Source organism: Camelus ferus, chromosome 26 (assembly GCF_009834535.1).
Source record: "Camelus ferus isolate YT-003-E chromosome 26, BCGSAC_Cfer_1.0, whole genome shotgun sequence".
In the NCBI taxonomy this organism is placed as follows: domain Eukaryota; kingdom Metazoa; phylum Chordata; class Mammalia; order Artiodactyla; family Camelidae; genus Camelus; species Camelus ferus.
In genome coordinates this window covers 22,376,386-22,498,281 of record NC_045721.1, presented here as the reverse complement: position 1 = coordinate 22,498,281, position 121,896 = coordinate 22,376,386, and the positions used below count along the sequence as shown (strand labels likewise).

Sequence of the window (121,896 nt, the reverse complement as noted above, 5' to 3'; positions counted from 1 at the left end):
AGAATAAATGGGTCATTGTTATACTGTTTTGAGGCCCCAGCTGGGTGCTGTGCTTTCAGATTTCTTACCACCCACAGGGTTCTTGGTCGTTGTGACTGTTCCCAGCAGTGCACTGGCAAAATTAAGTTTTCTTGAAACTCATGGATCACAAGTAAAATCGTGACTTGGCTAAACAGGAAGAAGGCCCCTTCATATTTCCGTTCAGAGTTACAGTGCTTTCCTCTTTCTTGTGATATTGCTTCTCTTGAGTTGATACTTGGTTTTAATTCTTTTCCTGAGGAGAGAGAGAGAGAAAGGCATTCCTGACCACTCTTGGATACCTGAGCAGTTCACCCAGTTCCTAAACCATCTTCCTCTCAGCCTCCCCTTCCACTGCATCACACAGCCTCCAGCAACTTGTGTGTCATGTCTGCTGACGACCTTGTTACACAAATGGACGCACATGTTGTGTGTGTAACATGTGTTGCCTTTATTTTGGTCTCATAAATACATAGAAAGTAATGATCAGGGCACGGAGAGAACACAGAACTATGGAATCTCACTCTTTAAAAGCAAATATTAATTTTATAAGGACAATTCCAGAAAAACAAACCAAACTTCTCTATTTAGTGATTGGACTAGGACCCATGGAATCTGAGTTATATCAAATTTTGGATTATTTGAGCCACATCAAGTTTTAAATCAGTCAAGCTTTCTGAACTGGGGCAGAATTCTAGTAAATGTTCCAGGGAAAAATACACACACATCTCTCTCATCATTAGCTCCAGAAGAATTCTGTATTTTTGTTTCTGGTATCATTTCTAACACAGATCGTACTCCCATTCACGCAACTCCCTCAGCTGTTCCTGAATTTCTGCTCTTTTCAAATTTTCTGCAGAAGTAGATCTCCTCAAGGAAAAATCAGGGCACTAGCAAGTGCTGTTAAGCACAGGAGGTGACCAAGGACGGAGCCACACATTTGCAAGTTGCAGGGTGTGATTCTCCCCGTAGGTAACGGTCTGTTACCTTCTGTGTCCCTAGGGTTCTCCTAATTCCTCTTGCAGATCCAGCCCGGTTACTCAGAGCCTGAGGTGTGCTGTGAAGGACAGAGAAGGGTGTATTTAGGGGGAAATGTCAGCTACAGGAAAGGCTACTTGGCGTTGGTAAGTCTTCATTGCTCTGCGAGCTTCAATTCTTTTCCCTATTTATCTATGTTGCAGTTTTTCTCAGGTCTGTTTCTGTTAAAAGACGAACCAGTTTTCTTACTCTGTTTTCCTTTTCCTTCTTATCCAGTTCCATCTCCCATTTCTGTTCACTAAACGTAAAGCAACAACATTACTGTATGGTCTTTTGGCTCCAGTAAAGGCCATGTTGATTGCTCATTAGTTTGAAAAGACTGGGTTGCAAATAAGGGAGACCTCTTGAGAATGATTAGGGCAGTTTTCTGTGTCTGGCAATGCCGACATGTTGAGTTGAAGAAAACTGAGGACCAGAGGTAATTGTTTCTGACCAAGTAAGTACTAAGAGGAAGTCAAGACAGGAACTCTCAACTGAGAGTGTTGCATTTTTCATGGAAATGCCAGTAATCAACTAAATGAGAGTTAGGACCTAAGGCTATTTATGTGTGCAGGAATTCTGTCACTAAAGGAAAAAATATACTCAACATGTTGCTGAAAATGATTCACAGGTTTCTGTTTTTGATGGAAAAAGATGAATAAGTCCAAAAATCAGCACCCCTGTCTGGTAGAAGCTGTGACCCACTGTAGCAGTTCAGACACATTTACTGTCTCTAGTTTCCGTTCTGTGAAGAACTGAAAGAGCCCAGCTTAAACCACAAAGCCTCGCGTAAGGGTTTCATATCATGCACCCTGATATCACACACAGACACAGCGATACAACCTACAGGGCAAAAACTCACATTGAACACCCAGCCGCCACTTTCTGCCGAGTCCGTATGAATAGCCACCGAGTTCCCTTTTTAATCTTACCTCTGTGAGCAGTTCCTTCATCTTACAAAGTTTTGAGTGATGCGTCCTGGCCTCAGAAATACGGATAGCTTCTTGTATTTTAAGTATGATTCAGATTCCCTCAGTGTGGTAAAAAGATAAAGGTGATACCGCAGGAAAGACAGGAAAAGTTGTACATTTGAAAAGCAATAATCAGCTTATAACACAGGGAAGTGCATTCAGTATCTTGTAACAACCTATGATGGAAAAGAATCTGGAAAGAATATATGTATTCATATATATAACTGAGTGACTTTGCCATACACCTAAAACTAACACACCACTGTGAAATCAACTATACTTCAATTAAAATAATAATAACACATCCGAAACTAGTTACGTTATATGTTAATTATAAAAAAATAATAAGGAGAAGCTATTACGAAACAAATGCAGAACTAAAAGAAAACAGAAGTCAGCTTTACCAGATGACCAGAAACTGTTCCTTGTATTGAAAGGTTTCGAATGAATCACAGGTACCTAGGCCTTCTTTCACTAATTCACAACACTAAAAAATATAAATGTGAGGACATACATTTTCACTAGATTTATCCAATCACTGTCTCAAATCTCTCTCCCTGCGGCAGTGAGAACCTGGTCTTTCTGGGATATGATCTACTGTCTGACAATAAGAAAAAACGGTGAAGGATTCAAGGGCCATGAAGAAGACCTTCCAATATAACTCTCAAATGTAGAATCAAATCAAGGAGAACATTTCGTTGACTTTCTCCATTTATGTCTTTTCTAAAAACAAAAGTTGACTTTTGCATCATCATCTTAGCAAATTTGGCAGGAAAAAAAAATCCAATTCAGTTATTTCAAAGGAATTCTACCTGTTTTAAAAAAAAAGGAAGTTCTTGGAGACCCATCAATGACAAGAAATATTTTTCAAGCCCTCCCTCAAACACTGTCACATTTACCAGGTGACATTTTCTTCTACTTTACATAACTTACCTGACACAGTAGCATATCAGCAATATACTACAGGGAAGATAATTGGAATCAAGAAAGCTAATCCACCTTTCTGCTTCAACTGTCAGAGGGGGAGGAAAAAAATGAAGTCACAGCAAATACTTTTAAAAGCACAACAGTGGAATGTCAATTTCCTGACTCAGCAACCGAAACAAAAACGGCCGTAGAACTTGCCACATCTGGTATTCGGTGGCATAATGTGCTTTCATGGCTAACTTGAATGGCAGTTGTAGGAAGGACAGATGTGATAAACCCCTCGCCCCACCCTCCAAGTAAGGCTGTGACGCACTGCATGTACGTACACTGTTCAATAAATTCCGCCGAGTTAAAGCATAAATCTAGTACTTTGGTCTAATAGAGCAGAAGTTTCAGGAAAGTAATTTCCAGTGTAAGAAAGGACGGTGATTTCCAAATCTTGTAGAAACCAATGTCACTTGGCCACAAAGTTCATCAGGGAGCAAAACGGACCCAGGCAAGATCTTAACACCATGGTATTCACGCACTCCCCGCCCATCCCTTATGCCGTAAGCAAAGATTCCCGCACGTTAGACCAAAACAAGCACGCTGATTTCAGAAACTTCCCTGCGAGGAAGACAAAAAAAAAATCTGACCTGATGACTGTTTTATTCCTATTTATGTCATATCAAGAAGTAAATCTTTGAAGGTATAATTATTTTGCCAAGGACAATTCCCAGAAGATGTTTTTTCTTCCTCCATCCGTCTGTCTGACTCTCTGGAAAGGAATTCCCTGACTTAGGGACATCTACCTGCCTTACCAAGGGACATGCTGTTTCAAAAGTTGGAGGGCATTCTCTCATGGGAGAGAAAATATCTAACTATCCCCTGGGCTAGCAGCCCCTGGATAAAGAAGTTCCTTTCCTGGAAGGTGGCGGAAGGTGGCAGTGGGGCAAGACCGACAGCCAGCTGCCGGGCAGCAGAGACCCCTCACTTCCCCTCCATCCCACCACGGCCGCCTCCGACCTGTGCAGAACACCCGAGCGCGAGTTACTGCGGACTGCTCCACCGCCTGTCACATCTTACTACTTAATTGTCGTGTACCGATAGCAACAGAAACCACTTCTCGGTCACTAATAAATATGTTTATTGTGAAAATTTTAATGTAATTAATTCTGCCTCTAACTTCAAGCTTAAGAGAGCAAGATCCATGTGCCTACAGGTACCACCATGAGGAGTAATAAACCTACTTTTCCTCTGCCCTTTAAACTTGAAACCTCCCTAGGGGAAGGGTTCAGCTCAGTGGTAGAGTGCATGCTTAGCATGCATAAGGTCCCAGGTTCAATCCCCAGTCCCTCCATTAAAAACAAACAAGCAAACCTAATCACGTCCCCCACAAGCAAAAGAACAGTAATAATTTAAAAAATCACCCTTATGGACCTCCTTAGCTACTGTAGAATCCTGTACTCCTGCAGAATTCCTTTATGACCAGGTCCAACATTGTTCCATGTAAGTTTTATTGCTTCTTTTTTTCTTTTATATGAAAATATCTGTTGATTTCCTACTCAGTTTAAGCATTACACTTGAAACAGAGGAGTCAATACCTAACACAGAAATAATTTTCTGTCTTATCATCCAGTGTCAGATCTGAGCCCTAACCTTTTGGGCTCTGGAAATGCGATTTCTTCCCTAAGATACCAGCCGTGGATGCTCTTGGCCTGCTCTCCCTTCTGTAAGTAGTTCCTTCATTAACGCCTCTCCACTGCACTAACATGGGGTTAAATGCAGTATCTTCCTGGGATCCAGACTAATACGGCCTTCAAATTAAAAATATAACAAAATTTATATCTCTTAAAAGTTGTGTGTCAAAATTCTGAATGCCTTCTAAGATTTAGAGCCGTCTCCAGGTCCCCAACCTCTCTGCATTGTCAAGGCTTCCATCCTACCTAAAGATGTGAATTCCATCCTCCCTTACTTCCCCAGGATTTATTGCTTCTCTACCCTGCATTTCTCACTTTGCCCTTTCTACTAGATCTTCCTCGTTGGCTTTGAAAGTGCCCAGGTCCTTCCCATCTGAGGGGAGAGGAGCCGACCCCGGGCCCTTCCCTCTCCCCTCCAGGTATTGCTGCCCTCTCTCCACAGGCACCTTTATTAAACAACTGAAGTTTATTTTTCTTCATCTTCCTCTTCCCTCGCCTCCGGTCATCTTTCGCTCAGTCCATCTGGCTTCTGCTCCAAGTGCCTCTTAGTATCTGTCTCCATGGAAGTCAGGGGGGATTTCTGTGACCCTGAATTCAGTGGATAGAACTGCTTTCCCAACACTCTTTTTGAAACACAGTCTGCTTTCCTTTGGACAAGTGTAAGGAGAAAAACAAAGTAAGAGGCTTCATTGTCCCTGTTGAAACTAAACGTTTCCTCCCTCCTTTTTGTCAGAGCATTTACTTTAGAAAACTTGTAAGCGCTTCCTCCTTCCTTTGAAATGTATATAAATCTTTCTGAATGCTCGATAGAACTTTGGTCAGTTTAATGACCCAGAAATGTCTTCAGGAAGGACCTGGCAACCATCTCTTGGAAATGGAACGTCGAGCGACACAGCGCCCCGTCTCCAGGGCCGTGTAGGACGGTGGGAGCCCAGCGTTTGTGGGCGTCTTGCTCCAAGTTGAAAAAGCACCTCCTATCAAAAAGGTATAAGTTTGTTTTTCCTCTGGATAAAGCCAGTTTGCTAGCGCAAACGGTCACCCTCATGACAAAGGTAAGTTTGGGATGAACTCTCTGTGACCAATGGTGAGGTCTGCTTGTTCATCTTGAGAGCACACGCGAGACGTGTTGTCTCCGCCTGGCTGTTGTCGGAAAGGCTGGTCTCCTGCACAGTACAGTCTCGCAGCCTCCGCTCACCACCAGGGGGGCGGCCCTGGGCCTGGAGCACCTCCTTCCCAAGAGACCAGGAGTGCAGGCGCCCCTGGTGGGCTTATCTCCTTGTGTGGAAATACTTCCCTTGTTTCAGGTTCCGTAAGTGCTCTTTTGTCTTTACTTGAACCACGTGTGTGTGTGTGTGTGTGTGTGTGTGTGTGTGTGTGTGTGTGTGTGTGTGTGTGTGTGTTACCAAGAAACGTTTTATTTGGCTTGCACTAGTAGCTTTTTGTTAATTGAACAAAATCATGTTTTGTTTTTGCCACTTAAACATTACTACACAATCCTATTCTGAAAGATAAATGTCCATTAAAAACAAAGCAAAAATTAAAATTCACAACCTTAATTGCCTAAATCTGTCATTTAAAGGAGGTTTAAAGGAAAAGGGGGGCTAGTGTAGGAGGGGCTTTCTTACAAGCTTTTCCACGTGTTACATTTTCTCCTTAAAACAAAGGTGAAATAGCTTAAACAGAAATATTCATGAAAGGGAACTTTACAGAATTGTCAACAATATTGAGACAACTTCGAATAAAGACAGAAGAGCACTTTATGGAACCTGTGGCCAACCCCACGTGCCATGTGGCCAGCCCCCCTGGGACATCCGTCCTCCTCAGGGAGGGGCCGGGCTCCTGCAGTGCATCAGGAGAGGGGTGCCCATAGGTGAACTGCCCTGTGTCGGCACCACCAAAGATGCAGCAGGCAGAGTGCCAGGCCTTCTGTTCCTCGTGGCCAGCCTTGTGACCATCTCTGCTCACTTCCATATTGTGGCATCTCTCCCTGGGCTTGGTGAACCGTGCAGGGCATCCTGCTGTCCTGGGGTTGATGGCTGGTGCCCTCTGCTCAACAGCTGTGCGCCAGGGTGTGCTCTGTGTCTTTGCAGCCTCTTAGCAGATTGCCTGGGATGCCAATCACATTCTGTCCTAACGCTAATTCTGCAAAAGAAGGATTTTCTTTCTCTGCTATCTTTCTGGTGAAGATTTCTGGGTTGGGGGAAGATTTTGTTCTCATTTCCCTAGTGTTGGTTATCATAGACCCTCCTCTTCTGCCATTCTGTGCAAGGCCATCCTGCTTTCCGGCAATTACATATTCCTCACTGCAAAATGATTTTCCAACATGTGAGTTTCCAACTTGTGACTCAGATGACATTAAAGCCAAGGTCTTCTCTGTCCCCTTGCCACTTGCTTAAAATACTTCAGTGACTCTTAAGATAAAAGTTAAAAGCAGTAAGACAGCAAACAAAGGTCCGCAACCTTGGACATCACCTTGCTCCATGGTCTCTGTCCCCAGCCGTACTGATCTTCCGGTTCCTCAAGTGCACCATACACCCCAAGTCTGGAAAAGTCTCTGCTCCCCAGCACCCCCACCCCACTTTGCCTAATTAACCCCAACTCACCATTTGATGCTGACTTAGGTATCACGTCTTTGGAGGAAGCTTAGCTGCCATTGGCTAGGTCAGATCTCCCTGGCATTGTTTGGAGAGCACTGTATGTGGTGACTTCGGTAACCCCATCGCAGGTTCTGTTGGGGAATTATTTGATCGCTGTGCCTTCTCCATTTGACAGCAAGCTCCAAGAGAGCTCTTTTGTTTTTTTAACTTAGATGACAGTTGCTTATCTGCTACTGTGTAAGAAGTCAACACAAAACTTAGTGGTTTAAAACAGAAATGAAACTTTTTCTGTAAAGGGTCATAGGGTTAATAATTTAGAGATTTCTAAATTATTACAATCACTCCACTCTGCCCTTGTAGTACAAAGGCAGCTGTCGACAACACACAGGAGCGTGGCTGTGCTCCAATTCCATTATTGACAGGCACCAACATTTTGAACTTCATAGAATTTTCTTGTGTCAAAAAATATGATTGTTATTTTGAGTTTCTTCCACCATTTAATAATGTAAGATCCATTCCTAGCTCACAGACCATACAAAAACAGGCAGTGGGCTGGATTTGGCTCATGGGCCAACAACAACCTTTTTATTATCTTTCACTGTTTGGGGAGATGTTGAGCAGTAGTCAATTTCAAAGAGCTTTATTTGGGGCCTTAAGAATTACAATTTGAGAGACATAGATTCAGATAAAACCAAAAGGGGGTGCAAGGGAAGGAAAAGAGTCAGGGGCTTATAAAGACAAAAAGCCACAAGGTTTTTAAAGTTGCCGGCGGAGTCCTGTGATCGACTCTGACAGGTCTGGAAATATTTGTCCTAGAGGCATCAGGAGTTGCTGGAGGGTGGGGGTCGGATAAATAGACAGGCTGTCATAAGTGATTTTTGGAAGCGAGTCCGAGAACTATTTCGAGGTTCTGGCAGATGTTCTAGATGCCTTCATTAGGATAATGAGTGGTCAAAGGTCCGATGTTTATCCAGGTGAGACGTGTGTAAGTCACTTCCTCGGTGACCTCCCAGCTCCGTCTTACAGTGCTCTTAGTGACACTGGCTCCTTTGTAATTTACCTCCCACAGGGGTTAAGAATTAAGGCTGAGATTGATGGGGTGATTCTCCTGTTCCTCCTGATGTTGATGAAGGCTACTGGGTGGTGCCTGGTTTTGGACACGCTGGCCGGGAGGGTCCAAGACGGCTTGATTCAGACACCTGCCCCCTGGGTGGGATAGCCTAGGCAGTCAGTCTCAGCCACGATTGTGTCTGCAATTGCTGAACTGGCTTTCAGAGAGGTTTAAGAGGACCCGTGCACCTTTGGGTGGAGGGCAGGCCACTTCCCACGTGTAATATGAGTCAGGTGTGGAGAGGACGGAATGCTGCTCATCAGCAGTGACAGAGGAAGTACCACAGTGTGCTTTCCTGAGCATCCTCACAGGAGAGTGCTTATGCTAATGCACACGGTCAGGTCTTGTATAGCTGTTCAGTTTTCATCTGATCATTTGCTTTTTTTCCTTCATCCTTCAATTGCCTTTTCTTTTCAGTTCAGAATAAGCCTGCCGAGTACATGCTGAAGCACAGTCCCATATTAATTTATGGGCCGTGGTGTGGCTTCCTAGAAATGAAATGATCTGGTCCCATGAAATCATAATCACTGTCGCAGCCAGCAGGTGCCAGAGTTAAAGTATTTCCAGTGAAGTGAACAAGAACATTGAATAAAACCAGGGCTGGGGACTGGCTGCATTTCAGTCCGGGAGAGGAAAGTTCCGAACTGCTGATCAAAGCTTAGCCAGGGGAGGCAACTCTGTTTGGCTTTAACTCAGTGGGAAAGGCAGGAACTTCAAATCCATGGTCAGTTCAATTCAATTTGTGAGAGACTTACCCCATGATTTCTGTATTGCATACCAAGCGGAGAGGTTCAGAGCAGGCTTATGAAAAAAAATCTCTCAGGTGAAAGACATAATATAGAAATTGTCTCCTATGCAAGTTCTTTCAACGCTCCCTGACCCACAGAGCCCTTCTCCCAAAGCGGATCAGAATCTCAAAAGAAGGGAAAGGGACCCCTGGGAAGGCATGTGTGTTTGGAGTGGACGGCTCTGGTCCGCTTCCCCGCAGAAAATGTCTCTGATGCGGCGTGAGTGGTGGGAAAGCCCTTCCTATTAACTGCTGGCCAAGAGTTGACCGAACGAAAGCAGGTTTGGGGAAAACCCAACCCTGGGTGTGCTGGGATGAATGAATTTCCTGAATGTACAAATGGCTGTGAAGAACTTTCCTAAAATCTAAGAACAATAGACGTGAGTAAGGACATCTTGAAATGCCTGGCAAATCCAAAATAAGTTATCCTAAGGCATAAAGAGTAATATAATTAAGTTTCGTTCTCATTATCAGTGGTGCCAATCCAAACCAACCTCCCAAAGCTGGCAAAAATTTGACATGTACCCTAACAGGAGAGGGATGTTACACCCACAGAATGGTGAAGAGAAACAGAATGTCAGCCCAAATAATAGACGAGAAAAGTTTGCTGATGTAGTATTAGGTTTTGAATGCCTGATATGAAGACCTTGGCAGGAAATGTGTCTTCTTAATGATACTCAACTTACAATAATATTAGAATCAACTTGTTTTCCTTGAATTCAACTTAGAGTGTCAGGCAGAATATTTCCCCTGTTTTAATTTTTAGTTTAATCTTGATTTGGAGTGCCAGTTTTATTTTAAAATGATTTAAAAAGTGGTGTAAAATAGCTCTGTTAATGCCTACGTAGGATAACGTAGAAGACTGAGAATTAAACATACTAATGCCGACTACAGTGCCACCTCTAAGTTTAATTCAGTATTTAGAGACACCTTTAATTACAAATGTAGTCATAGTCATCTTAGCAGCGGGGCCGTCCAGAGACGTACACAGAAAGGTCTGGGAGACATCTGTGCATGTTGTGATACAAACAGGGAAAGGATGGGAAGATATTCACAAGTCTAGGGTAAGAAAGGAAGGAGGAAGGTGAGGGAAGATTCTGAATTGGGCCAATACATACTCAAGCACAGATTCTCTGCAGGTAGGTAACAACCCAACAGGGAGAACAAGGAGGAAATGGTGTCCATGTGGCAGGTGTGTGTATGTGTGTGTTTCTGTTTTTTCCTTTACAAGGGATAATGAAATTGTCGTCTAGATTTGCGAGATGACAGAAGGAAACCCCTCAGAGGCTTTTGCATCTGATACCTTCTGTCAGTCTTCCGAGAAAGAATAGCTATGTGAATATTTTCTTAGTGAAGACCTCCAATCCCTTTTCTTCTTTCCACCAGTTTTGTCAGAATCACAACACAAATTATTCAGTTTTAAACAGCAAAGCTGTTCACGAATAGGACTGCTAATGGAACACTTGAAAGCCCTTCTCGTTTTGACAAGCCAGGTTCACACATTATTTGTGGGCACAAGAGCAGGGTTTGTTTTTATCTGCATCTAGACAAGTTACCCCAGGAAAAGTTTTGTGCATGAGTTTTTTTTTTTTTTTTAAAGAAATACCATCTAAGAGTTTTGACAGTGTTCTCAGCTGATAATCCTTAACCAATTAAAGAGGACCCACAAGAGATCTTGCTCATAAAAGATTTACAGAAAAGTCACAGTGTAGTTGAATTCAAAATGAAGAGTGGAAAGGTAAGTGAGCATTTCTGAATAATAACATATTCAGGAAAAGACAAAACATATCACCTCAAAATACAATGAAACAGCATTTTAAAAGATATCTTGGGAGACATTGCTCTCCCCTAACAACTCTTTAGAATAAACAGATTTCTTCAGGGTTACTCTGAACGACTAAAAGCACTCAATAGGTAATTGGGTTGACAGTCACCCTGTTTTGAGACAACACTCCAGCAACAGCTTCATTTTGATAATCTGAAAAACAGAAACGTTAGCTTGATTTTTTTCTAGCCGAACTGATGCTGGTAGAGGAAGATTCCAGTTTATTTATTTCTAAGGGATATTGCATATCAAAGCCTGGGTTAATTCCATTTGCTGCCACTTGTAAGTATTGGTTTTTAGAACATGATGCTACTTTTGCAAGATTTGATAATTTATGTTTATTTTCTTCTCAAGTTGGGGGCAATGGCAGTAGGAAATGAGGTCTGTGGCAGGAAATGAGATCTGTAGAATCATAGAATGTTGGTTCTGCAGGAGAGAACAGGCAAGGGAGGGGAATTAAGAGCTATTAAATTCCCGTTGTATGCCAGGCACTGTGGTAGGTGCTTCATAATTTATAAACACCACAGTCTTATAAAGCATGTACTAATAGACCTAATTTGACAGATGTGAAAAAGGCTCAGAGAAGTCAAGGACTTTCTCCAGTGGCACATAGATAACGCGGTGGCAGAAAAAGCATTCCAATTTAGGGCTATCAAATTCCAGTGTTATGTTCTTCAGAATTCACGAGGCTGAATCCCCAGGGAAGAAATTTGGCATCGTCTAGTTCGGTGCTGCAAAATTCTAAATTCATATGCATCAGAGGAGAGTCTTGTGAAAACGCAGTTGCTGATTCAGTGGGTCTGGGGTGGGGCCTGAGAACCTGCATTTTAAAATTAGCTCCCAAATCCTGCTGCCGATGTAGGTTTGGGGACTACACTTTGAGTAGCCAGTCTCTGGTTTACCCTTTTGGATTCTGTTGTGGAAATCTGTGGTTCAGAGATGAAGACCCTAAGAACGCAGCGTGATAGGGAAGAACAAAGCTGACTCCATATTAGATCTGTTCCTTTGGCTCCAGCCCTGGGCTCTGTTTCCAGTGCTGAGTCCTGCTGGTTCTGCACCTTTTGTAAAAGAATGTTGCCTAGAACCTGAAATGTGCAGGAGAGTCTGAAGGCTCTGACCTTTAAGGGTAGAACACTTTCCCATTCATTTAAAGGTAAAACGTTGCAGATTAGAAAATAATATTTGTCTTGTTGGAAGTTTATAGGAACATCATGACCTGACCTACATCACAGCTGCAAGAACAAAGGATTCCGACACCAGGAGGTTTGCACCACCAGTCACGCCCCCTCCCCTTTTTAGTATAAAAGGAGCCTGAATTCTGACTTGGGTAAGATGGTTCTCCAGGACATCAGTCTGCCATCTCAGTTTGCTGGCTTCCCAAATTCGCCGCTGCAGGTCTGACCTTCAACACACCCTCAGGGCAGAAGTCAGGAGCTCAGGGGAGAAGTCAAGAATGTGGCACTCTGTGCTCCGGGAAAACTGGTAGAACAGGCTTCAGACACTTTCAGAAGAAATTTTTTATGAACCTGGATTCTTCCCATACTTAGAAAAGCACTAAAACCGTAAACTAAGATATCCATTCCCTGTGATGAGCAGCAGTGTTCTACCAAGGTGTGTGCTTGGTTGCACGCTTGTTGCCAAAATCACATATGCACTGACTTCCCGTCTTTGGAGCAGTTCTTCAGAGCTCTCTGAGAGGCTGTCTCCTGGGCTACTGTCCTCAGTGAGACAAGGAATAAACTCAGCTTACAGCATTTATGCTGTGTGTTTTTTTGTTTTTTGGTTTTTTTTTTTAGGTCGACAAAGTGTGATGCACAAACAAGTCATGGAAAGACGTCCCTACAATTCTTCTACAAGCGTCAGAAGCTCAAGTGTCCATGGCCAGGCAAGTACAGGAAAGGACTCCGTGGGCCTGGCAGGGTGCCAGCAAATGGGAGCCTCCCAAGAGGCAGCCCAGACGCAGCTCTCAGGGAGCACGAGGAAGGAATCAGGACTGGCGGTGACGCAGACTCCGCAAAGACCTCAGCCAGCCCTTGGAGACCTCTGAAGCCTGGGTGGCCTTGGCAGAGTAGGTCCATCTCCAAGCCAAACAATAGAGATATTCTAGTGAATTCAGAAAGGCTTAGTTCAGCCTGCACTCTTCTATCAGGGAGTTAGGATCTCACTACGCAATCCTATTTGCACCTTCTTTCAATGATTCTTTCCTCCTAGAACATCGACCCTCCTCCAGGGAGCGGGGAGTGGTGGGCGGGGGCCTCTCCGTGCAACTGTGGATAATCAGACAATTATGCATTTCTGCTCTTCATACCCACAGTGCTACCAGGGGCTTCCTTTCCCTCCGCGTTGTAAGTCTGCCACAGGAATTCTAATTGACTTGTGTAATTTGGCTTCAAGATGCTCCACTGAATAGGGGATTATCTTGTTGGCAATAGACTGTGAGAGAATCTTATTGAATGATATCAACTAGTGGTTCTCATCCAATACCAACATCTGGGTGAATGAGGCAACTGGGTGAGCCACATCCACTTAACATAAAGGTGGAGCCCTTGTAAGAGTTAGATGCCCTTTTAAGAGTGACAAGGGAGATTGCTCCCATTCTGCTGCCAGGTGAGGACGCAACAAGAGGACAGCCATCTGCAAACCAGGAAGAGACCCTCACCAGTTACTGGAGCCGTTGGCATCTTGATTTTGGACTTCCAGCCTCCAGAACTGTGAGAAACAAATGTTTGTTGTTTAAGCCAACCAGTCTAAGGTTATGTGTTGTAGCAGCCCAGACTAAGCACCTAGTAACTTAGCAAGAACATGGAATATTAAACAAAACCTATTTTGTTAAAGAAGATAGGCACCTGGGGTTATCATTTATATATGATCTAATTTCTTTAGAATTATATGAACATAATGGAGGTTATTGAGCATTGTATCTGATCTAGAATTTGAGAACCTTATAGACTGGTATTGCTGAAGGAAAAAGAAAATGAAACACCAGCTTCTTGAAGGACAGAATTAACTAGTGGTTTCCCCCTTCAAAGGATAAGCCTGGTTGACAGAGGCAGACACAAGTGACATGTTCTCGACACTAACTAGTTATTTGGCCTTCTAGGTTATGGATCGCCTCTCGTTTATTAGTCTCAGCTTGCTCAGCTACAAAATACAGGAGGTAGACTCAGGGATCTCCAATGTGGATTTCACTTATAAAACTCTGATCCTGTGAAGCATGTTTTATATTAATAGAGTGAGTTTTAACAAGCTTTGATATATAATGTGTATCTACATGCGTGTGTATAATTTTTTTAATTCTGGTAGAGAAAGACTTACGGTGGAAGCATCCATCAGTAATCTCATCTCCCGTCTCCACTCCTCCTAAGGAATCACCCTTAGTGGCTTCTCCTGGTGGAACCTCTGTAACATTAAGAGGGACGGACGCTTATGCTACTTCTCTGATTAATCAAGTTTAGATGATGGAGATTCTGCTTACACCTCCCACTGTATACAGTGATACAGCTGTGACGGAGGCCAGGCTCGCACAGCTCGCCACACAACAGGCTAGTACGCTGGGAGACGAGGTGTGGGGACAAGGAATAGTGACTTTATTTGGAAAGCCAGCAGACTGAGAAGATGGTGGACTAGTGCCCCAGAGAACCATCTTACCCGAATTAGAGTTCAGGCTTCTTTTATACTAAAAGGGGAGGGTGTGTGGCTGGTTGTTGCAAACTTCTTAGTGTCAGAATCCTTTGTTCTTGCAGCTGTCCTCCTACGTCAGGTCATGACGTTCCCGTAAACCTCCAACAAGACAAATGTTATTTATTCTCTGTTCTGTAACCTTTTATCTCAATATGAATGGAAAAGTGTTATACCTTTAAAGGTCAGAGCCTTGAGAATAGGCTACCCCTACACATTTCAGGCTATAGGCAACATTCTTAACCTGTAGCAAAAGCAACAGAATACAAAGGTTGAAGTAAAAGAAACCGATTCAACATGGAGTCAGATTTTTCTTCCCTATTCTGTAGTTTCTTAATTACCTATAAACATTTATGCCTTTGTTTGTTTCATTTTCTGATTTTCCACTTTATAAGGTGAAAATAGTAATCTCCCTATCCTTTATTGGATCTTTCTTCCCATTTCCATCTCCCATCTTCTATTATTTATATTGTCTTACTGTTACACATGTCTACAGGTAGAGTTACAGTCTAGTCTGTAACCAGATTAAGTTTTGTGTTGGATTCTAACACAAATGTTGAAATGAGGATTCCAACCCTACCACCACCTTCTCAAGGGTGTGTGTATGTGTGTGTGTGTGTGTGTTAGAGAGTAGGGGGGGATTTCTATATATTTTTTCTTGTCTTTAAGGTGTGTGTGTGTGTGTGTGTGTGTGTGTGTGTCAGAGAGTAGGGGGGGATTTCTATGTATTTTTTCTTGTCTTTAACTCTACACTTCACTAGTTTCCTGTATTCTTACTTACATTGACCATGTAATCTTTCCAGAGTTTGATAAGCAAATCAGCCCTTCCTCATGAGTTCTGGGCATAGCCTCCTTCACTCTGTTTTCTGTGACATCTCTCTTCTTCCATCTCCCAAATTTTTTGAAGTCTTCCACTGGGCCCCTTGCATTTCCTTTGATATAGTGGGCTTAGTTTTTAGTCTTCTTCCTTTTAAAAATCATTTTAGAGCAGCAGAGGGAGAGGAAACAGGAACGTGTGTTTATCATCTTGACTCATAAGCTCCCAAAACACTATTATTAAATAGTAGCAATTTCTTGAAACACTGAAACGGAAATCCAAATATCACTTAAAATTTAAATATATTCAAGATTTAAATATATACAAAATAAATACATACTACATATTCATTTTCAGGGGAGATACAAAGCTTAAATAGAAACAGATAATTTTTAAAAAGGCAGATATAGAAAGTGAAAATGCTGTTTCAGCATAAAATTTATTTCAGGGCTTATTTCACACAAAGGAGTCAGACTAGACGAGGCACGTTATACAGTGGTGGTTGAGGAGCCTTTTCAGCCTCTTTTCTTCTTTAAATGCAGATGCTGACAGAAAGGACGGGTTAGATGCAGTCCACTTTCTCCTCAGTTGGCTGACTTTTTATAGAATTATACACCATGAAGCTAAATTGAGTAAACGCTGGCAGTTTATTGCAAGCAGCACCTGGGGCCAAAAAAGAGAAGGTTGTTTGGTGACATCTAGAATGGACATATTTACATCCAGTATGGACACAGCTGCTCCACCTGGACACTGGCTGCTGGTACCTGATGTCCAGTCAAGACACACAGACCTGGACGTGCGTCCTCCTTAGCACCGATTAGCTGACAGTCCATCTCTTTGAACCTCAGAACATAGGCTGAGTTTTTGCTCCTATACGGGTGCTGTCATTGATACTATTATTTTACTGTTTTCATATCCTTTTCGTGGCCAAAACAAAAAATTTCAGGCAGATGCTAAAAACAGTCACTAGAACATTCCCTTCATGCATCCGTAATCCTCCCCTCCCCTCCCCAGGCTTCCTGTTCTTTTCAGTCCTCTGCTCTGGCAGAAAGTGAGGACACTCATTTATCAAGATGCTGTCAGACAGCAGTGATTTCTTCCCCTGCTCAAGCATCTGGACAGGCCCCTTCAAATGCCATTACTTTAAATATAAGGAACTGGTCAATTTTAAATTCATCTACAATTACATAATTATCATTTTACATCCTATTAAATCCAACTTTGAGCCTTCTAAGGTCTATTTCCTAAGAGGCAATCAATGAAACTGACTTATTTTACACATAAAGCCTTTCCCTGCCATAACTTATATTGACTTTCGTGTTTCAGTACTTAAAAAAAAAGAGTAAGGAATTCCTCAAACAAGTTTTTCAAATACCAAACTGTGGGAAGCAAAAGATCAAAGCACAGTAATAAGCAGTCTAACCTAGTAAGTGCTATTGATCAGTGGGCTGTGTAGCCTCCCGTCTGAAATCTCACTAATGAGGAGCCGCATGGTTGATCTTGAAACGCACTGAAACTGTGATGGGCTTGTACAGAACGTAAATGAAACAAAGGACATGCCTCAAATACAGTGCAAAAATAATTGTGCCAACGCCTTTGGTTTACTAATTAGTAATACAATTTGTACCTTGGAGCCCCAAGATCAAAATGACCGAGACATTTAACTAATGAACGGAAAAGAAGTGGGGAAGGTAATTTATTCCTGCCTACTTCTAATTAATAAAAGCATTTGACTAGGTCAGCCCATCTCAGCATGTACCTGAGCTGAAGGTAAACTTTACTTAGGACAGATGTCAGTGGTCAGAGCTAAGAGCCAAACACTGGATTGCACCTACTGCCAATCAACTAAAGGAGGGGTTCAGGTGTATTTTTAACACTTTGGGGGTCCTCACACATCAACACTTAACATTTATCCAGTGCCTACTCAACAGTCTGTTTCTTCTCCACAAGAATAAAATACACGACAATATTTTAAAGTGTTCTCATCAACATTTGCAGATTTGCACATACATGGATTCCAAGTAAAACCTACCATAACCTCCAGTCACGTTGGCACATATTACTGCCCCGAAGAAGTTTGGGAAATACTTCTGGATTCTTGCAATCACTTTCTGGCATGCTGTGGTTGGATCTTTCCCTCTCCTCATATATTCTACAGCTTGGTAGCTGATGTAGACAAAAGGTGAAACTTCAGTATCAGCATAAACTCACTCCAAATTTGGTTCCTTGAAGTTAAAATCTAAAACCATCAAAATTGTCGTGTTTGATAGAATACAGTGCACATAAAAGAACAAAAGTCAGAAACTCCTGTGGGAGTATCAACAGGAAAGCAGGTGAACCGTGATACCATGTCTGTCTTTTCAATGAATCCACCCACTCCTTTCAGCTTAGGACGATTATTTTTGACTTTGGCCGAGTACCTGTTACTTAGGGGTAACAGCCAGAAGTCAAAAAGTCTAGAGGTTATATTTAAATACGAAATGGAGCTACAATCAGTGGGGAAAGTAACAATCAATGAGCAAAACCTCTAGTTGTAATGGCTGGGTTTCAGTAATTAATTGTACACAGACTGCCTTCTCTATTTTGATCATCGGTTACCACAGTTCCTTTACTCAGTGGCCTGACAGCAGTTATTTAAATGGTTCAGGAGGATTTTCATCTGTGAAGCAGCGCGAGCAGGATTCTTCTGTTTCTGAGGACCGCGATTACTTAATTTGCATGATTAGTATTATCGAAAGGAGAGTGTGAAGAGTGGGTAAGCGGGGTTTCTAGAAAGCGCTAGCACACAGAAATTCGGGTTACATGGCACAGACGATTATTTTCTGTCTTGCCAGGTGGCATCTTGTCTAAAGAGCTCTGAAAGTCACAGATCTAAGAGGTCACCTTGGGAGGAAGCGCATCAGTATGTCACCGTCCCCAGTGGCGGCGGCGGCTCCCGCGGTGTCATCAGCGTAGGCCCCTGACCCAGGTATGGGTGAGTCTCCGACTCGGCTTTGTAAGGGTGCAGCACAGGGATTCAGGACAGGAAATCAAGTGCGAAAACGTTTTATGAGATGTTCCTACTTAGCCACTGTTCACTGTTTTAAGTCAATTCATCAAAATACACAGAAAAAAGACTGCCCTCAGTTTTTCACCTTAGGTTTTTGGCAAAGGGCACAAACTACGTGAGAACCAGATAGTGCCAGCCTCATGCAGCCGGAGGCTGCAGGCTCTCAGGGACCGGCCTCCCATCCCCACCCTTACCACCTCACTTCTGGATTGTCCCCACTTACAGTCTATTCCTGCTTTCTAGCTAATGTGCCAAAATTTTACCAAGGTTTCTCCTTGCATTTAACCTTCCCTGCTTTTCTACTCCTTTGACATAAAACCCAGAAATACCTAGAGACCCCCTGAAATCTGGCTCTGGTCTTCCCCTCCCGCACCCGACAGAGGTGCAGTTTTGCTTCCAGCCCTCAGAAGCCCTGAACGCAGGTGTGGACTACTTTGAATCTGCTAGAGCCTTGGCTGGCATGTCCCCTGTCCCTCTCTGAGGCTCAGGGTCAGCTCCCAGCATCTCTCTCCCGGCCTCCCCAACTGCTCTGGCTTCATCTGATCACCGCTGCCATCCCTGAACTCTGCAGCTCTGGCCGAGACCCCCTCTCCTTTGCACTTAGCAGCTATCATTTGTTTTCTTTCCCACTTGTTCATCTCAGCTGTGCTTTGCACTTTGCACCCCCTGTAGCACTCAGGACATATTGGTTGACACACAACACATACTTTCAAGATCTGTTCTTTTAGAAACACTAACCCAGGTATTTTGAATTTTATACCATTTGTAGATGTACCAGCAGCAGTGTGTCCCATCTTATCAAGGACAACCATGCCTAGAAGTTAAAAATATATGTATCATTGTAGGTATCAACTCTGAAGTGTAACTCAAATATAACCAAATAACTGAGCAGTTGGTAATATAAATATCCTCTTTCATCAGTATCACGTAGAAGACAATAGGAAACAGGAATACTAAAAACTATAGCAATGGTATAATTTATGCTTTGTTTTTGCTTGAAGTATAGCTGATTTACAATGTTGTGTTAGTTTCGGGTATACAGCAGGTGATTCAGTTACATACATACATATATTCTTTTCCTTTTTCCCATCACAGGTTATTACAAGGTATTTAATATAGTTCTCTCTGCTACGCATTAGGTCCTTGTTGTTTACCTATTTTATGTACAGTAGTATATGTTAATCCCCAATTTGTGCTTTTTAATGACCTGGTTTCATAGCATCATTTTGTAGACATCCCATATCCTCACTCTTCAAATTGCTCACTTTTCCATGCCTTTTCAAAGGTAATACCAAAGGAAATCACTGCTATGGCCTAATAGAAATTTTCAGTACTACAGCTTGGAAAGATCACTTGAATGTGGCAAACAACACAAAATTACTAAAGAACTAAATGTCAAACAAATTTTTAAAAATCCCCAAGTGAACAGTGATTAGACTTATGTATAAGGTAATCTACCAAGATGTACACTGCGCTAGGTGTCTGCTATGCTGTACTATGCATAGATGTTCTGAAAAGAATGTGTGTGTGTATGCATGTGTATACAGAGAGATTTTTTTTTCTTTAACTGGCAGTTAATCAAAATCACCTTCTGGCACATGAATAAGGATAAAGAAGTAAAGAACTACAGGAAGGCAGTTTAAAATGGCTGAACTTTAAACACAAAAACTGTATAGAAGGCAAGTTACCAATAGTATCATGACCGTAACCATATCCTGTTTCTTTGTGGATAGAACCATCTTGCTTAAAGACACTGCGTGGTTTGTAGGGTCCACAGTATTTTGAAGAATCTGGTATCACGTTCTGTAAACGAGATTTAAGATTTATTTTTCAGAAAGGGTGATTTTAGAAATCAGCAAGTAGTTACGCACAATCACTAAACATTAGCAAGAAACCGAAAGGACATCGGGTAACTGAAAGATAAGAATTAAAAGCCAAAGATTAGCTAAGTTTTTGTGAACAGACAGATATAATTTTACTAAATACCAAGTCTAGCCTCAGAATTACATAATATGGAGTAGACATCTATATTATCTGGGAAAAGATCCTCAGGTTTTCTCTTTATATGTCAAAAATTCTCAGCACAATGGCAAATATAAATAATTTTTTAGATTAGATTAGATTTTTTAGATTCCTCAAAGAAATTACTACCTGACCTTTAAATTTTAAAGTTTATTCCCTGACCAAAGAGAGTTATTCTGAGATTTAGAGCAAACTCTATTTTAAAACCACAAAATTTTCAAATCTAGGTTCATGTGAACATATTCTAAATTATACTCTCAGATTCTTTTATGAATCTTAAAGACTCAAGAAAGTAATCCAGATTCATGAATTCAGGTTGTGCATATGGGTTAGTATCAAAGCAAGAAGCCCACCATTCATGTCTCACTCCCTAGTGCACTGGGTGCCTCCTCCCGTGCCCTGGTTCCATGCAGTAATCTCTTTCAAGTGACTCCTTGGTTACTCAAAGGAAATTAGAATTTGGTGGAGAAACAAATGAGAGACTGAGCTACTCCACAGAAGGACTCTGGATGGCAAAGACAAACTGATTTATGCTGAAAGTCCCGTTGATTTAAAGACAAATTACCTTCCTAGTAACATACTAGACACCTAACAGTACAAATCTGCAAGTTAAGGGCAAGATACTGGATACATCTCACATAGATAAAATATATGAAATATTTCAGACTCATGGTTTCCAAATTCTGTGAGGGTATTTTTTTGTTTTGTTTTGTCTTTAACATATGGAACTTTTATTACAAGGATACATAGCAGAGCAGTTCTGAGTGAGGCAGCCCGTCTCCCCACGGCAGAACCTTCACAGTCTGAAAGTACTGCCAGGGACCAGAAGTTCCCCACTCTGGATGTGGACTGGATGCAGCCAGGGAGCTTTCAAGAACATCCACACCCGGAGGCAGTTTAAGTCATTGGTTCTAAAATGCAACCAGGATGCTCACCTAGCACTGCAGGCAACAGGGAGACGACTAGAGCAGAAGGGATGTCAGGTAACATTTCAAATCACTTACCTTTACAAATCATGCATACGTACCCTCCAGTAATTTGGCTGACAGTTCTGAGCAAGCCAATCTGAATGGAGAGCCCGAGAGTCCTTGGTAGATAAATCCTCGTCCACAAACCCCATGCTCTGGGCAAATTTGGTGGCTGGAGATGGGGAAGAAAAATGTAAATGAGTTAGGTGTCCTCTCTCAAACAAAACAGATGCACAGGAAGTGTGCTGGATCCGCTGTCTCCGAAGTGGAACACAACCATCCTGGGGGTGAACAGAGACTTTCTCAGGCGTGTTCAGATGTGAAGTTTTACCGGCATCGGTTTCTAGATCTTAGCTTCCATCTGTCCTTCCCTCCTAGCACCAATCTGCTGAGACCCCCGGCGGGTGTTTGATGACAGTTCTCCTTCCCCGCCACCCTCTCCCTCCAGCATCTCCCTTCTACTTCACAAAAGGAAAAGCACACCTCTGAACAACAGTGAATCTTACGGACTGACCTGGGGTGTGACGCCCAGGGTGTCAAAAAAATGTTGAGACACCAAACAAGGGGACAAATGGATTCCACAAAAGAGTAACATCCTTTGTTTGTCAGCCAGTTTTCCATTCTGTACTTCAACAAAACGGAAGGACGCCTACTAGAGTTGTCTGCTAACACATCGTTAAAATCATTAAATCACAACGACAGATGGGGTATAGCTCAGTGGTAGAGCATGTGCTTAATATGAATGAGGCCCTGGGTTCAAGCCCTAGTAACTTTATCAAAAAAAAAAAAATGACAAATCACTGTACGATTTTTGGTTTTTATCCTGGAAGGTATTCAAGTCAGTGCCATCATCAGAGTGAAACCCCTTACATTCTCTTCTTATGTCCTTGGGTCTCACACCCACAAAAACTTAACATAAGAAGAGAAATGCCAAATCCTGTTTCGCTCCAGCAATGATTCATCTACTGATGATAAACTAATTTATTGAAAATCCTATTTTAAAAATGAATAAAGTAAGATTTAGAAGTGAAGCAGCTTATCAGAAGTTAAATGGATACTAAGTAAAACAGCTTGAATGAATTTCAGCTGAGGTCTGCTTTTATCCACTATTCTATACTGAGTCCTTTTTCCACAGTGAAGACTACAGACAAAAGACGACGTAAAAATTGAAAACAGTTACAACATACCTGACTCTCCCACTAAAAGTGTGTGTGTTGTGTGTTCCAGCACTTTCCGTGCCACACCAATGGCGTTTTTAATTCGTCTAAGATCACCCACTGCTCCTACATTCATAGTAGTGCTACAGGGAAAAAATGCAGTAAGATTTACTATGGTATTTTTATAGGTCCGTAGATTTTAAAAAAATTATTTTAAGCTATAGTGTTTTGTAGGATAAACTCCACCATCTTAACACAGAAGTGACCGCACAGCCATGAAGTTCACCCAAATTCTCACAATCAGACATACTAAGGAACAAGCAAAATTGATTTACCATGTACTCCCAAAGCACTGAAACTCTCAGGTTCTCCTGGCTCGTTTGAAATATGGCTTTTGAAAGGGGTTTTAAGGCTTTAGGTCGGGCAAACCACAGCATCTGTGGTTGGCAGATAAACGACAGTTTACCAGGTCAGAGATATTTTTGTACCTTGGGGGCTCTCCCTCTTCTCAAGAGACACGTACCTCCATGTGATATTTCTATTATGATGATGATTTTTTTTAATTGAAGTATAGTTGATTCACAATGTTGTGTTAGTTTCTGGTGTACAGCACAGTGATTCAGTTATATATATATTTCAGATTCTTTTTCAATATAGGTTATTACAAGATACGAATATAGTCCCCTGTGCTATCCAGTAGGACCTTGTTGTTTATCTGATCTTTTCATTGAGGGGGAAACTCCTTGTGTTTGGAAAGCCAGGGACAATAAGCTGCAGGTTGTGGCCTGGGACAAAACATCCGGATTTGTCCATCTTGCTCTTAGTAAAGACTCAGCAACCATAAATGTAACTCAACGTGGAGCCCAGGTGCAGAGATAAACGAGGTTCTGAGGAGCATCTTACCCCTCCATGAGCATGGCATCCAGCGTGGTTTCTCCGGACTCGTCAGGGCTCCCGCCGAAGCCCACAGTGCCGTCACACTGCTCCACCTCACACGAGGCACAGCCGCCCTCCACCGCATCCAGGCTGGAGCCTCCGAGAGCTAAGGTCTTCCATGCTGGTAATCACATCCCGAGAGTGCTTGTTTATATACTGATTTTTTTTTTCCCCAATGTCAAATGCAACAAACGAAAAATGTCCTGAAAACTCATATTTAAAAAAAGAAAAAGTTTTCACGTTTACTCTAAGTTAAACTGAAATGTTAATTTATCAAGTGCTACGAAGAAGCCAGAATGATAGAGACAAAATTATCGAACACAACTGTTTACAGTGAAGAATTCAAAGACTTTGGTGTATTGATGTAAAGTGAGAGGTTTTTTTTCCCCCACTTATTAGTACCTAATTCTACTGTGTGTGGGAAAAGTAGTCTATTCTTCAGTTTCAAAGGTTAGAATTGAAGTTGTAACTGAAGTTACAGCTGAAATAAAAGACAAGTTGAAGATTCATTAAATCATAGCCTCATAAATTCCTTCTGCATCATCAGATTATTAAAATTATACATAAATAATGTTTTTATTATTAAGGTAACACCTATCACAGCCGACTCAGCAACAAACCGTAACAGCAATGAATTACAACGTTGGCTTCACACGGATTGATTCATTTAGTCTTTCGGGTATTGTACAATTACTATCCTCATTTTGAACAGAAGGAAACAGACCCAGAGAGGTTAAGTAATTTGCTCGAGGTTACACAGCTAGTAGGTGGCAGAGCCAGGATTCAACAGTAGCCAGTTTGGCTCCAGTGGCCATGCTTTTAGCACTAAACACTGTCCTGCGGAGCCCCACACGTCAAAAACGAGAGGGGAAAAAAGAAGGTCTTCAATGGTCAATTTCTTCACTGATAAAAACAGAATTCCTTGAAGGGTGGTGTTACTACTGGTAAGTAATTTAAAGTATTACTACTGTAAGAACAGGCTTGAAAGTATAATTGCCTGCAAACCAACATCACTTAGGCAGCTTTAAAAAAAAAAAACAAAACAAAACAGACAGAGGCTTTGGTTCCAGCACTGAAATCAAAATCTCAGGATATCTGAGGCCCAGGCGCGAGTATTTCTGAGAAGCTCCAAGGATGATTTTAATGTATAACCAAGACTGGAACCCTGTATTCCAGGCGGCAAACACAGCGCGTATGCATGTGGCAGAAAAAAGTAAATGTAAAAAGAGTACGCTTTGTTAAGTATCACTCACTGGCAAAGCTTACAGGGAGAGGGGTCCCGGGGAGACGCGACAGGTTAGGAAGCGGAGGTGGACACACAACCCGGGAAAAGACTGGATGTCAGGCGAAAGACAGCCTAGACGCCACTGGAAGGGTCTCAGCAGAAAGGCCACAACTGCTCCAGGTCGTCAGCAGCTTGGAAAACACAGCGACTGGAGGCTGAGCAGACGGAGTTACCCAGCCGCTGAGGACCTAGGGAGTAGCGGCGGGGACGAAGATCCACTGCAGGGGACGCCGCTGCGACGCAGGAGGCGCAGGAAGGGCTGGAGGGAGCCCGCCGAGGCCCGGCCCCGGCCCCAGCCCCCCGGGTGAGGTCGGCACTCGTCCTTCCCACCCGCAGGCTCTCCCGGCGCAGCCCGGGTCCCCGCACCTGCTTCGGTTGCGTTCCTAAAAGGCCAAGTGTTGAGGACCAGGGGCAGCGGGCTGGAGCTGCGCACGGGGGCTGGGCCGGGCAGCAGCAGCAGCTGCAGCTGCAGCACAAGCACGGCAGGGAGGCTCGGCTTCGGCGCCATGGCTGTGCGCCGAGAGGAGGAGCGCGGAAAGGTCGCGGCTGCCGCCTAGGGTCAGCGTCGCCGCGGCCGCCCCGCACCCGGAACTTAGGGTCTGCGGCGCCACGCCCACCCCTTGGGGCGTGGTCCCACTCCCCTCAACTCTCGCGAGACGTGGTTTCCTGGGGCCCACGGGAGGTTTCATCCCCGGCGTCCGTGCTGAGGCGCTTCTTAGGCCCTACGCCGGGTTTCTTGTTTAACATTGGGCTGAAAATTAGTGTGAAATTACGCAGCCGTGGGTTGCACGACCCTAGGAACTTTTAAGTTTGACTTTCACTTAGGAGTTTTCACATATTAAAAGTTGAAGTTGGTAAGTTTGGCGAACCCACCCCGTGCTCTGTGGGGGCCCGGCCTGGAGGCCGGGGGTGCTTGCCGAGTGAGGTGAAGCGGCCCGCTTGCCACCGGGTGTGTTTAGGTTTCTCCCAGCCGCGCCTTCGGTTGTCCCTCCACAGCAGCTCTTGGTAGGACGTCCTCTCGTTATAAATCCCTGAGGTGAGGGTAGAGGAGAAACGCGGGAAGCGGGGACCAGCCCTCTGCGCAGCTCACTGAAGGGCACCTTCCCGCACCTCCAGGGCGGGAAGCTGCCTCCGTGCCTTTCTGAGTGTGTTTTATCTCGTGCCTGGCACCATTAGGTGCTTAATAAATGTTGAAAAAAGGCGGAATGGAGACGTTACCTTGTTGAAAGGTGAACTGAGGCATGTTAAAGATTTTGGAAGCTTTTTAAGTAGACATATAAAGTAAAGCATAATTATTGTTGGAAAGTTAGTTTATAACCTTTTACTTGTGTCTTTTTAATTTACATGTTCCTAACAATTAGGTTTAAATTTACTCTTGGAAATTTTATGAGACATTAAACAGCTAATCATGCTTTTAAGTTATCGTTCTCGCTGACAAATTCTGTAATAGAGAAAACGAGCCTGACTTTTAGTAAACTGAGGTAGAAGAGTAATTAATGCTGGTAACTCTGAAGACATGCCCGTTTTAATTAAATCAAGCAACTTGAATTAGCTTTTATTTAGCAAAGATTATCCTAGATCATGTGAACTTGAAAAACATTTGCGTTAGTTTCTCTATTTCTGTCAGGCTACTTGATTTACATAATGTTTGTCTTTCAGGCAATTAAATAGAACTCCTTACAAATTAAATTTGGCAATACTAACTGGAGGTTGAAAAAAATCCACGCATCTGTGTAACATCCAAACATAGACATAAACATACAAGCAGATGCAGAGATCTTAGAGCTTTCGTTTTATAATTTTAGACATGAGACAGGTATGATAACGCCAAACTCACTAGTTTATAAAAGAACATTGGATCCAAATTGTGTTTCTGGCAGATGGAATAAGTTAAGGTGACCTGTTCAGATAGCTTTTTACTAATATTTGTGAAACTTTTTTAAGATTTTTCATAGGCCTGGTTTTCAAAATAGACATTGCTTTTTTTTCTCTCCTTCTATTAAGAATTAACTTGGTTTCTAGAGAAGACCAGTTACATCTCAAAAGGCACAGAGAATGCAAGTTCCACCGAGAAGCACTTTTGTTCCCTATGTCCAGGTCATTTACAAAATCTCCAGGTGTTTTGAGCTAAATTGGAGAGGTTTAGGGATTGGCTTAAAAAAAAAAAAAAAGGATGAATGTGCTTTAAATTGTTTCTAGAGTCATATTTCTGTTTTGTGGAAACGAGTTGAAACACAAGTACAGATGTTTTTAATTCCTCAAGTAATTGGGTTGCAATCTGAAAGATTCCAAGAGGCCGACCCACCTGTCCAACTACTTACCCCCAATGTGCTTCTCTATCAGGGAGAATATCTTCAACTAAAATGGAAATCACAGATTCCTACATTTTAGATTTAGAGCTGTGGGTCTTTGGAATGTTTAAGTAAATCCTTCCACAAAGGCTTCAGAATATTTTTCTTTCCCTCTGGGGACATAGTTTCAGTTTAGAGGAGAAGACCTAGAAAAAGTTGCTAACAGTCTCTAAACACCATCTTCCAATTTGGTCAGCTTCTCACCACAGAGCTGCTTTAATAATAATTTTTAAAAATCCTGTCGAATATCTTGTCTGGTTTTACCTGGGGCAAACAGTAAATGTTCCTGGCAATACTGAACAATTCTTTGGATGCAAGAGGCATCCCCCAAAAGTACAAAACTTACTACCCTCCCAAGCTCCAGAGCCACCCCCAAAGATAATCAAATGAAGGCTCAGACATTCCCCCGAGAGCTGGCAACAATCTGTGGACTCAGGCTTCAAAGGGGTGCAAGCCATGTCTCTGCCAGGCCATATTTGAGGCTCCCCAACCTGGTGGCTGCAAAGCCAAGTTCTCAGGACACAAACAAGACAAACAAGCAGCACAGTTGTCCCTGGCAGAGAAAGGCCCAACAAACACGCCTGATAGCTAAGTCACAAGTCACAATTCAAAGATCTAATTCTCACAAATGTCTTTTTCCTGCCAGTCTAGATTTGGAAAGGAAGGGACACTGTGGAATTTGACCTTTCTGTCTACCAGGACCACAGTAGAGGTGGGGGAAAACTGACTTTGGTAGAAACCCTCTCTTTGCCAGCTCACTTTGCCAGTTTCCCCAGGATCCCATCTGCAGGCTCTGGAACAAGTGGGGGTGTCCCAGGGGGTTTCCCCCTGGTCCCCAGAAACTGTAGAGGAGGAAACATAACGTTTCCTCCACTGTTTCTGATGATGCCTGGCTGAGACCCCCTTTCCTCTAGGGCACCCCTACATGGATTAGCTTGTCTAGGTTAAAAGTGGCCACTATAATTGGAGATTATCTTTGGTGAGTTGAATCTGCTTGATCAGCCTGATGTCTAAATTTAATTCACCTGATGCTCCGTACTGGTGCAGGTCCAGCTTGAGTCAGACTCAGAATCTGACCCCAGACCCAGTCCAGTTTCTAAGTCAGACCCAGCCTGACTCCAACCAGTTTCGGGACCCAGTCCGGACAAAAGAAATGCTCAAATGAAGTCTGAAAGCTCAGGATCCGATCTGAGGGGGACTTGCCCACGACCTTCAGAGCCAGTGAGACAGCCCAAGCTCGGGGGCTCAGAAGGTACCATGTTTCCTTGCTTTTTGCTCCTGGGCACGGGGGCTGGTGGCGGGGGGGTGCGGTCAGGAGTGTCCGTCGGTTCTGAACTCTCCTGGCACCAGAACTGTTAAAAGATAACCTGATGCATATTAAATTTTTTAAAATTTATTTGAGCAAAAATCAATTCAAATCAGGCAGCAACTAATCTAGCAGGTAGAAAGCAGCTCCGAGGGGCTGCACAAAATGAAAACTTATAGGTGGAACGGAGTAGGAACGAGGTGGTTACGCCGGCAAAAAAGCAGGTAGGTTGTTTCAAGGTTGCTTTCCCTTAGGGGACCTCTGGGGTCTATCAAGCAGATAACCCAGCTAGTACTGATCAGGCGATTCCTGATTGACTGGTTTAAGATTCCATTTCTGGGAGAGCCGAAACTGTAATTAAGTAAACCCTTAGTGTGGTGAAGTGGAGCTTTGCTCATTTTGATAGCTCGGTTGCTTGGGCAGATGGCCAAGCATGAACCTTTGGGGCCCTGGGATATTTGCCTACATTTTCAAGGGAAGCCACATCATCAGATAGTTTTCAAGAGCATCTGTAAATCTATCTGGACTTGTAAAGTATTAACTTGGTAGGAACTATGAGGTTTACGAAAACTTCTTTGACTAACACTTGGAGAATAGTTTGAGTTTTAGTCCTAGAAGTCACCTCCTATTACTCTCAGGTTTTCTTTTGGGTTTGCATATCACTGGATCCTTATGTTTTATTTTGAGGTAAATCTAAATGAAGGGACACCTGTCAGTCAATTAGGTAGAAGACCTTGAACAAAGGGTCCACAGTTTTCCCAGCATCCTCTCCAATTCTTTATTCTTTTAAATCATTAAGTATATATAACAGTAGAAATATGTAGCATCACTGAGCAATCCAAATAATTCATTATACATTATTTTTATTTAAGTTTAGAATGCATTACAGAACTTTCTTTGGTAAAATGCTAATGTTTCTAAGTGGAACTTACTTATAACTAGCAATACTTCAGGAGGATTCTCAAGGTCTGGATTTTAAAATGTAGGGCAATTCGTGTAATCTTCTCTGGCCGAATTTTCCTCCTCTGGTGAGATGGAGAAAATAATAGTGTTCTTCCTTGTGAAGTTAGGGTAGTGAGTTAGGAGATGTGAGAGAATGGTAGAGTACTACAAAAAAATGAATAAAATTCTATTGTTCAGTTGGCATTTACCAAGCAATTGATGTCAGGGAGGAGGCAGTCCAGAAACATACAAAGCAGTGCAAAGAAATCAATTTGACATTCAGAATTTTCCACGGGAATAATAAAGAGTTGGCTGGATACCTATAATGCATTTTAAAGACAGCACTTAGAATTTTCTTGACTGTCTTAAATGGGAATTAAAAAGAATGTTTCCATCTACTAAAATTTGGTTTAAGCATTTATAAAAAGGATCCGTGGCAGGGGTTGTGAGATTTCTGGCATGTCTTAAAAACAGCATCCTCAAGCCTTACCGAGGAGCCAGCCTCAGATGGAACCTTAAATGATGTTACAAATAGAGCCTTCCTGTGTGGGGTTGTGTGTGTGGGGGGTGCAAGCTCCCCTCCATTTCCTCTAAACTTCATGGCTTTCAATGTATCAGTCTCAGAAGGATGAAGAGTTGAGTCTCCTGATAGCATTTGAAGCTGTGGTTCCACAGAGGATTTAAGGCTGTAGTTGCAGGGAGTCTAGGTATTTCAAATCTGAGGCTTAAAAAACTAAGCCATCCCCTCCGGCTTTTGCACTGATGCTGTGAAATCCATTGGAGAAACATTTCCATGTTTTGCTGCTCGTTCAAAGCTGTGAGCGTGACTTGGCATTGAAATAATAATTTCTTGTTCAAAAACGCCCCGCTGAACTACTACCTGGCTTGTCTAAATACCGGTTATTTCTTTGATTGGCGTATGCTCTTGTCAGTTTCGCAAGGAATGATTGTTGCTAACGGTAGAGGTTTGTGGTATGGCGTTTCTCATTTACGTCCATTTTTACATTGATCCTGGGACACTGGATGATACTACCTGATTGTGCATTCTGGACATAGACTCATTATGCAGAAATAAGTGTCATCTTATTATTCTCGAAATAAGAAAGTATTCTTCCTTTCTGAAATGTATTTTGGGGGTTCAAGCCTGTAAACCGGTTTGTCAAATCATAGGAGATGCAGTTACAAACTTTTTTTTTTTTTGGCTTGTTAACCTTTAAAAGTCATCTTGGTGACTTCCAGGACCAAGATTCCGTAGTAGACTATTGTCCTGTTAAGTGATTTCTTCTCAAAATAAATTATGAACAACATAGCTTCAGTTCATTTTAATCCTGGGCCACTGCCATAATACAGTCATCGTAACAAGAATATAGGAGACCATTCTACCTGGTGGAATCTGCTTCTATGACAGTTGTTTATAATGTTATGATGTCTTCATGAGTGTGATCCATTACAATAATAAAGGCTGGGGACAACAGAACAAACTTCATGGTGTCTTCCTACCACTTTAAACATCACTTTGACATCGTTGGCTAATGTCACAGATGGTTTTAATGAAGAATTTAACAATAAAAGCACAATTCTAAAAAAAATGACTCACAGCAAGTACTCTTACCACTTAAAATAATACTTTTTTGTTGATCATGATTTAAGTGGGAAAATATTCTCATATGAACAAATGTACCAATTCATCACTGTAACAATCATGTCAGTTTGTACCTTGGTGAATGGGTGTGTGTGTGTGTGTGTGTGTGTTTAATGGAGAGTCAACAGGTTGGGTGAGAGGAGGGTTTTGAGTAACTGGAAGTTCTCGTGAAGGTAGAGTTCCCATTTGGGTGGATGCCAGGGTGGGACAGAGAGTGGGAAGGTAAGGAAATGGTAATCAACAGCCACAGATCTTTTCACAAATGCTGACTGTTACATTCTAGGCTTCGAAGTCAGGTTCAGTCCTCCAGTTGAGGAAGAAACTTACAATCTGCAGTGGACTTAGCCTTAGAAACCCCAACAACGCTTCCCTTTTTCTTTTCTTCTTTCCTTACCTCCTACTCCCCCACTTCTGTTTCCTGCCTTCCTTCCTTCCTTCCTCCTTCCCTCTTCTTCCCTCTCCTCTCCTTCCCTTTCTTCTTTTCCAAAGTATTTACTGGTTGCTTATATGTCTTGGGAATGTTTTTATGTGGTGTAGATACAGTGATGAACCAAACAGAGAGGTTCCTACTCTGATGGAATTTATCTAAACTACCACCCAAATATGTAGAATGTTAAAGAGCAGGGAAGCCCTGGAGAGAAATAAAGCAGTGTGGTGGGGTTGCCTGGGTGGGACGTGCCTGGCGAAGGTGATGAGAAAGGGTGAGATTCTAGATGAGTTTCTAAGGAAAATCCTGTAGACTTGCTTGTGGTGTGGATACGTGGTGTAAGGGAGAGAAGGAGGTAGGTTTGGTACCCAGGTGTGGCCAGCTGCGTTGGCTGGCGTGACCAGACACAACTCAGGGTGGGAAGTGGGATAAGAGCTCCCTTTCTGGCTTTGGGCACAGAGTGACCTGGGGCTGATTTAATTAGTGTGCTGCCTGGACACATGTCTGTGCCTTAGGAGACAGGATCTAATCACTCGCCATGGTCTCATATTCACCGGAGTGGTTGCTGGGGTTGAGGGCATGGCTTCATCGAAGTCCTTCATCAGAAGTCACTCCTTCTAAGTGCACCTTCCTCCAAGGAGGAGAGTCAGAGGAGGAAGTTAGGGGGAGATCCTTTCTCCTGAGTGCTTCTGTTCCTTCTCACGTTTAGACTATTCATTGAACCCTTGACTTCTCCACACCTCTGCTCTGAGTGACTTATCTGAGTGATGAGTTAGGGAAGACTAGACTGGACAGACTCACCTATCTCTCTGGAGCCTGAGCTGCTCACGAGGTTGGACTCCCTACCTTGCTCTGTGCCTGGTTGTGTCTGCCCGGGAAGGTCGGCTTCTTCTGGGTTTCCTGCGAGGAAAACTACTGGACTCACAGTGAGGGGATATCCTCTGACTCCACCTTGATTTATCATGACAGTGATCTTCAGGCCTCTGGCTGCTACTCCTGGGTTTCATATTCCGGTTTCCTCAGCACCCTGGTGAGGGGGGGAGTACCACTGGAGAACCACACAGCATCATGGTCATACCGCCTTCTTCTGTTTCATAGCAGTTTCCAGAACATATTCACATGTCTGATCTCATCTATGGCCCCCATTTTGTAGATGAAGAGATTGAAGTTTATGGAAGTTAGCTGACATGACCAAACTCATCATTATTAAAAGTACCAGTGAGAGAGACAGAGAAGATGGTGGAGTAGAAGGACGCTCGCAGGTCACCCTCTCCCACAAATACACCAAGACCCACATCTACAGACCCACTCAGCCAACCAGAGCACCTGCAGAACTCCGACATAACATCGCCCTCTTCAAAAGATAAAGACGCCAAAAATCTGGTAGGAGAAAAGGAAAAAAGAAATAACAAAAGGCAAAGCAGCGTGGGACGGGTCCCGCGGGGAGGGAGCGGCAAAGGAGGACTGGCGCTCGCTCGCTGGGTCTCCCCTCTCCAACTGAGAGGCCTGCGGGATGGAGGGGGAGCCTCCGAGGCTCAGATCTGTACAGAGCAGCCCTTGACTGACAGAACTAAGTTAAACGGGCACAGAGCGTCCCCCCAACACCCAGCCTGAGATGCGGCCGGCAGCGGCGGGCAGGGCCAGGCTGCACAAGCCGGGCGGAGGACGGGGGCGGCTGCACGGAGGCAGCCCCGGGGGAACGCAAGGGGCTGCGCGCCGTGGCTGTGGGTGCACAGGGCAGAACAACCTGGGCCCTCCATAAAACAGCACGGTTGATGTGCTCTCGGGGGAAGGGTGCACACCCCCATCTCTGAAAACCCGCGGAAAGTTTTCGGGGGAAGAGAGGCGGGGCTCAGGCACAGCCACCATATCCTCCGGCGCTGAGCACCCAGGCGGGGGCGGGGGCGAAACCTGCATCCGCACCGAAGGGCTTAGCAGCCTCAAAGGCCAGACTGAGACTGGCCTGCAGCCCGGGTCAGATAGGATCCTTCCATCCTGGTCCCTCAGAGAACTTGCGCCACAAAGACAAACAAGGAGCTGGGTTCTGTCTCGGAGCAGGGACAAGGCTGTCCCTCGGTCTTCCCCGAGCCCACCTGCGGAGCGCTGGCCAGGGCGGAGCGCCGGCCAGGGCGGAGCGCCGACCAGAGCAGCGGAGCTACCGGCGGCGCAGGTAGAGGGAGAGCGCCCCCCCCCCGCCTTTCGGGCAGGAACACAGCCCCTGACCGAGGTGCTGGGAGGGGGCACGACCCGCCCTCCTACCTGGCCAGTCTGCAACGTCTGACTGCGGCATCCGGAGGGGCAGCGACCCGCCCGCCCACGGCAGAAGAGAGCTACACCTGACCCAGTGTTAGGAGGAAGCGCGATCTGTTTGCCGACAGGTGCTGGGAGCAGCACAGAAGAGGGCGCCAACGGAGGGCCTCTGAAAACAGCAAGCTGAGCTTCCAAAACAGGACGAAGACAGAAAGACTTTACATTAAAAGCACACAGACTCCAGGAGAACACCGACACCCCCCCCCCGTTTTTTTTTTAAATCTGTTTTTACCTGTTCTATTTTCTATTACTCTCTTAATTTTTACTTCTTAATTCATTTCTATTTCTCTTGGGTTTTGATGTCCTGTTATTGATTAGACACAGGTTTCAAATACATCTATTCATCTCCCCCCCTTTTTTTGTAAAGGTTTTAGAAGGACGTCTCAACCCGATTAATACTCTGCTTCAACTCGCTCTTGTATTATTCATTATACACTGTTTTCAAACCCTCTTTCTCCCTTCTTTTAAAATTCTTTCTCTCTCTCTCTTATTTTTTTTTCTTTTTTCCCTAAGTTCTATTCCTAAATAGGCATTAGATAGATAAAATACTTAAGGACCAAAATAAACAACTGATACTCCATAAACCACAGTGCCAAAGAGGTATAAGCAAGATGAAGAAGCAGAAAAACCTTTCCCAATTAAAAGAACAAGAGAAATCCCCTGAAAGAAAGATCAACGAAATAGACATCGATAGCCTACAAGATCAAGATTTCAAAAAAGGAGTGATCAAATTGCTGAAGGAATTAAAAGAGATAGTGTTTAGAGATATAAAATATGTCAAAAATGAAATTGAAGCTATAAAGAAGAGCCAAGTAGAATGGGTAAACTCATTGACAGAGATGAGGAATGATCTAATAGCTGTGCAAAGCCGACTAGATAATGCAGAGGAACAATCAGTGATCTAGAAGACAGGGCAATAGAAAGCACCCATTCAGAAGAACTACAAGATAAGCAAATAAAAAATAATAAAAATAACATAAGGGACCTATGGGATAATATAAAGCGTCCCAATCTTCGCATAATAGGGGTCCCAGAAGAAGAAGAAAGATCAAAGGGGATTGAAAAGGTTTTTGAAGAAGTCATGACTGAAAACTCCCCAAACTTAAAGAAGGAATCAGATATCCAAGTACAGGAAGCTCAGAGGGTCCCAAACAGGAAGAATCCAAATAGACCCACACCAAGACACATCATAATCAAGATGGCCAGAGTCAAGGATAAAGAAATGATTCTAAAGGCAGCAAGAGAAAAGCAAAGAGTAAGTTACAAGGGAACCCCCATAAGGCTCTCAGCCGATTTCTCTACACAAACACTACAGGCCAGAAGGGAGTGGCAAGATATATTCAAAGCCCTGAATGAAAAAAAGATGCAGCCTAGGATCCTTTATCCAGCAAGGCTATCCTTTAGGATAGAAGGAGAAATAAAGAGTTTCACAGACAAAAAAAAAGCTGCAGGAGTTTAGCAACACTAAACCCATGCTAAAAGAAATATTGAAAGGGCTATTCTAAATAGAAAAGCAGCAGGATGCTACAGAAATGAGAAACACACAACTGGAAAGGTGATAACTCATGAATTACAAATAAAGTAAACATGAAATTATAAAAGAAGACATACAAATCACTGAGAGTGGGAGAGGGAGGCAGGGAAATATAGAATATTTTTTTCTTTCTTTTTTAAATTTTTTTAACAGTAGGATGGGTTTGAGATCATGTTACTATCAGTTTAATAAAAACAGTTGTAGTAATGGGTTAATAGATTTACAAAAAAGGGTAACCACAAGCCAAAAATTTACAAAGGAGTCACAAAAATTAAATAAAATCCATGATAATACAAAGGAAAATTACCAAACCACAAAAGGAAGAAGAAAGGAACAAAGAGGATATACCAATTCAACTGCAAAGATAAGTTCAAAATGGCAATAAACACACATCTATCATTAATTACTGTAAATGTTAATGGACTAAATGCTCCAGTCAAAAGACATAGAGTGGCAGACTGGATAATAAAGCAAGAACCTTCAATATGCTGCATACAAGAGACCCACTTTAGGGAGAAGGACACATATAGATTGAGAGTGAAAGGATGGAAAAGGATATTCCATGCAAATGGAAAAGCCAAAAAAGCAGGTGTTGCAGTACTGATCTCAGACAAAATAGACTTTAAAACAAAGGCCATAAAGAAAGATAAAGAAGGACATTTTATAATGATTAAAGGAGTGATACAAGATGAGGATATTACACTCGTTAATATATATGCACCCAATATAGGAGCACCTAAGTACATACAAGAATTACTAACAGAGATAAAGGGGGATATTGATGGGAATACAATCATAGTTGGAGATTTTAACACTGCATTAACATCACTAGACAGATCTTCCAGACAGAAAATAAACAAGGCAACAGAGAAATTAAATACTACAATAGAAAAACTAGATTTGGTGGATATTTTCAGAGCATTACACCCCCCAAAAATAGGATATACATTCTTTTCAAGTGCACATGGAACATTTTCCAGGATCGATCATGTACTTGGGCACAAAAGAAACCTCAACAATTTTAAGAAGATAGAAATTATCTCAAGCATCTTTACTGACCACAATGCCATGAAACTGGAAATCAACAACAGAGAAACAAAGGAGAAAAAAAGGAAAGCATGGAGATTAAACAATATGTTATTGAAAAAACAATGGATCAATGAGGAAATCAAAGCAGAAATTAAAAAATACCTTGAGACAAATGATAATGAAAGCACAACCACTCAAAACCTATGGGACACAGCAAAGGCAGTGATAAGAGGGAAGTTTATAGCAATACAGGCCTTCCTCAAAAAAGAAGAACAATCTTAAATAAACAATTTAACCCACCACCTGAATGAATTAGAAAAAGAAGAACAAAAAACCCCAAAAAGCAGCAGAAGGAAGGAAATAATAAAGATCAGAGAGGAATTAAATACAGTAGAGATTAACAAGACCACAGAAAAAATCAACCAAACCAAAAGCTGGTTTTTTGAAAAACTAAATAAAATCGACAAACCTCTGGCCAAACTCACAAAGAAGAAAAAAGAGAGAGCACAAATTAGCAAAATAAGAAAGGAAAATGGAGAAATTACAACAAACAAAATAGAAATACAGAATATCATACGAGAATATTATGAAAAACTATATGGAACCAAACTGGATAACCTAGAGGAGATGGACAAGTTTCTGGAAACATACTGTCCACCAAGGCTAAATCAAGAAGAATCTGAACACTTGAACAATCTGATCACTAGAAAGGAAATAGAAATAGCAATTAAAAACCTCCCTACAAATAAAAGTCCAGGACCGGACGGCTTCACCGGGGAATTCTACCAAGCATACAAAGAAGAACTCATACCAGTCCTTCTCAAACTCTTCCAAACAATTGAAAAGGAGGGAATACTCCCAAACTCATTCTATGAAGCCACCATCACCCTGATACTAAAACCAGGCAAAGACACTACAAAAAAAGAGAATTATAGGCCAATATCACTGATGAACATAGGCGCCAAAATCCTCACCAAAATTTTAGCAAATAGAATCCAACAACACATAAAAAAGATTATACATCATGACCAAGTGGGGTTCATCCCAGGGACACAAGGCTGGTTCAACATACGCAAATCAATCAATGTAATACATCACATCAACAAGAGAAAGGACAAAAACCACATGATCATCTCAATCGATGCAGAAAAAGCATTTGATAAAATTCAACACCCATTTATGATAAAAACTCTCGCCAAAGTGGGTATAGAGGGAACATATTTCAACATAATAAAAGCTATATATGACAAACCTACAGCCAGCATAGTACTCAACGGTGAAAAACTCAAAAGCTTCCCACTAAAATCTGGGACAAGACAAGGATGCCCACTATCACCACTCCTATTCAACATAGTCCTAGAAGTCCTAGCCACAGCAGTCAGGCAAGAGAAAGAAATAAAAGGGATCCAAATTGGAAAAGAAGAGGTAAAAGTGTCATTATATGCTGATGACATGTTACTATATATAGAAAACCCTAAAAGGTCCACACAAAAACTACTAGAGCTGATTGAAGAATTCAGCAAGGTAGCAGGTTACAAAATTAACGTTCAAAAATCAGTTGCATTTCTTTACACTAACGATAAATCAACAGAAGAAGAAAGTAAAGAAACAATCCCCTTTAAAATAGCACCCAAAGTAATAAAGTATCTGGGAATAAATCTAACCAAGGAGGTGAAAGAATTATACACAGAAAACTATAAACCATTGATGAAGGAAATTAAAGAAGACTTTAAAAAATGGAAAGATATTCCATGCTCTTGGATTGGAAGAATCAATATTGTTAAAATGGTCACACTGCCCAAGGCAATCTACAGATTTAATGCAATCCCTATCCAATTACCCAGGACATATTTCACAGAACTAGAACAAATCATAATAAAATTTATATGGAACCATCAAAGACCTAGAATTGCCAAAGCATTACTGAAGAGAAAGAAAGAGGCTGGAGGAATAACTCTCCCAGACTTCAGACAATACTATAGAGCTACAGTCATCAAGACAGCATGGTATTGGTACCAAAACAGACATATAGACCAATGGAACAGAATAGAGAGCCCAGAAATGAACTCACAAACTTTTGGTCAACTAATCTTCGACAAAGGAGGCAAGAATATACAATGGAATAAAGACAGTCTCTTCAGCAAATGGTGTTGGGAAAAATGGACTGCAGCATGTAAAACAATGAAGCTAGAACACTCCCTTACACCATATACAAAAATCAACTCAAAATGGATTAAAGACTTAAACATAAGACAAGATACAATAAACCTCCTAGAGGAAAACATAGGCAAAACATTATCTGACATACATTTCAAAAATTTTCTCCTAGAAGAAATAAAAGCAAGAATAAACAAATGGGACCTAATGAAACTTACAAGCTTCTGCACAGCAAAGGAAACCAGAAGTAAAACAAGAAGAAACCTACGGAATGGAAGAAAATTTTTGCAAGTGAAACTGACAAAGGCTTGATCTCCAGAATATACAAGCAGCTCATACGACTCAATAAGAAAAAAATAAACAACCCAATCCAAAAATGGGCAGAAGACCTAAACAAGCAATTCTCCAAGGAAGACATACAAATGATCAAAAAGCACATGAAAAAATGCTCAATATCACTAATTGTCAGAGAAATGCAAATGAAAACTATAATGAGGTATCACCTCACACCAGTCAGAATGGCTGTCATTCAAAAATCTACAAATGACAAATGCTGGAGAGGCTGTGGAGAAAGGGGAACCCTCCTACACTGCTGGTGGGAATGCAGTCTGGTGCAGCCACTATGGAAAACAGTGTGGAGATTCCTCAAAAGACTAGGAATAGACTTACCATATGACCCAGGAATCCCACTCCTGGGCTTGTATCCAGAAGGAAATCTACTTCAGGATGACACCTGCACCCCAATGTTCATAGCAGCACTATTTACAATAGCCAAAACATGGAAACAGCCTAAATGTCCATCAACAGGTGACTGGATAAAGAAGAGGGTGTATTTTTTACAATGGAATACTACTCAGCCATAAAAACCGACAACATAATGCCATTTGCAGCAACATGGATGCTCCTGGAGAATGTCATTCTAAGTGAAGTAAGCCAGAAAGAGAAAGAAAAATACCATATGAGATCGCTCATATGTGGAATCTAAAAAACAAAAACAAAAACAAACAAACAAAAACAAAGCGTAAATACAGGACAGAAATAGACTCAGAGACAGAGAATACAGACTTGTGGTTACCAGGGGGGTGGAGGGTGGGAAGGGATAGACTGGGATTTCAAAATTGTAGAATAGATAAACAAGATTACACTGTATAGCACAGGGAAATATACATAAAATGTTATGATAACTCACAGAGAAAAAAATGTGACAATGAGTGTGTATATGTCGATGAATGACTGAAAAATTGTGCTGAACACTGGAATTTGACACAACATTGTAAAATGATTATAAATCAATAAAAAATGTTAAAAAAAAAAAATTAGCAGTGAGATAATATATCCAGGTCTCCTTACTACTAAACATAATTTTTTTCCCTTAGAGCCACAGTGACTTTGGATGTATACTGAGGGTAAGTTTTCTTTGAGTCCTTGGGGTAGTGTACACATTCATCAAAGTTTGAGCCACAGCACAGGGAACCTCTGTCAAATCATGAAAATAGTAAACTTGCCACTATATATTTTATTACTTAAAGTCTAGCACATTCATTCATCCATCTCTCATTTGAAATATGTCAAATTTTTCTCTTGTGTCTGAAATGTATTCAAATATATTTTCTTTGAGAGTTGTCCTTCATGTGTCTTTTTTTAAGTGCTGAATTTTGGTATTCACTTTGTTATGTTTGTTGATCTGATATTTGTGACTCAACTAGAAAGTGCATAATAACATTCCCCGCCCCCAATAAAATAATAAATCCCCAAATTGTTGAAGAATTTCTATAGCAGCTGCTTTCTACCAAGTACCATTGAATTCCGTTGTCTTGGCAGAATGCAATATCTATTAATTATCACAAAATTCTAAAAGCCTCCAGCTTCACAATGGAAACTATGTTGTGTTTATTTTTATGCGAAGGAAAAATTTAAAATGGTGAGGACCCAGGAGAGTCATTACGGGCAGATAGTAGCATAATATGAATGGCACTGGAACACTTCCCTGTGGCAGTAAACTCTTATCTCCAGCCAAGACCCATCAACACAAATGGAAGGAATGAGAATTAGCCATTGAGTCTGTGCGTTTGCTATTAGGAGCGACTGTGCAATCTAGTTTCCAAGATCTGTGCTATGCACACACATTTTTCTACATTACATAATGTTATCATTTAAATATTGTCATTCAAATGTGAAGACCAGCTGTGCATATCAGGACACAGCTGTCGGGCTGAGGTGCAGATCAGCCATCTGGTGCTTGGTTCTGGGTGGTTAAATTCCAGCCGGGGATTTAACTTCATATCCAGTTGTGAGAAAGTAAATTGAAGGCTGCATATTATTCCTCAGAAATCACTCCTTGGGGAAAGTCCTCAGAAATAAATTTCAACCAGAGGTGTCATTGATCGGTTCTATACTTTCAATTATAGCATTGGCCAAAATAAAACCAAACAGAAAATTGTTGGGCCATTTCATTTTCTTTGAAATAAAACAAACTAGCTAAAGAGAATGAGGCTTTTCAGTCTCCTTCACATTATCTGTGTACAGGGGCCATCTGCAGTCTAGCTGCCTGGCGTCACTCGTCTGTCTGAACAATGAGAAGGAAAATCAGGTGCTCTGTGAAGGCTAGGACGGTGGAGGTGGTAATTAGCCTGTTTCCAGACTCATTCTGTCTGTGTGTATGTGAAATATTACAAAGCAACACAATTCTTCACAATAGTCATTGCTGTACTCAAGTACACCCCTTCTTCAATAAAAAATGTTTTAAAGAGAGGGATCTTAAAATGCTGCCTTGACTTTTTATATGTGTGGTTAATCACAGAGTCCTCAGGAAGAAAACGACCTCGAAAAATTAGGCTACTTCAGTGTCTTCAGGCATTTCCATGTATAACTATCTGAAAGTATGAACTTAATTTTTAACATCTTCAGAGGAACAGACTTTTATTCTAACTTATTGCAGTGTCTTAGTGTATGTTCTATAGATTACTTTTTCTTAAGCAAATAACACTGGGATATATTCATTACTGAGAAGAATGGAGTTATGGTATATATTAATGGATGTTAGCTGTCAGATAATTTGATTAACGTTGAAATAAAATAGCTTCCTTTTTCTTTAAAATAAATTTGCTTTATTCTCTTCTGTGGCTCCTGACTGGAAAAATTAACCTTTTATCTCTAGATGGAACTTCCTTCTGGGAGCTGCATTTTCTAATTTTAACACACAAAAAGTGAATGTATGTGTAGAGAAATTATTCAGTAAAGATGGTTTTCATGATTATCTTTTCAAAGTGTGTTTAGAGAAAATCTTGGGGGAGTATGTGGGAAACCAAAAAACACAGATAAGCACAGTCATGAAAACTTCCAATGTAGATGTCCTGGTCAGAGTTCTCCAGAGAAACATAACCAGTAGGATATAGATAAATAGGTAGATAGGAGAGATTTATTATACAAATTGGCTCATTGGCTCATGAGGCTGAGAAGTCCCACAATCTGCCCACAGGCTGGAGAACCAGAAAAGTCAGTGGTGTAATGCAGTCCTAGCCTGAAGGCCTAATAACCAGGAGCTCTGAGGTCAGAGGGCAGAAGAGGATGGACTTCCTAGCTCCAGAAGACAGAGTTCCATTGGACCCTCAAGGGATTGGATGTTAAGGTGAGGGTCGATCTCTTGGTCTCTTCTCTTCAGGTGCTAATCTTTTCGAGACACACCCTCCCCAACACATCCAGAAATGTTTGACCAGCATCTGGGCATCCCGGGGTCCAGTCAAGTTGACACCTAAAATTAACCGCCACAGAGTATGTTCAGGTTTGGTGGTTTATTTTCCTTTTGATTCTAAATGCAGACATCCTTAAGAAATACTTTTAATTTTAATAATAGGGGTTTAAGTTCAGAGCTTGTTTCCAAGTATCTGAGAGGTTGCAAATAAACCAATGAGTATATGGTTATAATTCATTTATAATCCTTTTGCATATGTTTGTTGGGGTAAGAGAATTTACAGAGGAAAGATTTTTTAGACTTGGTATTGGGATTATATATTTATTAGTAATTTCTTAGGAAAATATACTTTAAAAACCACACTAATACTTTGAATACAAAATAAAGAAATCCATCCCTTAAATTTTACAGGTGCCCACACCCTATACCCCAATCCCAGGACTGAATGGGGCTGATAGTAGCAATTGAAGTACCTCCCTGGAGCATGAAAGGCGGGCCTTGAGGTCATAGAAATCATGAGACGAGAAACAGCAGGAGAAAACGAAGTTTACAAAAATTCTAAATTTATAAGGATTTGAAACTCACACTGCACCTCTTATTTTATTTTCAGACTTGAACTGTGCACGGTTGTTTAATTTTAGACTAATTCCCTTTTTGTTATTTTCAATTTTGCATTCTTTAAAAAAAGTAATTTTAGTACATGCTTTTATACCATGAAGTGTAGACAAATGAAAAACTGAAAGTTGCTACCACTTGGTGTTAGAGGTTTCACGATGTGACTTAGAAAATTAATTTTACTGATGTCACCAGGTTGCCCCAAAACCCTTCAGGGACGGCAAGTATCTCTTCTTTACAACAAGATGTGATAGACTGGGTGGGAAGAGTGTAAGGGAAATGAATTTTCTGTGACCTCGGCTGTTCACTTTTGTGAGAATTATTTCTTTTGAAAAATGGGAGATGCGTGGGGAATCTCCTGAATTAGTGAATGTTTAAAAATACTTGAAATGATCATGGATATTGATGTAATCCCTGTGTTATATTGTGAAATATCAGGAAAGTGGGGAATGGTGAAATTACCCAAGTGAATCTGGTGTTTCTGTGAAGGGACAGGTTGTGGAGTCAGACCTTCTACAACAGGGAAGGAATTTGTGGTGTTTTTAGTTTGTCCTGCCTGAGGTGCGAGTTTGGTTTCCAGTTAGGGAATGTACCAGGAGCTGTGATACCCAGTGGTGCCTAAATATGTCAGTAGGTTCCGATATTCACACAAAAATGACCGTGATGATGAACAGCTACCATTTGTTGTGTACTTCCTGTGAGCCCAGCACTGTTCTAAACATTTCCTGTGTTAATTTATTCAATCCTCTCAGTACTATCATTATCCACACTGTATGGATGAGGAAATGAGACCCAGAGAGGTCAAATTAATAACTTGCTCAAATTCTTATCGCTAATAAGGGACACAGCCAGGATACAAACTCATAATGCCTGATTACAGAAACCACATCCTTCTATGGTAAATGATACTGCTTCCAAAGTATCATATTGCGTTATAACATATTATGTAACAATATCTGATAAACAAGCAGGATTCAAAATGCACAAACACGTAATGTACACATGTGTGTACTCTTTTCCCCTTAAACAACCAACCAAAGAAGTGATTATGCTTAGAATATATTAAATATGCTAGATTAATAATTCCCCAGTTACTTTCCCTTAAGTCAAAGCCTTTTATATTTTGCAAAGAATCTGCGGAGGGTCCTTTGGAAGATGATCGAGCAAAGGCTCGAGCAAAAGGCAGCAGAACCACTTAGCTACTAACATGGGTACTGGAGGTCAGAGAAGTGGCTTTGATTTGAGGAAGGTTACCTAAATGGTACTCAAGTACTTTAAAAACAATTCCTGAACAACAAAGGGCAGTTTCCACGACCTTATATACCCTGGAGATGGGACAAGAGGAAATGGATTTTGCTCACAGAAAGGCAGAACTGGTTTAGACATAAGTAAATCTTTCCAGAATTATATGAAATCAACTTAAGCCACACAGACTCACTCAGTCCTGCTCGTCACAGCACCTTTTAAGTGTTAACAGGGTCACTAAAATTCCTTTCATTCATTCATCTTTGAAGTGCTGATCTATGTAATTACTAACCTTCTAACCATCATAGTACTATTATCTAAACTCACCACATTTTCTAGGCCATTCTTAGTTGTGAGACCTACACTACAGGTAAAGTAGGGCTCTGAGGAGCTTAAAGAGTCATTTCTTCATCATTCTTGCTTATTTTTTAAAAACACAAAGGTGTGGATTTGCAACACTGTGACCTATGTTCTGTCAAGTTATAATCTCATATCTATATAATTTGTTTGATCTTAACAAACTTTTAAAAAAAGTTCCCATCAGTTCAACAATTTATTCTAGAACACTATAAAGTTTTATCCCATCTTCCAAGGTTCTTCATCTGTTTTTACAGGTTTGGTGACATTTCGAGGTCAATGACTATTGAGGATAAATGGAAGGAAACTGGTTAAGATGAAGCCTAAAGGATTAGGTTATTTAAACGTGAGACGTTTCTTGACAATGAGGGTTATTAGATATTAGATTTTAGAATAGAAATAATCCTCTTTGGGCTGATGGTTATAAACATTCTCATTTATCAGACGGGAAGTAAATGTAGTAATTTCGGAAGACTTAGGGATGGAATAGATGACCTTAAAAACTCATTCCATGAATACGGGTAAGACATATACGGTATTGGGCATGAAGTAATTAAATGGTATCCATTCCCAGAGTGGAAGAGATTGTCTGATGTGACAAACAGGAAGTGTCGTGCCCTTGAGTCTGCCCAGTGGAAGAGCTGTAGGTGACCCTTCCTATCAGAGTGATTGTAAAAGCCCAACCCTCCCATCATTCTACCCAGAATAACGCAGTCCCTTTGAGAAATTACAGACATGCAGGACTCAGGCTGGACCTGCAGAGCTGAAGAACGCTATCAGCGAAGCCAGAACTTAATTAGAAGAGCAAACCTTTCATGCATGTTCGTTGATGCAGATTCACGCCTAACAAATACATTTTGAGTAAGTGCAAGCAAAGGCCACGGTTATTAACGAGGCGACTCAGATGCTTATTCCCGGTGTCTTGGTGCGCCAGGAGCACGGCAGGGTGGCTCAGACTGCATACCCTGGAGTCTGTCTACTCGCATGTGAACCCACTATACAAACTTCATGGTTTGTTATGCAGAACTACATATTGCTAAGTGTAGGAAGTTTTCGTTTCTGGGTGTGAATTTCATCTTCTTCGATGGAGTCTTTTGTTATGGTCATAAAAGGCAGAGCAGATGGGCAGGGTACACAGTCCGAGCACTGGAGCTGAAGGCTTCCAGATAGTCCATGGATCCATTCTGATGAACTAGTGCTGATGCATCAAGCAAAATAACCGGAATATCACTCCTGGGCCTAAATGTTGTTGCATGGGATATTTGGATTTCATTGTTCATGTTTGTCCATGATGAGATATTGTCAGAAAAATCTGTTTGTGGCGCCAGAACTTCCAGCTCTTGCTTTGTAAGTAGTTTTTCTTCTAATGAGAACTTTGTTTCTCATGACCACTATTATTGTTTTCAATTTATTTATACTGTATCTGTATATTTCTATAGATGATATTTACATATATCATGTATATACGTAGAAGTGCACAAATATATATGTATAAGTGAAATTTTACATATGGAAATACACCCATGCACCACCACCTAGGTCAAGGTAGAGAACATTTCCAACAGCTGTCCTTGGTCCATTTTCATCTCCTTCCAAACATAAGCCCTACGGTAACCTCTATCCCTGTAGAATAGTTTGCCTGTTCTTGAACTTTATAAAAATGAAACCATACAGTTTGTATCCTTTTGCATCTGGCTTTTTTTTTTTTTCCTCAACACTGTGTCTGTGAGATTCAGCTACATCATTGCATGGAGCCATAGTTATTTCTTTTTCATTGGTAATGCACTGTTCTACTATTTATTTACTTGTTGTAGTATAAAATGATTGCATTGTGCCCAGCTTGGGGCTAGCTGCTACATACATGCCTGTATATGTTCTCTGGTAGACTTGAGCACTTATTTCTATCATGTGACTCCTTGCTGTTAAGCAAAGTATGCCAAATAAGGTACCTTTCTCCTTATCACAGATATCTGCACATCTCCCTAAAGGGAGATTAACTAGCATTAGAAAATCATCTGCTTAAAGTCTCTTTGTTTGGGAATTCTGCTTCCTTACTCATTGGATATGGTACTTTATCGCCCCAATGAAGTCTCCATCTTACCAAGAGAGCAAAACCAAGTTGTAGAGATACCCCATGAGTTGGTCTCCAATAAGACTTAAGAATGAGGATTTACCAGGATTATGCCATTGGCAGAGACTGTAAAAAAAATAACTTACCATAAGGCCACCCTCTCAGCCCAAATTGTCTGCCTCAGAAAATGTAATACAAACAGTTCAGAATATCTCCAAAATTACCTGCAGCAATTTCCAACCCTTCCCTACCAAAAAAAAAAAACCTAAGAAGTATGCAAAACTGCTTTGTCACTGCAGCTCTGATCGCTGAGAGAGAGATACCAGTTCTGCCATGGGTCTCAGGACCTTTTCCTGCAGGCAGAGGGGGGAAAGACAGTGTGAATCACGTCTACACATGCTTAGGTGTTGCCTTTGATGAAGCATAATGAGTTGGAAACTTATTTTGTTTGGTCTCGGGCTCAAAATTAATCTAGCCCAAAGTTTAGAAGACCCTGAAACCCGACTCAGTGAGCGATGTCTCCCTCCCGTTGCTCAGACACGACACCTGGGGTTTATCCTTGGTTTTCTTTCCTCAAACTCATCTCCAGTCCGTCATCAGCAAGTCCTACTGGCTCTTAATAAAATCTTCCAAATGCAAGCACTTAACCACTTCCCTTGCCCCTCTGTTCCACACCATTCTCTCTTATCTGGAGCAGCCCACCCATGGGCATTTCTGAGTCCACACAGGCGTTCCTGCTTTTGACCTGTTTCTATAGTCTACTGTCCCTGTTGCAAATAGAATTGGTTTTCTGCAAATATAAACTAGATAATGACATTCCACTGTTAAAAGAAGAAAAAAAGAAAACATAATAAAACTTCCCTTTACACTTAGACCAAAATCTTTTTTGGTCAAGAAAGCTCTAGATTCTCAATCTTGATTGCACAGTGAGAATCACTTGGAAATTGTGAAAATACTAACTTACCTGGACACATGGCATTTTACAGTTCCCTGGAAAGTTCCAGTGTTCACCTGAGGTTGAAAACTCCTTCTCCAGGTTCCCTCCTCCTGCCACGCCCCACCCCCACATTGCCTTCTTGATATTTTCTGAACATCCAAAGATCATTTCTGTCTCCAAACATGGTTCACTCTTCCCTCAGCTCTTTGAAGGATCTAGTCTTCCACACATTTAAATCTCTGTTCACAATGTTAACTTCACTAAAACATTTTCCTTGGCCAACCTAGTTAACCACTCCCTGTTTCTTTACCTGATACATTTGTAGCATTTATGTGGAATTATTTTCTTTCTTTCCTGTTTGTTGTTGGTCTTCCTCACAAGACTGGCAGCTTCATGAAGATGGACGCTGTGTCTGTCCCATTCACTAAAATGCTGGGTACTATTTCTCTGATTTGTGTATTTTGGGTGAATAAAAGGATAAATCAAGATTCTGGAATCAAGAATTGCTACACTAGGTCCTTGTGGCTTATGGAATTCTTTATTCGGAAGGCTTTTGTTGTTCTATTTGCAGCCTTGGACTTTCCTACTGGAAATAGTCATGGAGACTGTTGCTTTTATTTGCTTAACTGTGTTGCTATGTTCTTCTGTTTTACTTCCTGCCTGAGATACAGACCATCTGGTTGGACTTGCAAGTGAGTTGGCTGACTCCATGGTAAGGATTCTGTGCTACATGTCTCTCTGTTGAAGGGGTGGGATCCACCACTTCTCTTAGGAGGAAGGTACTGGGGGTAATCCCTGTGCTATATGCTGAAAGCCAGTCACATTCTTTCTCTTCATTCATGTGTCTCCTTTTCATCTTCTGATGTGAAAGCATTGCTCCTCTCCCTTCCGGATCCAGTGGGAGGCATTTGCTTACAGTGGACTTAACCTTCTGCCCATCTACATCCCCCTGATTTGGGTCTGAAGTTCCGGTCACTCACTAAGTGGTCCATGATGGCTACATCCCAGCTCCACGGCAAATGCTGCAAATCTTCCTCCTGCATTAGAACTTGAATGAGAGCGCTTAGGGTTGCACAGCCTGTGAGAAGAGCTGAAGTCTGAACTTGTCATTCGATGGCAAGAACTGAGCACTCCATATTTTATGCTACTCTTCTAAGGCTTGGAGAGAATCTGCTAAGAGAGTGAGAGGGCTGACCGAACCTAGGAGAAACTCTAAAACCAAGACGTAGAAAGAATGAAAAGCAGAGTGAGAAATTTTGCTTTGGGTTAGTGAACAGACACCCATCTGGCTATTTTAAGCAGAAAGGGATTTACTAGAGGGAAATAAGTGCTAGTAAGAACGTAGACGATATGATGACAAAACAGTGGGAACAATCATTTTTCTTTTTAAATTGAAAAACGGTGAGAAAAAAAATCAAAGATGTCCTAAGCATATGTGGGCAGAATCCTTTTTCAATGAGAATGATTCTGAAACACAAAATGTGAATTCTGTGACACATGAACAACAATGAACAAAAAAATGATTACCCGCCTCCCCAGATTCTCTGTTTTTCCTCCGTTAGATGCTTTTTCCCCCTTAAATTACAAAAGTAATATACACACAATAGCAAATCAAGCCACAGAAACGTGTAGAGAGAAAAAGTTGACTAATACACCCATGCAATTTCTCTAATTCTGTTAACCAGTGTTAATGGCTTTTCATCAATCAACACACTTTGAATTCAGATAATATTTGTTTATTTGAGGGAAAAGTTACAAAAGAGAAACTAGAAGTGAAATAGCACGCATTCAAAAGAAGGTCATTTCAGAGGATTACTGACAGAAATGCAATGACAGCTGAAATCCTTTATGGACTTATGAACAAAAGGATTTGGAACAACCAAGTTACCTTTTTGATATTTTGTTAGCTAATTCAAAAAATAAATTCTTTTTGGTATTATTCTGGAAAAAAAAGGAATGCTTATTAAGGAAGACTGTGAACTACTTAAGGACTAGTATTATCATGACACCTAGTAAAGAACCTCACACGTGGTGAACATTTTCTAAGTGTTCAGTTAAAACAGGAGAAAGACCATCTAAACTCATTCAAATTCCATTTCGGAAAAGTCCTGTGTGTTTAAGAGCTTAGTGTATTTTCTCTTTGCTTTATTTTGTGATGATTGAATATTTTTTAGAATGTATGTTGCAAACCTTCAATATTCCATTTGTATAATAGTTCAAACAGATTTTTTTATTAGCTTGTGGCTGGTTTTTTGTTAGCTAGGTTTCTCCTTCTGGTTCTCTTTTCCTCCCTCCTTCTCTTCATCAGGAAATCAAGGCCCCGTAATAGGGGACTGGGTTTATAGTTACTGAGGTGCAGTACCCATCCTGTTTGATGCATATGACTTAAATGATGACCAAATCCACAGCTCAACCAATTGGTTTTTAATGAAATTCTTGCAGATTTATATTTTAGTTTGTGTCAGAAATAGGATTCTTTTGCATCATTAACCATGGAAAGGTTAAGGAAGAGAAAATGGAAAGTGAGAGGTTAAAAATATATAAGGTTAATTGAAATTTCAGGTTCTTCTGCAATTAAGGCAATTCCAGCTCAATTTGGTGACAACGAAACATGCTTTGGATTTGTCTTAGCTGTGGTTTTGAGGTGCAGATTTTTTTTTTCATTCTGGTTAGTTCTAATCTTGCTAACGATACCAATGATTCAGAAAAAATTTCATTTCCATTTGGATGTAGGCAGTTTCTTTAGTATAAATTTGAAAGCAAATGCAGGACTTTCTAAAGCTGGACCTTACTTCTTTTCTTTCTGAAAAAGAGATGGTCAATGACAAGAGTAAAATTATCTTGATCTGAAAAATAGAGCTTTAGTTAAAGAATGTCAGTTTCTTGTCCTAAAAGAATATTTTTAAATATAGTCTTATGTGGATGGTTGAGAGGTTGTAATAAAGATTAGTACATTACTTTCTTTTTATATTTATTAAAAAAGTAAAACCGACAGATTGTAGTTACTATGAAATACTACTGAATATATCAGTATTACGCATTTTTATTGGCTGCCAAATTTTCTAGCAAATGCTCCATGACACATGAATGTGCTTCTAATTAAATTACTTTATTTGGGGGGAAACAGACCTCATCAGCCAATTGTTTTAGTGTTTCCATGACCTTACTTCTTATTATAGATTTTTTTTTTTTTAGTTTTATGAACGAGGAATATATTGTCAATGTTTGGTAAACAGCACTATAAATTAATACTTCCAAAAGATGGCAGTTAAGTAGTTGATGTTGTTCGTGATGCTAATGAATAATAATAATAATAATAATAACTCTATCTGAGTCAAATCCTAACTTTGCCACTTATTTGCTGTGTGATTTTAGGCATGTTATTTGACTTTGGTTCCTATTCTGTAAAATGTCTCTGTTTACACATGGTAAATTGGCAATAAAAACAATAGCTTGTTCTGAGGATTAATTCATAACTCAATATGTGTAATATGGGTTTTTATTTTTCTATTGAACAGAAGTTGCATATACTTTGAGCCAGTTCTTTTTCCTGAGCAGATGCACTCAGTCAATTTGGAGTGTCCTCCTTCCTTCCATCCAAGGATTGAGTGTATGTTCTGGGAATGTGGGAGTGATGGGGTTTTGGTGGGGGCGCCGGAGAGGTCAGATCTGAGCCTTAGTCTTTGCTTATACTCTGGTCTGCTGAGAAGAGCTGTCCACACCCCTGGTCTTCACCATCCAGGTCACTTCTGACATAGGTCCGATTTGTCCACTTCCTTTCTGTCCCCTGTCAAAAAGAGAAACTGCCAGGCTGTTTGAGGCCCCAGCTGTCTAGACTTCCTGGGCCTCTGTTCCTGCTCCAACCCCACGGCCGGCCCTGGGCTCATCCCCTGGAGTGGGCTCCCGGGCTCCCCGCGTTCTCTGGCTCCACAGATCTGTCTGGCAGTTGGCCTGTGTAACTATGATGACCTAGGGAACAGATTTAGAAACACAGAAACTTAACTATCTATAAGATTTATTGAATTATTATCCTTATTACCTTGAGCAAACTTCCAATTTTTGGAGGGAGAAAGGATTAAGGACTTTTTTTTAAAATTTCAAAGTTATAATGCGTGGTTTGAAAGGAAAAAAAACAGAGAAAGCTGGTTACAGGTCTGAGGGAATTTAGGAAGAAGGGGAAATAGAGGGAAAAGAGAGGGAGGGGACATGTTTGGGGGAAATCCAGTGGCCCTCAAATCCCAGTTTCCCACCCACAGAGGCCTAGGATGTGTAGAGACATGACCAGTAACCGTGGGCTCTTACTCCCTCTGAGGGCTGGCCAGGGGACATTTGATCCTGGATATTTGATCAGTTGGCATTATGACCATTGAACTAAAGACACAGGTGGGAGAAGCCTGCAACCCTAAGAAGGGACTCCAGGTGTTCAGCACCATTCTGTGAATATGATAGATTAGTGATTCAGTCAGATGGAAAAATATCTGGAATGTGTTAGGGAGGAGAGATCACTTCTGCCTAGTGACTCAAAGAAAGGGAAGAGAATGGAGGAGGAGGCGGCAGTATTTGATTTAGGTCTGGGAAGATACGTGGGGTTTTAAGCCAAAATAAATTTTGCCAAGAAAAATTGTTCTTGCCCTTTTGTATCCAAAGCTTATCTTTTTTCATCCTCCACTTTAATAAATAGAACAGCATTTTTGTGGTGGAAATCAGACAGACTCTGGAGCCATCAGACTCAACACTGTCAGTGAGTAGCTGGATGACCTCGGCAATCGATCTCCGGACCTCTGTTCAGTGACCGTGACTTCTTCCTTCTGGGGTGAGAGGATCAAGGGCTGAAACCTGCATGACACACCTAAAGCCTCGGGCTCAGCACCTGTAACAACTCAATAAATGCTATTTCTTTTCTCTCTGCTGACCCCAGAGCTTTAACATAAAGTTTATTTAGTGTGTACTAGGGACTTGGATGGAATTTCCACATTCTATAAGTAAATACTTTATAATCATAGTCTCCTTTCTCCTGGAAGCATCTGTAAAATGCAAGACTTCAATTGCCATTGACACCTAGCCCAAATTTGTATAATCATAAAATGTAACAAAATAACAGAGCCTAAAGTGAGAAATCTGTTTGATATTACAGTTTTTTTTTTAACTGCTAAATTCTACAGAGAGCTATTTTTAAAGGAAGGACTTTTGCAGAGCCAACATACATGATTTTGCAAGTGGTTGCATTTAGCAGAAAATACAATGTTTTTCTCCCAATTGACCTCTTAAGAATTAGGTCACAGAATATACTCTGTTCCCCCAAATTGGACTTTGATAACATCTAATTGGACAGTTATGTTCCTCTATTATGTTCCTCTTTTTGTTCTTGTTGCGCTTACCTCAATGCAAGAAGGATGAGGCAGCTACCTTGGAGCACAACTTAAGGGCATGACAAGTTTGGGGAATGGGAAAGGAAACTAGAAACTAGTGTTCTCAGCCAAGCAGGTTCAGCTTGAAGGTGTAGAACTGACAAATGTCCGAATAAAATTTTTGCATCGACCTGGAGGGGAATTTCCAGCTTTGTTACTGCAGGGTATGGGGTTGGGGAGAGAAAAATTAAAAGAAAGAAAATCCGCTATAAATGGAGAGAAAGTCAAAGTACTGGTCTATAAAAAATCTGATTTTGACTTGTGCTAAGGTAAAAGCCCTTTGTAATTATTTTACGCAGCCCCATGCCTGAAATAACTCTGAAATCACAAAACAATAGAATTTATGATAAATGAAGAACATCTTGGATTAGCACTAAAGAAGGATATTATAATAGAGCAAATAATTGTATCTGAATAAATTACTCATTAATGATAACTGCACAGCACAATGGAGTATCAGCAGAAATAGGTTCATCTCGGGAAACTACGGATGGGCTGACTTTTGACTTGGTTGTTATTCCAAATAATTCAAATCCATTTCTCCTCTGCAAGACTTCTCTCCTGACAGTGTTAGGCATCTAGCTCATTTTGTGCTGTTTGACCTGTATCATGCATTTTTGTATAACTGAACTGTCTTTTTAAAAATCTAAGCCTGCCATGTGTAATAGTTTAGCCAAGGGTATGGGTTCACTTTGGTTTTCAAGTTATGAAACCATGTATGAACACCATTGAGATCAGGTGGATTTTTGTGTGAATGTTTTCCTACTGGTTTGCCTTTTGTTTTGCCTTCATTGGTTACTTGGATTCCATTATACTATTAATTCATTGCTTGAGAGCAGTAGATTCAGGGTGTTATTTCCTGCGATGTTATGGATTTCCTTTGGTGTCCTACTCTGCCTGCTTCAGCCTCTTCTTTGATGTGGCACTTTTGGTTTTTTTCGTTCTTTCTGTTTTCTCATTCAGATTGTATGCTGATTCTAATAAACAGACTGACTTGAGAATTCTTAAATGCTACAAGAGTCCAAAGGAGAGGGATATTCTGTCTGTTTGGGGCAATTGTTGGAGAGCTAGCAGATGAATGGGGCTCTTGAAAGACATGTAATGGGTAAAGATGGGGGATGAGCAATCTAAGTAGAAAGAATGACAGGACCATGAAGGCAGCAAATATGAGATGTTTTTAGAAAATGATATATTTTACCAAAAAAGTTATATATATATAAAGGGAAGTGAGGGGATTGTTGTCTCCAAGTTAAAACTGTTACTGACCAGGGTTCTTGGACACCATAATCAATAGAAATTGACAAGAGGCAAGACAAGAAATTCAGGCAAGGCTTTACTGGGACTCGTGCTACCGCGGGAGGGAATGAAAACAAGAAACAGGTGCCTTCCTCACTCTCCAAGGAGGGCAGTCTGGTTCCTCAAATGGGGTAAGGGTGGACAGAGCTGGAGGGATGGCTTAGGTGGTCTTCTCACCCCCTTGGTGGTGCTGTGTGCAGGGCTCATGCCCAGACCCCTGTTTTTGCTCCTGAAACCTCAAAAGTAGCTGTTGGGTTTTTGGTCTTTTTGTATCTTGTTGTTCAGAATTTGCCCCAACAGTGCTTGAATGCAGCTATTTTCAGTCCTTTATAGTTTCTTCGTATTCTGTTGCTGGAGGAGATGTTTGTCCAGGTGTAAGCCTTGCACCTGGATCCCAGGTCTCAGGTCCCAGGCTGTCTCAAAACCTTGTAACAGACAGGATGAAATAAAGTTCACATGGTATATTTTCTTGTTTAAAATCTATAGCGGTTCAACTTAGAGTAAAAGTAAAACACTAAAATAAAATCTCATAGTAGTTTCCGTATGAAAACAAAAAAAAGAACGAACTACATTAAGCATTAGTTCCTGAAAAGTGGTGACCTGTACATGCTCTTTAGACAATAGGGAAATGTAATCATTAGCCAGAGTGTACCCTCATCCTTTAGTGGCTTTAGGTTTCTCTGCCAAAGGATAGAGATGTAAGGCATCCAGGCCTTCAACTGTGTGATTTAGAGGGAAACGTTCCCTGAAAAGGAGCAGAGTACCGTTGACAGGTCTGCACAGGCTTATCACTTGCCCCATGTGGTAATTGATTATAATTCCATTTGCTCTGCCTGTATAGGCAATTCATGGATTAGTTGGTTCCAGAAATATAAAAATAATGCATAAAAAATGTCGTGTACAGCTTAAATTGGAGGATTTCTGAGGAGGCCAAAAGAGCAAAAACTTTGGAGCAAAGACTTTTGGATATCAATATTATATCATCCTCAGTATCCATCATTCTCAGACTTGTTTTTATTATAAGATAATCTTTCTGTAACTAGAAATTTCCAAGGCTTAGGCTGCAATCACCATGATAGCTTATATTTTCATGAAATAGTAACTTCTGCTGCTCTAAGATGAGGATAAAATTAGAAGGGTTTTCTGATAATAAAGAAAAAAAGATGAAAGAAAACATTACTTATGTAGCGTAATTTTGGGAATGAAATGTTTAAGAAATTTGAGAAAAGTGAACCTGTACTGATAACAACAACAAAAAACCTATCATTTACTTTAATGGGAAAAGTTTGAATTTTCTGCAAAGCTGGGTCAAATCCCAAAATACCATACGACTTTGTAACAGAAAAATGAAGACCATCTATTGTATTCAAACCATGTGTTCAGGCTAAAAGGTAATGTTAACTGGATTTCCTGAATCCAGCCTAGAAACTTTGATACCCTTCTGTGTCATGTGGGAGCTTAGAAGCCTCTCCCTACAGAGCCTCAGACCTGCCTTTTATCAGTCGGGGCTGCCCCGTCTCCAGTTGTGTTCCTATTAAATTCTGTTGTAACTCCTCCTGGTAAAGGGACAGAAGTTGGCTATTCTTTCCTTTGTCTCTTTTTTACAGCAGTGTGGCTCAATCTGGGCCTGCGAGTTTCAGGAATAAATAGATATTATGGACCAAGAAAAGAGTAAGAATAGAATTGTGAGGTTGACCTAGCTATTAGAGAGTCTTTTCCCCTATTAGCGAGGAAGAACACCTGCTTCAATCTAATAGGATACTTGAGGCCAAGCTTTGGAGGCCCTCAGACATCCTGAAATATAATTCAGATAATATGGAAAAGATACATACTAAAGCTCCTGAAATTCAGCACCTGCAGATTTTCATCTCCTCCTGTTACAAAGCGACAATGATTGTCATTCTCTTATCTGTGCACAAGGCATGAATGTTCATTGATGGCTGTTCTTCCTGAATTATATTTGGTCTATTGGGAAAAACCCGTCTGTAATCAGTTTAGAAACAGAGTGAGTCAGGATGGAATGTCACAGATGGGCAGCGAAACTTTAATTCATGCTTTTATGATATCCAACTCGGATGACAGTGGTTCTCTGCCTCCAGGTCTCCTTCAGGTGTCCCAGGACAAAGCAGAGATAGCTTGTACAAGTAGGCAACCCCTGAGATTTGAAGCATGCAGTCTGGTCAGTGAGAGTTTGGAGAGTTTGGTTCTGGCTGCCGGTTAAGGCCGGGAGTGACTGTACGGGGTCCTAGGGATGTGTTTTTGAAACACAGTGTGAATCCAAATGAGTTTCAGGTTCCCTATTGTCCAAGCCCAATTCTACTCAGCTGTAAAAACGTGGGGCTTTCATTTGTTCAGAGCTGTTACTATAAATCACGATGCCCCGTAGCTTTTGCAAGCAGTTGTGGAATAGATTTTTCCCAGAGTCAGATAACTGGACCTGTTGTTGAATTTAGGTCAAGACTAAAGTGACTCATTTAATTTGCTTTCTTTTAACACTACGGTATTCTTTCTGCACCTTTCATGTGGCTTTGCCAGGATTTTTTAAAATTTCTTTAAGATCTTAGCATTCTAGTATTTCGAAGGCTTAAAATAAACACGGTTGAAATCTTGTTTAGAAGCGTGCTCCTACCAGTTTCTCACTGGTGAAAGAGAAAACCAAACAGTCTGTGTTTTCCTTTTAATGTAGTTCTATTGTATAGGATATTTTATCAACATGTTCTATCGTTTTTCACAGGTGTATTTTTACCATGAGTTCCCAAGTCGTCCTATTTGTTTGTTTGAAAATAAATTACTAAAATGCATTTCCACTTTTCCCCTCTCAATATCTGGAAACAGAAAATAGCAATAAAAGCCTTTATTTCTGAATGTGGTCACATAATTCTGTCTTTATCTACTGGCATTTTCCTATTTCTTTTAAACATGTTTCCTCTGCTACTTAGACACACATTTGTCATATGCATTGAAGTCAATGTAATTATTCTCCCTTTGTACCTCTTGGTCATATTTTGCATGTGATAGCAGCTTTATGCAAATTCAGTATCAGGAATACCTATTTTAAGAAAAAGATATACTATTAGTGACTAACTACCTTGGTTTTAGTCTCCCTGAGCCTGGGATATCCCTTGGCTCTAGAATTATCGGCAGCACAAAATGAGACACAGCAATGAGATATGAAATTGAAAACGTGGAATTCACAGACAAGCCACTTTGCTTTTTGAGCTTCTTGTCTCATCAAATAGACAGTTGTCATTCACACCTCTCACATGGCTTTTGTAAGGATTAAAGGAGACATGAAAGCACTTCAGAACTTATAGGACTGGCAAATATTAGTTATTTACAATACTTCTCTAGTGAAGGAATGCTTTTATTGACAAGAAACAAAGTATTTAACAACTAAATTCAGCATTTACTTCTGAAGCACAGAATTTCTTCTATTAACAGCTGAACCCCTCCCTTCAGTTTTTTGCTATATATTCTCTTCCACTTTGGGGGCTTATTACTAGGGTGAAACAATGCATATGTGTGACCTCTAAATTGTATTTTAGTAAAAATCAGATAATAAAGGCTTTAAACATGTTTCCAAAAAATATAGCAGGAAAGATGGAGTGTGAAAATATATTCTAATAAAGCCCTTTTGAAATATTTCACTCTGTTAAGTTCACAATAATAAAAATAGTCACATGTTTCTAGTCACAAAATAGACTGGTAATTATGTTAGCATTAATACACAATCCATTTCTATATTTTTCTCCAGTATTTCTTTAATGTTGTGAAACGGAACATGGGGTTGTTCTTTTTCAGTTGATTTGAGAGCCATTTTTGAACTTATCTCTGAGCCTTTCCTAGTAAGGGAAACAGAATTCCAATGCCCGTGTGTGCAGATGGTACCATGTGGAATGGGATGGGAGAATGTGGTGTCATTCCCCTCCTGGTTTCTCTGCTCCCTAGTCTGTTTGGTGAAATTGCCCCCTTTGTCTGAGAAATAAAGAAGGCCTATCTGCAGCTTTTCCTAGGGAATCACAAATGAGCTCCTTTAATTCTGTGGACCAAGTCCCTTTTCAGTCCAAACAGAGCAGGTACCTTTACTGTAGGGACACAGACCCCAACAATAGGGCAGCTTTTCTCTTGAACTATTTTAAGCTCATAGGCTTCTTGGCTTCTTGCTTCATTGTGTTTTCTCCCTGAACTTTTCACTACTGAGTTTTTTCTTCTTTCCTTTGTATTTTATCATAGCCAAATTCATATGTATTAATTTTTAGAAAAGAAATATTTATAAGTGGGGAGACTTGTCTCAGAGATAAACTAATAATTTATGCATGTCCATGTAATGCTCACTCTACTTGACAGTAATTCTGGGTATTAACTGTAAAACAATTTCATAAGTCTTCATCCAGGACCAATTCACTTAGCTTTAAAAAAGCAAACAGGAGACGTGATATTGCATGACTACTAACAGTATAGTAAGCCCACCCTGGCGAGCTTCCAGTGTCCCCAAGTTACCTCCAGTGTTTGTATATTACTTTGTCATTGACCAGCTAATAAACCTTTCCTTCCAACTGGTACAAAATGGAAGTAAAGAGAAACAGCTAGCAAATGTACATATGGAAAGGCATGGTTGGACTTCCTTTTAGAGACTGGGTTGAAATAATTATAGGGAGTAAATGAGCTCTGGGATATTTCATGTCATATAGGATGAATTCTCTGCATGACCCTACTGCTGTCTCATCCCCTAAGTCAATATTTTTTAACCAATATTGGCTGAGCATACGCCATGGGGTAGGTGCTTTGGTAAAAACTGGACATATAGATAGAGTTCTTGGCTTAAGGAACGCATAGATTACTTATTTGACTAGAATATTTCACTTGTAGGAAATGTATTTGTGGGGAGGTTTCTGTCTAAATAACATGGAAAATAACAAACATTTACTGTCTTGTAGAGGTAGCACAGCATAAGGGTTAAAGTGTGGAATAAATGTCACCTCTCAAAGGGCTGAACATTGGAAAAGTGGTTTAATACTTATGATGTTTGCCTCTTAATCTACAGAAAAAAAACTACAACAGAATCTAATTCATAGGTTTGTTATAAGGCTTAAATGAGTTAATACTCATATAGTACTTAGAGTAGTGCCTGGATTCAAATAACTGTTTAAAAATAAATGAAATGCCTTACTTATTGCAAGGACAGATCTAACATTAGAAATTTCAAGGCTTTATGAGCCATCTATTGTTGTGTGACACATTTCCCCCGAACCTAGCAGGTTTAAACAAAAATCATTCTTTGATAGATTCCAGTGGGTCAGAAATCTGAAACCTGGTGTGGCTGTGTGTCTCCGACAAGGACATCTCATGAGGCTGCAACTAAACTGTTAGTGGAGGCTACAGACACCTCAGGTCTTGATGGAGGAGGACTGGCTTCTAAACTCACCCCTGTGACTATGGTCATGTCTCTGGTCCTCACAGGCTTTTGGATGGAGATGGTTCCATTCCATGTGGGCCTCTTCATGCGTCACTAGCATGGAGACTGGCTTCCCTCCAAATGAAGGAAGAGTGAAAAAAGCCGCCAAAATGGGAACCGCCACTATGGAAGGAAATGAGATTCCAATACTTTTACTGTATTCCACTCACTAAAAGCAAATCACTAGGTCCAGGCTACACTCAAGGGGAGATAATTTACATAAGGGCATGAATACCAGGAAATAGGGTTCCTTGGGGACCATCTTAGAGCCTGTCGATCTTTGTGATGATGTACATTTTTTAAGCCTATAAATGTTAAATATAATGCATTTCCATTAATGGAGAGCCTGAAGTCCATTGTCTCTCTTTGAAATATATGAAGACCTCTGGTTACTTGAAGGTGCCAGACAGATGTATTCTTGTACTGGAGACTGACTCTCCTTTCTCTGAATCTGTTTCTTGTTAAGCAGAGTCTCAAGCACCAACTATCAGTCCAAAGGGGAGGTGGGGTGGCTCCAACTTCTTGTAGAATAGCTGAGATCATTACTATACCAGCCAGCAGGAACTGAAGTCCAACCCCTCTGACTTGTATCTTGGTATGGAAATCACCAAGGAAAGCACAACACAGACAAGCACTGGATGGGGCAATGGTTTACTTTCATAGAGAAGAGATGGCACAAGATCAGCCTTAATAGTGGGCACTCGTCCCCCACAGCCAGCAGGTCTCTTCCCACAGCGACACCAGGTGATTCACCCACATACACGCCTCTCATGCCACAATGGGGAAGAATCCCTTCACCTCCCCAGAGAGGACAGACAAGGCACTGGGGCTGCCAGGTGCCATATTACACACAGGCTTAAGCAGAACACAAGAGCCCACACTGGCCTGAAACAAGGAACGATAATCCCACACAAGGTGATAAACCCAGCGCAGGCTGTGTGGGTTCCTTATCTCTCAGTAAGGAAGTGCTCCAGGTCCAAGGTGCATTCTTCTGCAACTCCATGGTGGCAAGATTGCATGCTCCAGACTGCCATTCCCACCATTTATGTTTGTGTGTGGTTTGTGGTGGTTGTACCTGCTCTGATTTGTGGGTTTGCCATATAGAATTTTGTTAAGACTATGGTTTTTGGAACAGTTCTCAGAGAAACTCAAACAGAATGGCTTCTTTGTCTTCAAGGTCCCCAAAGTATGATTCACAGAGTATTTTTACCCTTTTGAGAAACTATATTATGTTTTAAATCATTCATTTAAAACTAAACCATGAGGATGGGTAAAAGAATGATGAGAAGAAAAGTGCTCATTGAATTCAATATGGATAATCAACCCATACCATTCAAGATAAAAAGAGGGAAACAGTGTTGTAAGACAAGGGTGTTATGATTTCATTTGGCCCTGAGGTATGCAGGTATACTCTGTTTCACCCAGGTCAGTTCTATCAAACGCACATAATTGAGATTTTGTTGCCAATGAACTTAAGTTGTGTGGACTTAGACAATTCTCCTTAAACCACATGCTTTGTGTGAACTCTCTCTGAAGTGTATTTGGAAGAGACAACACTTTTTTTTTTCTTCCTGGTTGTGTGTCAGTTAGAATTCCTGTGCTTATCTTGTGCCTGACCTTTTTTTAAAACCTTAATTTAAATGAGGAGCAAAGAATTCAACATTCTCTTACAAGGTCCATTCTAGCTGCAACATCTTTCAATTCTGTGTTTCAAAAAGGTGCAGAGCTGTTCTGAATTGTGAGTAGGGTGGCAATGAACTCTTGTTTTCCCAGAATGTGAATGGTAAAGCACGATCTCCGAACATCACGGTAACAATAAAATTATGCTTCTGTATTTTTTTTTTTTTCCAATAGAGAGAGTAGAGAAACTTCATCGTGAGAGATTAACTGTCTAGGTTAAAAACATTAATTTAACCAATAAATAATTTTTGTTAGAAGAAATAATTTCTCTTGTCTCTGATTAGATGATTGGCATAACCCCAGCTTCTCATCCTATTTCTTCCCTATTATTTCTGAACCCTTCTTTATTAATTATCCTCTCTTTCTATTTCATCATCAATTTCTCCCTCCCCACTAGCCTCTTCCCTTTGTCTATAAAACAAAATAGACACAGGGAACTATATGCAATATCTTGTAACAACCTGTAACGAAGAAGAGTATGAAAGCAAACATATGTATGTATATGCATAACTGGGACATTGTGCTGTACACCAGAAATTGACATATTGTAACTGACTAGATTCTAATTAAAAAAAAATTTTTTTAATAGAACTTTTCCTTTGGTCATGCTGTTTCCTCAGAAAACTGGCTTCTGATGTGCCTTTTAAATTAACAAAATTTTTGGAAAGAGAACATTTTTCCACCCTCAAATACTCAAATTCTGCTTTATCCTGTCATTCATTAACCCTCAACAATTTGCCTTCTACCGTAAGTCTAACAACGGCTTGACAAACCTGAAGGTCACATGATTGCATAACATAAACAACGGTCCTTTTCCAGTTTGCATCCTCCTTGATAAGCCCTTGACAGCTAACACTAAGGCCCCTCATCCCTTTTGCAGAAATCAATCACCCTGGCTTTCTTGACACAGTGTTTGATAGTCCTCCTGTCTCTGACTTCTTTATCTGTTACTATTAATTTTCTCCCTGTTATTCCAAAAATTCCACCCATCTTAGCTGTGTAGCCTTCTCTTGGCTTTTATAGCCACTCTCCTAACTTTAACCATTTCTTTCTGCTATTCCACTAATCGTAATCTCTCTCCTGAATTCTACACCTTATACTTTTGATTTAGAGAAATTTGGACATTAAAAATGTCTTAGTCATATTGATTACCTGTTCAAGTAAATTATCAAAAAGGAGACATAGTAACAAGAAATCAGAGTACTATTATAAAGCAACTTGCTGTTTATCTACACTTGAGTACTACACCAACTGTAAAGGTAAAAAGCAGAAAAAATCTAAGCGCTACATGGCTCTTGAAGCTTTAAGAAAACTGAAGTTTTGAGCTGTGCTTTCCCCATCACAGTGGCTGTCAGTGGAAGCTGCTGTCTCTGCCACCACCAGGAATCTGCCACTTCCTCCTGGCTTCAAAAGCAAGTTACATCTGCCCAAATCAGGAAGCTGCCCAATAGGACATCTGTCTATTGAATCCAGAATGTCCCACGACAGATTCCAGCTCACATAAATCACCTTCCCATCAGAATCTTGAGTGAGTTATTTGACTGGCATACGCTAAGTTGCATGAAGTGCAGTAGATGGAAGACAGTCTGGGAGAGGCATGTTGTTTTGGTGCTGAGCTCCAGCAGTACTGGAAGGGGTGCCAGCAGGGCACTGGGATCGGTGTTGAATGAGCCAGTTCATATTTTTGCCAGGCTCTTGATCCAGTCAGTAACCACACATGCCCTGCTTCCCATTCTTAAATTTCAACAAAACAATAACAGACGCAACAGAAAAATGCTCTTAGCTCACCAACTGCAACTCTTCCTCATATGGACAAATATCCTCTATGCAGATGGATAATCCAAGATCTCAGCAGTCCCTACATCCATTTCTGGGTGATATCCATTCTTCCCTGCCATCTTTAAGCTGCAGCATATACTGTAGAGTTAAAATTGAAGATCCTGTACAAAAGCAGTAGAGAAAAGGGAGAAAAGATAAAGAAGGGGTGTTATATACTTAAGAGCAACTAAGAAAATATTGGTAGTTTCTAAAGGCCTATTTTTCTACAACTTTCATGAGAACATAGGAGGTATTTATAACTTTCTCCCTTTACTCTCTGTATTGGTCAAGGTTTTCCAATGAAACAGATTCTGTCTGTCTGTGGATCTATCAATCTGTGGATCTGTCAAGATTATTATAAGGAGTTGGCTCACATGATTATGAAAGCTGAGAAGTCCCAAGATCTGCAGTCAATAAACTGGAGTCCCAGGAGAGGAGATGTGTAATTCTAGTCCCAGTCCGAAGGCCTGAGAACTGGGAGAGCAGGTGGTGTAAATTCTAGCCTGATACCTGACAGCCTCTGCACACAAGAAGAGCTGATGTTCTGGTCGGAATCTGAGGGCTGGAAAAGACCAACATCCCAGCTCAACAGTCAGGCAGGAGGCGTTAGTTCCCCTTTTACAAATCCAAAAGGAGTCAGCTTTTTTTATTCCATTCAGGCTGATTGGATGAAACCACCACACTGAGCTCAGTTTGCTTTACTCTGTCTACTGACTCCAATGTTAGTCTTATCCAGAAAGATCCTCACTGAAACACCCAGAATTAATGTTTAACCCAATATCTGGGCATCCTGGGGCCCAGTCAAATTCACATATAAAATTAACCATGCTTGTGAAAAGAGAAGGAACATGTGGGGACTGGACTCAGACATGGCTGCCCAGGAAGGACTCCAATCAATCAATACGAATATAAAATGATATAATAATAGAAATTAAGGCTCTGGAGTGAATAATTTTAATTTCCATCTCTGCTAACACTGAAGCAATTAGAGGGATGAAGAATGGCTATCACTCAATTAACAGTCCGTTAAGGCATCTCATTAGTAGGTTAAAGGGTTGAGACTTGATAAAAAATAATGCACCAGTCAACTCCAAGGGACAGAATGAAATGAAGTGGAAATAGGTTACTAGGTGAATGTAATTATAAAGCATTTTACAGAGTTGACAGTTTATAAATAGAGGCAGAATAAATACATGAAAGAGCCTGAAGACTTGGCTTACTTTTTGCTTTACGTTACTATTAACGTTCTTCTTCACAGATTAATAGTTGTATCTGCCTTTAGCAGTAGAACAAACCACATTTCCTCAGCCTCGTCTGTAATTAACATGTGAGGGATTAAATGTGTGTGTGTGTAATTACAGGTGAGTGGAGAGGCTGGTGTTCAAGTTTTACCTGTTTCTAACAAACTCAGTCAATTGAAGAGATTAATTTTCAGTTGACTTTACACTATGTGTGAATGTTGAGTAGTGCTAGACTTTAACATTTTTTGAAAAGAGGAAATACTCTCTAGAAGAAATTTATATTCGCTGAGATGAAAACAGTAGTTATACTATGCACAGGATAAAGCACTTAAAGTTAAGAAATTTGTAGAAAATCTGTGGTGCCTCTAACTGGCTTTCAGAATTCATTACATTGCATGTTAACTGATGTAAAAATGAATAGATGAGGAATCCAAGGAAGAAATGAGGCAGATGATCTGATTTGCAGAATTTTGGGGGGTAGAGTCTCACATACAGCCTCTATAGATACAAGGGAGGACACGGGTTATTCACAAAACTTAAATTCAGTGGGGGAACTGATTCAATTTTTGAATTTATGTTTAGTTCCTCAATAACTTTCCTCTTTCCAGACCACCATGTCCTTGAAAAGTTAATTTTGTTTTGTCTTTGGATATAAGAGGCTTCGCATGACAATGGAAGTTGAAAGCTTCCCAGGTAAAGATCCTTCAAAGAATAAGGGGCTCATGATAGGGAAGGATGAAAGTCCACAGTTTATATCACTCAGTCGCTTTTAAGATTTTCATCAAATGCATCCCCTGCAGTGGAAACTTACTAGAGAAGCTTCCCAGCAGAGTTAAAAATCATAAAACAATGACATTGTTCTCTTTGTTTCTCTGAGCTTTCACACAGAAAGACAGCAACCAAACTGTGTATCAACTTATTTTCTTCCCCTTTTGGTGTTTAAAAAAAAAAAAAAGTCACTTACCCTGAGGTACCTGGCAGTAGAACACTGTTGAAGCAAAAGATACTTCGTTTTTGTTATCAGCTAGAAAAATACAACTTTACTCTCAGAGTGTTTGTATTTTGTGGATTCTGATGTGACTACGCCATGTGTTTACTCAAGGACAAAAATCTTTCAAAATGCAAAAAAAGGAGTTCGTTGCAATTTTCAAAATAAATATTGACTTGTGACTGAAAAAAAAAACGTTTACTAATACCTTTTCATCAGATGCCTAGAATTTGATATTTTAAAAATTGTGTATATGTTAAGGCAATGGCGAGAGTATATTTAAAAATAAGCATTTGCAACAATTAAGGGGGCTGCATTTTCTTATTTCTGGCGTGTTGCCCATCTGTGACCTGTGAGGATGTTTGCTCTGGAAACTCCCAGATGTAACAACTTTCTCCACTCCCACCTCTGTGTGATATGTTCCCTCCTGGGAGCAAAGCTATAAAGGGAACACGGTACACAGTGTCCTCAAAATGCCAAGTACAGTTTGAGTTGAGAAGCTTTCTTAAAATCGACATTGTAGCTGCTTCACCAAAAAGGTACAGAAAGCTGTACAAGTCTTGCTTTATGTTATATTGCAAGCTAATAAAAGTAGAAATTAATTCTCTTAGACAGTCATCGAGTAGAAGTTTGCTGTTAAATTGCCTTTTTGAGATTTAATTTTTAAAAATTCATTGATGTTGGCACTGAAAAGATACTCTCTGGGACAGACTAGACTAATCTGGCTACATTTCAACGGGGTTAATTGAACTTTTTTTTCCTGGATATGCTGTTTCTCTTTATTCATATACATGTCGTCTTCTGCTGAATGACATTGAACACCTGTTACATTTCATTTCTTTAAAGTTTCTGAATGTTAGGAAATGACACCACATTAGTTTCACTGTAAATGGTTTTGATTACATTTAGAATTAATTAGATTGCTATTTTATTATAGTCCCTCTAAAATGGATAAATACATCCGAGGCAGGCATACGCTGTGACAACTAAACTAATACTGAAGCTGCAGTTTTAAAATTTCATGAAGAAGGAGCAGTCGGTGCATTTGGCAGTGGTATTAAAGTACCCACGAGTTTTCACCGCAGCATCTCAGCCCCGCTGCTCCCAAGGAAAGCTCCTGTTTGAGGAAGCTGACGTGTTACTCTACAGAAAGGTCAAAAGATTCAGTGAGGACTTAGATGGACCCGTCAATTCTTTTCATTGTCTTCTGTGGAAACTCAACTATTGTTTGGACTTTTCTAGTTCCTACGGTGGCCCAGGAAATTAGCCCAATTCTCAATAACCTTTCATCCCCTGGCAGATGTTCGCCATGTCCCTCAGCTTGTCCCCTTCAGTAATGTCACTCAGTTTGTCACCTATGATGATCGCTTTTGGCATCTCTTCACTGACTAATCTTTATAACCCCTCACATAGTGTGCCCAAACGCATGTGGCTTTTAGATCATCTCTTGGATTTCTGTGTTGGCTACTTGTTGACAGGGGACAGGGCAGGGAGCTCCCCAACAGCCTCCCCAGAATCCCTGTTCACTCTCCAGTTACCTGCAAAATGATGAAGAAAAGGGACTTTTTTTTTTTGAATCTAATGTAAAATGTGCCTGAAGGCATCTTTTGACATTGCCATTTCTTTTGATGTGTGACATAGAAACAATGTGAAAACAGCAGACCTGCTTCTAAACACAACTTCAAGGCAAATCCCCTAGCACCTTTCTCATTAAGCCTGCTACCCCTCGGCCCTGTGATCTGGAATCAGGACGTTCTGCAACCCTGGTGTGGTGCCCTGCAAGGAGAGGCAGAGCAGAAAGTGTCAGTGTGCTTCTCAGAAACCAACATGAGATGTCCTCTAAGACCCTAGAAGTGGGGGGAGAGTTTGAGGAAACCGAGGGTTGTGTGTTAGGCAGATGTGAACACAGCAAAAGCCAGTGCAAATCGAATTATTACTGCTAATAACAGTAATTATAATGCAGAAAATGTCTGTGGTCCCTGCCACTGACTTGCTGAGTTAACAGTCAGGGCACCGCCCAACCTGAGAAGCAGCATCACCAAGAGGAAGAGTGACACCAAAGGGTAGCAAACTTTTTTTTCATCGTCTCCTGCAGGGCTTGTTAAAACAGCAGTATTGGGCTCCACCCCCGAGAATTTCTGGCTTAGGAGCTCTTTGGAAAGGAATTTGTACTTCTAAATATCTCAGGTGAGGCTGAGGCTCCTGGCCAGGGGATGATAATGCTGAAAACCACTGTGTTACAGCAGATGTGGACACAGGAAGCTACAGCAGAGAGCTTGACCCACCAGTGGCGCATTCTTCATGGAAGGGGGTAAGCCGGGGGACTTCTGTTCTTACAATTCTTTTGGAGCAAGAGAAGAGCCAGGGACAACTTTAGGCATTATGTTGATTTTTCACTAATGCTGAAAAGGTCAATGAAGGAAGGAAGCTGCAATTTCAGCTTTTACTTTCATTAAACAGAGATGAGGAAGCTGCCACTGCATTCTCCAATCTAAAGCATGAAGTATTTTCAGCCTGCACTGCTGAAATCTTCCACAGCCTGTGCTTGCATTTTTTTTTTTTTTTTTTTGAATTGGGTTAAAGGAAAATCAAAACTCTTGCAGGGGACTCTGAATTACAGGGAGCAAGGATTCGCTTCGCTTAAGTTTTAATTAGGAAGATTGCAATTTAATGGCAACTCCCAAACAATAACTGTGGTATAACCAAAGCCCATGGAGCCTGGAGAGAAATTCCAAAGTCCAGCGAGCCGAAGGGCAGGCATTCTTGGACTGGCCGATTGCACAGTGTGGTTGCAACTGCAGGATTTCTGCCTAACTGCATGTTCAGTGACTTCATGTCGGTAGCCTTACACTGGCCAGGCTGGGGTGTTGGCGCCACAGAAACTGCCAAACTGTCAAATGCTGCGCGTCGGCGATCTTGTTCACATCCTGTGTATTAATCAGGTGCCTGCACGTGACTGCCTTCGGTTCTGGCTGCTTTTCTTTCATGCCCTTAGACTTTCTCCTGTTTTACAGCTTCTTTTTTTTTTTTTTTTTTTTTTTTAGGTTATGATTTCTTTTTTAGCTCTTCTTGAAAATTATCATGTGATTTTTCTGTATTCCCCCCAAGCAGTTACAATCTGATTCTGATATTTTTCTTTTCTCCTCCCCAAACTCATGGAACAATCTGTGGATCGCATCCTTGGATCAGATGCCCACCTGTAAATCCCCTGCATCCAGACTGGTGCATTTTACTGTGTAAAACACAGCTGTAGCCAGAATCGGAGGAGGAAGTCCCCTTAGAAGGGGTGGCTGTGGCTGTTAGACACTGCAAATGACCCATTTAATCTGACTATGCTATTTCTTTCCCAATCAAACATTCCGTCTTAGTGAACTCATTATTTTAGCTTACAGGGTTGGGTTTGATTTGGCTTTTGCATTTTGACTCTTGCTCAGTACAATTTTTTGTTTGTCACTTTGTTTTTTAATTTTTTACTGTAGTTTTCTGTGAACACCTCTAAACAAACTGGCAGTTGGTACTTTTTCAGTCATTTTGCTTTTACCAGACCTAAGAAAAGGACTTCTGGGTCTTTGGAAATTAGGGGGAAATATTGACTTGAAATATGCTATATCTCATCTAGTGTGTCTAATAATGAAACTCTTTCTTTTTAAAAAATAGAATTTATTTAATAGTGTGGAATACTTTAACAGGATATTTTAAAAATAAAAGACATTTTCTATTTAGATGATATAATATTCCGGTGAGATAGATACAAGGTGACAGCCCTTTATTCGGTTAGATGGCATTCTTCTGAGAGTTATTTTCCACAATTTAAATCAAACTTATTTCTAGCAAAATAACTGGCAAATTAGGATCAGTCAGCAAAGAAGGGAGCAAAGATGATGAGATTATTTGCATTTTAAAGAGTCAAGGGAAGAGGATGAATTGTACAATGAAGACATCATAAATAAATATCTGATGATCTTCAACAATACACCCAGATTTAATCAGTCAAGACCAATAAGAACAAAGATACTGAAATTACTACCTGTTGCTACTAAGGAGTGACACTATTACCATATAAAAAGCAGAATAATGGAAATACACAGCAGAAGATAGATCAACTTGAAGCCTGTGGGAACATGCTTGATTTAGTTGCATAAGTTAATTGATTTTTAAAATGTGTTTAGTTGAAACAAAAAAATCAGAAAATTCTTACAGTGCCTGTGAGAATTTCTTCTTATTAGACAAGATTCTACTGATTGTAATATACAGCCTTTTTATTTGAATGACCCTAATGTAAAGAATTTCAGTTAATCATAAGACTCTAAAGAAACAAATTTGGTTTGGTTCCAAAATTTTTGTGATAAAGGTTACAATCACCAGTTAAAAGGCAGTATCCATAAAGTGTTTTGTGAGAGCAAGTTAGTCATTAAATCTCAAAGGGCATTTACAGAAAGATCCATAATTCATGCACTGAGCAAACATTTTCCGAGATCCTATTATGGTCAAGGCTGCTTGCCAAGTGATGGGTGGGCTGCAAAGTTGAATAAAACGGAGGTTGCGGGGGAGGGTGTCGCTCAAATGGTAGAGCGCATGCTTAGCATGCATGAGGCCCTGAGTTCAATCCCCAGTACCACCGTTAGAAAAAATAATAAATAAGTAGACCTAATGACCTACTCCCCTCAAAAAAAGGAGAGACAGGGAGGTTACATTCAAGGAAGATACAGTTTTAATGCTACAGCCAAGACCTAGAAAACTGGGTTGCTAAAAATGCAAGGGGGTGTTACTTCCTCCAGTGGAGAAAGGTTTTCATGTATAACTTGCTCATGAGTACTTTCCTCCCTCTCTTCTGCTATCAGAATACTCTCTCCAGGATATATGAGTATCTCGGGTGCTTTATACCTCCAGGTGATGGCTAATACAAATACGTTTCTGTTTGCTGGATTTCAGGCAATGGAACCATGCTAGGGGGAGGTTGACAGCGAGAATGGGGAAGGCATTTGAGGACTGGACGATTCCTAGTGTGCCAAAACCACGGTATGTAGATTAAGAATCGCTCATCCTTTGCATTCCCAGGAGTTTGTCTGCCCTGTGATCTGGTCCTTGGCCAGACATCAGATGATGTAGTTTTTGATTAAAGGTAGTACATATAAAAGACCAAAGGCTACTCCATTTCCTTGACCTTATGTGGCCTTTCTGGAAAAAGGCAGATACTGCCAAAAGAAATAGACCACGGATACTCAACACTTTAATTCAAGTGGAAAGAGACAATGTAAGTCAGACAAAGACAGCTGCAGGAAAAAATTACAGTGCCTGAGATTCTCTTGGAGTGATTTGCAATCTTTTAGCAACATGGTGTTTAACATGTTTGGTGAAATAACTCACTTGATGCATTTATAAACTCTGTGGGACACAGATGCTAAAATGCTGAGGTGCCCAGTGAGGAATCAAATTTCAGTAATCAACAGTGTTCTTGGGTACCTTCATTGTGCGTGGGACCTTTCCACACCTGGAAACCCAGACTCAGAGAGCAGGAGCCACGCTGAGAATTAAACTGGGGGTGGGGTTGAAAAGAGGGTGGATCAGGAAGTCAGAGGTCAAAAGCACTAGAAGGTCAAAGCCATGGAGTTTCTCAAAAGCTCAAGTCCACATGCAGATTGTCAGTCAGGAAGGCGCAGTCCACAAACCCGGCCAGTCAGAAGAGAGGAGGGGACATTGAAACAGAGGCAGACATGATACGCGCAGGAGTTTTCATCCGTTTCTTACTCTTGCAAGAGCCAACACTTGATATCAGATTGAGGGTAGACTAAAACTTGGGGACTCAGGGTAGGCATGAGGGGGTCAGATCTTCATCATTTGATTTACTTCTATCTCTGGTGAATGAGGGCAAAAGAGATACCTGATTATAACAGAATATTATTTATATTATAACAGAATTCCTGAATCACTCACCTAGGTGTTTGATGCAAAAATGAATTCAAATATAAAAATGAATCAACCTCCTCCACTTTTGGGAATTTTTGTAGCAATGTCCCATATGAAGAGATTCATTCTCCTGAAGCCTAACTTATTATGTCTCTTCCTGTCAGCTATTTTAAGTGAAAATATATTAGATAAGGTAACCATCTATTGTGTGTTTCAAGTGTCAAGTACTTGATAGAACTTACTTTTCCTATTTTGGGGGGTCTGGCTCATCTTCATGTGAAGATGTAAGATACTGCGTTTTGTCAAAGTTATTCTACTAGTAAATGGTAAATTTTTGAAAGACCTCTTTTTCATATTCCTCATGCCAAAGGCCACAACTAATTTTAGATGTACTAGTCAGCCTGCAAAGCATCTTGGCAAAGGAGAGTTAATTTAGCACTCGAGGTCTGATCAGTACTTTTAAAGTAGCTGCTGTCAAATGAGTGGCTGTAATTCCATGTATTCAATAGCCAGAAATTAGGCTACCATAGATGCGGAAAACTGAAACCTGTATCCAAGGGCAGTGACAGCAGGATAACATTTAAATCCTGAATTGCTTGGCTGCTCTGAGGGAAGGTGGTTAGAGGTTCCTTAGGTTGGAGAGGAAGGTGGTGGAAGAAGAGGGTCCAGAAAATTATCCCAGGTAATCCTGGATGCCACTTTGAGCATCACAGGCTGCTACTGGGACTCCTGAGCAGAGCCAACTCATCCTTTCGAAACAGATTCTAACACCGACCAGGAAGAAGGAACCAGTCCCCTGCTGACCAGCGTAATGGGGATAAATTGTTGCAGTTCTCCGTGGGATGTGATTGCACTTACAGCTCAGACTCAGATTAGAATATACTCTTGTGAGAGAGGATGGCTACCTTCTCTTTAGGTATTTTAATTTGCTGTAACCATTGCTGCTTGCAGTTTTCCTCTGGTGATCTTGTTACTGAGTCCAAACTTTATTGGGTGCACGACAGGCCATTAAATTGGGAGACGAAGTGTGGGGGCAAGGAATAATGATTTTATTTGGAAAGCCAGCAGACGGAGAAGATAGCAGACTAATTTCCTAGAGAACCATCTTACCCAAGTCAGAATTTAGGCTCCTTTTGTACTAAAAAGGGGAGAGGGTGTGGTTGGTTGTTGCAGGCGTCTGGTGTCGGAATCCTTTGTTCTTGTAGCTGTCCACCTAGGTCAGGTCACAATGTTCCTGTAAACTTCCAACAAGATGAATGTTATTTTCTATCCTGCAACTTTTTATCTTTATATGATTAGGAAAGTGTTATATCCTTAAAGATCAGAGCCTTGAGAATGGGCTGTCCTGTATATATCAGGCAATAGGCAACATTCCTTTACAAAAGGTGTAGAAGCAGCATGACTAAGCACTGGAAACAGAGCCCAGGGCTAGAGCCAAAGGAACAGATCTAATACAGAGTCAGCTTTGCTCTCCCCTATTACAGTCTGAATCCATATTACATTCGGGAGGGGTGATGAGGCTAACTTGGCCATCCAGCCATGTTATCTAATCAGTCAGGGCTTACCTTAAATTGTACTAGAGGATTGTATTTTGGCCTCTGTCTGCACTCCAGTTGTGACATGGGCTTGGGTCTGCACATTCCTGGGGGCTGGAATAAAGCAGAGGGAGATGTCTGAGGACACTACCATCTCTCGGACTGCATCCTGTTGTGTAGTTCAACGCCGACATGATGCAGCTGTGCACAGTTCCCAGCGTTCTTCCTGCAGTCTCCTGCATGTCAGAATCCTGCCCGTTCTCACAGAAAGAGGCCAGAAGTGGCCCTTTCTTAACAAGGAAGTTTGATATTTGAAAATGAGTTTTCTTTTTAAAAAACTATCTTGGATTTTAACAATTAGTTTCCAAGCATCTGTGCATTCTACTCATTTCAGTGTCTTATCAACTTCTGAGCTGCCTTTCATTCATTACAAATTACAAAGCTAAGATAGTTTCTCTTTATTAATATTTTAAAAAATTAACTAAAATCTTGGCATGGCTTTATCATCTTGGCTTACTGTGTGCTCTCTCACACTGTAAATTAGCCTCTGTTTATAATATTAAAGGTCAGACAGAAAACTTCATCTTTCTAGGTGGTTTTTTTTTTTTTTTTGAATGAGCAGACTCTAAGCTATTCCCTGACCCACCGTAGTTTACAGTCTTTGGGGTAAAGTTCCCACTTCCTACTTGCAAATATGTTTCTACTTGCCATTTTAAAATGACTGTCACCTTTAGAGGTGGGAGAATGTCTTCCTTTGTCACAATGGCAACGAGAGGCGCAAGTGACAATCCCTTTCCTTAAGGTTGGGGATGGCACAAAGCTGTCAGTTTTTTAAATGACACCGTGGCTCAGGCTTTCTAGAAGGTGGTGCTTTCATTTTTGACTCCTGCTGTTCCTGACAGTTAAAGTGGCAGCAGGAGGCAGAAACTAAAGTGAGTTCTCTTGGCATTTGCCCTCAGGTAGAAATTAATAATAGAAGAAGCCGGCCTCGGCTTAAAAACAGTTAGTGTCAGATGTCACGCCATGGCTGGTGACCAATCCCCTAATGAGGTGACCCGAACTGTCCACAAGTTTCCAAAGCTAGACTTAATTCTCAAACTTGCTTACAGTGTTAATCTGTGTTCTTATACTTGGAGAGCAGTTGATGTGTTCCGGAAGGTTATGTTCTGCTTCAAGAATGATGCCCCCCAAATTGCAACCGTCTGTTCTCACTAAACCCTCAATTACTTGGAGGCTTTGAATTTTGTAAATTGTGCAAGGTATGTTTTTCTTTTCACTCTGACTGTGTTGCTGATTTCTGATGAATTAATATTCACATTTTTTTTTTCATGGAAGAGCCCTATGTGATATCAGATAGCTCTGCTGATCTCAACCTAAACGTGAGCTCCATGGCTTTACAGATTTATTGGAACTATATAGACTCGTCTAATTTACTAGTTTATTTATGAGTGGCTGGATTTTATTGTATCTCTTCTTTGTCAGATGCCTCCTAGTTCTGCATCATCAGCTCCTTTGTATCTAATATTTGCAGTTCCTTTCTTTGTGGGTGGATGCTCTGTTCCCAGGGCTTGGGATCTGGACACACAATAGAATTTAAATGATCTTCTCCCAAACCCCACTTTGCTAGTTGAATTCCTATACTCAGCTCTGGAACTAAGCCAGGGCACTTAGCTATGCGGTTATGTATGAGATACACATTCTGTCTTTTTGCTCAATAAATTTTCATATCGGTTCCTCTGGTACTTGGAAAATGCCTTGGCATGTGCTTTAAACTCTTGCACAAGCTCCCTTTCCTTAGCCGTCGCTGATGTGTAATGATTGATTTGGCACTTCCTTAACTCCATTTTCTAATCTTTTTAGCTCTCTCAAATGCCTCTTTCTCCAACTTGATTACCTTTTGTGTTTCTTGTTTATCCATTTTGGTCCTTTTTATCCAGCGTCTTTTCCTTACTCTGAGGCAAGATAAATCATCCTTTAACAATTCCTCACTTCCTTTGGGTTTTGTATTGATTACTGATTACGTCTAGTTAACTCCACCTACTTGTAACCGTCCGAAACTGTTTTATGTAGACTGTTTACCCATTTAATGTTACTTTGGTAATGACTGATTGGTCAGTAGTTGGACTCTTTCATTATATATTCCTAATCTGTCATTCTTATTATTACAATCTAAATTAGGTGTTACTCCATTTTTACCACTTCATGTTAAGAAACAATGTTTTCTCCATAATACCCACAAGTTACTCATAAAATTTCTGTTTTAAAAATGAGACCTAGCTTACCTTTGATATTTTGGATTGTAGGAATACACTGATTCACTCTTAGTAAGTTCATTAAAATATTCCTCACTGCCTGTTTTTCCCTTTGTGTGTATTTGTGTACATATGAGGAAAGGCAATCTCATCATTTGCTCTGACGCAGATGTTGGAGGACTGCAGGAAGTGACTTTGAAAGAATTAAAATTTGACCTGTAACAACTTCCTCTTAAGGTCACTGATCAAAAATATGTCAAATATTTCACCGTTGTCACAGGTCAGTGCTACCCACAGCTACATCTTCTTGTCTTTTGTCCACAAAAATTGGGGTTTGGTGAAATAAAGACAGATACGCTTGGGAGGATTTAATTTTTTATTTTATATTTCTAGCGAGAAAAGCACAGTAATAGGAGGAAGTGGAAACATTGTAATATATGCAAATTGATTTAATTTCTTAGTTCCTGAAGAGGTGACCAGTGAGGCTTTTACTGTGTGTGTGAGTGTGTGTGTGTGCGCGCGCGCGCACTCTTGTGAGATCTGTTCCACTTGTGAGGCAGATCAAACATAATCGTTCTAAGATATGTATATATTAGTATGAAATTAGTACATAACCCTCACAATTTCTCAGGAAAAAGTTCACTTCTAATCGCCAGTAATATACCAAATCATAATGAAGAACTCTCATGAGTACACTGAAAGAAAATAAACTAAAATATACCAATTTCAAATTTTTGTATCTTTCATTCCAACTTCAGCTATAGTTTGCACGAGTTTTTTTGTTTGTTTATTTTTATTTTTATTTTTTTAAGGCTGCAGAGATATCATTGCAAGGTGGCTGTGTTTCCTGGGGGCATCTGTAAATGGGTTTTCTCTCTTGCTGGGGAGCGGCCCTGGCATCAAGCAAAAGAATAAAATAGAGGAAGTGTAATTGAGAGGTCCTCCCACCCATTGTTAAAATTCCTAATTATTAATCCTCCTTTAACCAATGGAATATGAGCAGGTGTGATGTAATATGGCCACGGAGTGGAAGCTTTAACAGCACGTGTGATTTGCTTCTTTCTCTGACTTAATAAGCAGCCGTGTTTCAGGGAGTGGCCACTCTACCAACTTGGGTCCAGGAAGACATGGAGCCTAGATCCAGGCAACTTGTGATAGACATGCAGTGAGGGCCAGAAATAAATTGTTCTCTAAAGCCGCTGAGACTGGCGGGCTTTTGTTACGGCATTACTACTTTGATCATCTGATTTACAAGGGGTATGTAAGAGTTTGGTAATTCACTAGTTGCTCATGCAGAAAGTTTCAATACATCTAGTTATTTAAGAAAATACATTGTGCCCAAGGTTTAAAACATTTCAAAATGTAACTACATATCATCAATCGTTTTAAAGAAAGATAGATAATGTAAAAACTTATTCAAGGATTACAAAATATAAAATCATTGAAATTTAAGTTTCAAGGAGACCTTAGGGTTCTGTAATGACTGCCCCGAGTAGGTAGAAATGTCCCCAGATGTGGTCTTCCCTCTGCAGATATTTGGCAAGTATGGAATTCATTGCCTTTTTGAGTCAGCAAATTGTATTGCTGAAATCGTCTCTATTGTTGGGCAGAACTTTCTAAAATTTGGAGAAAATTATTTTCCTGAAGGTTAAGTTCTACTCATAGGAAATTGTCTTCTGAGTCAGCCAATTCAGCTGCTGGACAACTATAATTATTAGGTAGGATTTATATATATATATATATATATATATATATATATATATAGCAAAATCTTTTCCTTGTTACCTAATTTTTTCAAGTTCCCTCAAGAAGAGTTTGGATTAAATCCATTCCACTGTTTACATGGCAATTCTTAAAATACCTGGTGTCAGTTGTCATGTCCCCCAAAACTCTATTCTCTGGCCCTACATATTCCATTTCTCCAACTATTGATTACAGGGAACCCTTACCACATCTTCTGAACAAACTGACTTCTCTCCTCCAGACAACCTTGTTTACAACTGTCTCTTTTAAGGTACCACAAGAAGTTATGACATGACGGAGAGGGCATGACAGTTTGAGAGTGTACCAGCATCATTCTTCCTGGGTGTTACACTTCTGTTACTATAGCCTGGGATCACATTAGCTTTTTTGTTTTGAGAAGCTGAACCAAGCAGTTAAATCATCTAAATCTACCAGGACTTTCCCCTCACAATCTGTTATCTACATCTATCCTTTTCTTATGTAGTGGAACTTTAGAAGGCAGCAGAGAACTTTACATTTATTTGTAATAACTTTCAGTTTGTTGTTTTAAAGTAAACATTACTTAAATGAATTCCATAGTATGATGACTTAAACATTTAAGTTTCTTTATGTGTTTATAAATTAATATTATTGATAAGAGAATTATTTCTCTTTCCCATCAGTTTATTGGATTTCTTGAGATTACACATTGCCATAATTTCCTAACTAGGCAACATAATCCCTGACATACTTGTTTTAAATCCTTCAAAGTGAATTATGTCATCAGTAAATTTTTGTGTGACTTATTCATTCAGAGATGTTTTTTATTCCATGTATGTTACTTCTAAGAGAAATAACCTCAAATGAAAATGATTTTAAAATATTATGCATCATCAATAGTAAGATGAGCAATAAATGAAATATTATAAGAAGTATTGTATGAAGAACAAAACCAGGCAAAATAAGCTGTCCTGTTTGATGTCAGGACAGTGGTTGCAGTGGGGAAAGGGGGAAGGGTGTGCTTCTAGGACTCTGATAATGCTGTGTTTTGGTTTGGGAACTTGATACATGCTTGGTGAAAAGTCGCCCATGTATATACACATGATGAGTGCCCTTTTCTGTGTGTATCTTATACTCCAATAGAAGGTTCACGTTAAACATGTTGAATGTTTTCTTATTGTGCATTACAATTGTATTTCTCTAAACTATTAAAACCATTCAGCAAACTGTTTTTAAGGTAAAACTGTTTTCGGAGTTTCACCTGGGAGAGATAGTGTTTCCTCTACAATGCTGTCCTTATTCAGGTTACATTGTAGAGAAGTGCTGTGGGATTGCCACTGCTAAGGTACTGCACCTTTAACAAGTGTCCCTTCTGCAGAGCTTTCCAAGTACGATGGGACCAAATGGAACCAGGGTTGTTTATGGAAATTGGTTATGATCGAGTAGTAGGACCTCTCCACCCCCCTCCAGCTACTCCTTCATGCCAAGAAGAGAAGCACTTCTTTGCATCACTGGCTAAAGGCTGTTAGATTTCTTTATCTTATTGGCTGCTGGCCTTGCCTGATGCCTTCAAGTATCTCTATTGAAATCTGTTCAAAGTGACAGAATGTGGCCATTAAAAACAATTTATGGCCACTTTGCTTGAAGACATTGGACCAAACCATAATGAATAGTAACTTAAAGAGAATGGAGTCAGTGGTACTGGTGACTAGAGGTGGAAAAAAACAATAAAGAGAAGCAATGAGATAAAACAGGAGAAGCAGACAAAGGGCGTTACAGTAAAGAAGAAAGCAGGAAAAGGCAAGACCTGAGGAGGAAATGAGAAATGAAGGGACATAAAGACAGTGAGACATATGTTCACGTATAACTGAAAAATTGTGCGTGACACTAGAATTCGATACAACATTGTAAAATGACTATAACTCAGTAAAAAAAGTTAAAAAAAAAAAAGACGACAATGGGACAAAGAGACAAAATGTTAAAGTGATCTCCCTTTTCCCTCCATCCCACCTAACCCACCCTGTCCTGCCAGAGCCTCTCTTTCCTGACCTTAGTTTGACACTTAGCCTGTCCTAAGGGACAGCGTCCCTACCTCACTCACTCAGAAAATCCTTTTTTTCCTTTTATTTTTGTAAAAACTAAATTTACTTATTTGTTTGTTTATTTATTTTAATTTATAATTTTATTTTTTCATTGTAGTATAGTTGATTTACAGTGTTACTTTCAGCTGTACAGCACAGCAATTCAGTTATTCATATGCATACGTGTATTCTTTTTTAGATTCTTTTCCATCATACATTGTTACAAGAAAATTGAATATAGTTCCCTGTGCTATATGGTAGGTCCTTGTTGTGTTTCTGTTTTGTATATAGTAGTGTGTATCTGTTAATCACAAACTTCTAATTTATCCCTCTCCTGCCCGTTTCCCCTTTGGATTTTTTAAATAAACATTTATTGAGAGCCAGGCAATCTACTTGGCTCTGAGGATACCAGGGAACTGTGCATAGCACACAAGGCCCTGCCCCGGGGCACTTGCTCTCACGCTGGGTGACTTGGGACAACAGTTACCCTCACAGGGTAAGATTCTGCAGCCAGCGTCGTGTTTTTTCCCATTTTCCTCTCAGGACGATCCAATTGGATCAGCGTCCCTTATTAACATTTCTGAGGTTCTAAAATCCAGCCCAGTCTTTCAAAATTCTGTATGTATTTGGGTGTTTAATTTTGTAAGTGTATATATTTAGGGTTTAGTTTGCACATATACAAATAAATACCATGATATATGGTATGTTGTGATTTTTTTTTCCACCTCTGTTGTTCTATATTTTAAAGGTCAGATTATAGAGAAACAAGCATTTCTTAAGTGCCTGCTTTCTGTCAGTGCGTTCCCGGAAAAGTAGGATTGTATAAATAAGACACTCAATACATTCCAGAGAGGAATTAAGAGAAAAAAAAAATCCTATATCGTAGATAACTAATTCAGGAACTCATTGGTTGAGAAGCCCTGGTAGATCTTAGTTTAACTTTGAAATGATTGACTTTTCTTATATTATGTGTGACATTTGCAGGTCGAGATAGCCTTAATTTTGCTGTCACAAAATTTCTTTGGCATGGCAAATGCAGACAGAAGCCTAATCTCATGGGATCAAGCAGAATTAGAAAATATTCACAAATAACTTTTTGAGTGCAAATAAACAGACAGAACTATGGGGCTCAGGCAGCAACTGCACATGTTCCCACGGTGCGGGAGTGGATTTCTCCAGGTACCCCAACATCGGCACTGGCTTGCTTTTAAGAGGAGAGCTGAGCTCTTTGGAGCACCTTACTTCTTCTTAATTGTTTTTCCTGCTATCTCGAGATACCCCCACGTGATGTTCTGACTACTTTAGGGGCCTGGGCAACCACGCTCCATTCATCACCATCAGAGTGAAAAGAAATCTACACATTACATCCCCTTAAGGGTGTTGCTTTGTTTCTTTTTTACGTTGCCATTTAAATCAGAGCAAATATTTGATTCCCTCCTGAAGCCTTCCTAGTCCATGATACCGTCTTAGAACTCACATGGTCTCTTCTGGGTCCAGGCTTTATTTTCCTCTTCCTAACCTAATTATAGTTATAAACCCTTTTTGGTGTCTGTTGCAATGCTGCTTTGTGATTTTGTGTTAGTATTTTCACATGTATCTTTTCCTTTTCTTTCCAAAAAAGATTTTCAATACCTAGAGGATAAAGCTGTTACATTTCTTCACCTTCCTCATGGCACCAAGTAGAGGATTGTATTATACACCTGGACATTCTCAAAGAACAACCACATGAATACATACTAAAATGCAGTCTTTTCACGAGTGTTTAGTACAGAACTGTGCACAGGGTGAATGTCTGTTAAGCATTATGTGAATTACTTACATGACTTCTGTTCTGACTAGAGCATGTTCAGAGAACCCAACCTTTGCAACAGCTTTGCTCAATTTCTTGTCCTGTTTGAATTCTCATGAAAATGAACTAAAACAGTCATTATGGACTGAATTGTTTTCTCCCCAAATTCGTATGTTGAAATTCTAATTCCCAGTATCTCAGAATGTGACTGTGTTGGGTGACAGGATTTTTAAACAGGCAGTTCAAGTTACGTGAGGGCATTAGGGTGGGTCGCCAATCCAACTTCAGAGCTGTGAGAAAATAATTTTTTTTTGTTTAGGCCTCACTCGTGGTGCTGTTACGGCAGCCCCAGGCTCTGATGACCATCTTAAGACAGAAGGGCAGGTTTGGCAGCAGCCACTCATGCTCCACCTGTTTCCCTTTGGAGCTGGTCCTTGCTTTGAGGTTCTGGGAGGAGCCAGTGAGTTCCCGTGCTTAGGAGTCTGTTTGGGAGAGTGCCCGAGAGGCAGCTTGTGGTGCCTATGAGCGGACTCATTGCCCTGCAGCCAGACTTCCTGGCTGTGACTATCACTTTTCTCACCCATTGGTTGTATGTCCCTGGGCAAGTTCCTAGATTTATTGTTTGTCTCAATTTCTTCACCTGAGACATGGAAAGAATAATTGGATTTTTTTTTAATAAGGATGCTGTGAAAAATAATGACTTTCAACATACCAGTGCTTAGAACAGTCGTAATGAATAAACTCTAGCTATTATTTGAAGATATTTATGTTTAATACATAGAGTTACCTACCTTTGAAGTTACTTACCTTTACTACATAGAATTCTAGCGACTTAACTAAACACATTTTAGCACTGGAATTTAGCGTCTCATGACTTTTTAAAACATGTTCCTAATATACTAAAAAGCTAAATTATTCATCTCTTTATTGTGTTTATGTACACACACGCGTGAGTGAGCACACATTTTTATTCACCCAAGAAGTAACCTATCAGCACCTCCGTTGTCAGAGGGAAAACCCACGTTCATAAGCACTGTCGAGTCTCCTGAGGCTCCCAGGCCCCTTTTGTTTGGATACCACAGTCGATGGGTCCTGACCTGTCCTGTTGAATTAATGAGGCACTCCGGCTATGTAGTCCGGTCCTGATGACTGTCCTAAAAAAATGACTCCAGTTGAATATTTTTCTTTTTATTGTCTCTGTTTTCCTCCTAAGTTAGTGCTATAAAACCTACTTTCAAAGGCGTTTCTGTGATTTGAGATTACTGCTGTTACTGCCCTTAGATTTTTTTTCCCCCAAAGGGGTTGCAGAACCAACTGCCTTTGCACATTTTGAGCCTCTAATCTGTTGTAATATGCTAATACGTTTTAATATGGTGTGATCTTGTGTTTATAAGCACAGACCTTACTGTAAATGTCAAAATCATTCAGATCTTAATATATCCCCTGTAGTGATACATTAATAAGGGCCATAGGAGCAAGAACCATAGGTAGTTATTTCTTAATGGACAAGGATTTTTTGCTATTTGATTTGGAGAGCAAAACCCAGAGAGACAATAAATAGCCAGCATTTTAATTTCAGGATGTGATGTTTGCTCTCCCCACAGCATGGGAGAATTTCTTTGAAAACAGTGCCAAGGACATAACAGATTTTTAAAAACTCATGATTGTCAAATTAATACCTGTATTATACTCATTGTGTTACATTATATACTGTAGTAGCAAAAGTGATCTTTGAGTTCCTCTAGACTTGCATTATTGCTTTGCATATAAGAGAACCAAGGTCAAAGAGGTTGAGTGACCATGGACCATGCCTGAGTCAGATCTAGAACCCAACTTGTTTGACTTCAAATCCAATCTTAATTTTGGTTTTTAATTCACCATCTATATTAAGGATTTGAGGAAAGGAGTCTAATCATTATACTTTACTACCTTTAACTAGAAATAATATTTTTGGGAAAAATATGGAAAATGGAAGCTGGATCTAGTTGTTAAGTCTTTATCCAAATAAAAGGTCTCTTGAGTCTGGTTGGTGCCATTTTTTTAAACCTTTACTCAGGCAAGCTACTATCCCTTATTTTTGTGCTTCTTCCATAAGACAGCTGATCACTAACCTTAATCAAAATAGTACTTAAGGGGGGAGAGTCATATGTCAGTTGGTAGAGCGCATGCTTAGCGTGTACAGGGTCCTGGTGTCAATCCTCAGTACCTCCATTAAAAATAAATAATTTGTAAAAAATAGCAAATAAATAATTTTTTAAAAACTTACCCAAAAAGATGGAGCTTAAAATAAATAGATGTTGTCACAAAACTCAATCTGTATTTTGTATAGATCGCCACCAAGAGACAGCACAACCAAACAATCCAGTCTGTTTTCATTCTTTATCCTTTGATTTTTAATAAACTCGAAAAAGGGGAGTGTATAATACTGAGTAGGTTGGCACAGACTACATCACCTCATGAGTCTTTTGTGATGTGGGTTTAAACTGTGATGACTAAGTGGGACAAGAGCCCAGCTTCAAGTAGCAAAACACAGGAACCCACATCTGGATGACTTGGTTTGTGACCATCCACTATATTCAGGTTAAAGAATCATATGTTCTTAACCCCAAACTCCTAATTATCCCATCTGCCCTTTCCCCTTTGCTAACCATAATTTGTCTTCTGTGTCTGTGAATGTGTTTTTGGTTTGTAAATAAAATTTGGGATTCACAGATACACATTACTATATATAAACGAGATAAACAACAAGGTCCTACTGTATAGCACAAGGAACTATATTCAATTTCTTGTAATAACATATAGTGGAAAATATTCTGAAAAAAAAATATACATGTATGTATATGTGTAACTGAATCCCTTTGCTGTACACCTGAAACTAATATTGGAAATCAACTATACTTCAATAGAAAATAAAATAAAATAAAAATAATCATATGTTCTTCTATTTATCTCCATTTCAACTAGGCTATGCAGCTAATTCCTGCAATAAATCTCTTTTTGGGTGGCATTGTGATTTAGAAGAAATATTATGAATTTTGCATGAGAAATCCTGGCTTTTCCATGAACCGTGAGATCTTGGCCTCTTGGCCTTAATCTAAACCCTGTTGGCCTTAATTTTCTAATATGTAAAATGGAGAGATATGGTAAGGATTTTCTTCCAATGGTATCTTTACTGAGGTAATATTCTATGTTTCTAAGAGAGAACGGGCAAGGAAAAAGAGTGGAATTTCCTCCAGCACTGAGACTGGCAGGAAATCTTCATGATTCTGTACAAGCTAACTCCAATATCAGAAGAGTAACGGCTGAGTCAAAACACATCAGTTCACAAATATGGCATGAGTTTCTTAAACCTCGAGTGATCCAGTCAGACTACAGATTCAGTCTTTGCTCTTCATGGGAGGTTTTAACATCTCCAGAATGCACTTTCTGTCTGTAGACTCTGAGGCACGTTGTTGGGAGATTGTTTCTGGTATTTAGAAAACGGGCAGGCCGCCTGCTACAGACTTGCAGCTGCTGTGATTGACAGCTGGCTTCAGATACATACTATCACCGCGCTGGTTCACTGTGAGTGCGCATCAGAACAAATGGCTGAGTGCCGCGGAATAAAAGGAAAGGAGGCATTTCTCGACTTGGGTAATCTCTGAAGATCCTAAAGGGATCACTTGCAAAGCAAGTTGGCTAAATATCATTTATAACAATCTAAGAGAAGGTTTCTTTTTTATATACAAAAGAGACTTGCAAGTTAAATAGGAGGCCTTTAAAACTGACTGTGTGCTGGTTTAGGGGTAAGCAAACTGCTACTGAATTTTTCCTTTATTGTCAGTGTTTTAAGACTTAATTTACATAAGTCAGCACATGGTTTCTTTGTTAGTAGTGCTCATACGAAATGAAGTTATGTGTTTCAAACAATCCTCTGTTTATTGTTTATTTGCATGGAGGTTTACTAATACTACTATTAAAATAATAATATTAATATTTAAATAATAATGATAATTTTCAGTAAGGAAAACTGGGGTGCAGGAATATTAAAGATTTGGGGGAAAGTGTGAATACATGATATTTACTAAGTTTACTCAAGTCCGTGTACTATCTTTCAGGCTTAATTCACATCTTTGAATATTTTAAAGGCTTATTTTCGAGGTAAAGAATGTATAGAAAGTTTGGAGGACCAAAAAGCAAATGCTTCTTCCTATTTCCATTAGGGAAAGCTTGGCTTCTGTTAAGGTAAGACGTTTTCCACTGAGGTAAGGTAGTATCTTCAACTTTAGCCAAAACACAAAACTTTCATTTCTCTTTCTGTTACCAACCTTGGTAGCTTGTAACATTAGTCAAAATATAATTCTAACTTTTCTGTATTGGTTCTCCAATGTGTAAAAATGGGAGTGATGGTAGAGCAGAATTTTTTTCTCCATGATTATGAAGGCTCTAAAACACTTATTTTTCTAACTGGCAATAAGAACCTCCTTTATACCATTGGCTCTGATTTCCTGGTCTGTATCTCCAAACCAGGGCTCCCCAGTTGACCAGTAACCAGATTGCTGGCAGCAGAGGAGCATCTCATAATGCTTTTAGGCAGAGCCATATGACTCTCCTTGAAGACTTAACTAATGGTTGTAAGAAAAGAGATCACTGGGGGAAAGAAAAATCCCAAAGTAATCAGATACCATATAGTACAAAATGCATTAAGTTAATGTTAGAGCTCGATTAACTTTACATGTATGAGGGAATCAGGAGGAAAGAGGGCATGTTTTTTCTTTTTCCACTGATACCAGACTTCATACATACACTCTTTTTTTCCTTCAATTGACGTATAGTCAGTTACAATGTGTTAATTTCTGGCATCCAGCGTAATGTCCCAGTCCCACACACACACACACACACACACACACATACATATATATGTATATTTTCATTTTCATATTCTTTTTCTTTAAAGGTTATTACAAGATATTGAATATAGTTCCCTGTGCTCTACAGAAGATATTTGGTTTTTATCTATTTTTATATGTAGTGGTTAACATTTGCAAATCTCAGACACCCAAATTTATTCCTTCCCACCCACTTTCCCCCAGTAACCATAAGATTGTTTATTATGTCTGCGAGTCTGTTTGTTTCATAGATGAGTTCATTAGTGTCCTCTTTCTTCTTCTTTTTTTTTTTAGATTCCACATATGCGTGATATCAGATTGATATCATATGGTATTTTTCTTTCTCTTTCTGGCTTACTTTATTTAGCAAACATACAGTCTTTTTAACCCTTTTAAAATTGTACAGTGCCTTGGTCCAGGAAGTTTCATCTTAGAGGTATTGCTCCTTAACCGCTGTACCACCCAGTATGTTGTTGGTTGGAAATATTATGGAGCACATTATGTTGACCTTAGCACACAGCCAGTTGAAGACCATGTCTTGGTTCTTAAGCTTGAGATTCATAGCAAATGTGGGTCCTGACGTGCAAAATTCAAGGTATATCTTTATCCTGTTTCCCTGTTAACAGCAAGAATTTCAAGATTGACTTGAGATTTTAGAACTTACAACTGGTAACAGGTATGGAACCCTGTGAAATAAACCAGCATTCCTTTAGGGGCATGATTCTGCAGTTCTTTGTTTAGTTTTCTTGTTGCAAAGTTTCTTCCACCATCACATTGTTTGGGATTGTGGGGGCATAGCTTGAAATCCTCTGCCAAACTTAAAGAAACAAATCATTTCCCTTCTCCTATAAAACAAAAACAAACAAACCCAACAACTAAAACCCCGTAACATGGCAGCATGGCCCCCCGTTGAGTCTGTCCCTCTGGCTTCCTGTGGCTGGGTTCCCGTTGTTCCGTCCCTAAGCAGACTGGAGGCAGGTTGATCATCTGCTGTGGGTCACAGCTGCCTCTTCCCAATTATGTTCCTTTTCTTCCGTCCCGTTTCTAAATGACTGACTATTGCTATCTGTTGCTTTTACCACCTGCTGAAAAGCTGACAAAACAGGTCTCTATTTGGAATCGCTTGTTTTGAATATTCTTTTAAGACCCACATCTCATTTCTTATTTGCTAGACACGCGTCGTATGCAGAAAGATCTTTTCTAAAGTAATATTATTTTTCTGTGATAGAGCATAGGCCTTCAGAGAAATGCTTGAAGACAAACTAGAAGTAAACTTGCAATATAGACCACATGAAGTCATATACTGTAAATATTAATTTTTCCTGCCAGTGGATGTCAATGTTATTATAATTAGATTTTTTAATTTTATGATTTCTATGACTGAGACAATCTGGACTGAGTGTTTCTGTTACATCAATAACATTAAGAAGAAACGAGGGAGCTAGAGAGAGAAGCAACAGAGGGTGAGAAACCTTTGTGAGTATTTAAGGAAAGTCACTGGACAGATCCCCTGAAGTAGCCTAGTCGGAGGAAAGGTTAGATGGCTTGTTCATGAAAGCTGTCTCTTTGGCCAAAATCTCTGAGGATCTCATGTTTCTGGAGAACGGCTTTCAGTAGTGATGTTTGATAGTGCAAGCCCATAATTTTCTATTTTAAGATTCAACACTTTTTCATAGCATACTTCATAAAAATCAAAGACATAACACTTCATTTGAATGCTATCATGATAATGTCATTTCTCTAGAGAGCTAAGATAAAATAGTCCAGGCACATTGCATTTGTAAGATCTGTCATAGGAACAGAGCTGAGAGACTCTAGAGAAACACTGTTCAGTAGAAATACAATGCAAACTACTTAGGTAAGTCTGGATTATCTAGTGGTTACACTAAAAAAAGTAAAAAGAGATAGGTAAAAATAATTTTAATAATAGGTTCTTTTTAATCCAATGTATTCAAATTTTTATTTCAATGCATAGTAAATATATAATTATTAATGTGGGATATGTCATATTCTTTGAGAATCCAGTGTGTGTTTTACACTTGTAGAACATCTCCATTCATAGTAGCAATGTTTGAAGTGTTCAGTAGCTCTGGTAACTGATGGCTACTCAGTGGCTACTGTCCACAGGGCAGTTCTGGAAGGCAGATTGATGATTATGTCTCTGACGCAGCTCCTTTAAAAAACCAGAAATGTCCAGTATATGTGACTAGTGCTGGATGTCATTTGGATGGTTGATTCTGTGTAGATAGCAAAATTGTATCCCCTTAGAAAATGTGAAAACCAAATTGGTCTTCTCACTCAGATAGATAGTCATTCTATTAAGGCAAAAATCTACATTCTGGTAAATTATGAGATTCTTTCTTCCCCAGTAAGGGTGAAGAAGATAATAGGTACTTAATTATCCCAATAATGATTTACTTTCAGAAGTGATATTTGAACAATTAATACTTCTGATATGGTTTAAATTGTCACATACACACACACATATACATACACAGACATATATATGTATGAATACGTTTATGTGTGTGTGTGTGTGTATATATATAAAATGAGACTTGAAATAGTTTTTCAAAATTTAGGTTATCCCCTTTGAGAATTCACTGTAATAGAAATTGGCATGGTGATATATTTAAATCAGTCAAAAAATCACATTTTTTTCTTGCAAAGTTAGTCTGTAACACATTTAAATGTAAAAAAAGAAACAGCACAAAGATGTACAATCTAGAGTTAAAAAAAAAAAAAACCCACTGCTTTCTATGGAAATGAAAGTAGTCCGTTTAACAGTAAAATTCCCTAGGAACACCGCACAACTTAACGCCTGATTCTTGCCAAGTAGCATGACCTCTTTAAAAGCTCTCATCTCAGTTCCAAAAGGAAATAGAAAATCAATGCGAACATCAACAGGTAAAGCAAGGCAGGTGCTTCAAAGAGGAAATAGAAAATCAATGGTCACCCAGCAAAGTAGGTTCTATGGTAATAGTTGTGAAGAAAATTAATATATGTTAGAAGGAGAAAGTGTATGTATATAAAATGTACAGAATCACTTAATGTAAACTATTAAAGAAATGTTAATCCCTCAAAGAGTTTGTGCTATTATGCTTTTCTTGGTTTGCTTTAGAAGAAAAGAAGGGCTGGAATTAACATGAATGGATCATGATGGAAATAGTTATTAGATACATGATTGTAATTTAGGTCTTATTTATACTTACTGATTCTGTGTTACTCATTCTGTATTACTGAATTGGATTTTGAAACAAACAGATTATATGATACCAAAATCTAGAAATTTCATTCTCATCCATCTTTCTAGTTTTCAAACCATTCTAATCAAAGGTTACCTTTGGATTTTTCTTCTTTGGTCACAGTATAAATCTTAGCACTATTTTATCCACATATTTGAAAGACATTAATGTTAGCTTTCCTAGAAGACTATATATTTATAGAACAAGGCTTAACATATGAATAAGAATCTAATTCATTTGAAATAGCTTTTAATCTACATAATTTATAATGACTTTTAAATCACCTCTAGATATTTTTAAATGGCAAAACCTTCAAATTATGAAATCGCATTCTAAGTTTAATATAGATAATATTTTAGTTACTTTGATACAGTAGGCCAGGCAATAAAATAAATGTATCTCGAAAAGATTTTTTTTCTGAATTCCCATTTTAATCAAGAAAATGTGAGATATTAAGAAGAGGATTATACGGCTGTTAAAATAAATTTTAAAGCTGCATGTACTTTTCAAAATAAACTTTTTCATTTTAGAACATTGTAATATTTGTGGAAAAATGGTGAGGTGGTACAGACTTCCCAGATACCTGACACCCAGTTTTCTCTATTATTAATATCTTACATGAATATGGTAGATCTACTAAAATTAACGAGCTGATATCGATACATTATTTTAAAACTCTATACTTTATACATATTTCCTTTGTTTTTTACCTAATGTCCTTTTTCTGTTCCAAAAGCCCATCCAGGATTGCATATTACACTTCATCAGCATGTCTCCTTAGGCTCCTCTTGGCTGTGACAGATTCTTAGACTTCTTTTTCATGACCTCTGATGGTTTGGACAATTAACTGGTCAGGTATTTTGTGAACTGTGCTTCATCTGGGATCGTCTGATGTTTTCCTCATGATTGGAATTTGATTATGTGTTTGGGGGAGGAAAACCACAGAGGCTGTGTGCCATTTTATCACATCAGGGTGCATGTGAGCAACATGACTAACCACAGTTGATGTCGACTGAGATTTACCCGCCTGAGAACAGTGTGTGATAGGTTTCTCCACGACGAAATTATTGTTCTCCCTCCCCTTTCCACATTGTGTGCTTTAGAAATAGGTCACTATGTGCAGCCTGCACTTGAGGCGTGGGGAGTCGTGTTCCACCTCCTTGAAGATGGAGTATCTACGTAAATTATTTGGAATTCTTTGCATAAGAGATTCTTCCTTTCTCCTCCCTCCCTCCTTACTTAGTCATTTATAATTGTGTAGACCCGTGGATAGTTGTATTTATTTGGGGAGGTAACCAATGCTGCTTTATTTTGTTGCCATCGGGAGCTCTTTCATTTGGCTCCCATGCCCCTTTGACATATCCCGACATCATTGTGGTGCTTTTGTTTGTTTTACTTTTTGAGTTCCTTCTTACTTTCCGGAACTATTGGATTCTCCAGGCCCCTCTTACCCTCTTACATATTTCCTGCCCCAAATCTAGAAGCCACTCGTTTCCCGAAGATCCCTCATTTCTTTTATTTCAGAGTCATATTAAAAACCAAGACTTTAGCTACTATATATATACACACACACACACACACACATACATGCACACAAAATAGATAAACAATAAGGTCCTACTGTACAGCACAGGGAACTGCATTCAATATCTTATAATAACCTATAATGAAAAAAGAATATGGAAAAGAATATATGTGTATAACTGAATCACTATGCTGTACACTAGAAATTAACACAACGTTGTAAATAAACATACTTCAATAAAAACAATGACAACAGCAACATAAAACAAGACCAAGATCTGGGTGCTCAATATTACTGCTGCTGTGTAAAAATATGATTGCTTCTGTTATTATTATTGCCGCTGTAGCGCTCTCAGCTAACAAAGCATGCATCCTGTACTTTTTTGATCCCTGTTTTCCTGTGGTTTTAGCCTGCGTATTAGTCACAGTGAGACTACCTTATACTCACGTCTTTTAATAGGCTGATAATGAGGTGCTACTTATAATCCTTCTCTGTTCCAGCCTTGTCTTATGGGTGGAGTCACTATTTGCCTATTTTTGTTTTAAATTGTGACTTTTTAAAAATACAGTCTGATAGGCCTATTAAAGATAAAGATCATTCGACACACAAAGGATAATAGAGGTTTGCACCACTTTTTATAGAAGCACAAATTAAGGGACATTAGTTTAACCTGTGAGGTGAAGTTCAAAGATTAGTAAGGTTTTCAAATAAACAAATCATAAAGTCCATTGTGATTATTTTGAGTCTTTTCACCAAAAAAAAAAAAAAATCTTTCATCTATTCATGTTGTACCATGGGCAATTTTGAGGACTATGACCTGGTGTTTCTGCCACCAAAGGTAAAAAGCCTCATTCTTTCAAAACCATACTTAAACTAGTCCATGGAGCTTTGTTTCTTACATGATTCTTTATAGTTGTTTGAGTTGATATAGAAATTCTATAGTAGTTTTTGCTCAGGTAGCAAAAAAAAATAAAAAACTCGGTGTCTTTTTCAACAAACACGTTTCTGCTTGGCTTGGGTCCATGTGTGTTTGGGTTCTGAGACCGAAGGTGGTGGAGCAGTCTCCATGGGGCTGATGCTGTCTCGTGACTGAGAGCAAGAATAAAGACAGGATGAGCCCACTGCAGTCACATCAAATGCTTCCACTCAGGTGTGGAAAGTGTCACGTGGGCTCTCAAAGCCCAAAGTCAACGAGTCCAACAGGGCCATGTTCTCCTACAGGAGGCACAGGGCAAGTTACATGACAGTGGGCAGAGATGTAGCAACAGATTACAGGGAGTTGAAAACAATTAGTCCAACCTCTCAAATGTTGCCTACACACTTTGATATTAGGCTGACATTGAACTGTATGTGTCAGAAAAACCTTGAAAAGAATAAAAAGGGCTCAAAACAAGACGGAAGTTTCTTTCTCCCTTATACGTACAAGTCCAAATAGCTCATCTGTGGTCACTAGAGCAGTCCATGAAGTTCTTTCTACCTTGTTTCTCTGCTCTGTGTGACTCACGGTTGAAGATCGTTCCAGGCAGTAGGATGGAGGGAGAGAAGAAGAAGGATGTGCACTCTACTTCTTTTTTTCCAGAAGTGTCTAGAAAACTGCTAAGTCACAGTTTTATTTACATTTGATTGTCCAGGACATAGTCACATAACTGCAAGGGAGTTCTGGTAAATACAGTCTTTATTCTTTGTGTCTCTGTGCCCAGCTAATTTTTTTAACTACCATGGAAGAAATAAAGAAAGAGTCTAGAATAAAAACATGCTAATTGGACTTGAAGTGAATATTTTTGGATTAATCAAACAAAGGCTGGGTAGAGGGTAGGATACAGCTCCATGGTAGACTGAATGCTTAGCATGCACGAGGTCATGGGTTTGATCCCCAGTATCTCCAGTTAAATTAAAAACAATAATAAATAAATAAACCCTAATTACCTCCTCCCCCAAAACAAAGCAGACAAACAAAAAACAAATCAAGTCTGGGGAATGAAGGAATATAAGGTAATCTAAAAACACCAGATGAAAGGCAGGAACAAGTAAAAGAAATCCAAAAAATAATGATTTGATGTAATGCAAAATGCAATGAAGAAAAAACAGCAGAGGAGAGAAATTGTTATCAGACAGAAGTTCATGTGCCTGACGCAGCATGAGGCCAAACAAACCCAAACATCAGAGAGTTTGGAGCAGAGAGAGGTTTATTGCATGGCCTAGCACGACAAGTGGCTAATGCTCGAAAAACCTGAACTCCCCGATGGTTTGGGGGGAAAAGATTTTACAAGCAGAATTGGGGTGAGGGCTTCAGGGTGTGTGATTTTCTTCCAGTTGGTTGGTGCGGAGGTAACTGGTTGGTGCTCCAGGAATCTTGTGCTCAGCCTGAAATTGCCATCCTCTACCTGGGTAGGGGCCTTAGTTCCTGCAGAAGAACTCAAAGGTCTAGTTATGTATGTTCCTTGAGGAGGAACGGGGACCCTGCCCCAAGGCTGCACCAGCGTTTCTTGACTGTTCCTCTCTGGTCTCTGCCTTCCCTCCCTTCCTTGATTAGCAACTGTTTGAATCTACCCTTTGCAACTCAGGGAAGGTCAAGGAGGCTGAAAGAAGCCTATTTCCCACAAACACGGATTTGTACCAGGGAGGATTGCACAGGGTTCTGCTCTGTTTCCATATGGTTTGAGGATGAAAATGACTTTTCATTTTTGAAGAAAACAGGTACAGATCAGGTTCACAAAGAGTTAAAGTCCAGTGCTCTTCTGTTAAAGTGATGACTCATCTCAGGAATCGTAAGTGAATGAAAAATGGCCCCAAACTTGTTTCTGTTCCTATGATCCTTCTTTTCATTTGTTTTAAGTCATTAATTTTCTGCTAGTATTCTAATCAAACTGCTTAAAAAAGAGATCTCTGAGATTCCTGGAATATGCTTAGCTGTTCAGATATTTTCTGAACAAATTAATGGACTTGCAAATCAGACAGGAGAGCAAAAGTTAGGCTGGAAACTGCACTATGTGCTCCGTGATGCTGGAGAATTGCTGGATGTACTGTGTACTGTTAATAAACTGAGGCATGTTAACATTTTTAAGAGTTTAACATTTTGAGCAAAAGAATGGATTCAAATTGGGCAATGCCAAACCGTAAGTGTTTAGGAACGCTCCACCAACAAGAACCCTGGGAGACACTTTTATGGAAAAAAGGCAGAAACAAAGTAAGGAAATGGTTGATTGGCTGTATCTTACAGTCTTGTTGGCTCTTTGTGACTGGTCATCCTCAGTGATTTGATTTCCTAAACTGAGGCATTTGCTGGCTTAAATTTTGGTTTATTTACATGGCTGCCACGGCATTAGAGCCAGCTCAGTCTAATGACCTCCTTGTTTGTTTAATTTAACAGTTCCCCTTTTTGGTCATCCTCTCGTATGTGAGAGATTGACCATGTACTGGCCTTAGTGCCACTCTCGGTCACCATCAGAGTTCAGTTGCTCTTGTCTTGTTGTGAAACTTATTGGTTATGATGTCAGATCCGTGGAAGAATGGTTTTTGCTGTTCATTCACATTGTTCATCTTGTTTCTGTTTCTCCAAGGGCAGTGATGAGACCATCTGACGTACTGCTGATGGCTGTGAACATGCATTTGAGACCTTTGAGAGAACACAGCCCAGCAGGGAGATTACAGTGATAACTGTTAGGAGGAGAATACCAAGAGACTGAAGTATCCTCCTTAGCCAGGGCCCCCAAGAACCAAACCAGTATAATAAAGCAAAGAAAATATCTGAAGGGCATCACCTGTTTTAGCCAAGTGGTTAGTTTGTTAATTCCTTGTACTTGCTGCAATGCCAGAAGTGTTGATGGAGGCACAGCAGGAGGTATTTGCTATGACACAGACTCCTCATTGTTAGCCAGGACGTAATCTAAGGCAATTCTGTCACCTAAAACCACCTTAGCAAGAAAGCCTAGGGACTACTGTGCAGTATGGCCTCAGCAGTAGATTCAACGATAGTTATCAGAGTTACGGGGCATTGTCTTTCCATGCATTAACAGAGAAAAAAAAAGCAATTTTGGAAATACTATCTAAAAATAGAAAAATATTACACATCTATAACATACACACATAGACATATAAACCTACAGACAGAAGCAAATAGAGATGTTATAGCTTTCATTTAAAAATTTTAACCATGAGATTGTTGTGGTCATGCAAAACTCACTAGTTTGTAAAAGAACATTTGGATCCAAATTGTGTTTTTGGTAGATGGAATAAGTTAAAGTTACCTGCTCAGATGACTTGAACTTTTTACTAGTATTTGTGAAAGAGACTTTGAGGATTTTTTGTTGCCTGGTTTCCAAATAGCCTCCTCCCCTCCACTTTTTTTTTTCCTTCTTCTGATAAAAATTACCTTGGTTCCTAGGGAACACCAGGCAGGACTACCTCTCAGAGGTGCAGGGAAGAAAATGCAAGTTCCCCAAGAAAAACTTTTGTCTCCTGAGTCTAGAATTTTACAGTACCTACAAGCCTGTTGAGATGAGTAGGGGAGGTCTGAGGACTGGTAAAAAGGATTAGGTGGGCTTCTTCTATTCTTGTAAAGACTCAATTTGTAAGACAACTTACACAAGTTTTCCTCAATTTCTAGGACAATTGTTTTTAATTCCTCAAAGAATTGAGTTGCAATCTGAATGCTACCAGGGTTGACCCACCTGTCCAACTACTTACCCTCAATTTGCTTTTTTACATCAGGGAGAAGATCTTTAACTAAGATGGAACTCAAAAGATTTTCATGGTCTAGGTTTAGAGCTGGGTGTCTTGGGATGTTTTAGTAATTAAATCCTTCTTCAAAGGCTTCAGAATGTTTTTCTTGCTCTTTGGATACTTCGGGGGAGAGGAATTTGTCACCTCAAAATATGCCCTTTGGCATAGGGTTTATTTTAGACTGTTTATTTTTAAGAAACAGCAGACACAGGAGCAGCTTTGAAAACCGAGTAGAATTTATCCTTTTGTAAGAGACATTACAGAGAAGGGAAATCTACATTTGTGAGGGTGTCTCCATCTATAGGAAAAGGATGACCAAATCTCTAGAAACTCTTATAATGGAGATGATGCCAGTTTAAATCTGCATAACAGTCATACCCTTGTTTACTGTGCTTTTCCTGGGAACCTCCCATCACATCCCCTCCCCCAACTTTCTTTTGTTTGTAGGTGGAGATGGTGTTTTAGGTCTCCATTTCAGGGAGTTACTTAGTTCCTGGGTCTCTCTCATGTATACAGGATGTATGCATGTTGTTAAACTTCTCTTTGTTTTTCCCCTGTTAATCTGTCTGTTATTACGGGGGAGTCTCAGCCAGGAAACGAGAAGAGTAGAAGGAAAATTATTTTTCCTTCCCTATGGTACGTAGTTTCATTTTGGCATAAGAGAGGAGGCCTAAAAACAAACCCTGTTGGGCTCTAGGTATCAGCTTGCAATTTGGCCAACTTTTGGCCCTAGAGCTACTTTAATAAAAGAAAAAAAAATCTTTTCACATTTCTGGTCACATTTTAGCCGAGACAGACAGTAAATATTCCTGGCAGTACTGAACAACCTCTTGGATGCAAGAGGCATCCCCCCAAAAGGTGCAATAGATAGTACCCCCCCAAGATCCAGAGTCACCCCTAAGGACAGACAAAGGGAAGTCTATTCCCCTGAGAGCTGGCAACAACCAGTTGCACCCCAGCTGCAAATGGAGCGCAACCCACACTTCTGTCCAGCCACATCTTGTTGAAGATGGGGTTCAGCCCATGTTTGGGCATGATTATATCTGGCAGTCCCCAACCCGACTATTGCCAAGACAGATTCTCAGGACACAAAACAAGATAGAGAAGCAGACGTAGCCATCTGTCCCTGGGAAAGAAAGGGTCGCAACCAGTGGGCAACTGAAAACTACGTCACGAGTCACAGTTCAAAGACATAGTTCTCACAAATGTTTGTTCCTGACGATCTGTATTTGGAAAGGAAGAGACAATGTGAAATTTGACTTTCCTCCTGACCAGGCACCACAGCAGAGGTCTGGGAAAACTGACTTTGGTGAAAGCTCTCACCCTTTGCCAATTTCCCCAGGATCCCGCCTGCAAGCTCTGAAACAGTGGGGTGTCCCAGAGCGTCTCATCCAGGTCCCCAGAAACTGCAGAGGAGAAAACAGCGTTCTTTCTACCCTTTCTGGTGATGCCTGGCTGAGACCACTTTTTCTCTAGGGCACCCCCTACTTGGATACACTCATCCAGGTTAAAAGTTCTCTACTGCGGTCTTAAAACAAAAGTTTATTCACCTGAAGCCTCACACTGGCCCCAATCCAGCTAAAGTCAAGTTGGATCCTTTTAAAATGTGTGTGTGTGTGTGTGTGTGTGTGTGTGTGTGTGTAGCTCACCAGTTGGGTGTAACGGGTGGTGCATTTTACACTGTGCTTGAGAATGGCATTGCAATTCTGTCTGGTGCATGCAAAGTAGTCATTTTCTATGTGGTCAGTAAAAAAAAAAAAAAAAAAAAAAGTGCAATGATTGTGACATGCTTGAAGAGTCCTAAGGTTAGACTTAAACTTTATTTATTTATTTTTACGTTTCACCCTTTTAAAAAAATTATTTTCATTTTAGCATAGGAAATGAATGCATAAAATTCTGGCGTTATACATCTGGGGGACTGCCATGACCTTTAGAACGGCAGCATCAAAGGGATCTAGGGAAATATATGCTATGAACATTTAATAACACCTCTACCGTGACTTAGTGAATATTGCCATGCTTCTGTACTATGAAAATATAGCATTGGGACCGTGGTTGAAAAGTTCAAAAGCACAAAAATTGAAGAATACATGGCATTTGAAATGTCTGCTTTAACTGTTCTGTGCAATGTTTGATTCTATTTTGCCTAGATGGGGATTAGTTAAGTCTTGGTATGGTATTTTAGAACAAGGACCGCAAAAACAGTGATTATTTAATATTTGGAATGGCTAGATAATTTAAAATGCTTTTGAAATTCTCAAGTTCCATTAACAGCATATTCACGTGTTCGACAGTTTTATTAGACGCCGTTACAAGCGCATGATCTGTGTTTCAGAAATGACCTGGATGAGTTCTTTTGCACTAGATGTATTTCAACTGACTTTTCTCTTTGCTTCTCTGACAAAGGACTTTGGAAGAATGGGCCACCCTCACCCCCCTTTTCTTTTAAAAGCTGTGATCAGGAAAATGACCATTTTTCTCCGCTCTTGCCTCTGTGATTGATAATAGAATTTATAGGGTAAAAACTGCACACAGGGTTGCCCCAAATTCCTTCCCCAAATAGCCATGCCTGCCAAATAGCTTTGACTTTGAAAATTCATCACACTGTAGGAAAAAATGCCCAACATTAATTGTTCTCCAACTTTCCATTGGGGAGGCAAATAGGCGGAATACTGCTCAGGGCCATTTGCTGTTCAAAAGGCTTCAGATCTTCTCTCCCGCCCCACGGACTCCAAGTATAGCTGCGCGCTTTGCTTTTTTGACAGCAGGAATAGCTCTCTGGCCCACTTTCTCTTCTAAACTTTAGCTAAACTTCAGACTTCTGCTCTTTTTTCCCCTCTTTTGCTAAAGCTAGTGATCACATGCTGAGTAAATAATCTACAGACCACGATGTGCTGTCCTGTCAGGCTTGTTATCCAGACTCTAAAACCTCCGATGTCGGAAACCTGCCTGATACATATTCCCAGGTAGACTCCCTAACTACCTCCCCGACTGGTTACCGTCATCACTGCTCACAAGCTCAGAGAACTCCCTGGTAGCACTCCGACTATATTTGGAAGGACTAATTGGTGGTTCTGGTGCCTCTGTTAGGAAAAAAGTGACACTTTTTGAAGTTAATAAAAATCTCTTCAGCTACAGTCTTTTATCAGATGTAACAAAACATTGTTTGAACAAATATGCTCTCAGTACTGGTGACAGTTCATTTCTGCATTTTCCAGCCATCAACATCCTTGCAAGGAAATGGCAGGAGAAAGTTCCTTAAAGGCGTAGAAGGAGTTTGAGAATAAGGGCAGTTTCTGAGAGAGAATTGCTTTTCCAATCAATAACTCAGTTAAATTAGGTTCCAATTTGACTGCGTCAGCATCTTTATGATAAAGACTTAAGTCATCTGTTTCTCAGTTGTCCTTAAGCAATGTGTGGTTCATACGTCAGTGCTGTACCAACGGTTTTCGTTGTATTATTGACTCTGGGAGGAAAGAAGCGTATTTATCAAATATTGAAATTAAGAAAGTGACTGTGATAATTCAGGTGTGACATCAGTAAAACTAAAATGGGTGTCCTTCAGCTTTTCCAAATAGAATTTTCTTGAGAGAATGAGAGAGAGAAAGAGGGAAAGAGACTGAGAGAGAGAGGTCGTACTCCTTGAAACTGTATCTTGTTAGAATAGAGCTTAATTTGCTCACCAGTCACTAAGGATTCAGCAAAATCAGTTTCTCAGTATCTGAACTCTAGTCAAGACATACTTGAAAAATTTTGTTTGTTGCCCACTTGTAAATGCCAAGCCCCACACTCTAATCTTTTTCAGTGGGAAAAACAGGATAAAGATACTTCATTGCCAGTAGGGCAGCCCCCAGGGGTGGCTGGAGGGAGAAAGCTCACCCCCGCTCCACGATGTCGCTCAGCTCCTCCCAAGTTACCCACATAAACATGAAACCCAATGAAAATCGATTGATGACTTTAAGATTTTTCTAGAGCAATTCTGAAGCTAACCACTCTCCCTGCTCTCTTGTCAAGTATTTTGACAATAGGGCAAAAGAGAAGAATCTAGCGTGTTCTTACAAATCTGTCTACTATGCTACTTTTGAGAAGTTCTGCTTTCTTTCCTTTTTAAACTTCAGGTAGTTTTTAAAAATGAGAGTAGAACATACTAAGTAGTCTAGTTTTTTTTTTTTTTTTTTTTTTACTTTTTGTTTTATTATGATAAGAACAGTTCACCAGAGATCTGCCCTCTTAAAATTTTAAGTGTATAATACATCATTGTTGAGTCTAGGTACCATGTGGTACCATGGATTTCTAGAATTTATTTGTCTTGCTTAACTGAAACTTTTTGCCCATTGACTAGTAATTTCCATGTTTGTACCCAATCCCCCCCACCCTGGAACCTGGCAACCACCATTCTACTCTTTATGTCTATGAATTTGGTTATTGTAGATAGCTTCTGTAAGTGGATTTTCCCTCTGTGTGACTTGCTTATTTCACTTAGCGTAGTATCTCCGAGGTTTCTCCGTGTTTTTGCATATTGCAAAATTTCCATTTTTTAAAAGACCAAATAGTGTCCTATTGTTTGTAATACCACATTTTCTTTATCTGTTCATCTGTTGAGGAACGTTTAGTTTGTTTCCAAATCTTTATTGTGAGTAGTGCTGAAATAAACTTGGAAGTATAAATGTATCTTTGAGATCCTGATTTCAGTTCTTTTGGATAAATACCCAGAAGTAGGATTGCTGGATCATATGGTAGTTCTATTTTTAATTTTTTGAGAAGCTTCCATACTGTTTTCAGTAGCAGCTGTTCCTTTTTGTATTCCTATCAACAGTGTGCAAGGGTTCCAATTTCTTCACATCCCTGCCAACACTTGCTGTCTTGTGTTTTTGATAATAGCTATCCTGACCAATAAGAGGTGATATCTTGTGATTTTTGGTTTGCATTTCCTTGTGATTTGTGAAGTTGAGCAATTTTTCATATACCTGTTGGCCATTTGTATGTCTTCTTTGGAGAAAGGTCAATTCAACTCCTTAGCCCATTTTTAAATTGGGTTATTCAGTTTTTTGTTGTTATTGACTTTTGAGTTGTAGTTCCTTATATATTTTAGATATGAACCTCTTACCAGATATAGTTTGCAAATATTTTCTTCCAATCTATAGGATGATCTGGTTGTTTTGCTTTGTTTTCTTTTTATCTTCGTGAACTGCCAAATGCAGTTCATTAGATTTTCTTGCATAATCAAAAGTGATGTAAATATATTACATTTAAGTACGTAGGAGAATCTCTGAATGTGAAATTTATGTGCCAGTAAAACTTGGAAATCAGTTCCCTAGAAAAAAACAAACAAACCAACAAAAAATACAGGGAGCATTTGTTTCCACTTTTGAAAAGAAACTAGGAAAAACAAGATGTTCTCTAAGGTCTTATTCAGGACTAACATTTATGTGTGAATATTTACTTTTTAAAATCTGAGATGTCTCTTTTTCTGGGGTCTTTAGTCTTCTGAGCTGTTTGCTCTCATGAACTGTTATTTGTTTATAAAATCATAATGTCCATGCTCTTGTCTTCTTGTAGAGCACAGCAGACTCACTAAAAGAAAACAATGTGCCGTAGCCTCCTATCCCATTAATCCTCAGAAATGATATTAATCGCAGTCAATTACACATTCTGCTGAAACAGACAACCCAACATTTCAGTGGCTTGTCAAGGACAGGCGTGTTTCTCACAGACATTCTGGTCTGTTTATTTAGGTCATGCTGGAGTGTGTCAGAGGTACCCTGCTCCATGCAAGCTTTAGGGGATTAGACACCTTTAGCTAGTGGCTCTTAGGGTCTTAGAGTTTTCCACAGATAAAGGAATGGGGAGCAAAGCTAGGAGATCTGGACATGATATGTGTCACTTGTACCCACATTCTCTTGGCTGAGACTCATTCACATGGCTCTATGTAACTGTCAGCGAGGCTTGGAGATATAATCTAGCTGCTTGCCTAGAGGAAAAGGAAACAGGGCTTGAGAAATAATTAGTATTTTCTCTGCCATAGCCACCCAAACAAGCTGAATGGATAACTGTGTGTACTTCCAAATTGGTGTATCTCATGTCCAAGACCTCCTTGTCATATTCAAGAAGAAGCACAAAACTTGAGCCTTAGAATAAAATGCTAGAGGCTGGAATTCTGAAATGCATAGAGGTAGCCAAGCAGTCAGCCGTGGGACTGGGGCTGAGCTTAGCTCTCAAGACAACACTGTGAGACTGAGAATAACGAATAACAAGAACTCTCAAGGGGGGAAGCCAAGTAAAGGACATACTGCAGATAGAATCATGTTTAGTTGTAGAGATTTTACAGACATATATTCACGTAAACTGCCAGAAATCTAAGTGTTAGAAAACCAGTTTCTATAATAGATCAAATGAAAATGGTTTAAAAAGAACATAATGATTAATTGGTAGGTATTTGATGGATAGGTCCATGTTCTAGGTCCACACACGTACACCTGCCCCTGCAGACCCTATACCCTCCTTCCCTTCTGTGCTTTCAAATGCAGCTCTCATGCGAAAAATTCTTTATGTCTTTTCCCCTAGACTGTAGTATTTATGATATATGACATACTAGCACCTTTAGTATAGCAGCTGTTGGGAACATTTTTGAGAATTATGGATGTAAGCAATGAAACAGTGTCCTTTGTGCTTTTAAGGTGGGCTACTTCCAATATTCCTATTTGCTGAAATAAAACAAATGAAAAGGTTAGTACCAAAAGTATACAGTCAAGTGATCTATATAGGTTATTAATCTAAATTACTTAATTTTCAAAGAATAATTGTTTTTTTCAGAAGTATTTTATATTTGTAGTACAGCTGGCCGCCAAAACTTATTAAATTTCCCTATCTAAAGCACAAGATACAAACTCATTTGTTATATCTGTAGACATGTATTTAAACCATTTTCTTGTGAGTAGATACTTTCATTGAGATGCATGGAGCTTTATAATAATGTTCTTTCTCAAAATAACACTTACAAACTCACTCAGATTACTTATAACTCAAGTTATTCTTGATACCTTCAAATAATGCTTACTGGAAGTGTTTTTCATTTTGTTTTGTTTTTTGTTTTTGACAAAATTGAGATGTCACAGTTGCTTTTAAAACAAAGTCAGCTCACTTATTTAAAACTCACCACAAACTATAATCTGCCAGAAAAACTGAGCAGCTGGATTGGTGACATAGGTCCATCAAAAACATCTGAATCTTCTGAAACAGGCAAAACTTCTGAGAAGCCTGTTTCCTCCACATCTGTTTTAAACCATTATTTTCTATTCCTGCACCATTTCTTCCAGTGCTACCTGGATTCTCCCCAGTGCTACATCCCTCATCTTCCTTTCATTGGTCTATTTTTTTCTTGTGGCAATGATCACCTTTTAAAAGGTAGTACATTTTCAGTACATATGACTGAAGCGTGCTGTACACCAGAAATGGACACATTGTAAACTGACTATACTTCAGTGTTTTTTTTTTTTTTAAAGTAGTACAGATTGCTTATTGGTCGTGTGAATTGTTACTGTCAGATTCCCCTCTAACCTGCACAACCTGGAATCAAGGAATGTTTTCACCACTCTGTTTCTAAATTGAAATAGGAATCTCACTGCGGTTATTCCTTGTGTAACCTTTTAATGGGATTAGTCTTCTCTTTGTTCAAAACAACCAACAGCAGCAAAGATCCCCCCCTCACCACTGTGGCTTTCTTTCAGATGGTAAGTAGCTCTGATGATATAGGTTGCACTCATCACAGTTAGAACCTGCCTGTCTGTATCTAAGGACCTTGAACTCCGCGACACACTATTCTTGCGCGTGCCAGAGTATTATCATTGAACCATTCTTCTACCATTCTCAGTGTTTCATTAACACTGCACTTCATTTCAAATTAATTTGAAAAAAAAAACAAACCAAAAAAACAAATCATTCCTTTTGAAGTCCTCTCAAATCCTTTTGGAAACAAGGTCAATATAAATAAGTGTATAAATGTACTGCTGAAATGCTTTCATTTCCCATTTATGTTATTTGGGATTTTTGCTAAGAAAAGATTTTTTTCTTAAGACTAGTGTGCCAAGATTGCTTTATTTCAAGGAGGTACAGTGCTGTCCGGGTCTCATGTTTCCCTCATCCACCATTCATTTTTATGCAAATACAAATTAAATAGTCTTTTTAAAAGTGAACACCAAGAGTGGATTTGTGGGGGGTGTTCCCTCCCCAGAGTCCACCAGAGGCCTGCTCACAAGCCGGGAGGAGCCCAAGGCTCTGCTTTCCCACCCCTTCAGTGCTGTTTGTCTACTCCACCCCTCTCCCCCCAGGGACTGTCTGTCTCCTTTAGATTATGTACCAACAGCTCATGCCATCTTGCTGTCATGGTACCGAGATCGCCGCTGTCATGCCCACAGCAATAGTTTTCAATTTGACCTTGAAATCTGAAATTGGCATAGTGGGTTAAACCAGCTTTATTATTTTTAAAATTAAACCAGAACACCATAGTATAGAATAGGACATAGTGGAACCGACTGGCATGGAACAGAGTAGAAGATACCAGCGTCGAGCTGGGTGGGAAGACTAAATATTGCTTCATTAATCTGTCATTTCAGTTGTTTAATATCTTTAGTGATACGTGTGTTACGGGGTTAGCAAAGAGAAAGCCATTGCTTGAGTTTAGGAATTCTTCACTCAAAACCTGTGATACAGCTTTAGAGTTTTGCATAAACCCCTTGAAGTTGTATCTGTAGTTGTGCATTTGTGTGTGTGATTTTTATGTGTAAAATATATACATAATTTATTTGGCTTTAAGGGCAGAGTCATGGCTTCCATCAGACTTTCAGGCTGGGCTGTAACTCACACATTTAGGAACCTTATCTCTAGGAAGAGGTACTGTCATGAGAAAAGTCCCTGAGTCAGAGATGTCTGAACCATTAGCATCCAGTGGGTTTTCGTGTTTCTTTCATGTCAGGGAAAGCCATATATTGTTGGTTTATTTGTGAGAACTGTTAATCTTGATGAATTTGATTGAGATGAATTTGATTAGGTTATATATTTCAAAAAATCTACTCTTGTAAAGGTAATGCCTTCCCTGTCCCTTAAAATTCATTCAGTAAAAGCATCTGTTTGATATCGTTTATGTCCAGGCCGTCTCTCTAAACCTCAGGGATGCACCGATGTGTAATGAGTGTTCGTTCAGGCAGTCCTGGTGCCAGGCAGAGTTCTAGCTGATTTCACACTGCGGTTTTATTTAAGTCCTTGCGCAAACCTTGCGGGGGAGGTATTATTATCCTGGTATGAGGAAACAGAGGCTTAGGGAGTTTCAGGGATGCACACAGATTCACCAGCTTCATAAAAGATGGCGCTGGAATGGGACATACGTCTTCTGGTTCTAAGTCCACTTCCAGGACGCATGTGAAATGGATGGATTTCTAACGAAGGGGGAAGCCTTTCACTGTGCTGTCATACTTACCTTGTTTCCATCTTCAGGTTGTCATTAGCACCCTTAGATCAAGTGTGCCACTGTGCTTCATAAATTATCTTCAGTTGATCATTTAAATTAAAATGTGAAAAGGCACTCTACCAGTAATTACCACCATCAAGTAAACAAGATATATGGTTACTCAAAATGACGTAGTGCATCTTCTTGTTTCGCTTTAGAACACCTTAGAGGTATAAGGAAGGGCCGCAAATTTGTGCTTGTATATTCTGGTTTATGATCTAAGCAGTTCATTTTGTCTATGTGTGCTGATTTGTATAATTTTCCTATAATTTTCTGTTAGTCTGATATGTCCTTGTTTTACTGCAGGTTTCTTAGTTCAACAAAGTTCATGAATGATGAAAGAATTGAGCTAGATATAAATGCTTGATTTTCGGTGATATATCATCATCATTTGCAGGAATTATTCCCAATTTCATTATAGATGTTTTAAGAAATTACTGAATAAAAATAATTAGAAGTTACATATAGTTTTTTCATTGATTATAAGGATAATCATCACTATGCTAATGGAAATAATTCTTTTCTTGGAGTACCAAGGTGTAGGCTTGAAACTTGGCTATCTGGTTCAAAACCTTTGAAACTCTGGGCAAACTGAATGTATGTCTTTATACTTGAGTTTTCTGTTTTGTAAAAGGATTATAATAGCTTCTGCTCTACCTGCCTCACCGAATATGAAATAAGATGGTATGTGAGTGCTTTGGAACCTGTAAAGTACTTTATAGATGTATACGCATGTACACATTTACATGCCAAATGTTATGTTTATATTGCCACATAAAGTTTATATTGTTGTCCTTGACAATAGAATTTTAACCAGCTTATCTTACAATTAAAAGTATATTGATATATACAAAACTTTCTATATCTTCAAAATAATTATTAAAAAACCCGTCAAGGATATTAAATTCTAAGTCCCTTCCTAGAGCTGTTTTCTAACAACGTCCTGAAGATGGCACAATAACTACACTTTGGCTCAGACATTAGTAAAGAAGAGGCTTTAAGAAAAATGTATATGAGGTTAAAACACTCAATTTAAAACAAGCCTTTTCTAAGTTTGTGGAAAAGAAAATTTTGGAGCCTTTTAACCAATGCCCATTGTTTTCACGTTACAAAAGTCATTTGTTTGATTGCGCCTTGAGGAGTAACGGGTAATTGGTCAGAAAACTGATAGAATCTGAGGTTCCTGACAGAAGTCAGGGTATTTCACGTAGTACCGTGTTATCAACACATTTACCCTTGGAACTGTGAAACAGCCGATGCACTCATCTGCTATCTTCTGCATAATGTGCAATCTGCACCTAAATGCCAGTTTTTATTAGACACATTAGGGGGATAAGGGCTGGCAGAGAGAAGAGATTAGTTGAAAAATTGTTTTATTAAAATATGAAATACAGTGGGGCCTATTCTGAGAAAAAATGATAACAGGTTGCATTATTTCTGTGGGGTTGTAATACTTATTTTAAAAACATTCATCTGCACGAGGCCAGCTTTATATTCTACGACAATGCGTGCTTGGTGAAATCCGCAACTGTGACAATGTATCTGCTGTATTTATTGAGTATCAGACCTCTGGGTCATTGTTCTCAGCCATCTCTGAGACTTACCTGTTTTCACATGTCACACATTTTACATACCTACAGTGTGTACAGTGTAGGGTCTCTGCCTTTATTTGAAAAGATTTGAAATGTAAATATGACCAATAATTTATTTCTATGCATTTACATCCAACTATCAGGCATAATTAGCGTTGTGAATTTATTTGTCGTGAGTATGAATCTATATTTAGTTTCTTATAGCCTGTTGAATAAATACACAAATGAAAACTTATTTTCACAAGTAAGTTCATTTCTGAGTGGTTGGACAGAAGAACTGGTGTTTTTATGGGTGTTGGCAGATTATCTCTCACTGGAAGGTAATTCCTTGGCTTAAGCTGTAGAGAACTGAACTTTAGTCCTGACAAAACTGTCGTTTGATAAGATTTGAATTGAGTGATTTCTTATGCCATTCTGACAGCACTGAGATGCTAGAGTGATGTGAGCAATTCTGACAACTTGAAGCTAATTGCAAACTTACTTTGTCCTGAGTCAATATCCAAGACCCCCGAAGTGTTTGGAAATCAAAAGTGATACCGTTTTGGCCACTAGTAAATCATAGAAAAGTCAATACAGTCCTCCCGGTTGAGATGGATTCTTATAAAATTAAAGTGACCTGAAATTAGAGTGTCTGAAATTTCATCAGTTTATAAAGTTAGAAACTGAAAGTCTTAAATTTTCCATCAGTATGGAAATTTTCTTCTTGCATTTTTCTTTTGGAATAAACTATTTGCTTACCTAAAATATTTTAGGCCTTTTATGTTCATAATCTTTAGATAATGAAAATGGCATTACACATTCAGGAAATTTTAGATCCTGATGCTTACAAAGATGCTCTCCTAAGTCATCAAAGGAACAATGGATGGTTCAAAAGTGTCTAAACGCTTATTAACTTGATTGTCAATAATGTCTCAATTTGACCCAAATAGGTCAGTTTGACAATATGCTTTTAAAGATGTCTCCATCTTTATGTTCATATTTGTGAATATACTGTATTGCTGCTGTTAGCAATGTTTTCAAAACTGTCCATTTATGCATGTATCTAAGTGATCTTTTCTAGTGTATTTTTCACTAGTTGTCTCCATTTTAAAAGAGATTTTATTTTAAAGCAATGAGTAAAACCGATGAACAAAGGAAACAAGCTAATAAGAAAAAAGAAAAGGAAAGTTGAAAAAAAAAACCTAACTTTGTAACTTATTTTTAATTGAATCTCAAAGAATCAATCCATTGCTTGGAGAGTCTCAAAAGATTATGAGATATTATTATTTGATTAAAAAGAAATCTGGCTCTTATGTCATAATGTTTGTATGTAATTGAATTCAACCTCTTTTTTCTTTCATCGTAGTGTGGCATTTTGTGCAGTTGTCAAGCTGGTAAAACCTTCTGCATCGATATTACAGCACAGCCTATGAATGACCAGTGAACAGACTGGTACCTTTTCTTTCAAAGGCGCCCCAAACATGCCATGATATCTTCAATAAGTTCTGAGATCCACAGTCTAGAATCCAATGATTTGAAAGATTGTCACATGTTAACTCAAGGAGCAAAACTGAATTAGCAAACATTTGTGCACGCACACCACAGACTGAACTATTATTCAGAAATCCTAACAACTGGTGGCTGTAGCCAGGAGGGTGCTGATTGACTGTGGTGATATCTCATTGTAATTACGTAGTTGTTCATATTTTCTTGAATAGACTTTAAAATTTGGTTTTCTCTACCTTATGTAGGAGATCGGTTGTCATTACCTCCTATTAATAAAACCATATGTATTTATAAACAGCATGCTTTTCTAAAATGACCTCTTCTAGTCACACAACAATACATATCACAAGGTTTAAGGAAACATGAAGAAGGAACATGACAAGCTTCAAGGAGGAGTGTTAGAAAATTTACTACTTTATCTTAATTTTCTTCACTTAATTTGTTTTAAAACAAACATTATTTCATTTTTAAACTTTTTTTTTTTTTTGCATTGGTTTCTTCTGTAGTATGAAGAGTCTACCTTTAGCATCTTTCTCTGAAAACAGCAGTCTGTAAACTGGATCTGTTTTATGGTGTCTAAGGCTACTATCAGAGAGTATGCCACCTCCTGTTCCAAAAGACTTTAAAATACTGGCCATTTTAATGATTTAGATGCGGCGTTAGGTGAAGAAGAGAAGGCGCTGTGAATGATTGCCAGAGGTTTCTTAACAGCTTTAAGACTGTGTGATTTTCTGAATGAAGTTTGGGTGTTCCCAAAGCAATACCATTAGTCATGGTAAGTTAAATTATTCATATAAGCCAACTCCTGATCTTGTCTAAATAATGCACGCTAGTATGTGTGAAGCTTTAGCAAAGTCAATGTTATGCCCCTTGGCAGAGATAAAAGGGATGAACTGAAGGAAGGGGACCCCAGCCGCATTTGTGAGAGCATCACTATGAGGCTCAGTGAATGGCTCCTGGTTTCAGTCTCGCTGATGTCTTCTTTAATCAGTGAAAACTCAGGAATACCCACACCTTCCTTTAGGAACGCTTACTTCTCAGAGAACATTCAGGGACTCCAGTGACAAGCTCACACCAGGTGGCTTCTCTCACGGTTGGATCAGCATCGCTGCCATATTACTTTGGTCATCTGGTTTGGGTGGTCGTTGCCAGGAAGGGTGCAGGACCCTCATGATGATGGCTTTGCTCCCTCTAACTTGTCAGTCACTCCCACTCACCCTGGAGACCAGTACCAGTCAAACCCTTCTCAAACACAGCTGGGATCTTGACACATATGGATGAAGGGTATTTTCTTTGCCCACCCAGTGAAAGATACATAACCTACTCTCTTTCCTTTTTGTTTTAAGTAAGAGAATTAAGAGCTAAACTCATAGACAGTTGAGTAATCATTGCCCAGCTGCTGTTTCAAGTACTGTGTCGCCCAGCCTCTCTTCCTTCTGCTTCATCAAATTCATTAAGTCCATTAAACACATCAAGCAGACTCTGCTTGGTTTTATTCCTTGATGCCTAATTTTGAAAGCTACTCCACGTCCTCGTGGAAATAGGTGAAGTATAATTCTTAACCAAATAGATCTCGATCTTTTACACAAGAACTTTAAATGTCTCCCAGTTTTCTACTGTATCAATTCTAAGTTCTTCCGTGCAGTTTACAGGATTCTCTGCTCTGTGAATTTAATCTCCTACAGTTTCTCCAAATGCGCTTTCTAATGAGGCTCATTTCCTTAAGGTTCTCTGAGGCTGTCATGCTCACTCTCACCTTTGCTTTCCCTGGAGCCAAACATCTTGTCTCCACTGCTCTTTCTTATTCCTCACTCGTAAATACATCCCACTATTCTGTCCTTTGGGGACAGGGTGTAAACCCTGCCTTCTTGATAAAGCCTACTGTAATTATTCATGGATCTTCCCCTTTACTATTAAAATTTTCAGTCTCTGTGCTGCAAAAATGTAAGTTATTTATACATTTTCACCGCCTCCTTAACTATAACATACATTTCAGAATTTTTGTGGGGAGGGCTTATGTCTTCAAATTCTTATGTTTTCCCATAGTGTCTAAAGTAAGGTTGAGGACTCGACTCAAAAAACATTTTCTAGTGGAGATTTGACCTCTGTTAACTCATTCATTCCAGATTTTTAGCATCCTTTAGTTGGGATACAGTGTACCTCCACCCTCCCCTTTGCTCCTCACCATCCCCTAGCCTTCCATGCTGTTCTGGCTGGTGAACCAGGAGCAGAAATGGCGTGTCACTATGAGCTGAGGCAGATAGGAGCTGGTGCGTCTCCCTCATCACTCTGTCTTCTCTTCTGATGTTGGAGTCACGCATTCCCAATGGCGGTATTAGAATTCAGGTTTTCTGAGTTCAGGTGGACAAGAAGTACACCTATATTGTTTTAAGCCATGGAGACTTTGAAGTTCGTCTCTTGCAGAAGTTAACTGAATTATCCTCAGGAGTACGAGGTTAAAAATTATTGCAGATAAGTTTTACAGTATTTTCAGTTATGTGTGTATATGTTTTACGGAAACTTTTAAGTATTAATCCATAGAGCTACATTAGTCTAGAACTCCATGGAGTCCTGCCCCTACTCAGGAACTTCTGAGTGAACTAAATTGTTCCGTCTACAGAAAGCAGAGGTACATGTTTCATGATTTTCTTAGCTACTGCGAACGTTGGCTCCAACTTCATTTTGGCATCAAACGTTGTCGATACTGTTTATGAGTCTTCTGAAAGGTTGTAATCTTAGTTGGAAATATGATTAGCTAATGGTTGATCAAGAGGATTGACCCTGGAACTTGGGGTAGTATTCAGAGTTCTTCTTTTGGTCTTAGAAAAATACTCAGTGAAAAGGACTTTGTCCCCTTTTAGGTTGTGTTGGACAAAATCTACAGAAGTATTCTGAATTCTAAGGGAAGTTCCACATTGTGTAGTCTCAGTAGGTAGCATAATGGAAAAAGTGTGGATTGGAAAGTCAAGGAGTGCAGGTGAATCTGATGCTCCATGATTCCACCTTTATTCCTTCACGGTTTTCCTTTATCAGTAGAGCCTGTAGATAGTCACCAGTAAGGAGTGTTCAAAAACCTCAACTGTTCAGGAAAGCTATAGCCTTTACAACCTTCTCATTTTGAACGATGAAGTTTTAAGTCTCAGGTTTTTCAAATTTTACATTTGTTAACCATGTGTATGCTGGCATAGTGGCTTAATAATAATTATTGGGCACATAATGTGTTGGAGAACCTTCAAATTTATTTTGCATATTCAAAATAAAAAAGACCCAGATGAAAAATATCCAGATAATTAAAAGATAAAAATATGATGATAAGATATGTCTAGAAGATAAAATTTCTTGTATATTATTGGTAGGAATCCATTCTTGCTGGAGAGCAGTTAGGAAATGTACATCAAGATCCTTCAAAATAGTTGTATATGCTTCTCCAGTAATCCCACTTCTCAAACTCTATCCTAGGGAAATAATCAGGGCTCATATCACATGTAAGTGTATATTGATTTTTTTCTAGGTTTTTTTTTTTTTTAATTTATAAATGCTGTCTTAGTCAGTTTGGGCTGCTATAATAAAATACCAGGAACTGGGTGGCTTAAGCCACAGACATGTATTTTTCATAGTTCCGGAGTCTGGGAAGTCCAAGACCAATGCGCCGGCCAATTTGGTTCTTGGTTTGGTCCCTTTCCCTGGTTTGCAGAAGGCTGTCTTTTGGCTGTGTCCTCACATGGCTGATGTCCCTGCTCTTCTTACAAGGAAACTAATCCTTTCATGGGAGTCCCATCCTCATGACTTTATCTAAACCGAATTATCTCCCAAAGGCACCACCTCCAAATACTATGACATAGAGGGGGGTTAGGACTTCAGCATATAAATTTTGGGAAGACACAATTTAGTCCGAAGTGCAAAAAACTAGGGGCTTGGTAAGTATATTTTGGTACATTTTGATGATGATGTATTTACAGTCACTAAAAATATTATTTTAAGAGAGAATTTAAAATATTTAACAACTGGGAAAATATTCACAATATTAACAGAAAAATGGGTATAAAACTATATATGCTCCATGACTCCAACTTAATGAAACTGGTGTAGCTATATTGAAAAAAGCAATGACAAGAAATACACAGAAATAGTAGTGTCAGTGGTTTTTATATGATGGAATTGTTAGAGGTTTTAGAAAATTTTTGTGTATTTCTATATCAAGGAGTTTTTACATGTAGAAATGAAGAACATAGAAGAACATATAGAAACTAATGAGCCATTAAAATAAACATCACTTTTGGTCAGTGGAAATGACCAAATTCTGCTCAGTTATACTGAACTTACATCATATTCTTGTCTTTCTATAAATGCATTTGCTGTTACTTCATAACAAACAAACAACAGGAACAGAAAATCCTTTTCATCTTCTTGGGCTTCATCCTAGCCATCAGGACAGTTGAATGAAGAGCCTTTCTGACTCCCTTCAGGTTAAGTTATACGCTCTTTTCCTCTACTCCTATTACATCTGTTGTATTCTGGTGTAATGGTATTAACATGTAATTGGTTTTCTTGGCTCTGTTCCCTGCTGGATTGTAAGTCTTTAGCTCTTTGAGGTCTTGAATATCTTTCATCACCATGTTCTTAGCATTCTAGCACAATGACTGGCACATAAACACCAGCCTATAAATGTTTGTTGATTGAAAAACGCTTATAATGACTCATGATAAATGTGTACATAAACTGAAGTGCTCTCTTGAGGCAAGTTAGACTCCTGATGTGATTTTATTCTAAATTTCTGAAATTTTGTGTATAAGTAGTCTGGTAGCCCTCTATAAAAAATTACACATCAACTCCTGCTGCTCAAAGATGACTTACCTAATTATAAATACAAGATTAAAGGACATTTTTTTAGACATTTGAATATATTTTCCGATGATAAATTCAAGCCTTTAATCAACCTGAATAAACAAATTTAAGCTTTCAAAAGCAGAGATATTAATGGTAGTCTTTAACAAAAATTCCCACCTTCTTAGAATCTGTTAGAAATGATGAAGTGCACTGGTAATAAACTTCTCGACCTAAATCACACTAATGTTTCACAAATTTGTTTGATAAGGTTATCCATTAACTTGTGTGACAAAGACGGTTGTCATGGTAATAGCTTAAAGTTCTCAAAAACAATCCTGGTCATGTTTAGTGAAGCAGGTGGGTCTGTTCTATTGCAAAGCCCTTGTCTAGTTTAAAAATAACTGAAGTAAAATACAAAGAGAATTAAAATGAACATTTAGGGGTATTTTCACAATACAGATATATAAGAAAGAAATTGAAAATCTCCAAATTTAGAAAGTCCTTTCTATTAGCGTAATCAAATATTCAGATCACTGACTTTTCCATAGGGTGCAGATTTTTATTTGGAGTGACTGGGGGCAATGCAACTGGACCTTAGTCTGATTTGGAGAGACTGTGTTAATAAAATGGCTGAGATGTGTCTGAAAAAGAAGGCAAACAGATGAGATTATTTCTCTGGACAAAATATGTTATCTTTGATCCCCTGCCCATGCTATTTGGTTTGTCATAACTTGCCATGATGCTAACTAGGTGACTGAATGAATGTGCTTTCATGGAAAAATGGCAGCTGCTAAAAATAATTTTTTAAAAAGGCCATACCTGAGCTGGAGTAATTTCATTATTGTGCATTCAGACAGTTTTGAAATCTGTGGAGTTCCTGCTGGAAAACAATTTTTCCTTGCTGAATGGATCATTAAAAAGTCCATTTACTATAACAAAATGCTTATTTTGACTGTGTGCCTGTATGTATACATATATATGAATTTGTAGATTTTTCTCTTCAACTGTGGATGCATGAATTTCATTGATATAATTTTAAAAGAGTGAAGTAAATTTCTTAACACTAGTTTTTTTTTTTTAATATAAGGTTGCTATGTTCAAATAGCATTTGGTAAATATCATTGCTGATAGTTTTCTCTGTCTGGAAAATAAAATATAGTTCTCTTTCAAACTGTTAGGTATATCTTATTATGTACTTGAAAGTTTAGTTAGAGCTGTATTTTTAACAACATATATTCCACATCTTAGAGTAGTAGTCATCTCTGTATTTTAAAACCAAATCCTCAAAACAAATCAGGCGTATGTGTGTAAAATGTTATGTGTGCATATTTTTAACTGCTGAATAAAATACGAATATATATTATGTATTTTACATAATCCTCACTCTTTAACAAATATTACAGTAATTTACCAATTGCTAAGGTTCAGAAAGTTAGGGTGTAGATTAAGAATAAAATTCTACTCCAAAAAGTTGCCTAGAATACCATTTACATTTTAAGTAGAATAAAATTCAAATATCAATGATTTATTTTTAGATGCTACACTCATAATGGAAGATATTTAGGTATTTTTAAACAAGTGTCCAGAAATCCCAACCAATACACATATAATATTATTCACATAACACTGAATGAATAAATAATTTAAACTGTCCTAAATAGCTATCCTTTCCCTTGTGTGACAGGAAATGGGAACATATTTAGTAATATCCAGATAATTCACTCAATTCCCTGTGTCTGGTATATAATTGTCAGTATTGAAATATTGAGAAGGTAGATGACTTAATTTTGGATAACTTCAAGTTCCTGTAGCCTCAAAATGAGGAAAAAGGCATAAAACCTAAATCCTAGGTGTTGCTTACGTATGTGAGATTTTCATTACCCAGTAACAATCGTGATTGCTCCGTGCAGTGCAACCTTTAAAAATAACTTGCAGAGTGTTGATTTTCACAATTACAAATAAGTACAATTTAACTAGTAATTAAAATGGAAATGTTAACAAATGCTTTGCATTGAGGCTTCATTTGCAAGTTCAGTTGATGATCTCCGTTTGGAGGCAATCTGTCTCTGAGTCTAATCCTTATTTGAAAATTTCCCCCAGGATATTCCTTTTCTCACAAAGAAAAGTGAGTTATTTGAAAAAATATTAAAGTGCAATTTTCTATACTGTTCTTTTAAAGAAATGAAACAATTATTTGCATTATGTCAGGGTATGAGCACTGGCAGAATTGATTTATTATGGCAACAACGTCCTTCTCAATATATATACAAAGTTCTACTTTGTATCTACTATCTCTGGTCTTGTCATTAGATAATTTGGGGATGTAGTATTCACTAATGTTAACATCACCATGTTTTGATAGTAAAAAATGTTAACTTTTTCTTGAACAATTAGAACAAATTACTTCTTTTAGTAAAGTATACATTATAACTACCACACTTTATCATTATAGTAGACCCATGTATGAGACTTTTATTTTGACATCCTTGTTTTTGTTATAGTCTGTAAATTTAATAATTCTCTTCTTTCAATGTATGATTTTTAAAATTATTCAAATGTTTTCTTTTGCAAGGAGAATTGATCAGTATTTTATGAAGAATGTAATCTATTATTTTCCTAATATTATCAGTGATTTTTCTTCTGACTTGAGTCATATCTTCTAAAATAAAGCAAATTAAATTAAGTCTTACATACCTACCAGGGCAGTGTAGAAATTCCTGACATGGTTTGGGAGCCGTCCCATTTCAGTGTTGACATGATAGGGGACTTAAGCACATGTAAAAGGCTAGGGTAGAAAGCACTTGGAAAACGAGGGAACCATCTTAGTTTAATACAGACAGTCATGGGAAAACAGGGAGCTGTTCAAGATCAGGGTAAAAACCACTGGTGAATTCGAGAGACATCCCAAATCAGAAAAGACACTCCTGGCGAATTAATCCAAGGACAGTGACTGAACTGGGGAATTATAGATTCAACCCAGGTCAGTGTAGACACATCCAAGGATTTAGAGATTTTCCTGGTTGGTGTACACAACCCACAAAATAAGGGCAACATCTAAGGATGGTTTAGAAAGTCCTGGGAATTACAGAGACACCCTGGGTTATAGCAGGCACACCTGGGAAGTCAGGGAGAAATCACAGTGTGCACACACCTGGGGAATTAGGACGGTGTCTGTGGTCAAACACACCTAGGGAACTGTGGAGACAACTTCCGTCAGCCTAGACACACCTGGGGAGTACGTGAAACAAACAATGTAAAGTAGAAACTTTAGGGAATTAGGGAGCTAGCCAGAGGCACGACAGACACCTCAGAGAATTAGGGAGCTCTCCCAGGCTGGGGTACACACCTGGGGTGTTAGAGACATACCAGAAAACAATTAACTCATTGTGAGTCTTAGTTCTTCTCTCTACTGTCAGTATTCCATATGACTTTCACTATAGAACCTATAATCACATAATGTATTGTACTTCAGGAAGACGTACTCAAGTTGGCATACTTTTTGAAAATTGTACTCACAAGGATATTAATAGAACAAAAAATATGAGTTGCACGGCTGTTGTGACTTTCTTTATATAACTACAACTCTTTAAAATTCCTTAAAAGATTCATTTTGTGTTTATATCTGGTTAATTTTAGATATAAAAGAAATACATAATCCATGGTATTTTAGAAAACATGGTACATTTGATGGCCTATGTATGCTTTATTTTAATGTGAACCCAGAAAACCAGAGAGGTTGTTATTTTTTTCCCTTTGGAGATAAAGCAGTTGGGTAATGGATAACAAACCACCTGTCTTCTGCTTGGAGAAAGCGCTCTGGTTGCTTTGTGTTCAGAGATGCTCTCCTGGTACCCATTGCCCCGTGCTATGTTGTAAGTTAATAAAGTTACAGTCGAATGGGCTTTTTGACTAAAGTACACTTCCGAGGCTCTTTTGCCCAAAGGGTCCTCACCATTACTAAAGTCATTCCCAGTCATCCTTTGCTATTTTGCTTTTCTATCCTTTCTGGTGGATGAATTAATGAGAAGAGTGAGATTAACTCTTCAGTTTCAGTGCATCCCAGTCTCCAGCCACAATTCTGGCCCCGAAGCGAGTCTTTTCCTGTCATGTTCGGTAGGTCTGCAAAAGCTAAACAAAACAAAAACCCCATTTTATTAATGTAGAGAGTGTTTCCAATTTGTTTGAGAGGTTCCCTCAATTTTATCTTTTTCCTTGACATGCTTTTCCTGTGGAATAAACATTTATTCTCAATTATGGCAAAATATTCATGTTTCATAGGCTATCAGTTAAATAATTTGTTGAATTTATGTGTACATTTTCCTCCTTCATTTATCTAAATTTATTAATGTCTCTCAGTTTTCAAGTTGCAAACAGTTCGCTGGATTTATCTTTCCCATTTTAACCTGATTCTTATTTACTCATGACCACTAAATTTACCCAACTAGTATTACTGAGATCATTTTGGGGAAGGATGAAGAAAGTACAACTTGAAGTACAATGTTGTACAACTTGCTTTCTTATATTCCTGCTGAAAAGACATTGAAGAAAATCTGAACATTTTATAGTATCTGATTGATTATATCAATACCTTTAGCTCTTAGCATTTTTTCTTCTTTTTTTTTCTTCTAGAGCACATCTATATATGATAATTCAGATTTATATCTTATTAAATGTGTATTTTAACATCTAACTTTCTTTCTGTAATGGGATATAATGAGTATTTTCTTATTTTGTTTTCGCAACCAGTTCGTATTTATATTCCCAGTACTCTGTTGCATGAACTTTCTTCATGTTGGAATGTAGGTGATACAGGAAAATTGGAGTGTGAGAGGATGGTTGTGTGGAGGTCTCAGGCGAGTCCTGGGAACGTGCCCCACCAAATGAGGGTCCTTGGCTTCCAACAGGAAAGAACTCAAGATCGAGCCATAGTCAAGCAAAGGTAGATTTGTTCAGAGAGATGCACACTCCATAGACAGAGTGCAGTCTGTCTCAGAAGGCCAGATAGGCCATGAGACATAGAGGTGTGTGTTTAGTTTAAAGTAAAAGTAGATACACACTCTATAGACAGAGAGCAGGCCCCCTCAAAAGGCAAGAAAAGACCACGAGGTGCAGGATTGTTTTTTTGGGCTCAGTAACTTCGTAAGCTAAAAAGCGGGAGGATTATTCCATCTAGTTTGGAGAAGGGGCTGGGAGTCCCAGGAATTGGACCATCACTCACTTTTTGACCCTTTATGGTCAGCCTCAGAACTGCCATGGCACCCGTGGGAGTGCCATTTAGCAGCTAATGTGTTACAGTGAGTGAATAATGAAGCTCAAGGTCTACTGGAAGTCAAATCTCCCGCCGTCTTGGGTCTCAGGGTCTACTGGGGGTTGAGTCTTCCACCGCCTTGGTGCTCACTGCTGTGTCGTTCCTTTAATGGCTGTACTCTTTCCCCTTCCCTCCTGTCTCATAGGGATCAGCTAAGGAGTATTTATATATTGAGCATGTACTATATGCGCAGTGCTGCTGGTCACTTGGTCATCACCTATGCAACTTCCTCCTGATGTCTTCCAAGCTGTTGTACATTTTTCTATCTTGTTCCTACCACTATGGGTCCATTAGATCTTTTCCTTTTAATTTACCTTGTTTATTCAATTTCTCTCCTCCAGCATGAGACCTCTCCTCTCTAAATCTTGAGGGTGGACAGAAAGTCCATTTTAATGTGTCCTCTATTTACTCTCCTCCTGTAGGCTCTCAGATGCATGCATATCTGTAGTTATTGTTTGTAAATTAAAAACAATATTTTGAGTTCTTGCTCCCAGTGACCACATAATGAATTATTATCTAAATTTTCTTCCAATTAAATTTGAAGAGTCAAATTATAAAACTGCCGGCTCACATCAAATTTTATGAATTCTGCTTTGAGAACCTTCTATCAGTCCTCAGCCTTTGTGTATTGTTCCTACTTGACTTTCTTTTTCATTCTTCCAGAGATAACCTCTTTCTCCAGAATAATTTACGTTCTCAATTGGTGAGGGCAAAACTAATAAGGAAGGTTTAGCCTATTTTATTTGCCCTTTATGCTTCCCCAAACCGTTCATTTTAATGTTTCAATTATTCCTGGTTCTCCTATATTTTGTGCGTTGGAAATCTTTTTAAAAATTGTTAAGTGAAATCACATTTTTCACAGAAAATCGCTTTTAATTTTTGTCAGTGAATGTTTCCTAAAATTAGAAAAGAATAATATCCTATGCTTCCATTTCTAAATGTAGCTACATTTTTATAGTAAAAATTTAGGCGCACAGTTACCATGAGCTGGTTAGCTGAAAGCATTCGGTATCCTGAATTGTCAAATGGGAAAGCTTCTCCCCTATAAAAGTGCCCCAATTATTTTAGCTTCCTTAATCTCTCTGCCTGTGAACCTTCACAGCTCTTGCAGCTTGTATAATAGACCTTTGTCCTAATTTTATGCTGTCTTGAATCATTTTACGTGTGTTATATTCGCCTCCTGAAATGATAAACTTTATAGGATAGAGGTTGTGTCTTATATTTGTGCAGTCCCTATGCTTCTATAATTCTGAAGGTTAAATTGTTAATAAAGAGATCGAGTTTGTTAGTTGCTAAAAGACTTTCTTTAATTTTTAAACAAAGAATATTTATGCCAGTGATTAACTTTTAACAATAGCACCATAGAGATACATGCATGTTAATTTAAACTTTAATTTTTATAGATAAGGAAAATTATCCAAGAAATTAAATGAATGTTGAAAGGTAATATCGCAAAATTGTTCTGTTACCCTTTTTGGAATGGCCGCTATTTTCTACAATGGGCACTTAACACATTGTTTGTCTATTAGCATCTTTATTGGTGATTACATAGAGGTAGTCTTTTTTGTTTTGGATAAGTGACTATCTAAGCATGTATTTAAAACATACAATTTAGGCTATTTAAAATATGAAACATAGACAAATGATTCATCTCCCACCTGACCCCAAATGTAGGTTTTTAATTAATTACTCTATTGATGGTAATAATGTATAACTGACAGCTGACAGTCAAGTTGAATGAGGGGTTAAAACATAAAGTTTGTATTAAAGGGAAGATTTCTATGTATTTCATAACTCTTCACATCAGATAATTATATAAAAAAATTGCTAGTCTCTAACTATCAGTGTTTCTTTTTCTGTAACCATAAATCTGTGAGCTATCAGCAAACACTGAAGTTACATTCTAATGAAAAGTTGACACTGAAATGTAAAATATTAAAATATATTTTATGTTCTCTTTATGGAACATACACACATGCCTGTAACTATTCCAGCATAGCATAACTGATTTAAAAGTATGAATCTACAAACATCCTTTGCAAGGTAAAAATATATTTCAGCAATTAATTTTTCCTAGTTTTCCTCGTAAATAAGGGTTTATCATTTTACTTTATTTGGTGGCTAAATCATAAGATTTTATAGCGATAGCTGCATTTATTATTAGGCTTCGAATCATAGGCCTAATATCTAATACGTGCTTCATAATGATCTTTCCTCCTTCTGTTTGTTTCCTAGCCCACAGAAGGACAGATGCAATTTCATTACACAGGTTGTTGTGTTGAATAATATAAACCAGCACCTATGTTATAAGTATTTCACTATATATCTCTGTACCAGAGAAACCAAATGCATTTTTGTTCTCTCCAGTAGACATTTCATTCCAAAGAATCGAATGATACGTGGGAGGAAATCGGGAGAGGAGTTTGGATCACCCACTGCCTGGGGTGATGCCCTGGGGCTGGGCTGGCTGGCCACCCTCTGGCACATGCCCTTTGCAGGAAGTTGAATCAGAAGCCATAATGCTGCAGTTAGACACTAAGCAGTGATCTTTTGTTCATTAACCACACACCTCTTGACGTTGGGCTCTCATTTACACAATGTCAATATGCTTCTTGCAGTTACTCTGGCTCTTCTCAAACAAACGATGACCTTTAATTGAAAGGAGAAAATAAGTTGTGATACTGTGGCAAGATCTAGCTTGTGGGATTTGAATGTATCAGAACAGAGAGTAGCTAAGGGTTTGGTGCCCAGAGGATGCTGAAGGTAGGGGAAAAAAATCAAGTAGGAAGACTGGGAAGAAGAGTGACATGTGTAATAGATTTGTAATAAACAGATCAGTAGGAAATCTACATAGAGAAATAATAGATTAATAATGCCTGAATATAGCATTGTCTTCCATCTTTAATTTTTATTGTGGAGAACTTAGGGTAAGCTGCTTGTAGTGGCTTCTTCCCTTTTCTTTCTGAAAATGCTGTTCGTGACTAATCAGTCATCATAACAGTGGTACGTGTCCTCAGAAGCACTTGTCCTTCTGAAATATTAAAGCATACAAAGTGTCTTGATTCACTCATTGGTTTTATTTTTCCTAAACTCTGTATAATCCCACAGCGCCGCCTTGGGGCCTAATTATGTGATTTAAAAAATTAAATTACCAAAAAAAATGTCCCCACTTTGTTTTTGTTTTGTTTTGTTTTGGGTAGATGCAAATCGTAAATGGTGTCTCTACATTGTGGAGCTGACACAGATAATAATATAAAGGTGAGAAGGCAATAGAATCCTTGTGTTTCTCCCTTTCGTCTTTCTTCTTATTCTTTTAGGGACGAAAGAAAGCAGCTTTCCTTTTTCCCAGCATCTACTGTCACAATCCTGACTGGTCTGCCTTGTGAAATTACCTCTAGAGTGACACAGAATTTGTACCAAGTTCAGGCAGATGACAAAACTGAGGATCAAGTAATATGCAACTGAGTAATGATTTGGAGATGCTTTTCAAAACATTAAAGGCTTCTGGGTGTTGGCCCTGGCTAGTGGTGCAGAAAACACATCAAATAGATCAGGCCATTTTTCAATAATATTGACAAATGGTACTTGTGCTCTGAAGCCTTCCCCAACATTCCCAGGCAGAGTAAGTGATACAGGGTCTGCTCTTATCAAAAGAAAAATTTAGCCCGATATCTGACAGTCTGAAGGATCATGAAGGATTAAAGTTACTGGATGTTTGAAATAAAGGCCATCTAAAAGTTCTGAAATATAGGATCCATTTTGTCCTCCTGCCACATAACAAGACACCCCGAATTTAGGGCTATCCAATGTCAACCATTATGCTTTGATTTTCTGTGTATGAGGAATAAAAACAGCATCTCAGAAATGGTTGTCTCCATTCCACGTCTGGAGCTTGGATGGACTTGGATGACAGAAGTGACACACTTCTGAGGCTGGAGGTTTCCTTACCTATGAGTTGGGTTCCTGGTCTGGGTTGACCAGAAGACTCCCCTGGGACTGTCAGCCAGGCACTTACACGTGCTTGCTTCCATGCAGCTCAGGAGTTCACAGCATGGCTGCTGCTGTGAGGACTATGTTCTGAGAGGGAGCATCTAGACAGCCAGCTTTCCAACAGAACCGATGGAAACTATGCCTTCTGGGACCTCACCTTGAAAGTCACATAGCATTGCTTCCTCTGTAATCTGTAGGTCAA

At 39.5% G+C, this 121,896-nt stretch overlaps 1 protein-coding gene and 1 long non-coding RNA gene across 4 annotated transcripts; one reads left to right on the top strand and one right to left on the bottom strand.

Annotated features, from left to right (window-relative positions):
- Nucleotides 1-15,836: 15,836 nt before the first annotated feature.
- AGA (aspartylglucosaminidase) lies at nt 15,837-25,451 on the bottom strand. 3 transcript variants are annotated; one of them, XM_032468602.1, is made up of 9 exons: nt 25,211-25,449; nt 23,527-23,680; nt 22,654-22,766; nt 21,526-21,638; nt 20,165-20,279; nt 19,215-19,290; nt 18,311-18,418; nt 17,460-17,593; nt 15,837-16,090 (listed from the first exon to the last, which is right to left on the bottom strand). In XM_032468602.1, exons 1-9 carry the CDS (start codon nt 25,350-25,352, stop codon nt 15,990-15,992), a joined length of 1,056 nt encoding a protein of 351 aa, XP_032324493.1. In that variant the 5' UTR covers nt 25,353-25,449; the 3' UTR covers nt 15,837-15,989. The 3 variants fall into 3 exon arrangements, with proteins under 3 accessions (XP_032324493.1, XP_032324494.1, XP_032324495.1); XM_032468603.1 differs by lacking the exon at nt 15,837-16,090 and having other exon boundaries at nt 19,237-19,290; nt 25,211-25,451; XM_032468604.1 differs by lacking the exon at nt 15,837-16,090 and having other exon boundaries at nt 17,581-18,418; nt 19,237-19,290; nt 25,211-25,451.
- An 83-nt stretch (nt 25,452-25,534) lies between these two features.
- On the top strand, nt 25,535-70,460 carry LOC116660048. The gene is made up of 3 exons (XR_004315401.1): nt 25,535-25,698; nt 28,243-28,447; nt 70,277-70,460. It is a non-coding gene; the product is annotated as an uncharacterized LOC116660048 (long non-coding RNA).
- Nucleotides 70,461-121,896: the final 51,436 nt, after the last annotated feature.

Excerpts from the sequence above, each read along its gene's own strand:
- AGA (XM_032468602.1), bottom strand. The coding sequence starts at position 25,352 with ATGGCGCCGAAGCCGAGCCTCCCTGCCGTGCTTGTGCTGCAGCTGCAG. Across the intron at positions 22,767-23,526 it reads GATGCCATGCTCATGGAGGG|CACTACTATGAATGTAGGAG; the intron begins GTAAGATGCTCC and ends TTTTCCCTGTAG. Across the intron at positions 21,639-22,653 it reads ACTTTTAGTGGGAGAGTCAG|CCACCAAATTTGCCCAGAGC; the intron begins GTATGTTGTAAC and ends CCCCATCTCCAG.